Raw genomic sequence first — 143804 nt, 5'->3', positions numbered from 1 at the left:
GCTTTATTCACTGTCAATGAAATACAGTACACTGAAAAATACATCTTTCAAACAATTCTGAAATAATATTGGATACATACAATTTGAGAGTATGTGTCCTACAGATGTACTTTTAGCAGTTTCTGCATGTGGTTTGTGTCTTTGAGTCCTTTGAGGGTTCACACACCTCGCTGTGCTTCCTCTTGTTGCCACCAGCTGCAATCTAGAATAATGAAAATACTTTATTAGTTCAGGATTTTTTTCCCACCACATCTTCTAATAGTCAATTTCAATTTGACCCACATACATACAGAGATACTCAGAAACATACACACACACACACACACACACACACAGATACATGCACACATAAACAACAACAACAACAGGACACTTACTTCAGGCACTGGAGGTTGTGGTTGTGTGGGTCGTGCAGGTGGGACAGCAGGAGCCTCCTCCACCCGCCTCACTATGGCTAGAGAAGCTGGGTTCCTGGGCACATGTTGTCTCCTCTGTATGTGCAGTGTCACCAGTGCTCATAAGCATCACATTTTTGCCCTTTTTGGGTATGTAGGATACCAGGGCCATGTTGGCCGTAAACACAAAGTGGGAGGAATGGACTGGCCTGTTCGTTACAGTTAGAAGCTGAGGTGGGAGCTCTGTCTTATTTTTTCTGACTGTTCCACCCATTGTCAGCTTTCTTTTGAGAAGTTCCTGTCCCGGGCTGTACGATGTGAAAAAATTATCCCAAGTGATGTTGTGGCCACTGAGGCCCTGTGACATATCCAGTACCACCCGTGTCCCCTGATGTCTCTCAGGGTCTCCTCCCTCTGGCTTCCCAGAATGTTTTGTAACAACATTGTGCAGATTCTGTGTGTGTGTGTGTGTGTTTGTATGTGTGTGAGTGAGTGTGTGTGTGCATGTTTCTGTGAGTCTGTGTGTCTCTGTGTATATGCGGGTCAAATTGACCCGAAGACCTTGTGAAGGACATAAATGTGTAGGGGGGGTGTAGCATGTGCACTCAATGATTTTTTTTTCTTTGACATGTTCTTCACAGTAAATAAGCCAAGGCCATGGAGTTTCAGGTTGAAAAAATGTTTCCTTGTATATTTTTTCTTCAGGTAAAAATTTAAAAAGGGTCAATTTGACCCGAAGACCACACAAGGGTTAACAAAATATGACGTCACCACACGTTGCCTGTAGGCATATCGTTTCCGTAGTGTAGTGGTTATCACGTTCGCCTTACGCGCGAAAGGTCCCCGTTTCGAAACCGGGCGGAAACAGGCTTTTTCTCTCTCCATTCAGCGACCATGGTGGTTTCTCTCCGGAACATTCTTTTGCCGAGGAGATTGTCTGAAATGAAATCATACCTAGCTGGCGTTTAATGGCACTTTTCAGAGTTTCCGTAGTGTAGTGGTTATCACGTTCGCCTCACACGCGAAAGGTCCCCGTTTCGAAAACGGGCGGAAACATTCTTTTTCTCTCTCTCTCTCCATTCAACGACCGTGGCGGTTTCTCTCCGGAGCCGGAACAATTTTGTGCTGAGAAGATTCTCTCAAATTCAACCATACCTAGCTTGCGTTAAATTCTCTTTTCAGCGTTTCTGTAGTGTAGTGGTCATCACGTTCGCCTAACACGCGAAAGGTCCCTGGTTCGAGACCAGGCAGAAACAGTTTTTTTCCCTTTCGCCAATGGGGTATCGTCCTGTTACTCGGACACATCTCAAAATTCATTCAATCATGTTCTTGATTCCTCGCATCCTCTATCCCGGCCTCCTTCTCGAAACTCATTGGAGCAGAGTCTGAAGTTCCTCCGAGCTCCTTCTCTTCCAATGCATTTTGTGGAAGGGACGAGGAGAGAGAATGCAAGGAATCAATGAAAGACGTCTAGATGTTGAGACTCAGTCTACCGCTCAGGCGGCAATGTCTGTAAACTCCCGAAGGGATCGAAAGCCGCTGGCTCTCAGCTGTGAGGGACGGAATCTTGTCTTAACAAAATATGACGTCACCACACGTTGCCTGTAGGCATATCGTTTCCGTAGTGTAGTGGTTATCACGTTCGCCTTACGCGCGAAAGGTCCCCGTTTCGAAACCGGGCGGAAACAGGCTTTTTCTCTCTCCATTCAGCGACCATGGTGGTTTCTCTCCGGAACATTCTTTTGCCGAGGAGATTGTCTGAAATGAAATCATACCTAGCTGGCGTTTAATGGCACTTTTCAGAGTTTCCGTAGTGTAGTGGTTATCACGTTCGCCTCACACGCGAAAGGTCCCCGTTTCGAAAACGGGCGGAAACATTCTTTTTCTCTCTCTCTCTCCATTCAACGACCGTGGCGGTTTCTCTCCGGAGCCGGAAACAATTTTGTGCTGAGAAGATTCTCTCAAATTCAACCATACCTAGCTTGCGTTAAATTCTCTTTTCAGTGTTTCTGTAGTGTAGTGGTCATCACGTTCGCCTAACACGCGAAAGGTCCCTGGTTCGAGACCAGGCAGAAACAGTTTTTTTCCCTTTCGCCAATGGGGTATCGTCCTGTTACTCGGACACATCTCAAAATTCATTCAATCATGTTCTTGATTCCTCGCATCCTCTATCCCGGCCTCCTTCTCGAAACTCATTGGAGCAGAGTCTGAAGTTCCTCCGAGCTCCTTCTCTTCCAATGCATTTTGTGGAAGGGACGAGGAGAGAGAATGCAAGGAATCAATGAAAGACGTCTAGATGTTGAGACTCAGTCTACCGCTCAGGCGGCAATGTCTGTAAACTCCCGAAGGGATCGAAAGCCGCTGGCTCTCAGCTGTGAGGGACGGAATCTTGTCTTAACAAAATATGACGTCACCACACGTGGCCTGTAGGCATATCGTTTCCGTAGTGTAGTGGTTATCACGTTCGCCTTACGCGCGAAAGGTCCCCGTTTCGAAACCGGGCGGAAACAGGCTTTTTCTCTCTCCATTCAGCGACCATGGTGGTTTCTCTCCGGAACATTCTTTTGCCGAGGAGATTGTCTGAAATGAAATCATACCTAGCTGGCGTTTAATGGCACTTTTCAGAGTTTCCGTAGTGTAGTGGTTATCACGTTCGCCTCACACGCGAAAGGTCCCCGTTTCGAAAACGGGCAGAAACATTCTTTTTCTCTCTCTCTCTCCATTCAACGACCGTGGCGGTTTCTCTCCGGAGCCGGAACAATTTTGTGCTGAGAAGATTCTCTCAAATTCAACCATACCTAGCTTGCGTTAAATTCTCTTTTCAGCGTTTCTGTAGTGTAGTGGTCATCACGTTCGCCTAACATGCGAAAGGTCCCTGGTTCGAGACCAGGCAGAAACAGTTTTTTTCCCTTTCGCCAATGGGGTATCGTCCTGTTACTCGGACACATCTCAAAATTCATTCAATCATGTTCTTGATTCCTCGCATCCTCTATCCCGGCCTCCTTCTCGAAACTCATTGGAGCAGAGTCTGAAGTTCCTCCGAGCTCCTTCTCTTCCAATGCATTTTGTGGAAGGGACGAGGAGAGAGAATGCAAGGAATCAATGAAAGACGTCTAGATGTTGAGACTCAGTCTACCGCTCAGGCGGCAATGTCTGTAAACTCCCGAAGGGATCGAAAGCCGCTGGCTCTCAGCTGTGAGGGACGGAATCTTGTCTTAACAAAATATGACGTCACCACACGTGGCCTGTAGGCATATCGTTTCCGTAGTGTAGTGGTTATCACGTTCGCCTTACGCGCGAAAGGTCCCCGTTTCGAAACCGGGCGGAAACAGGCTTTTTCTCTCTCCATTCAGCGACCATGGTGGTTTCTCTCCGGAACATTCTTTTGCCGAGGAGATTGTCTGAAATGAAATCATACCTAGCTGGCGTTTAATGGCACTTTTCAGAGTTTCCGTAGTGTAGTGGTTATCACGTTCGCCTCACACGCGAAAGGTCCCCGTTTCGAAAACGGGCGGAAACATTCTTTTTCTCTCTCTCTCTCCATTCAACGACCGTGGCGGTTTCTCTCCGGAGCCGGAACAATTTTGTGCTGAGAAGATTCTCTCAATTTCAACCATACCTAGCTTGCGTTAAATTCTCTTTTCAGCGTTTCTGTAGTGTAGTGGTCATCACGTTCGCCTAACACGCGAAAGGTCCCTGGTTCGAGACCAGGCAGAAACAGTTTTTTTCCCTTTCGCCAATGGGGTATCGTCCTGTTACTCGGACACATCTCAAAATTCATTCAATCATGTTCTTGATTCCTCGCATCCTCTATCCCGGCCTCCTTCTCGAAACTCATTGGAGCAGAGTCTGAAGTTCCTCCGAGCTCCTTCTCTTCCAATGCATTTTGTGGAAGGGACGAGGAGAGAGAATGCAAGGAATCAATGAAAGACGTCTAGATGTTGAGACTCAGTCTACCGCTCAGGCGGCAATGTCTGTAAACTCCCGAAGGGATCGAAATCCGCTGGCTCTCAGCTGTGAGGGACGGAATCTTGTCTTAACAAAATATGACGTCACCACACGTTGCCTGTAGGCATATCGTTTCCGTAGTGTAGTGGTTATCACGTTCGCCTTACGCGCGAAAGGTCCCCGTTTCGAAACCGGGCGGAAACAGGCTTTTTCTCTCTCCATTCAGCGACCATGGTGGTTTCTCTCCGGAACATTCTTTTGCCGAGGAGATTGTCTGAAATGAAATCATACCTAGCTGGCGTTTAATGGCACTTTTCAGAGTTTCCGTAGTGTAGTGGTTAGCACGTTCGCCTCACACGCGAAAGGTCCCCGTTTCGAAAACGGGCGGAAACATTCTTTTTCTCTCTCTCTCTCCATTCAACGACCGTGGCGGTTTCTCTCCGGAGCCGGAACAATTTTGTGCTGAGAAGATTCTCTCAAATTCAACCATACCTAGCTTGCGTTAAATTCTCTTTTCAGCGTTTCTGTAGTGTAGTGGTCATCACGTTCGCCTAACACGCGAAAGGTCCCTGGTTCGAGACCAGGCAGAAACAGTTTTTTTCCCTTTCGCCAATGGGGTATCGTCCTGTTACTCGGACACATCTCAAAATTCATTCAATCATGTTCTTGATTCCTCGCATCCTCTATCCCGGCCTCCTTCTCGAAACTCATTGGAGCAGAGTCTGAAGTTCCTCCGAGCTCCTTCTCTTCCAATGCATTTTGTGGAAGGGACGAGGAGAGAGAATGCAAGGAATCAATGAAAGACGTCTAGATGTTGAGACTCAGTCTACCGCTCAGGCGGCAATGTCTGTAAACTCCCGAAGGGATCGAAAGCCGCTGGCTCTCAGCTGTGAGGGACGGAATCTTGTCTTAACAAAATATGACGTCACCACACGTTGCCTGTAGGCATATCGTTTCCGTAGTGTAGTGGTTATCACGTTCGCCTTACGCGCGAAAGGTCCCCGTTTCGAAACCGGGCGGAAACAGGCTTTTTCTCTCTCCATTCAGCGACCATGGTGGTTTCTCTCCGGAACATTCTTTTGCCGAGGAGATTGTCTGAAATGAAATCATACCTAGCTGGCGTTTAATGGCACTTTTCAGAGTTTCCGTAGTGTAGTGGTTATCACGTTCGCCTCACACGCGAAAGGTCCCCGTTTCGAAAACGGGCGGAAACATTATTTTTCTCTCTCTCTCTCCATTCAACGACCGTGGCGGTTTCTCTCCGGAGCCGGAACAATTTTGTGCTGAGAAGATTCTCTCAAATTCAACCATACCTAGCTTGCGTTAAATTCTCTTTTCAGCGTTTCTGTAGTGTAGTGGTCATCACGTTCGCCTAACACGCGAAAGGTCCCTGGTTCGAGACCAGGCAGAAACAGTTTTTTTCCCTTTCGCCAATGGGGTATCGTCCTGTTACTCGGACACATCTCAAAATTCATTCAATCATGTTCTTGATTCCTCGCATCCTCTATCCCGGCCTCCTTCTCGAAACTCATTGGAGCAGAGTCTGAAGTTCCTCCGAGCTCCTTCTCTTCCAATGCATTTTGTGGAAGGGACGAGGAGAGAGAATGCAAGGAATCAATGAAAGACGTCTAGATGTTGAGACTCAGTCTACCGCTCAGGCGGCAATGTCTGTAAACTCCCGAAGGGATCGAAAGCCGCTGGCTCTCAGCTGTGAGGGACGGAATCTTGTCTTAACAAAATATGACGTCACCACACGTTGCCTGTAGGCATATCGTTTCCGTAGTGTAGTGGTTATCACGTTCGCCTTACGCGCGAAAGGTCCCCGTTTCGAAACCGGGCGGAAACAGGCTTTTTCTCTCTCCATTCAGCGACCATGGTGGTTTCTCTCCGGAACATTCTTTTGCCGAGGAGATTGTCTGAAATGAAATCATACCTAGCTGGCGTTTAATGGCACTTTTCAGAGTTTCCGTAGTGTAGTGGTTATCACGTTCGCCTCACACGCGAAAGGTCCCCGTTTCGAAAACGGGCGGAAACATTCTTTTTCTCTCTCTCTCTCCATTCAACGACCGTGGCGGTTTCTCTCCGGAGCCGGAACAATTTTGTGCTGAGAAGATTCTCTCAAATTCAACCATACCTAGCTTGCGTTAAATTCTCTTTTCAGCGTTTCTGTAGTGTAGTGGTCATCACGTTCGCCTAACACGCGAAAGGTCCCTGGTTCGAGACCAGGCAGAAACAGTTTTTTTCCCTTTCGCCAATGGGGTATCGTCCTGTTACTCGGACACATCTCAAAATTCATTCAATCATGTTCTTGATTCCTCGCATCCTCTATCCCGGCCTCCTTCTCGAAACTCATTGGAGCAGAGTCTGAAGTTCCTCCGAGCTCCTTCTCTTCCAATGCATTTTGTGGAAGGGACGAGGAGAGAGAATGCAAGGAATCAATGAAAGACGTCTAGATGTTGAGACTCAGTCTACCACTCAGGCGGCAATGTCTGTAAACTCCCGAAGGGATCGAAAGCCGCTGGCTCTCAGCTGTGAGGGACGGAATCTTGTCTTAACAAAATATGACGTCACCACACGTTGCCTGTAGGCATATCGTTTCCGTAGTGTAGTGGTTATCACGTTCGCCTTACGCGCGAAAGGTCCCCGTTTCGAAACCGGGCGGAAACAGGCTTTTTCTCTCTCCATTCAGCGACCATGGTGGTTTCTCTCCGGAACATTCTTTTGCCGAGGAGATTGTCTGAAATGAAATCATACCTAGCTGGCGTTTAATGGCACTTTTCAGAGTTTCCGTAGTGTAGTGGTTATCACGTTCGCCTCACACGCGAAAGGTCCCCGTTTCGAAAACGGGCGGAAACATTCTTTTTCTCTCTCTCTCTCCATTCAACGACCGTGGCGGTTTCTCTCCGGAGCCGGAACAATTTTGTGCTGAGAAGATTCTCTCAAATTCAACCATACCTAGCTTGCGTTAAATTCTCTTTTCAGCGTTTCTGTAGTGTAGTGGTCATCACTTTCGCCTAACACGCGAAAGGTCCCTGGTTCGAGACCAGGCAGAAACAGTTTTTTTCCCTTTCGCCAATGGGGTATCGTCCTGTTACTCGGACACATCTCAAAATTCATTCAATCATGTTCTTGATTCCTCGCATCCTCTATCCCGGCCTCCTTCTCGAAACTCATTGGAGCAGAGTCTGAAGTTCCTCCGAGCTCCTTCTCTTCCAATGCATTTTGTGGAAGGGACGAGGAGAGAGAATGCAAGGAATCAATGAAAGACGTCTAGATGTTGAGACTCAGTCTACCGCTCAGGCGGCAATGTCTGTAAACTCCCGAAGGGATCGAAAGCCGCTGGCTCTCAGCTGTGAGGGACGGAATCTTGTCTTAACAAAATATGACGTCACCACACGTGGCCTGTAGGCATATCGTTTCCGTAGTGTAGTGGTTATCACGTTCGCCTTACGCGCGAAAGGTCCCCGTTTCGAAACCGGGCGGAAACAGGCTTTTTCTCTCTCCATTCAGCGACCATGGTGGTTTCTCTCCGGAACATTCTTTTGCCGAGGAGATTGTCTGAAATGAAATCATACCTAGCTGGCGTTTAATGGCACTTTTCAGAGTTTCCGTAGTGTAGTGGTTATCACGTTCGCCTCACACGCGAAAGGTCCCCGTTTCGAAAACGGGCGGAAACATTCTTTTTCTCTCTCTCTCTCCATTCAACGACCGTGGCGGTTTCTCTCCGGAGCCGGAACAATTTTGTGCTGAGAAGATTCTCTCAAATTCAACCATACCTAGCTTGCGTTAATTTCTCTTTTCAGCGTTTCTGTAGTGTAGTGGTCATCACGTTCGCCTAACACGCGAAAGGTCCCTGGTTCGAGACCAGGCAGAAACAGTTTTTTTCCCTTTCGCCAATGGGGTATCGTCCTGTTACTCGGACACATCTCAAAATTCATTCAATCATGTTCTTGATTCCTCGCATCCTCTATCCCGGCCTCCTTCTCGAAACTCATTGGAGCAGAGTCTGAAGTTCCTCCGAGCTCCTTCTCTTCCAATGCATTTTGTGGAAGGGACGAGGAGAGAGAATGCAAGGAATCAATGAAATACGTCTAGATGTTGAGACTCAGTCTACCGCTCAGGCGGCAATGTCTGTAAACTCCCGAAGGGATCGAAAGCCGCTGGCTCTCAGCTGTGAGGGACGGAATCTTGTCTTAACAAAATATGACGTCACCACACGTTGCCTGTAGGCATATCGTTTCCGTAGTGTAGTGGTTATCACGTTCGCCTTACGCGCGAAAGGTCCCCGTTTCGAAACCGGGCGGAAACAGGCTTTTTCTCTCTCCATTCAGCGACCATGGTGGTTTCTCTCCGGAACATTCTTTTGCCGAGGAGATTGTCTGAAATGAAATCATACCTAGCTGGCGTTTAATGGCACTTTTCAGAGTTTCCGTAGTGTAGTGGTTATCACGTTCGCCTCACACGCGAAAGGTCCCCGTTTCGAAAACGGGCGGAAACATTCTTTTTCTCTCTCTCTCTCCATTCAACGACCGTGGCGGTTTCTCTCCGGAGCCGGAACAATTTTGTGCTGAGAAGATTCTCCCAAATTCACCCATACCTAGCTTGCGTTAAATTCTCCTTTCAGCGTTTCTGTAGTGTAGTGGTCATCACGTTCGCCTAACACGCGAAAGGTCCCTGGTTCGAGACCAGGCAGAAACAGTTTTTTTCCCTTTCGCCAATGGGGTATCGTCCTGTTACTCGGACACATCTCAAAATTCATTCAATCATGTTCTTGATTCCTCGCATCCTCTATCCCGGCCTCCTTCTCGAAACTCATTGGAGCAGAGTCTGAAGTTCCTCCGAGCTCCTTCTCTTCCAATGCATTTTGTGGAAGGGACGAGGAGAGAGAATGCAAGGAATCAATGAAAGACGTCTAGATGTTGAGACTCAGTCTACCACTCAGGCGGCAATGTCTGTAAACTCCCGAAGGGATCGAAAGCCGCTGGCTCTCAGCTGTGAGGGACGGAATCTTGTCTTAACAAAATATGACATCACCACACGTTGCCTGTAGGCATATCGTTTCCGTAGTGTAGTGGTTATCACGTTCGCCTTACGCGCGAAAGGTCCCCGTTTCGAAACCGGGCGGAAACAGGCTTTTTCTCTCTCCATTCAGCGACCATGGTGGTTTCTCTCCGGAACATTCTTTTGCCAAGGAGATTGTCTGAAATGAAATCATACCTAGCTGGCGTTTAATGGCACTTTTCAGAGTTTCCGTAGTGTAGTGGTTATCACGTTCGCCTCACACGCGAAAGGTCCCCGTTTCGAAAACGGGCGGAAACATTCTTTTTCTCTCTCTCTCTCCATTCAACGACCGTGGCGGTTTCTCTCCGGAGCCGGAACAATTTTGTGCTGAGAAGATTCTCTCAAATTCAACCATACCTAGCTTGCGTTAAATTCTCCTTTCAGCGTTTCTGTAGTGTAGTGGTCATCACGTTCGCCTAACACGCGAAAGGTCCCTGGTTCGAGACCAGGCAGAAACAGTTTTTTGCCCTTTCGCCAATGGGGTATCGTCCTGTTACTCGGACACATCTCAAAATTCATTCAATCATGTTCTTGATTCCTCGCATCCTCTATCCCGGCCTCCTTCTCGAAACTCATTGGAGCAGAGTCTGAAGTTCCTCCGAGCTCCTTCTCTTCCAATGCATTTTGTGGAAGGGACGAGGAGAGAGAATGCAAGGAATCAATGAAAGACGTCTAGATGTTGAGACTCAGTCTACCACTCAGGCGGCAATGTCTGTAAACTCCCGAAGGGATCGAAAGCCGCTGGCTCTCAGCTGTGAGGGACGGAATCTTGTCTTAACAAAATATGACGTCACCACACGTTACCTGTAGGCGTATCGTTTCCGTAGTGTAGTGGTTATCACGTTCGCCTTACGCGCGAAAGGTACCCGTTTCGAAACCGGGCGGAAACAGGCTTTTTCTCTCTCCATTCAGCGACCATGGTGGTTTCTCTCCGGAACATTCTTTTGCCGAGGAGATTGTCTGAAATGAATTCATACCTAGCTGGCGTTTAATGGCACTTTTCAGAGTTTCCGTAGTGTAGTGGTTATCACGTTCGCCTCACACGCGAAAGGTCCCCGTTTCGAAAACGGGCGGAAACATTCTTTTTCTCTCTCTCTCTCCATTCAACGACCGTGGCGGTTTCTCTCCGGAGCCGGAACAATTTTGTGCTGAGAAGATTCTCTGAAATTCAACCATACCTAGCTTGCGTTAAATTCTCTTTTCAGAGTTTCTGTAGTGTAGTGGTCATCACGTTCGCCTAACACGCGAAAGGTCCCTGGTTCGAGACCAGGCAGAAACAGTTTTTTTCCCTTTCGCCAATGGGGTATCGTCCTGTTACTCGGACACATCTCAAAATTCATTCAATCATGTTCTTGATTCCTCGCATCCTCTATCCCGGCCTCCTTCTCGAAACTCATTGGAGCAGAGTCTGAAGTTCCTCCGAGCTCCTTCTCTTCCAATGCATTTTGTGGAAGGGACGAGGAGAGAGAATGCAAGGAATCAATGAAAGACGTCTAGATGTTGAGACTCAGTCTACCGCTCAGGCGGCAATGTCTGTAAACTCCCGAAGGGATCGAAAGCCGCTGGCTCTCAGCTGTGAGGGACGGAATCTTGTCTTAACAAAATATGACGTCACCACACGTGGCCTGTAGGCATATCGTTTCCGTAGTGTAGTGGTTATCACGTTCGCCTTACGCGCGAAAGGTCCCCGTTTCGAAACCGGGCGAAAACAGGCTTTTTCTCTCTCCATTCAGCGACCATGGTGGTTTCTCTCCGGAACATTCTTTTGCCGAGGAGATTGTCTGAAATGAAATCATACCTAGCTGGCGTTTAATGGCACTTTCCAGAGTTTCCGTAGTGTAGTGGTTATCACGTTCGCCTCACACGCGAAAGGTCCCCGTTTCGAAACCGGGCGGAAACATTCTTTTTCTCTCTCTCTCTCCATTCAACGACCGTGGCGGTTTCTCTCCGGAGCCGGAACAATTTTGTGCTGAGAAAATTCTCTCAAATTCAACCATACCTAGCTTGCGTTAAATTCTCTTTTCAGCGTTTCTGTAGTGTAGTGGTCATCACGTTCGCCTAACACGCGAAAGGTCCCTGGTTCGAGACCAGGCAGAAACAGTTTTTTTCCCTTTCGCCAATGGGGTATCGTCCTGTTACTCGGACACATCTCAAAATTCATTCAATCATGTTCTTGATTCCTCGCATCCTCTATCCCGGCCTCCTTCTCGAAACTCATTGGAGCAGAGTCTGAAGTTCCTCCGAGCTCCTTCTCTTCCAATGCATTTTGTGGAAGGGACGAGGAGAGAGAATGCAAGGAATCAATGAAAGACGTCTAGATGTTGAGACTCAGTCTACCACTCAGGCGGCAATGTCTGTAAACTCCCGAAGGGATCGAAAGCCGCTGGCTCTCAGCTGTGAGGGACGGAATCTTGTCTTAACAAAATATGACATCACCACACGTTGCCTGTAGGCATATCGTTTCCGTAGTGTAGTGGTTATCACGTTCGCCTTACGCGCGAAAGGTCCCCGTTTCGAAACCGGGCGGAAACAGGCTTTTTCTCTCTCCATTCAGCGACCATGGTGGTTTCTCTCCGGAACATTCTTTTGCCGAGGAGATTGTCTGAAATGAAATCATACCTAGCTGGCGTTTAATGGCACTTTTCAGAGTTTCCGTAGTGTAGTGGTTATCACGTTCGCCTCACACGCGAAAGGTCCCCGTTTCGAAAACGGGCGGAAACATTATTTTTCTCTCTCTCTCTCCATTCAACGACCGTGGCGGTTTCTCTCCGGAGCCGGAACAATTTTGTGCTGAGAAGATTCTCTCAAATTCAACCATACCTAGCTTGCGTTAAATTATCCTTTCAGCGTTTCTGTAGTGTAGTGGTCATCACGTTCGCCTAACACGCGAAAGGTCCCTGGTTCGAGACCAGGCAGAAACAGTTTTTTGCCCTTTCGCCAATGGGGTATCGTCCTGTTACTCGGACACATCTCAAAATTCATTCAATCATGTTCTTGATTCCTCGCATCCTCTATCCCGGCCTCCTTCTCGAAACTCATTGGAGCAGAGTCTGAAGTTCCTCCGAGCTCCTTCTCTTCCAATGCATTTTGTGGAAGGGACGAGGAGAGAGAATGCAAGGAATCAATGAAAGACGTCTAGATGTTGAGACTCAGTCTACCACTCAGGCGGCAATGTCTGTAAACTCCCGAAGGGATCGAAAGCCGCTGGCTCTCAGCTGTGAGGGACGGAATCTTGTCTTAACAAAATATGACGTCACCACACGTTACCTGTAGGCGTATCGTTTCCGTAGTGTAGTGGTTATCACGTTCGCCTTACGCGCGAAAGGTCCCTGTTTCGAAACCGGGCGGAAACAGGCTTTTTCTCTCTCCATTCAGCGACCATGGTGGTTTCTCTCCGGAACATTCTTTTGCCGAGGAGATTGTCTGAAATGAATTCATACCTAGCTGGCGTTTAATGGCACTTTTCAGAGTTTCCGTAGTGTAGTGGTTATCACGTTCGCCTCACACGCGAAAGGTCCCCGTTTCGAAAACGGGCGGAAACATTCTTTTTCTCTCTCTCTCTCCATTCAACGACCGTGGCGGTTTCTCTCCGGAGCCGGAACAATTTTGTGCTGAGAAGATTCTCTCAAATTCAACCATACCTAGCTTGCGTTAAATTCTCTTTTCAGCGTTTCTGTAGTGTAGTGGTCATCACGTTCGCCTAACACTCGAAAGGTCCCTGGTTCGAGACCAAGCAGAAACAGTTTTTTTCCCTTTCGCCAATGGGGTATCGTCCTGTTACTCGGACACATCTCAAAATTCATTCAATCATGTTCTTGATTCCTCGCATCCTCTATCCCGGCCTCCTTCTCGAAACTCATTGGAGCAGAGTCTGAAGTTCCTCCGAGCTCCTTCTCTTCCAATGCATTTTGTGGAAGGGACGAGGAGAGAGAATGCAAGGAATCAATGAAAGACGTCTAGATGTTGAGACTCAGTCTACCACTCAGGCGGCAATGTCTGTAAACTCCCGAAGGGATCGAAAGCCGCTGGCTCTCAGCTGTGAGGGACGGAATCTTGTCTTAACAAAATATGACGTCACCACACGTTACCTGTAGGCGTATCGTTTCCGTAGTGTAGTGGTTATCACGTTCGCCTTACGCGCGAAAGGTCCCCGTTTCGAAACCGGGCGGAAACAGGCTTTTTCTCTCTCCATTCAGCGACCATGGTGGTTTCTCTCCGGAACATTCTTTTGCCGAGGAGATTGTCTGAAATGAAATCATACCTAGCTGGCGTTTAATGGCACTTTTCAGAGTTTCCGTAGTGTAGTGGTTATCACGTTCGCCTCACACGCGAAAGGTCCCCGTTTCGAAAACGGGCGGAAACATTCTTTTTCTCTCTCTCTCTCCATTCAACGACCGTGGCGGTTTCTCTCCGGAGCCGGAACAATTTTGTGCTGAGAAGATTCTCTCAAATTCAACCATACCTAGCTTGCGTTAAATTCTCCTTTCAGAGTTTCTGTAGTGTAGTGGTCATCACGTTCGCCTAACACGCGAAAGGTCCCTGGTTCGAGACCAGGCAGAAACAGTTTTTTTCCCTTTCGCCAATGGGGTATCGTCCTGTTACTCGGACACATCTCAAAATTCATTCAATCATGTTCTTGATTCCTCGCATCCTCTATCCCGGCCTCCTTCTCGAAACTCATTGGAGCAGAGTCTGAAGTTCCTCCGAGCTCCTTCTCTTCCAATGCATTTTGTGGAAGGGACGAGGAGAGAGAATGCAAGGAATCAATGAAAGACGTCTAGATGTTGAGACTCAGTCTACCGCTCAGGCGGCAATGTCTGTAAACTCCCGAAGGGATCGAAAGCCGCTGGCTCTCAGCTGTGAGGGACGGAATCTTGTCTTAACAAAATATGACGTCACCACACGTGGCCTGTAGGCATATCGTTTCCGTAGTGTAGTGGTTATCACGTTCGCCTTACGCGCGAAAGGTCCCCGTTTCGAAACCGGGCGGAAACAGGCTTTTTCTCTCTCCATTCAGCGACCATGGTGGTTTCTCTCCGGAACATTCTTTTGCCGAGGAGATTGTCTGAAATGAAATCATACCTAGCTGGCGTTTAATGGCACTTTTCAGAGTTTCCGTAGTGTAGTGGTTATCACGTTTGCCTCACACGCGAAAGGTCCCCGTTTCGAAAACGGGCGGAAACATTCTTTTTCTCTCTCTCTCTCCATTCAACGACCGTGGCGGTTTCTCTCCGGAGCCGGAACAATTTTGTGCTGAGAAGATTCTCTCAAATTCACCCATACCTAGCTTGCGTTAAATTCTCCTTTCAGCGTTTCTGTAGTGTAGTGGTCATCACGTTCGCCTAACACGCGAAAGGTCCCTGGTTCGAGACCAGGCAGAAACAGTTTTTTTCCCTTTCGCCAATGGGGTATCGTCCTGTTACTCGGACACATCTCAAAATTCATTCAATCATGTTCTTGATTCCTCGCATCCTCTATCCCGGCCTCCTTCTCGAAACTCATTGGAGCAGAGTCTGAAGTTCCTCCGAGCTCCTTCTCTTCCAATGCATTTTGTGGAAGGGACGAGGAGAGAGAATGCAAGGAATCAATGAAAGACGTCTAGATGTTGAGACTCAGTCTACCGCTCAGGCGGCAATGTCTGTAAACTCCCGAAGGGATCGAAAGCCGCTGGCTCTCAGCTGTGAGGGACGGAATCTTGTCTTAACAAAATATGACGTCACCACACGTTGCCTGTAGGCATATCGTTTCCGTAGTGTAGTGGTTATCACGTTCGCCTTACGCGCGAAAGGTCCCCGTTTCGAAACCGGGCGGAAACAGGCTTTTTCTCTCTCCATTCAGCGACCATGGTGGTTTCTCTCCGGAACATTCTTTTGCCGAGGAGATTGTCTGAAATGAAATCATACCTAGCTGGCGTTTAATGGCACTTTTCAGAGTTTCCGTAGTGTAGTGGTTATCACGTTTGCCTCACACGCGAAAGGTCCCCGTTTCGAAAACGGGCGGAAACATTCTTTTTCTCTCTCTCTCTCCATTCAACGACCGTGGCGGTTTCTCTCCGGAGCCGGAACAATTTTGTGCTGAGAAGATTCTCTCAAATTCAACCATACCTAGCTTGCGTTAAATTCTCTTTTCAGCGTTTCTGTAGTGTAGTGGTCATCACGTTCGCCTAACACGCGAAAGGTCCCTGGTTCGAGACCAGGCAGAAACAGTTTTTTTCCCTTTCGCCAATGGGGTATCGTCCTGTTACTCGGACACATCTCAAAATTCATTCAATCATGTTCTTGATTCCTCGCATCCTCTATCCCGGCCTCCTTCTCGAAACTCATTGGAGCAGAGTCTGAAGTTCCTCCGAGCTCCTTCTCTTCCAATGCATTTTGTGGAAGGGACGAGGAGAGAGAATGCAAGGAATCAATGAAAGACGTCTAGATGTTGAGACTCAGTCTACCGCTCAGGCGGCAATGTCTGTAAACTCCCGAAGGGATCGAAAGCCGCTGGCTCTCAGCTGTGAGGGACGGAATCTTGTCTTAACAAAATATGACGTCACCACACGTTGCCTGTAGGCATATCGTTTCCGTAGTGTAGTGGTTATCACGTTCGCCTTACGCGCGAAAGGTCCCCGTTTCGAAACCGGGCGGAAACAGGCTTTTTCTCTCTCCATTCAGCGACCATGGTGGTTTCTCTCCGGAACATTCTTTTGCCGAGGAGATTGTCTGAAATGAAATCATACCTAGCTGGCGTTTAATGGCACTTTTCAGAGTTTCCGTAGTGTAGTGGTTATCACGTTCGCCTCACACGCGAAAGGTCCCCGTTTCGAAAACGGGCGGAAACATTCTTTTTCTCTCTCTCTCTCCATTCAACGACCGTGGCGGTTTCTCTCCGGAGCCGGAACAATTTTGTGCTGAGAAGATTCTCTCAAATTCAACCATACCTAGCTTGCGTTAAATTCTCTTTTCAGAGTTTCTGTAGTGTAGTGGTCATCACGTTCGCCTAACACGCGAAAGGTCCCTGGTTCGAGACCAGGCAGAAACAGTTTTTTTCCCTTTCGCCAATGGGGTATCGTCCTGTTACTCGGACACATCTCAAAATTCATTCAATCATGTTCTTGATTCCTCGCATCCTCTATCCCGGCCTCCTTCTCGAAACTCATTGGAGCAGAGTCTGAAGTTCCTCCGAGCTCCTTCTCTTCCAATGCATTTTGTGGAAGGGACAAGGAGAGAGAATGCAAGGAATCAATGAAAGACGTCTAGATGTTGAGACTCAGTCTACCGCTCAGGCGGCAATGTCTGTAAACTCCCGAAGGGATCGAAAGCCGCTGGCTCTCAGCTGTGAGGGACGGAATCTTGTCTTAACAAAATATGACGTCACCACACGTTGCCTGTAGGCATATCGTTTCCGTAGTGTAGTGGTTATCACGTTCGCCTTACGCGCGAAAGGTCCCCGTTTCGAAACCGGGCGGAAACAGGCTTTTTCTCTCTCCATTCAGCGACCATGGTGGTTTCTCTCCGGAACATTCTTTTGCCGAGGAGATTGTCTGAAATGAAATCATACCTAGCTGGCGTTTAATGGCACTTTTCAGAGTTTCCGTAGTGTAGTGGTTATCACGTTCGCCTCACACGCGAAAGGTCCCCGTTTCGAAAACGGGCGGAAACATTATTTTTCTCTCTCTCTCTCCATTCAACGACCGTGGCGGTTTCTCTCCGGAGCCGGAACAATTTTGTGCTGAGAAGATTCTCTCAAATTCAACCATACCTAGCTTGCGTTAAATTCTCTTTTCAGCGTTTCTGTAGTGTAGTGGTCATCACGTTCGCCTAACACGCGAAAGGTCCCTGGTTCGAGACCAGGCAGAAACAGTTTTTTTCCCTTTCGCCAATGGGGTATCGTCCTTTTACTCGGACACATCTCAAAATTCATTCAATCATGTTCTTGATTCCTCGCATCCTCTATCCCGGCCTCCTTCTCGAAACTCATTGGAGCAGAGTCTGAAGTTCCTCCGAGCTCCTTCTCTTCCAATGCATTTTGTGGAAGGGACGAGGAGAGAGAATGCAAGGAATCAATGAAAGACGTCTAGATGTTGAGACTCAGTCTACCGCTCAGGCGGCAATGTCTGTAAACTCCCGAAGGGATCGAAAGCCGCTGGCTCTCAGCTGTGAGGGATGGAATCTTGTCTTAACAAAATATGACGTCACCACACGTTGCCTGTAGGCATATCGTTTCCGTAGTGTAGTGGTTATCACGTTCGCCTTACGCGCGAAAGGTCCCCGTTTCGAAACCGGGCGGAAACAGGCTTTTTCTCTCTCCATTCAGCGACCATGGTGGTTTCTCTCCGGAACATTCTTTTGCCGAGGAGATTGTCTGAAATGAAATCATACCTAGCTGGCGTTTAATGGCACTTTTCAGAGTTTACGTAGTGTAGTGGTTATCACGTTCGCCTCACACGCGAAATGTCCCCGTTTCGAAAACGGGCGGAAACATTCTTTTTCTCTCTCTCTCTCCATTCAACGACCGTGGCGGTTTCTCTCCGGAGCCGGAACAATTTTGTGCTGAGAAGATTCTCTCAAATTCAACCATACCTAGCTTGCGTTAAATTCTCTTTTCAGCGTTTCTGTAGTGTAGTGGTCATCACGTTCGCCTAACACGCGAAAGGTCCCTGGTTCGAGACCAGGCAGAAACAGTTTTTTTCCCTTTCGCCAATGGGGTATCGTCCTGTTACTCGGACACATCTCAAAATTCATTCAATCATGTTCTTGATTCCTCGCATCCTCTATCCCGGCCTCCTTCTCGAAACTCATTGGAGCAGAGTCTGAAGTTCCTCCGAGCTCCTTCTCTTCCAATGCATTTTGTGGAAGGGACGAGGAGAGAGAATGCAAGGAATCAATGAAAGACGTCTAGATGTTGAGACTCAGTCTACCGCTCAGGCGGCAATGTCTGTAAACTCCCGAAGGGATCGAAAGCCGCTGGCTCTCAGCTGTGAGGGACGGAATCTTGTCTTAACAAAATATGACGTCACCACACGTTGCCTGTAGGCATATCGTTTCCGTAGTGTAGTGGTTATCACGTTCGCCTTACGCGCGAAAGGTCCCCGTTTCGAAACCGGGCGGAAACAGGCTTTTTCTCTCTCCATTCAGCGACCATGGTGGTTTCTCTCCGGAACATTCTTTTGCCGAGGAGATTGTCTGAAATGAAATCATACCTAGCTGGCGTTTAATGGCACTTTTCAGAGTTTCCGTAGTGTAGTGGTTATCACGTTCGCCTCACACGCGAAAGGTCCCCGTTTCGAAAACGGGCGGAAACATTCTTTTTCTCTCTCTCTCTCCATTCAACGACCGTGGCGGTTTCTCTCCGGAGCCGGAACAATTTTGTGCTGAGAAGATTCTCTCAAATTCAACCATACCTAGCTTGCGTTAAATTCTCTTTTCAGCGTTTCTGTAGTGTAGTGGTCATCACGTTCGCCTAACACGCGAAAGGTCCCTGGTTCGAGACCAGGCAGAAACAGTTTTTTTCCCTTTCGCCAATGGGGTATCGTCCTGTTACTCGGACACATCTCAAAATTCATTCAATCATGTTCTTGATTCCTCGCATCCTCTATCCCGGCCTCCTTCTCGAAACTCATTGGAGCAGAGTCTGAAGTTCCTCCGAGCTCCTTCTCTTCCAATGCATTTTGTGGAAGGGACGAGGAGAGAGAATGCAAGGAATCAATGAAAGACGTCTAGATGTTGAGACTCAGTCTACCGCTCAGGCGGCAATGTCTGTAAACTCCCGAAGGGATCGAAAGCCGCTGGCTCTCAGCTGTGAGGGACGGAATCTTGTCTTAACAAAATATGACGTCACCACACGTTGCCTGTAGGCATATGGTTTCCGTAGTGTAGTGGTTATCACGTTCGCCTTACGCGCGAAAGGTCCCAGTTTCGAAACCGGGCGGAAACAGGCTTTTTCTCTCTCCATTCAGCGACCATGGTGGTTTCTCTCCGGAACATTCTTTTGCCGAGGAGATTGTCTGAAATGAAATCATACCTAGCTGGCGTTTAATGGCACTTTTCAGAGTTTCCGTAGTGTAGTGGTTATCACGTTCGCCTCACACGCGAAAGGTCCCCGTTTCGAAAACGGGCGGAAACATTCTTTTTCTCTCTCTCTCTCCATTCAACGACCGTGGCGGTTTCTCTCCGGAGCCGGAACAATTTTGTGCTGAGAAGATTCTCTCAAATTCAACCATACCTAGCTTGCGTTAAATTCTCTTTTCAGCGTTTCTGTAGTGTAGTGGTCATCACGTTCGCCTAACACGCGAAAGGTCCCTGGTTCGAGACCAGGCAGAAACAGTTTTTTTCCCTTTCGCCAATGGGGTATCGTCCTGTTACTCGGACACATCTCAAAATTCATTCAATCATGTTCTTGATTCCTCGCATCCTCTATCCCGGCCTCCTTCTCGAAACTCATTGGAGCAGAGTCTGAAGTTCCTCCGAGCTCCTTCTCTTCCAATGCATTTTGTGGAAGGGACGAGGAGAGAGAATGCAAGGAATCAATGAAAGACGTCTAGATGTTGAGACTCAGTCTACCGCTCAGGCGGCAATGTCTGTAAACTCCCGAAGGGATCGAAAGCCGCTGGCTCTCAGCTGTGAGGGACGGAATCTTGTCTTAACAAAATATGACGTCACCACACGTGGCCTGTAGGCATATCGTTTCCGTAGTGTAGTGGTTATCACGTTCGCCTTACGCGCGAAAGGTCCCCGTTTCGAAACCGGGCGGAAACAGGCTTTTTCTCTCTCCATTCAGCGACCATGGTGGTTTCTCTCCGGAACATTCTTTTGCCGAGGAGATTGTCTGAAATGAAATCATACCTAGCTGGCGTTTAATGGCACTTTTCAGAGTTTCCGTAGTGTAGTGGTTATCACGTTTGCCTCACACGCGAAAGGTCCCCGTTTCGAAAACGGGCGGAAACATTCTTTTTCTCTCTCTCTCTCCATTCAACGACCGTGGCGGTTTCTCTCCGGAGCCGGAACAATTTTGTGCTGAGAAGATTCTCTCAAATTCACCCATACCTAGCTTGCGTTAAATTCTCCTTTCAGCGTTTCTGTAGTGTAGTGGTCATCACGTTCGCCTAACACGCGAAAGGTCCCTGGTTCGAGACCAGGCAGAAACAGTTTTTTTCCCTTTCGCCAATGGGGTATCGTCCTGTTACTCGGACACATCTCAAAATTCATTCAATCATGTTCTTGATTCCTCGCATCCTCTATCCCGGCCTCCTTCTCGAAACTCATTGGAGCAGAGTCTGAAGTTCCTCCGAGCTCCTTCTCTTCCAATGCATTTTGTGGAAGGGACGAGGAGAGAGAATGCAAGGAATCAATGAAAGACGTCTAGATGTTGAGACTCAGTCTACCACTCAGGCGGCAATGTCTGTAAACTCCCGAAGGGATCGAAAGCCGCTGGCTCTCAGCTGTGAGGGACGGAATCTTGTCTTAACAAAATATGACATCACCACACGTTGCCTGTAGGCATATCGTTTCCGTAGTGTAGTGGTTATCACATTCGCCTTACGCGCGAAAGGTCCCCGTTTCGAAACCGGGCGGAAACAGGCTTTTTCTCTCTCCATTCAGCGACCATGGTGGTTTCTCTCCGGAACATTCTTTTGCCGAGGAGATTGTCTGAAATGAAATCATACCTAGCTGGCGTTTAATGGCACTTTTCAGAGTTTCCGTAGTGTAGTGGTTATCACGTTCGCCTCACACGCGAAAGGTCCCCGTTTCGAAAACGGGCGGAAACATTATTTTTCTCTCTCTCTCTCCATTCAACGACCGTGGCGGTTTCTCTCCGGAGCCGGAACAATTTTGTGCTGAGAAGATTCTCTCAAATTCAACCATACCTAGCTTGCGTTAAATTCTCTTTTCAGCGTTTCTGTAGTGTAGTGGTCATCACGTTCGCCTAACACGCGAAAGGTCCCTGGTTCGAGACCAGGCAGAAACAGTTTTTTTCCCTTTCGCCAATGGGGTATCGTCCTGTTACTCGGACACATCTCAAAATTCATTCAATCATGTTCTTGATTCCTCGCATCCTCTATCCCGGCCTCCTTCTCGAAACTCATTGGAGCAGAGTCTGAAGTTCCTCCGAGCTCCTTCTCTTCCAATGCATTTTGTGGAAGGGACGAGGAGAGAGAATGCAAGGAATCAATGAAAGACGTCTAGATGTTGAGACTCAGTCTACCACTCAGGCGGCAATGTCTGTAAACTCCCGAAGGGATCGAAAGCCGCTGGCTCTCAGCTGTGAGGGACGGAATCTTGTCTTAACAAAATATGACGTCACCACACGTTGCCTGTAGGCATATCGTTTCCGTAGTGTAGTGGTTATCACGTTCGCCTTACGCGCGAAAGGTCTCCGTTTCGAAACCGGGCGGAAACAGGCTTTTTCTCTCTCCATTCAGCGACCATGGTGGTTTCTCTCCGGAACATTCTTTTGCCGAGGAGATTGTCTGAAATGAAATCATACCTAGCTGGCGTTTAATGGCACTTTTCAGAGTTTCCGTAGTGTAGTGGTTATCACGTTCGCCTCACACGCGAAAGGTCCCCGTTTCGAAAACGGGCGGAAACATTCTTTTTCTCTCTCTCTCTCAATTCAACGACCGTGGCGGTTTCTCTCCGGAGCCGGAACAATTTTGTGCTGAGAAGATTCTCTCAAATTCAACCATACCTAGCTTGCGTTAAATTCTCTTTTCAGAGTTTCTGTAGTGTAGTGGTCATCACGTTCGCCTAACACGCGAAAGGTCCCTGGTTCGAGACCAGGCAGAAACAGTTTTTTTCCCTTTCGCCAATGGGGTATCGTCCTGTTACTCGGACACATCTCAAAATTCATTCAATCATGTTCTTGATTCCTCGCATCCTCTATCCCGGCCTCCTTCTCGAAACTCATTGGAGCAGAGTCTGAAGTTCCTCCGAGCTCCTTCTCTTCCAATGCATTTTGTGGAAGGGACGAGGAGAGAGAATGCAAGGAATCAATGAAAGACGTCTAGATGTTGAGACTCAGTCTACCACTCAGGCGGCAATGTCTGTAAACTCCCGAAGGGATCGAAAGCCGCTGGCTCTCAGCTGTGAGGGACGGAATCTTGTCTTAACAAAATATGACGTCACCACACGTGGCCTGTAGGCATATCGTTTCCGTAGTGTAGTGGTTATCACGTTCGCCTTACGCGCGAAAGGTCCCCGTTTCGAAACCGGGCGGAAACAGGCTTTTTCTCTCTCCATTCAGCGACCATGGTGGTTTCTCTCCGGAACATTCTTTTGCCGAGGAGATTGTCTGAAATGAAATCATACCTAGCTGGCGTTTAATGGCACTTTTCAGAGTTTCCGTAGTGTAGTGGTTATCACGTTCGCCTCACACGCGAAAGGTCCCCGTTTCGAAAACGGGCGGAAACATTCTTTTTCTCTCTCTCTCTCCATTCAACGACCGTGGCGGTTTCTCTCCGGAGCCGGAACAATTTTGTGCTGAGAAGATTCTCTCAAATTCAACCATACCTAGCTTGCGTTAAATTCTCTTTTCAGCGTTTCTGTAGTGTAGTGGTCATCACGTTCGCCTAACACGCGAAAGGTCCCTGGTTCGAGACCAGGCAGAAACAGTTTTTTTCCCTTTCGCCAATGGGGTATCGTCCTGTTACTCGGACACATCTCAAAATTCATTCAATCATGTTCTTGATTCCTCGCATCCTCTATCCCGGCCTCCTTCTCGAAACTCATTGGAGCAGAGTCTGAAGTTCCTCCGAGCTCCTTCTCTTCCAATGCATTTTGTGGAAGGGACGAGGAGAGAGAATGCAAGGAATCAATGAAAGACGTCTAGATGTTGAGACTCAGTCTACCACTCAGGCGGCAATGTCTGTAAACTCCCGAAGGGATCGAAAGCCGCTGGCTCTCAGCTGTGAGGGACGGAATCTTGTCTTAACAAAATATGACGTCACCACACGTTGCCTGTAGGCATATCGTTTCCGTAGTGTAGTGGTTATCACGTTCGCCTTACGCGCGAAAGGTCCCCGTTTCGAAACCGGGCGGAAACAGGCTTTTTCTCTCTCCATTCAGCGACCATGGTGGTTTCTCTCCGGAACATTCTTTTGCCGAGGAGATTGTCTGAAATGAAATCATACCTAGCTGGCGTTTAATGGCACTTTTCAGAGTTTCCGTAGTGTAGTGGTTATCACGTTCGCCTCACACGCGAAAGGTCCCCGTTTCGAAAACGGGCGGAAACATTCTTTTTCTCTCTCTCTCTCCATTCAACGACCGTGGCGGTTTCTCTCCGGAGCCGGAACAATTTTGTGCTGAGAAGATTCTCTCAAATTCAACCATACCTAGCTTGCGTTAAATTCTCTTTTCAGCGTTTCTGTAGTGTAGTGGTCATCACGTTCGCCTAACACGCGAAAGGTCCCTGGTTCGAGACCAGGCAGAAACAGTTTTTTTCCCTTTCGCCAATGGGGTATCGTCCTGTTACTCGGACACATCTCAAAATTCATTCAATCATGTTCTTGATTCCTCGCATCCTCTATCCCGGCCTCCTTCTCGAAACTCATTGGAGCAGAGTCTGAAGTTCCTCCGAGCTCCTTCTCTTCCAATGCATTTTGTGGAAGGGACGAGGAGAGAGAATGCAAGGAATCAATGAAAGACGTCTAGATGTTGAGACTCAGTCTACCACTCAGGCGGCAATGTCTGTAAACTCCCGAAGGGATCGAAAGCCGCTGGCTCTCAGCTGTGAGGGACGGAATCTTGTCTTAACAAAATATGACGTCACCACACGTTGCCTGTAGGCATATCGTTTCCGTAGTGTAGTGGTTATCACGTTCGCCTTACGCGCGAAAGGTCCCCGTTTCGAAACCGGGCGGAAACAGGCTTTTTCTCTCTCCATTCAGCGACCATGGTGGTTTCTCTCCGGAACATTCTTTTGCCGAGGAGATTGTCTGAAATGAAATCATACCTAGCTGGCGTTTAATGGCACTTTTCAGAGTTTCCGTAGTGTAGTGGTTATCACGTTCGCCTCACACGCGAAAGGTCCCCGTTTCGAAAACGGGCGGAAACATTCTTTTTCTCTCTCTCTCTCCATTCAACGACCGTGGCGGTTTCTCTCCGGAGCCGGAACAATTTTGTGCTGAGAAGATTCTCTCAAATTCAACCATACCTAGCTTGCGTTAAATTCTCTTTTCAGCGTTTCTGTAGTGTAGTGGTCATCACGTTCGCCTAACACGCGAAAGGTCCCTGGTTCGAGACCAGGCAGAAACAGTTTTTTTCCCTTTCGCCAATGGGGTATCGTCCTGTTACTCGGACACATCTCAAAATTCATTCAATCATGTTCTTGATTCCTCGCATCCTCTATCCCGGCCTCCTTCTCGAAACTCATTGGAGCAGAGTCTGAAGTTCCTCCGAGCTCCTTCTCTTCCAATGCATTTTGTGGAAGGGACGAGGAGAGAGAATGCAAGGAATCAATGAAAGACGTCTAGATGTTGAGACTCAGTCTACCACTCAGGCGGCAATGTCTGTAAACTCCCGAAGGGATCGAAAGCCGCTGGCTCTCAGCTGTGAGGGACGGAATCTTGTCTTAACAAAATATGACGTCACCACACGTTGCCTGTAGGCATATCGTTTCCGTAGTGTAGTGGTTATCACGTTCGCCTTACGCGCGAAAGGTCCCCGTTTCGAAACCGGGCGGAAACAGGCTTTTTCTCTCTCCATTCAGCGACCATGGTGGTTTCTCTCCGGAACATTCTTTTGCCGAGGAGATTGTCTGAAATGAAATCATACCTAGCTGGCGTTTAATGGCACTTTTCAGAGTTTCCGTAGTGTAGTGGTTATCACGTTCGCCTCACACGCGAAAGGTCCCCGTTTCGAAAACGGGCGGAAACATTCTTTTTCTCTCTCTCTCTCCATTCAACGACCGTGGCGGTTTCTCTCCGGAGCCGGAACAATTTTGTGCTGAGAAGATTCTCTCAAATTCAACCATACCTAGCTTGCGTTAAATTCTCTTTTCAGCGTTTCTGTAGTGTAGTGGTCATCACGTTCGCCTAACACGCGAAAGGTCCCTGGTTCGAGACCAGGCAGAAACAGTTTTTTTCCCTTTCGCCAATGGGGTATCGTCCTGTTACTCGGACACATCTCAAAATTCATTCAATCATGTTCTTGATTCCTCGCATCCTCTATCCCGGCCTCCTTCTCGAAACTCATTGGAGCAGAGTCTGAAGTTCCTCCGAGCTCCTTCTCTTCCAATGCATTTTGTGGAAGGGACGAGGAGAGAGAATGCAAGGAATCAATGAAAGACGTCTAGATGTTGAGACTCAGTCTACCACTCAGGCGGCAATGTCTGTAAACTCCCGAAGGGATCGAAAGCCGCTGGCTCTCAGCTGTGAGGGACGGAATCTTGTCTTAACAAAATATGACGTCACCACACGTGGCCTGTAGGCATATCGTTTCCGTAGTGTAGTGGTTATCACGTTCGCCTTACGCGCGAAAGGTCCCCGTTTCGAAACCGGGCGGAAACAGGCTTTTTCTCTCTCCATTCAGCGACCATGGTGGTTTCTCTCCGGAACATTCTTTTGCCGAGGAGATTGTCTGAAATGAAATCATACCTAGCTGGCGTTTAATGGCACTTTTCAGAGTTTCCGTAGTGTAGTGGTTATCACGTTCGCCTCACACGCGAAAGGTCCCCGTTTCGAAAACGGGCGGAAACATTCTTTTTCTCTCTCTCTCTCCATTCAACGACCGTGGCGGTTTCTCTCCGGAGCCGGAACAATTTTGTGCTGAGAAGATTCTCTCAAATTCAACCATACCTAGCTTGCGTTAAATTCTCTTTTCAGCGTTTCTGTAGTGTAGTGGTCATCACGTTCGCCTAACACGCGAAAGGTCCCTGGTTCGAGACCAGGCAGAAACAGTTTTTTTCCCTTTCGCCAATGGGGTATCGTCCTGTTACTCGGACACATCTCAAAATTCATTCAATCATGTTCTTGATTCCTCGCATCCTCTATCCCGGCCTCCTTCTCGAAACTCATTGGAGCAGAGTCTGAAGTTCCTCCGAGCTCCTTCTCTTCCAATGCATTTTGTGGAAGGGACGAGGAGAGAGAATGCAAGGAATCAATGAAAGACGTCTAGATGTTGAGACTCAGTCTACCACTCAGGCGGCAATGTCTGTAAACTCCCGAAGGGATCGAAAGCCGCTGGCTCTCAGCTGTGAGGGACGGAATCTTGTCTTAACAAAATATGACGTCACCACACGTGGCCTGTAGGCATATCGTTTCCGTAGTGTAGTGGTTATCACGTTCGCCTTACGCGCGAAAGGTCCCCGTTTCGAAACCGGGCGGAAACAGGCTTTTTCTCTCTCCATTCAGCGACCATGGTGGTTTCTCTCCGGAACATTCTTTTGCCGAGGAGATTGTCTGAAATGAAATCATACCTAGCTGGCGTTTAATGGCACTTTTCAGAGTTTCCGTAGTGTAGTGGTTATCACGTTCGCCTCACACGCGAAAGGTCCCCGTTTCGAAAACGGGCGGAAACATTCTTTTTCTCTCTCTCTCTCCATTCAACGACCGTGGCGGTTTCTCTCCGGAGCCGGAACAATTTTGTGCTGAGAAGATTCTCTCAAATTCAACCATACCTAGCTTGCGTTAAATTCTCTTTTCAGCGTTTCTGTAGTGTAGTGGTCATCACGTTCGCCTAACACGCGAAAGGTCCCTGGTTCGAGACCAGGCAGAAACAGTTTTTTTCCCTTTCGCCAATGGGGTATCGTCCTGTTACTCGGACACATCTCAAAATTCATTCAATCATGTTCTTGATTCCTCGCATCCTCTATCCCGGCCTCCTTCTCGAAACTCATTGGAGCAGAGTCTGAAGTTCCTCCGAGCTCCTTCTCTTCCAATGCATTTTGTGGAAGGGACGAGGAGAGAGAATGCAAGGAATCAATGAAAGACGTCTAGATGTTGAGACTCAGTCTACCACTCAGGCGGCAATGTCTGTAAACTCCCGAAGGGATCGAAAGCCGCTGGCTCTCAGCTGTGAGGGACGGAATCTTGTCTTAACAAAATATGACGTCACCACACGTTGCCTGTAGGCATATCGTTTCCGTAGTGTAGTGGTTATCACGTTCGCCTTACGCGCGAAAGGTCCCCGTTTCGAAACCGGGCGGAAACAGGCTTTTTCTCTCTCCATTCAGCGACCATGGTGGTTTCTCTCCGGAACATTCTTTTGCCGAGGAGATTGTCTGAAATGAAATCATACCTAGCTGGCGTTTAATGGCACTTTTCAGAGTTTCCGTAGTGTAGGGGTTATCACGTTCGCCTCACACGCGAAAGGTCCCCGTTTCGAAAACGGGCGGAAACATTCGTTTTCTCTCTCTCTCTCCATTCAACGACCGTGGCGGTTTCTCTCCGGAGCCGGAACAATTTTGTGCTGAGAAGATTCTCTCAAATTCAACCATACCTAGCTTGCGTTAAATTCTCTTTTCAGCGTTTCTGTAGTGTAGTGGTCATCACGTTCGCCTAACACGCGAAAGGTCCCTGGTTCGAGACCAGGCAGAAACAGTTTTTTTCCCTTTCGCCAATGGGGTATCGTCCTGTTACTCGGACACATCTCAAAATTCATTCAATCATGTTCTTGATTCCTCGCATCCTCTATCCCGGCCTCCTTCTCGAAACTCATTGGAGCAGAGTCTGAAGTTCCTCCGAGCTCCTTCTCTTCCAATGCATTTTGTGGAAGGGACGAGGAGAGAGAATGCAAGGAATCAATGAAAGACGTCTAGATGTTGAGACTCAGTCTACCACTCAGGCGGCAATGTCTGTAAACTCCCGAAGGGATCGAAAGCCGCTGGCTCTCAGCTGTGAGGGACGGAATCTTGTCTTAACAAAATATGACGTCACCACACGTTGCCTGTAGGCATATCGTTTCCGTAGTGTAGTGGTTATCACGTTCGCCTTACGCGCGAAAGGTCCCCGTTTCGAAACCGGGCGGAAACAGGCTTTTTCTCTCTCCATTCAGCGACCATGGTGGTTTCTCTCCGGAACATTCTTTTGCCGAGGAGATTGTCTGAAATGAAATCATACCTAGCTGGCGTTTAATGGCACTTTTCAGAGTTTCCGTAGTGTAGTGGTTATCACGTTCGCCTCACACGCGAAAGGTCCCCGTTTCGAAAACGGGCGGAAACATTCTTTTTCTCTCTCTCTCTCCATTCAACGACCGTGGCGGTTTCTCTCCGGAGCCGGAACAATTTTGTGCTGAGAAGATTCTCTCAAATTCAACCATACCTAGCTTGCGTTAAATTCTCTTTTCAGCGTTTCTGTAGTGTAGTGGTCATCACGTTCGCCTAACACGCGAAAGGTCCCTGGTTCGAGACCAGGCAGAAACAGTTTTTTTCCCTTTCGCCAATGGGGTATCGTCCTGTTACTCGGACACATCTCAAAATTCATTCAATCATGTTCTTGATTCCTCGCATCCTCTATCCCGGCCTCCTTCTCGAAACTCATTGGAGCAGAGTCTGAAGTTCCTCCGAGCTCCTTCTCTTCCAATGCATTTTGTGGAAGGGACGAGGAGAGAGAATGCAAGGAATCAATGAAAGACGTCTAGATGTTGAGACTCAGTCTACCACTCAGGCGGCAATGTCTGTAAACTCCCGAAGGGATCGAAAGCCGCTGGCTCTCAGCTGTGAGGGACGGAATCTTGTCTTAACAAAATATGACGTCACCACACGTTGCCTGTAGGCATATCGTTTCCGTAGTGTAGTGGTTATCACGTTCGCCTTACGCGCGAAAGGTCCCCGTTTCGAAACCGGGCGGAAACAGGCTTTTTCTCTCTCCATTCAGCGACCATGGTGGTTTCTCTCCGGAACATTCTTTTGCCGAGGAGATTGTCTGAAATGAAATCATACCTAGCTGGCATTTAATGGCACTTTTCAGAGTTTCCGTAGTGTAGTGGTTATCACGTTCGCCTCACACGCGAAAGGTCCCCGTTTCGAAACCGGGCGGAAACATTCGTTTTCTCTCTCTCTCTACATTCAACGACCGTGGCGGTTTCTCTCCGGAGCCGGAACAATTTTGTGCTGAGAAGATTCTCTCAAATTCAACCATACCTAGCTTGCGTTAAATTTTCTTTTCAGCGTTTCTGTAGTGTAGTGGTCATCACGTTCGCCTAACACGCGAAAGGTCCCTGGTTCGAGACCAGGCAGAAACAGTTTTTTTCCCTTTCGCCAATGGGGTATCGTCCTGTTACTCGGACACATCTCAAAATTAATTCAATCATGTTCTTGATTCCTCGCATCCTCTATCCCGGCCTCCTTCTCGAAACTCATTGGAGCAGAGTCTGAAGTTCCTCCGAGCTCCTTCTCTTCCAATGCATTTTGTGGAAGGGACGAGGAGAGAGAATGCAAGGAATCAATGAAAGACGTCTAGATGTTGAGACTCAGTCTACCACTCAGGCGGCAATGTCTGTAAACTCCCGAAGGGATCGAAAGCCGCTGGCTCTCAGCTGTGAGGGACGGAATCTTGTCTTAACAAAATATGACGTCACCACACGTTGCCTGTAGGCATATCGTTTCCGTAGTGTAGTGGTTATCACGTTCGCCTTACGCGCGAAAGGTCCCCGTTTCGAAACCGGGCGGAAACAGGCTTTTTCTCTCTCCATTCAGCGACCATGGTGGTTTCTCTCCGGAACATTCTTTTGCCGAGGAGATTGTCTGAAATGAAATCATACCTAGCTGGCGTTTAATGGCACTTTTCAGAGTTTCCGTAGTGTAGGGGTTATCACGTTCGCCTCACACGCGAAAGGTCCCCGTTTCGAAAACGGGCGGAAACATTCTTTTTCTCTCTCTCTCTCCATTCAACGACCGTGGCGGTTTCTCTCCGGAGCCGGAACAATTTTGTGCTGAGAAGATTCTCTCAAATTCAACCATACCTAGCTTGCGTTAAATTCTCTTTTCAGCGTTTCTGTAGTGTAGTGGTCATCACGTTCGCCTAACACGCGAAAGGTCCCTGGTTCGAGACCAGGCAGAAACAGTTTTTTTCCCTTTCGCCAATGGGGTATCGTCCTGTTACTCGGACACATCTCAAAATTCATTCAATCATGTTCTTGATTCCTCGCATCCTCTATCCCGGCCTCCTTCTCGAAACTCATTGGAGCAGAGTCTGAAGTTCCTCCGAGCTCCTTCTCTTCCAATGCATTTTGTGGAAGGGACGAGGAGAGAGAATGCAAGGAATCAATGAAAGACGTCTAGATGTTGAGACTCAGTCTACCACTCAGGCGGCAATGTCTGTAAACTCCCGAAGGGATCGAAAGCCGCTGGCTCTCAGCTGTGAGGGACGGAATCTTGTCTTAACAAAATATGACGTCACCACACGTTGCCTGTAGGCATATCGTTTCCGTAGTGTAGTGGTTATCACGTTCGCCTTACGCGCGAAAGGTCCCCGTTTCGAAACCGGGCGGAAACAGGCTTTTTCTCTCTCCATTCAGCGACCATGGTGGTTTCTCTCCGGAACATTCTTTTGCCGAGGAGATTGTCTGAAATGAAATCATACCTAGCTGGCGTTTAATGGCACTTTTCAGAGTTTCCGTAGTGTAGGGGTTATCACGTTCGCCTCACACGCGAAAGGTCCCCGTTTCGAAAACGGGCGGAAACATTCTTTTTCTCTCTCTCTCTCCATTCAACGACCGTGGCGGTTTCTCTCCGGAGCCGGAACAATTTTGTGCTGAGAAGATTCTCTCAAATTCAACCATACCTAGCTTGCGTTAAATTCTCTTTTCAGCGTTTCTGTAGTGTAGTGGTCATCACGTTCGCCTAACACGCGAAAGGTCCCTGGTTCGAGACCAGGCAGAAACAGTTTTTTTCCCTTTCGCCAATGGGGTATCGTCCTGTTACTCGGACACATCTCAAAATTCATTCAATCATGTTCTTGATTCCTCGCATCCTCTATCCCGGCCTCCTTCTCGAAACTCATTGGAGCAGAGTCTGAAGTTCCTCCGAGCTCCTTCTCTTCCAATGCATTTTGTGGAAGGGACGAGGAGAGAGAATGCAAGGAATCAATGAAAGACGTCTAGATGTTGAGACTCAGTCTACCACTCAGGCGGCAATGTCTGTAAACTCCCGAAGGGATCGAAAGCCGCTGGCTCTCAGCTGTGAGGGACGGAATCTTGTCTTAACAAAATATGACGTCACCACACGTTGCCTGTAGGCATATCGTTTCCGTAGTGTAGTGGTAATCACGTTCGCCTTACGCGCGAAAGGTCCCCGTTTCGAAACCGGGCGGAAACAGGCTTTTTCTCTCTCCATTCAGCGACCATGGTGGTTTCTCTCCGGAACATTCTTTTGCCGAGGAGATTGTCTGAAATGAAATCATACCTAGCTGGCGTTTAATGGCACTTTTCAGAGTTTCCGTAGTGTAGGGGTTATCACGTTCGCCTCACACGCGAAAGGTCCCCGTTTCGAAAACGGGCGGAAACATTCTTTTTCTCTCTCTCTCTCCATTCAACGACCGTGGCGGTTTCTCTCCGGAGCCGGAACAATTTTGTGCTGAGAAGATTCTCTCAAATTCAACCATACCTAGCTTGCGTTAAATTCTCTTTTCAGCGTTTCTGTAGTGTAGTGGTCATCACGTTCGCCTAACACGCGAAAGGTCCCTGGTTCGAGACCAGGCAGAAACAGTTTTTTTCCCTTTCGCCAATGGGGTATCGTCCTGTTACTCGGACACATCTCAAAATTCATTCAATCATGTTCTTGATTCCTCGCATCCTCTATCCCGGCCTCCTTCTCGAAACTCATTGGAGCAGAGTCTGAAGTTCCTCCGAGCTCCTTCTCTTCCAATGCATTTTGTGGAAGGGACGAGGAGAGAGAATGCAAGGAATCAATGAAAGACGTCTAGATGTTGAGACTCAGTCTACCACTCAGGCGGCAATGTCTGTAAACTCCCGAAGGGATCGAAAGCCGCTGGCTCTCAGCTGTGAGGGACGGAATCTTGTCTTAACAAAATATGACGTCACCACACGTTGCCTGTAGGCATATCGTTTCCGTAGTGTAGTGGTTATCACGTTCGCCTTACGCGCGAAAGGTCCCCGTTTCGAAACCGGGCAGAAACAGGCTTTTTCTCTCTCCATTCAGCGACCATGGTGGTTTCTCTCCGGAACATTCTTTTGCCGAGGAGATTGTCTGAAATGAAATCATACCTAGCTGGCGTTTAATGGCACTTTTCAGAGTTTCCGTAGTGTAGTGGTTATCACGTTCGCCTCACACGCGAAAGGTCCCCGTTTCGAAAACGGGCGGAAACATTCTTTTTCTCTCTCTCTCTCCATTCAACGACCGTGGCGGTTTCTCTCCGGAGCCGGAACAATTTTGTGCTGAGAAGATTCTCTCAAATTCAACCATACCTAGCTTGCGTTAAATTCTCTTTTCAGCGTTTCTGTAGTGTAGTGGTCATCACGTTCGCCTAACACGCGAAAGGTCCCTGGTTCGAGACCAGGCAGAAACAGTTTTTTTCCCTTTCGCCAATGGGGTATCGTCCTGTTACTCGGACACATCTCAAAATTCATTCAATCATGTTCTTGATTCCTCGCATCCTCTATCCCGGCCTCCTTCTCGAAACTCATTGGAGCAGAGTCTGAAGTTCCTCCGAGCTCCTTCTCTTCCAATGCATTTTGTGGAAGGGACGAGGAGAGAGAATGCAAGGAATCAATGAAAGACGTCTAGATGTTGAGACTCAGTCTACCACTCAGGCGGCAATGTCTGTAAACTCCCGAAGGGATCGAAAGCCGCTGGCTCTCAGCTGTGAGGGACGGAATCTTGTCTTAACAAAATATGACGTCACCACACGTTGCCTGTAGGCATATCGTTTCCGTAGTGTAGTGGTTATCACGTTCGCCTTACGCGCGAAAGGTCCCCGTTTCGAAACCGGGCGGAAACAGGCTTTTTCTCTCTCCATTCAGCGACCATGGTGGTTTCTCTCCGGAACATTCTTTTGCCGAGGAGATTGTCTGAAATGAAATCATACCTAGCTGGCGTTTAATGGCACTTTTCAGAGTTTCCGTAGTGTAGGGGTTATCACGTTCGCCTCACACGCGAAAGGTCCCCGTTTCGAAAACGGGCGGAAACATTCTTTTTCTCTCTCTCTCTCCATTCAACGACCGTGGCGGTTTCTCTCCGGAGCCGGAACAATTTTGTGCTGAGAAGATTCTCTCAAATTCAACCATACCTAGCTTGCGTTAAATTCTCTTTTCAGCGTTTCTGTAGTGTAGTGGTCATCACGTTCGCCTAACACGCGAAAGGTCCCTGGTTCGAGACCAGGCAGAAACAGTTTTTTTCCCTTTCGCCAATGGGGTATCGTCCTGTTACTCGGACACATCTCAAAATTCATTCAATCATGTTCTTGATTCCTCGCATCCTCTATCCCGGCCTCCTTCTCGAAACTCATTGGAGCAGAGTCTGAAGTTCCTCCGAGCTCCTTCTCTTCCAATGCATTTTGTGGAAGGGACGAGGAGAGAGAATGCAAGGAATCAATGAAAGACGTCTAGATGTTGAGACTCAGTCTACCACTCAGGCGGCAATGTCTGTAAACTCCCGAAGGGATCGAAAGCCGCTGGCTCTCAGCTGTGAGGGACGGAATCTTGTCTTAACAAAATATGACGTCACCACACGTTGCCTGTAGGCATATCGTTTCCGTAGTGTAGTGGTTATCACGTTCGCCTTACGCGCGAAAGGTCCCCGTTTCGAAACCGGGCGGAAACAGGCTTTTTCTCTCTCCATTCAGCGACCATGGTGGTTTCTCTCCGGAACATTCTTTTGCCGAGGAGATTGTCTGAAATGAAATCATACCTAGCTGGCGTTTAATGGCACTTTTCAGAGTTTCCGTAGTGTAGGGGTTATCACGTTTGCCTCACACGCGAAAGGTCCCCGTTTCGAAAACGGGCGGAAACATTCTTTTTCTCTCTCTCTCTCCATTCAACGACCGTGGCGGTTTCTCTCCGGAGCCGGAACAATTTTGTGCTGAGAAGATTCTCTCAAATTCAACCATACCTAGCTTGCGTTAAATTCTCTTTTCAGCGTTTCTGTAGTGTAGTGGTCATCACGTTCGCCTAACACGCGAAAGGTCCCTGGTTCGAGACCAGGCAGAAACAGTTTTTTTCCCTTTCGCCAATGGGGTATCGTCCTGTTACTCGGACACATCTCAAAATTCATTCAATCATGTTCTTGATTCCTCGCATCCTCTATCCCGGCCTCCTTCTCGAAACTCATTGGAGCAGAGTCTGAAGTTCCTCCGAGCTCCTTCTCTTCCAATGCATTTTGTGGAAGGGACGAGGAGAGAGAATGCAAGGAATCAATGAAAGACGTCTAGATGTTGAGACTCAGTCTACCACTCAGGCGGCAATGTCTGTAAACTCCCGAAGGGATCGAAAGCCGCTGGCTCTCAGCTGTGAGGGACGGAATCTTGTCTTAACAAAATATGACGTCACCACACGTTGCCTGTAGGCATATCGTTTCCGTAGTGTAGTGGTTATCACGTTCGCCTTACGCGCGAAAGGTCCCCGTTTCGAAACCGGGCAGAAACAGGCTTTTTCTCTCTCCATTCAGCGACCATGGTGGTTTCTCTCCGGAACATTCTTTTGCCGAGGAGATTGTCTGAAATGAAATCATACCTAGCTGGCGTTTAATGGCACTTTTCAGAGTTTCCGTAGTGTAGTGGTTATCACGTTCGCCTCACACGCGAAAGGTCCCCGTTTCGAAAACGGGCGGAAACATTCTTTTTCTCTCTCTCTCTCCATTCAACGACCGTGGCGGTTTCTCTCCGGAGCCGGAACAATTTTGTGCTGAGAAGATTCTCTCAAATTCAACCATACCTAGCTTGCGTTAAATTCTCTTTTCAGCGTTTCTGTAGTGTAGTGGTCATCACGTTCGCCTAACACGCGAAAGGTCCCTGGTTCGAGACCAGGCAGAAACAGTTTTTTTCCCTTTCGCCAATGGGGTATCGTCCTGTTACTCGGACACATCTCAAAATTCATTCAATCATGTTCTTGATTCCTCGCATCCTCTATCCCGGCCTCCTTCTCGAAACTCATTGGAGCAGAGTCTGAAGTTCCTCCGAGCTCCTTCTCTTCCAATGCATTTTGTGGAAGGGACGAGGAGAGAGAATGCAAGGAATCAATGAAAGACGTCTAGATGTTGATACTCAGTCTACCACTCAGGCGGCAATGTCTGTAAACTCCCGAAGGGATCGAAAGCCGCTGGCTCTCAGCTGTGAGGGACGGAATCTTGTCTTAACAAAATATGACGTCACCACACGTTGCCTGTAGGCATATAGTTTCCGTAGTGTAGTGGTTATCACGTTCGCCTTACGCGCGAAAGGTCCCCGTTTCGAAACCGGGCGGAAACAGGCTTTTTCTCTCTCCATTCAGCGACCATGGTGGTTTCTCTCCGGAACATTCTTTTGCCGAGGAGATTGTCTGAAATGAAATCATACCTAGCTGGCGTTTAATGGCACTTTTCAGAGGTTCCGTAGTGTAGTGGTTATCACGTTCGCCTCACACGCGAAAGGTCCCCGTTTCGAAAACGGGCGGAAACATTCTTTTTCTCTCTCTCTCTCCATTCAACGACCGTGGCGGTTTCTCTCCGGAGCCGGAACAATTTTGTGCTGAGAAGATTCTCTCAAATTCAACCATACCTAGCTTGCGTTAAATTCTCTTTTCAGCGTTTCTGTAGTGTACTGGTCATCACGTTCGCCTAACACGCGAAAGGTCCCTGGTTCGAGACCAGGCAGAAACACTTTATTTCCCTTTCGCCAAAGGGGTATCGTCCTGTTACTCGGACACATCTCAAAATTCATTCAATCATGTTCTTGATTCCTCGCATCCTCTATCCCGGCCTCCTTCTCGAAACTCATTGGAGCAGAGTCTGAAGTTCCTCCGAGCTCCTTCTCTTCCAATGCATTTTGTGTAAGGGACGAGGAGAGAGAATGCAAGGAATCAATGAAAGACGTCTAGATGTTGAGACTCAGTCTACCACTCAGGCGGCAATGTCTGTAAACTCCCGAAGGGATCGAAAGCCGCTGGCTCTCAGCTGTGAGGGACGGAATCTTGTCTTAACAAAATATGACGTCACCACACGTTGCCTGTAGGCATATCGTTTCCGTAGTGTAGTGGTTATCACGTTCGCCTCACACGCGAAAGGTCCCCGTTTCGAAACCGGGCGGAAACATTCTTTTTCTCTCTCTCTCTCCATTCAACGACCGTGGCGGTTTCTCTCCGGAGCCGGAACAATTTTGTGCTGAGAAAATTCTCTCAAATTCAACCATACCTAGCTTGCGTTAAATTCTCTTTTCAGCGTTTCTGTAGTGTAGTGGTCATCACGTTCGCCTAACACGTGAAAGGTCCCTGGTTCGAGACCAGGCAGAAACAGTTTTTTTCCCTTTCGCCAATGGGGTATCGTCCTGTTACTCGGACACATCTCAAAATTCATTCAATCATGTTCTTGATTCCTCGCATCCTCTATCCCGGCCTCCTTCTCGAAACTCATTGGAGCAGAGTCTGAAGTTCCTCCGAGCTCCTTCTCTTCCAATGCATTTTGTGTAAGGGACGAGGAGAGAGAATGCAAGGAATCAATGAAAGACGTCTAGATGTTGAGACTCAGTCTACCACTCAGGCGGCAATGTCTGTAAACTCCCGAAGGGATCGAAAGCCGCTGGCTCTCAGCTGTGAGGGACGGAATCTTGTCTTAACAAAATATGACGTCACCACACGTTGCCTGTAGGCATATCGTTTCCGTAGTGTAGTGGTTATCACGTTCGCCTCACACGCGAAAGGTCCCCGTTTCGAAACCGGGCGGAAACATTCTTTTTCTCTCTCTCTCTCCATTCAACGACCGTGGTGGTTTCTCTCCGGAGCCGGAACAATTTTGTGCTGAGAAAATTCTCTCAAATTCAACCATACCTAGCTTGCGTTAAATTCTCTTTTCAGCGTTTCTGTAGTGTAGTGGTCATCACGTTCGCCTAACACGCGAAAGGTCCCTGGTTCGAGACCAGGCAGAAACAGTTTTTTTCCCTTTCGCCAATGGGGTATCGTCCTGTTACTCGGACACATCTCAAAATTCATTCAATCATGTTCTTGATTCCTCGCATCCTCTATCCCGGCCTCCTTCTCGAAACTCATTGGAGCAGAGTCTGAAGTTCCTCCGAGCTCCTTCTCTTCCAATGCATTTTGTGGAAGGGACGAGGAGAGAGAATGCAAGGAATCAATGAAAGACGTCTAGATGTTGAGACTCAGTCTACCACTCAGGCGGCAATGTCTGTAAACTCCCGAAGGGATCGAAAGCCGCTGGCTCTCAGCTGTGAGGGACGGAATCTTGTCTTAACAAAATATGACGTCACCACACGTTGCCTGTAGGCATATCGTTTCCGTAGTGTAGTGGTTATCACGTTCGCCTTACGCGCGAAAGGTCCCCGTTTCGAAACTGGGCGGAAACAGGCTTTTTCTCTCTCCATTCAGCGACCATGGTGGTTTCTCTCCGGAACATTCTTTTGCCGAGGAGATTGTCTGAAATGAAATCATACCTAGCTGGCGTTTAATGGCACTTTTCAGAGTTTCCGTAGTGTAGTGGTTATCACGTTCGCCTCACACGCGAAAGGTCCCCGTTTCGAAAACGGGCGGAAACATTCTTTTTCTCTCTCTCTCTCCATTCAACGACCGTGGCGGTTTCTCTCCGGAGCCGGAACAATTTTGTGCTGAGAAGATTCTCTCAAATTCAACCATACCTAGCTTGCGTTAAATTCTCTTTTCAGCGTTTCTGTAGTGTAGTGGTCATCACGTTCGCCTAACACGCGAAAGGTCCCTGGTTCGAGACCAGGCAGAAAAAGTTTTTTCCCTTTCGCCAATGGGGTATCGTCCTGTTACTCGGACACATCTCAAAATTCATTCAATCATGTTCTTGATTCCTCGCATCCTCTATCCCGGCCTCCTTCTCGAAACTCATTGGAGCAGAGTCTGAAGTTCCTCCGAGCTCCTTCTCTTCCAATGCATTTTGTGGAAGGGACGAGGAGAGAGAATGCAAGGAATCAATGAAAGACGTCTAGATGTTGAGACTCAGTCTACCACTCAGGCGGCAATGTCTGTAAACTCCCGAAGGGATCGAAAGCCGCTGGCTCTCAGCTGTGAGGGACGGAATCTTGTCTTAACAAAATATGACGTCACCACACGTTGCCTGCAGGCATATCGTTTCCGTAGTGTAGTGGTTATCACGTTCGCCTTACGCGCGAAAGGTCCCCGTTTCGAAACCGGGCGGAAACATTCTTTTTCTCTCTCTCTCTCCATTCAACGACCGTGGCGGTTTCTCTCCGGAGCCGGAACAATTTTGTGCTGAGAAAATTCTCTCAAATTCAACCATACCTAGCTTGCGTTAAATTCTCTTTTCAGCGTTTCTGTAGTGTAGTGGTCATCATGTTCGCCTAACACGCGAAAGGTCCCTGGTTCGAGACCAGGCAGAAACAGTTTTTTTCCCTTTCGCCAATGGGGTATCGTCCTGTTACTCGGACACATCTCAAAATTCATTCAATCATGTTCTTGATTCCTCGCATCCTCTATCCCGGCCTCCTTCTCGAAACTCATTGGAGCAGAGTCTGAAGTTCCTCCGAGCTCCTTCTCTTCCAATGCATTTTGTGGAAGGGACGAGGAGAGAGAATGCAAGGAATCAATGAAAGACGTCTAGATGTTGAGACTCAGTCTACCACTCAGGCGGCAATGTCTGTAAACTCCCGAAGGGATCGAAAGCCGCTGGCTCTCAGCTGTGAGGGACGGAATCTTGTCTTAACAAAATATGACGTCACCACACGTTGCCTGTAGGCATATCGTTTCCGTAGTGTAGTGGTTATCACGTTCGCCTTACGCGCGAAAGGTCCCCGTTTCGAAACCGGGCGGAAACAGGCTTTTTCTCTCTCCATTCAGCGACCATGGTGGTTTCTCTCCGGAACATTCTTTTGCCGAGGAGATTGTCTGAAATGAAATCATACCTAGCTGGCGTTTAATGGCACTTTTCAGAGTTTCCGTAGTGTAGTGGTTATCACGTTCGCCTCACACGCGAAAGGTCCCCGTTTCGAAAACGGGCGGAAACATTATTTTTCTCTCTCTCTCTCCATTCAACGACCGTGGCGGTTTCTCTCCGGAGCCGGAACAATTTTGTGCTGAGAAGATTCTCTCAAATTCAACCATACCTAGCTTGCGTTAAATTCTCTTTTCAGCGTTTCTGTAGTGTAGTGGTCATCACGTTCGCCTAACACGCGAAAGGTCCCTGGTTCGAGACCAGGCAGAAACAGTTTTTTTCCCTTTCGCCAATGGGGTATCGTCCTGTTACTCGGACACATCTCAAAATTCATTCAATCATGTTCTTGATTCCTCGCATCCTCTATCCCGGCCTCCTTCTCGAAACTCATTGGAGCAGAGTCTGAAGTTCCTCCGAGCTCCTTCTCTTCCAATGCATTTTGTGGAAGGGACGAGGAGAGAGAATGCAAGGAATCAATGAAAGACGTCTAGATGTTGAGACTCAGTCTACCACTCAGGCGGCAATGTCTGTAAACTCCCGAAGGGATCGAAAGCCGCTGGCTCTCAGCTGTGAGGGACGGAATCTTGTCTTAACAAAATATGACGTCACCACACGTTGCCTGTAGGCATATCGTTTCCGTAGTGTAGTGGTTATCACGTTCGCCTTACGCGCGAAAGGTCCCCGTTTCGAAACCGGGCGGAAACAGGCTTTTTCTCTCTCCATTCAGCGACCATGGTGGTTTCTCTCCGGAACATTCTTTTGCCGAGGAGATTGTCTGAAATGAAATCATACCTAGCTGGCGTTTAATGGCACTTTTCAGAGTTTCCGTAGTGTAGTGGTTATCACGTTCGCCTCACATGCGAAAGGTCCCCGTTTCGAAAACGGGCGGAAACATTCTTTTTCTCTCTCTCTCTCCATTCAACGACCGTGGCGGTTTCTCTCCGGAGCCGGAACAATTTTGTGCTGAGAAGATTCTCTCAAATTCAACCATACCTAGCTTGCGTTAAATTCTCTTTTCAGTGTTTCTGTAGTGTACTGGTCATCACGTTCGCCTAACACGCGAAAGGTCCCTGGTTCGAGACCAGGCAGAAACACTTTATTTCCCTTTCGCCAATGGGGTATCGTCCTGTTACTCGGACACATCTCAAAATTCATTCAATCATGTTCTTGATTCCTCGCATCCTCTATCCCGGCCTCCTTCTCGAAACTCATTGGAGCAGAGTCTGAAGTTCCTCCGAGCTCCTTCTCTTCCAATGCATTTTGTGTAAGGGACGAGGAGAGAGAATGCAAGGAATCAATGAAAGACGTCTAGATGTTGAGACTCAGTCTACCACTCAGGCGGCAATGTCTGTAAACTCCCGAAGGGATCGAAAGCCGCTGGCTCTCAGCTGTGAGGGACGGAATCTTGTCTTAACAAAATATGACGTCACCACACGTTGCCTGTAGGCATATCGTTTCCGTAGTGTAGTGGTTATCACGTTCGCCTCACACGCGAAAGGTCCCCGTTTCGAAACCGGGCGGAAACATTCTTTTTCTCTCTCTCTCTCCATTCAACGACCGTGGCGGTTTCTCTCCGGAGACGGAACAATTTTGTGCTGAGAAAATTCTCTCAAATTCAACCATACCTAGCTTGCGTTAAATTCTCTTTTCAGCGTTTCTGTAGTGTAGTGGTCATCACGTTCGCCTAACACGCGAAAGGTCCCTGGTTCGAGACCAGGCAGAAACAGTTTTTTTCCCTTTCGCCAATGGGGTATCGTCCTGTTACTCGGACACATCTCAAAATTCATTCAATCATGTTCTTGATTCCTCGCATCCTCTATCCCGGCCTCCTTCTCGAAACTCATTGGAGCAGAGTCTGAAGTTCCTCCGAGCTCCTTCTCTTCCAATGCATTTTGTGGAAGGGACGAGGAGAGAGAATGCAAGGAATCAATGAAAGACGTCTAGATGTTGAGACTCAGTCTACCACTCAGGCGGCAATGTCTGTAAACTCCCGAAGGGATCGAAAGCCGCTGGCTCTCAGCTGTGAGGGACGGAATCTTGTCTTAACAAAATATGACGTCACCACACGTTGCCTGTAGGCATATCGTTTCCGTAGTGTAGTGGTTATCACGTTCGCCTTACGCGCGAAAGGTCCCCGTTTCGAAACCGGGCGGAAACAGGCTTTTTCTCTCTCCATTCAGCGACCATGGTGGTTTCTCTCCGGAACATTCTTTTGCCGAGGAGATTGTCTGAAATGAAATCATACCTAGCTGGCGTTTAATGGCACTTTTCAGAGTTTCCGTAGTGTAGTGGTTATCACGTTCGCCTCACACGCGAAAGGTCCCCGTTTCGAAAACGGGCGGAAACATTCTTTTTCTCTCTCTCTCTCCATTCAACGACCGTGGCGGTTTCTCTCCGGAGCCGGAACAATTTTGTGCTGAGAAGATTCTCTCAAATTCAACCATACCTAGCTTGCGTTAAATTCTCTTTTCAGCGTTTCTGTAGTGTAGTGGTCATCACGTTCGCCTAACACGCGAAAGGTCCCTGGTTCGAGACCAGGCAGAAACAGTTTTTTTCCCTTTCGCCAATGGGGTATCGTCCTGTTACTCGGACACATCTCAAAATTCATTCAATCATGTTCTTGATTCCTCGCATCCTCTATCCCGGCCTCCTTCTCGAAACTCATTGGAGCAGAGTCTGAAGTTCCTCCGAGCTCCTTCTCTTCCAATGCATTTTGTGGAAGGGACGAGGAGAGAGAATGCAAGGAATCAATGAAAGACGTCTAGATGTTGAGACTCAGTCTACCACTCAGGCGGCAATGTCTGTAAACTCCCGAAGGGATCGAAAGCCGCTGGCTCTCAGCTGTGAGGGACGGAATCTTGTCTTAACAAAATATGACGTCACCACACGTTGCCTGTAGGCATATCGTTTCCGTAGTGTAGTGGTTATCACGTTCGCCTTACGCGCGAAAGGTCCCCGTTTCGAAACCGGGCGGAAACAGGCTTTTTCTCTCTCCATTCAGCGACCATGGTGGTTTCTCTCCGGAACATTCTTTTGCCGAGGAGATTGTCTGAAATGAAATCATACCTAGCTGGCGTTTAATGGCACTTTTCAGAGTTTCCGTAGTGTAGTGGTTATCACGTTCGCCTCACACGCGAAAGGTCCCCGTTTCGAAAACGGGCGGAAACATTCTTTTTCTCTCTCTCTCTCCATTCAACGACCGTGGCGGTTTCTCTCCGGAGCCGGAACAATTTTGTGCTGAGAAGATTCTCTCAAATTCAACCATACCTAGCTTGCGTTAAATTTTCTTTTCAGCGTTTCTGTAGTGTAGTGGTCATCAAGTTCGCCTAACACGCGAAAGGTCCCTGGTTCGAGACCAGGCAGAAACAGTTTTTTTCCCTTTCGCCAATGGGGTATCGTCCTGTTACTCGGACACATCTCAAAATTCATTCAATCATGTTCTTGATTCCTCGCATCCTCTATCCCGGCCTCCTTCTCGAAACTCATTGGAGCAGAGTCTGAAGTTCCTCCGAGCTCCTTCTCTTCCAATGCATTTTGTGGAAGGGACGAGGAGAGAGAATGCAAGGAATCAATGAAAGACGTCTAGATGTTGAGACTCAGTCTACCACTCAGGCGGCAATGTCTGTAAACTCCCGAAGGGATCGAAAGCCGCTGGCTCTCAGCTGTGAGGGACGGAATCTTGTCTTAACAAAATATGACGTCACCACACGTTGCCTGTAGGCATATCGTTTCCGTAGTGTAGTGGTTATCACGTTCGCCTTACGCGCGAAAGGTCCCCGTTTCGAAACCGGGCGGAAACAGGCTTTTTCTCTCTCCATTCAGCGACCATGGTGGTTTCTCTCCGGAACATTCTTTTGCCGAGGAGATTGTCTGAAATGAAATCATACCTAGCTGGCGTTTAATGGCACTTTTCAGAGTTTCCGTAGTGTAGTGGTTATCACGTTCGCTTCACACGCGAAAGGTCCCCGTTTCGAAAACGGGCGGAAACATTCTTTTTCTCTCTCTCTCTCCATTCAACGACCGTGGCGGTTTCTCTCCGGAGCCGGAACAATTTTGTGCTGAGAAGATTCTCTCAAATTCAACCATACCTAGCTTGCGTTAAATTCTCTTTTCAGCGTTTCTGTAGTGTACTGGTCATCACGTTCGCCTAACACGGGAAAGGTCCCTGGTTCGAGACCAGGCAGAAACACTTTATTTCCCTTTCGCCAATGGGGTATCGTCCTGTTACTCGGACACATCTCAAAATTCATTCAATCATGTTCTTGATTCCTCGCATCCTCTATCCCGGCCTCCTTCTCGAAACTCATTGGAGCAGAGTCTGAAGTTCCTCCGAGCTCCTTCTCTTCCAATGCATTTTGTGTAAGGGACGAGGAGAGAGAATGCAAGGAATCAATGAAAGACGTCTAGATGTTGAGACTCAGTCTACCACTCAGGCGGCAATGTCTGTAAACTCCCGAAGGGATCGAAAGCCGCTGGCTCTCAGCTGTGAGGGACGGAATCTTGTCTTAACAAAATATGACGTCACCACACGTTGCCTGTAGGCATATCGTTTCCGTAGTGTAGTGGTTATCACGTTCGCCTCACACGCGAAAGGTCCCCGTTTCGAAACCGGGCGGAAACATTCTTTTTCTCTCTCTCTCTCTCCATTCAACGACCGTGGCGGTTTCTCTCCGGAGCCGGAACAATTTTGTGCTGAGAAAATTCTCTCAAATTCAACCATACCTAGCTTGCGTTAAATTCTCTTTTCAGCGTTTCTGTAGTGTAGTGGTCATCACGTTCGCCTAACACGCGAAAGGTCCCTGGTTCGAGACCAGGCAGAAACAGTTTTTTTCCCTTTCGCCAATGGGGTATCGTCCTGTTACTCGGACACATCTCAAAATTCATTCAATCATGTTCTTGATTCCTCGCATCCTCTATCCCGGCCTCCTTCTCGAAACTCATTGGAGCAGAGTCTGAAGTTCCTCCGAGCTCCTTCTCTTCCAATGCATTTTGTGGAAGGGACGAGGAGAGAGAATGCAAGGAATCAATGAAAGACGTCTAGATGTTGAGACTCAGTCTACCACTCAGGCGGCAATGTCTGTAAACTCCCGAAGGGATCGAAAGCCGCTGGCTCTCAGCTGTGAGGGACGGAATCTTGTCTTAACAAAATATGACGTCACCACACGTTGCCTGTAGGCATATCGTTTCTGTAGTGTAGTGGTTATCACGTTCGCCTTACGCGCGAAAGGTCCCCGTTTCGAAACCGGGTGGAAACAGGCTTTTTCTCTCTCCATTCAGCGACCATGGTGGTTTCTCTCCGGAACATTCTTTTGCCGAGGAGATTGTCTGAAATGAAATCATACCTAGCTGGCGTTTAATGGCACTTTTCAGAGTTTCCGTAGTGTAGTGGTTATCACGTTCGCCTCACACGCGAAAGGTCCCCGTTTCGAAAACGGGCGGAAACATTCTTTTTCTCTCTCTCTCTCCATTCAACGACCGTGGCGGTTTCTATCCGGAGCCGGAACAATTTTGTGCTGAGAAGATTCTCTCAAATTCAACCATACCTAGCTTGCGTTAAATTCTCTTTTCAGCGTTTCTGTAGTGTAGTGGTCATCACGTTCGCCTAACACGCGAAAGGTCCCTGGTTCGAGACCAGGCAGAAACAGTTTTTTTCCCTTTCGCCAATGGGGTATCGTCCTGTTACTCGGACACATCTCAAAATTCATTCAATCATGTTCTTGATTCCTCGCATCCTCTATCCCGGCCTCCTTCTCGAAACTCATTGGAGCAGAGTCTGAAGTTCCTCCGAGCTCCTTCTCTTCCAATGCATTTTGTGGAAGGGACGAGGAGAGAGAATGCAAGGAATCAATGAAAGACGTCTAGATGTTGAGACTCAGTCTACCACTCAGGCGGCAATGTCTGTAAACTCCCGAAGGGATCGAAAGCCGCTGGCTCTCAGCTGTGAGGGACGGAATCTTGTCTTAACAAAATATGACGTCACCACACGTTGCCTGTAGGCATATCGTTTCCGTAGTGTAGTGGTTATCACGTTCGCCTTACGCGCGAAAGGTCCCCGTTTCGAAACCGGGCGGAAACAGGCTTTTTCTCTCTCCATTCAGCGACCATGGTGGTTTCTCTCCGGAACATTCTTTTGCCGAGGAGATTGTCTGAAATGAAATCATACCTAGCTGGCGTTTAATGGCACTTTTCAGAGTTTCCGTAGTGTAGTGGTTATCACGTTCGCCTCACACGCGAAAGGTCCCCGTTTCGAAAACGGGCGGAAACATTCTTTTTCTCTCTCTCTCTCCATTCAACGACCGTGGCGGTTTCTCTCCGGAGCCGGAACAATTTTGTGCTGAGAAGATTCTCTCAAATTCAACCATACCTAGCTTGCGTTAAATTTTCTTTTCAGCGTTTCTGTAGTGTAGTGGTCATCACGTTCGCCTAACACGCGAAAGGTCCCTGGTTCGAGACCAGGCAGAAACAGTTTTTTTCCCTTTCGCCAATGGGGTATCGTCCTGTTACTCGGACACATCTCAAAATTCATTCAATCATGTTCTTGATTCCTCGCATCCTCTATCCCGGCCTCCTTCTCGAAACTCATTGGAGCAGAGTCTGAAGTTCCTCCGAGCTCCTTCTCTTCCAATGCATTTTGTGTAAGGGACGAGGAGAGAGAATGCAAGGAATCAATGAAAGACGTCTAGATGTTGAGACTCAGTCTACCACTCAGGCGGCAATGTCTGTAAACTCCCGAAGGGATCGAAAGCCGCTGGCTCTCAGCTGTGAGGGACGGAATCTTGTCTTAACAAAATATGACGTCACCACACGTTGCCTGTAGGCATATCGTTTCTGTAGTGTAGTGGTTATCACGTTCGCCTCACACGCGAAAGGTCCCCGTTTCGAAACCGGGCGGAAACATTCTTTTTCTCTCTCTCTCTCCATTCAACGACCGTGGCGGTTTCTCTCCGGAGCCGGAACAATTTTGTGCTGAGAAAATTCTCTCAAATTCAACCATACCTAGCTTGCGTTAAATTCTCTTTTCAGCGTTTCTGTAGTGTAGTGGTCATCACGTTCGCCTAACACGCGAAAGGTCCCTGGTTCGAGACCAGGCAGAAACAGTTTTTTTCCCTTTCGCCAATGGGGTATCGTCCTGTTACTCGGACACATCTCAAAATTCATTCAATCATGTTCTTGATTCCTCGCATCCTCTATCCCGGCCTCCTTCTCGAAACTCATTGGAGCAGAGTCTGAAGTTCCTCCGAGCTCCTTCTCTTCCAATGCATTTTGTGGAAGGGACGAGGAGAGAGAATGCAAGGAATCAATGAAAGACGTCTAGATGTTGAGACTCAGTCTACCACTCAGGCGGCAATGTCTGTAAACTCCCGAAGGGATCGAAAGCCGCTGGCTCTCAGCTGTGAGGGACGGAATCTTGTCTTAACAAAATATGACGTCACCACACGTTGCCTGTAGGCATATCGTTTCCGTAGTGTAGTGGTTATCAAGTTCGCCTTACGCGCGAAAGGTCCCCGTTTCGAAACCGGGCGGAAACAGGCTTTTTCTCTCTCCATTCAGCGACCATGGTGGTTTCTCTCCGGAACATTCTTTTGCCGAGGAGATTGTCTGAAATGAAATCATACCTAGCTGGCGTTTAATGGCACTTTTCAGAGTTTCCGTAGTGTAGTGGTTATCACGTTCGCCTCACACGCGAAAGGTCCCCGTTTCGAAAACGGGCGGAAACATTCTTTTTCTCTCTCTCTCTCCATTCAACGACCGTGGCGGTTTCTCTCCGGAGCCGGAACAATTTTGTGCTGAGAAGATTCTCTCAAATTCAACCATACCTAGCTTGCGTTAAATTCTCTTTTCAGCGTTTCTGTAGTGTAGTGGTCATCACGTTCGCCTAACACGCGAAAGGTCCCTGGTTCGAGACCAGGCAGAAACATTTTTTTTCCCTTTCGCCAATGGGGTATCGTCCTGTTACTCGGACACATCTCAAAATTCATTCAATCATGTTCTTGATTCCTCGCATCCTCTATCCCGGCCTCCTTCTCGAAACTCATTGGAGCAGAGTCTGAAGTTCCTCCGAGCTCCTTCTCTTCCAATGCATTTTGTGGAAGGGACGAGGAGAGAGAATGCAAGGAATCAATGAAAGACGTCTAGATGTTGAGACTCAGTCTACCACTCAGGCGGCAATGTCTGTAAACTCCCGAAGGGATCGAAAGCCGCTGGCTCTCAGCTGTGAGGGACGGAATCTTGTCTTAACAAAATATGACGTCACCACACGTTGCCTGTAGGCATATCGTTTCCGTAGTGTAGTGGTTATCACGTTCGCCTTACGCGCGAAAGGTCCCCGTTTCGAAACCGGGCGGAAACAGGCTTTTTCTCTCTCCATTCAGCGACCATGGTGGTTTCTCTCCGGAACATTCTTTTGCCGAGGAGATTGTCTGAAATGAAATCATACCTAGCTGGCGTTTAATGGCACTTTTCAGAGTTTCCGTAGTGTAGTGGTTATCACGTTCGCCTCACACGCGAAAGGTCCCCGTTTCGAAAACGGGCGGAAACATTATTTTTCTCTCTCTCTCTCCATTCAACGACCGTGGCGGTTTCTCTCCGGAGCCGGAACAATTTTGTGCTGAGAAGATTCTCTCAAATTCAACCATACCTAGCTTGCGTTAAATTCTCTTTTCAGAGTTTCTGTAGTGTAGTGGTCATCACGTTCGCCTAACACGCGAAAGGTCCCTGGTTCGAGACCAGGCAGAAACAGTTTTTTTCCCTTTCGCCAATGGGGTATCGTCCTGTTACTCGGACACATCTCAAAATTCATTCAATCATGTTCTTGATTCCTCGCATCCTCTATCCCGGCCTCCTTCTCGAAACTCATTGGAGCAGAGTCTGAAGTTCCTCCGAGCTCCTTCTCTTCCAATGCATTTTGTGGAAGGGACGAGGAGAGAGAATGCAAGGAATCAATGAAAGACGTCTAGATGTTGAGACTCAGTCTACCACTCAGGCGGCAATGTCTGTAAACTCCCGAAGGGATCGAAAGCCGCTGGCTCTCAGCTGTGAGGGACGGAATCTTGTCTTAACAAAATATGACGTCACCACACGTTGCCTGTAGGCATATCGTTTCCGTAGTGTAGTGGTTATCACGTTCGCCTTACGCGCGAAAGGTCCCCGTTTCGAAACCGGGCGGAAACAGGCTTTTTCTCTCTCCATTCAGCGACCATGGTGGTTTCTCTCCGGAACATTCTTTTGCCGAGGAGATTGTCTGAAATGAAATCATACCTAGCTGGCGTTTAATGGCACTTTTCAGAGTTTCCGTAGTGTAGTGGTTATCACGTTCGCCTCACACGCGAAAGGTCCCCGTTTCGAAAACGGGCGGAAACATTATTTTTCTCTCTCTCTCTCCATTCAACGACCGTGGCGGTTTCTCTCCGGAGCCGGAACAATTTTGTGCTGAGAAGATTCTCTCAAATTCAACCATACCTAGCTTGCGTTAAATTCTCTTTTCAGAGTTTCTGTAGTGTAGTGGTCAACACGTTCGCCTAACACGCGAAAGGTCCCTGGTTCGAGACCAGGCAGAAACAGTTTTTTTCCCTTTCGCCAATGGGGTATCGTCCTGTTACTCGGACACATCTCAAAATTCATTCAATCATGTTCTTGATTCCTCGCATCCTCTATCCCGGCCTCCTTCTCGAAACTCATTGGAGCAGAGTCTGAAGTTCCTCCGAGCTCCTTCTCTTCCAATGCATTTTGTGGAAGGGACGAGGAGAGAGAATGCAAGGAATCAATGAAAGACGTCTAGATGTTGAGACTCAGTCTACCACTCAGGCGGCAATGTCTGTAAACTCCCGAAGGGATCGAAAGCCGCTGGCTCTCAGCTGTGAGGGACGGAATCTTGTCTTAACAAAATATGACGTCACCACACGTTGCCTGTAGGCATATCGTTTCCGTAGTGTAGTGGTTATCACGTTCGCCTTACGCGCGAAAGGTCCCCGTTTCGAAACCGGGCGGAAACAGGCTTTTTCTCTCTCCATTCAGCGACCATGGTGGTTTCTCTCCGGAACATTCTTTTGCCGAGGAGATTGTCTGAAATGAAATCATACCTAGCTGGCGTTTAATGGCACTTTTCAGAGTTTCAGTAGTGTAGTGGTTATCACGTTCGCCTCACACGCGAAAGGTCCCCGTTTCGAAAACGGGCGGAAACATTCTTTTTCTCTCTCTCTCTCCATTCAACGACCGTGGCGGTTTCTCTCCGGAGCCGGAACAATTTTGTGCTGAGAAGATTCTCTCAAATTCAACCATACCTAGCTTGCGTTAAATTGTCTTTTCAGCGTTTCTGTAGTGTAGTGGTCATCACGTTCGCCTAACACGCGAAAGGTCCCTGGTTCGAGACCAGGCAGAAACATTTTTTTTCCCTTTCGCCAATGGGGTATCGTCCTGTTACTCGGACACATCTCAAAATTCATTCAATCATGTTCTTGATTCCTCGCATCCTCTATCCCGGCCTCCTTCTCGAAACTCATTGGAGCAGAGTCTGAAGTTCCTCCGAGCTCCTTCTCTTCCAATGCATTTTGTGGAAGGGACGAGGAGAGAGAATGCAAGGAATCAATGAAAGACGTCTAGATGTTGAGACTCAGTCTACCACTCAGGCGGCAATGTCTGTAAACCCCCGAAGGGATCGAAAGCCGCTGGCTCTCAGCTGTGAGGGACGGAATCTTGTCTTAACAAAATATGACGTCACCACACGTTGCCTGTAGGCATATCGTTTCCGTAGTGTAGTGGTTATCACGTTCGCCTTACGCGCGAAAGGTCCCCGTTTCGAAACCGGGCGGAAACAGGCTTTTTCTCTCTCCATTCAGCGACCATGGTGGTTTCTCTCCGGAACATTCTTTTGCCGAGGAGATTGTCTGAAATGAAATCATACCTAGCTGGCGTTTAATGGCACTTTTCAGAGTTTCCGTAGTGTAGTGGTTATCACGTTCGCCTCACACGCGAAAGGTCCCCGTTTCGAAAACGGGCGGAAACATTCTTTTTCTCTCTCTCTCTCCATTCAACGACCGTGGCGGTTTCTCTCCGGAGCCGGAACAATTTTGTGCTGAGAAGATTCTCTCAAATTCAACCATACCTAGCTTGCGTTAAATTCTCTTTTCAGCGTTTCTGTAGTGTAGTGGTCATCACGTTCGCCTAACACGCGAAAGGTCCCTGGTTCGAGACCAGGCAGAAACAGTTTTTTTCCCTTTCGCCAATGGGGTATCGTCCTGTTACTCGGACACATCTCAAAATTCATTCAATCATGTTCTTGATTCCTCGCATCCTCTATCCCGGCCTCCTTCTCGAAACTCATTGGAGCAGAGTCTGAAGTTCCTCCGAGCTCCTTCTCTTCCAATGCATTTTGTGGAAGGGACGAGGAGAGAGAATGCAAGGAATCAATGAAAGACGTCTAGATGTTGAGACTCAGTCTACCACTCAGGCGGCAATGTCTGTAAACTCCCGAAGGGATCGAAAGCCGCTGGCTCTCAGCTGTGAGGGACGGAATCTTGTCTTAACAAAATATGACGTCACCACACGTTGCCTGTAGGCATATCGTTTCCGTAGTGTAGTGGTTATCACGTTCGCCTTACGCGCGAAAGGTCCCCGTTTCGAAACCGGGCGGAAACAGGCTTTTTCTCTCTCCATTCAGCGACCATGGTGGTTTCTCTCCGGAACATTCTTTTGCCGAGGAGATTGTCTGAAATGAAATCATACCTAGCTGGCGTTTAATGGCACTTTTCAGAGTTTCCGTAGTGTAGTGGTTATCACGTTCGCCTCACACGCGAAAGGTCCCCGTTTCGAAAACGGGCGGAAACATTCTTTTTCTCTCTCTCTCTCCATTCAACGACCGTGGCGGTTTCTCTCCGGAGCCGGAACAATTTTGTGCTGAGAAGATTCTCTCAAATTCAACCATACCTAGCTTGCGTTAAATTCTCTTTTCAGCGTTTCTGTAGTGTAGTGGTCATCACGTTCGCCTAACACGCGAAAGGTCCCTGGTTCGAGACCAGGCAGAAACAGTTTTTTTCCCTTTCGCCAATGGGGTATCGTCCTGTTACTCGGACACATCTCAAAATTCATTCAATCATGTTCTTGATTCCTCGCATCCTCTATCCCGGCCTCCTTCTCGAAACTCATTGGAGCAGAGTCTGAAGTTCCTCCGAGCTCCTTCTCTTCCAATGCATTTTGTGGAAGGGACGAGGAGAGAGAATGCAAGGAATCAATGAAAGACGTCTAGATGTTGAGACTCAGTCTACCACTCAGGCGGCAATGTCTGTAAACTCCCTAAGGGATCGAAAGCCGCTGGCTCTCAGCTGTGAGGGACGGAATCTTGTCTTAACAAAATATGACGTCACCACACGTTGCCTGTAGGCATATCGTTTCCGTAGTGTAGTGGTTATCACGTTCGCCTTACGCGCGAAAGGTCCCCGTTTCGAAACCGGGCGGAAACAGGCTTTTTCTCTCTCCATTCAGCGACCATGGTGGTTTCTCTCCGGAACATTCTTTTGCCGAGGAGATTGTCTGAAATGAAATCATACCTAGCTGGCGTTTAATGGCACTTTTCAGAGTTTCCGTAGTGTAGTGGTTATCACGTTCGCCTCACACGCGAAAGGTCCCCGTTTCGAAAACGGGCGGAAACATTCTTTTTCTCTCTCTCTCTCCATTCAACGACCGTGGCGGTTTCTCTCCGGAGCCGGAACAATTTTGTGCTGAGAAGATTCTCTCAAATTCAACCATACCTAGCTTGCGTTAAATTCTCTTTTCAGCGTTTCTGTAGTGTAGTGGTCATCACGTTCACCTAACACGCGAAAGGTCCCTGGTTCGAGACCAGGCAGAAACAGTTTTTTTCCCTTTCGCCAATGGGGTATCGTCCTGTTACTCGGACACATCTCAAAATTCATTCAATCATGTTCTTGATTCCTCGCATCCTCTATCCCGGCCTCCTTCTCGAAACTCATTGGAGCAGAGTCTGAAGTTCCTCCGAGCTCCTTCTCTTCCAATGCATTTTGTGGAAGGGACGAGGAGAGAGAATGCAAGGAATCAATGAAAGACGTCTAGATGTTGAGACTCAGTCTACCACTCAGGCGGCAATGTCTGTAAACTCCCGAAGGGATCGAAAGCCGCTGGCTCTCAGCTGTGAGGGACGGAATCTTGTCTTAACAAAATATGACGTCACCACACGTTGCCTGTAGGCATATCGTTTCCGTAGTGTAGTGGTTATCACGTTCGCCTTACGCGCGAAAGGTCCCCGTTTCGAAACCGGGCGGAAACAGGCTTTTTCTCTCTCCATTCAGCGACCATGGTGGTTTCTCTCCGGAACATTCTTTTGCCGAGGAGATTGTCTGAAATGAAATCATACCTAGCTGGCGTTTAATGGCACTTTTCAGAGTTTCCGTAGTGTAGTGGTTATCACGTTCGCCTCACACGCGAAAGGTCCCCGTTTCGAAAACGGGCGGAAACATTCTTTTTCTCTCTCTCTCTCCATTCAACGACCGTGGCGGTTTCTCTCCGGAGCCGGAACAATTTTGTGCTGAGAAGATTCTCTCAAATTCAACCATACCTAGCTTGCGTTAAATTCTCTTTTCAGCGTTTCTGTAGTGTAGTGGTCATCACGTTCGCCTAACACGCGAAAGGTCCCTGGTTCGAGACCAGGCAGAAACAGTTTTTTTCCCTTTCGCCAATGGGGTATCGTCCTGTTACTCGGACACATCTCAAAATTCATTCAATCATGTTCTTGATTCCTCGCATCCTCTATCCCGGCCTCCTTCTCGAAACTCATTGGAGCAGAGTCTGAAGTTCCTCCGAGCTCCTTCTCTTCCAATGCATTTTGTGGAAGGGACGAGGAGAGAGAATGCAAGGAATCAATGAAAGACGTCTAGATGTTGAGACTCAGTCTACCACTCAGGCGGCAATGTCTGTAAACTCCCGAAGGGATCGAAAGCCGCTGGCTCTCAGCTGTGAGGGACGGAATCTTGTCTTAACAAAATATGACGTCACCACACGTTGCCTGTAGGCATATCGTTTCCGTAGTGTAGTGGTTATCACGTTTGCCTTACGCGCGAAAGGTCCCCGTTTCGAAACCGGGCGGAAACAGGCTTTTACTCTCTCCATTCAGCGACCATGGTGGTTTCTCTCCGGAACATTCTTTTGCCGAGGAGATTGTCTGAAATGAAATCATACCTAGCTGGCGTTTAATGGCACTTTTCAGAGTTTCCGTAGTGTAGTGGTTATCACGTTCGCCTCACACGCGAAAGGTCCCCGTTTCGAAAACGGGCGGAAACATTCTTTTTCTCTCTCTCTCTCCATTCAACGACCGTGGCGGTTTCTCTCCGGAGCCGGAACAATTTTGTGCTGAGAAGATTCTCTCAAATTCAACCATACCTAGCTTGCGTTAAATTCTCTTTTCAGCGTTTCTGTAGTGTAGTGGTCATCACGTTCGCCTAACACGCGAAAGGTCCCTGGTTCGAGACCAGGCAGAAACAGTTTTTTTCCCTTTCGCCAATGGGGTATCGTCCTGTTACTCGGACACATCTCAAAATTCATTCAATCATGTTCTTGATTCCTCGCATCCTCTATCCCGGCCTCCTTCTCGAAACTCATTGGAGCAGAGTCTGAAGTTCCTCCGAGCTCCTTCTCTTCCAATGCATTTTGTGGAAGGGACGAGGAGAGAGAATGCAAGGAATCAATGAAAGACGTCTAGATGTTGAGACTCAGTCTACCACTCAGGCGGCAATGTCTGTAAACTCCCTAAGGGATCGAAAGCCGCTGGCTCTCAGCTGTGAGGGACGGAATCTTGTCTTAACAAAATATGACGTCACCACACGTTGCCTGTAGGCATATCGTTTCCGTAGTGTAGTGGTTATCACGTTCGCCTTACGCGCGAAAGGTCCCCGTTTCGAAACCGGGCGGAAACAGGCTTTTTCTCTCTCCATTCAGCGACCATGGTGGTTTCTCTCCGGAACATTCTTTTGCCGAGGAGATTGTCTGAAATGAAATCATACCTAGCTGGCGTTTAATGGCACTTTTCAGAGTTTCCGTAGTGTAGTGGTTATCACGTTCGCCTCACACGCGAAAGGTCCCCGTTTCGAAAACGGGCGGAAACATTCTTTTTCTCTCTCTCTCTCCATTCAACGACCGTGGCGGTTTCTCTCCGGAGCCGGAACAATTTTGTGCTGAGAAGATTCTCTCAAATTCAACCATACCTAGCTTGCGTTAAATTCTCTTTTCAGCGTTTCTGTAGTGTAGTGGTCATCACGTTCACCTAACACGCGAAAGGTCCCTGGTTCGAGACCAGGCAGAAACAGTTTTTTTCCCTTTCGCCAATGGGGTATCGTCCTGTTACTCGGACACATCTCAAAATTCATTCAATCATGTTCTTGATTCCTCGCATCCTCTATCCCGGCCTCCTTCTCGAAACTCATTGGAGCAGAGTCTGAAGTTCCTCCGAGCTCCTTCTCTTCCAATGCATTTTGTGGAAGGGACGAGGAGAGAGAATGCAAGGAATCAATGAAAGACGTCTAGATGTTGAGACTCAGTCTACCACTCAGGCGGCAATGTCTGTAAACTCCCGAAGGGATCGAAAGCCGCTGGCTCTCAGCTGTGAGGGACGGAATCTTGTCTTAACAAAATATGACGTCACCACACGTTGCCTGTAGGCATATCGTTTCCGTAGTGTAGTGGTTATCACGTTCGCCTTACGCGCGAAAGGTCCCCGTTTCGAAACCGGGCGGAAACAGGCTTTTTCTCTCTCCATTCAGCGACCATGGTGGTTTCTCTCCGGAACATTCTTTTGCCGAGGAGATTGTCTGAAATGAAATCATACCTAGCTGGCGTTTAATGGCACTTTTCAGAGTTTCCGTAGTGTAGTGGTTATCACGTTCGCCTCACACGCGAAAGGTCCCCGTTTCGAAAACGGGCGGAAACATTCTTTTTCTCTCTCTCTCTCCATTCAACGACCGTGGCGGTTTCTCTCCGGAGCCGGAACAATTTTGTGCTGAGAAGATTCTCTCAAATTCAACCATACCTAGCTTGCGTTAAATTCTCTTTTCAGCGTTTCTGTAGTGTAGTGGTCATCACGTTCGCCTAACACGCGAAAGGTCCCTGGTTCGAGACCAGGCAGAAACAGTTTTTTTCCCTTTCGCCAATGGGGTATCGTCCTGTTACTCGGACACATCTCAAAATTCATTCAATCATGTTCTTGATTCCTCGCATCCTCTATCCCGGCCTCCTTCTCGAAACTCATTGGAGCAGAGTCTGAAGTTCCTCCGAGCTCCTTCTCTTCCAATGCATTTTGTGGAAGGGACGAGGAGAGAGAATGCAAGGAATCAATGAAAGACGTCTAGATGTTGAGACTCAGTCTACCACTCAGGCGGCAATGTCTGTAAACTCCCGAAGGGATCGAAAGCCGCTGGCTCTCAGCTGTGAGGGACGGAATCTTGTCTTAACAAAATATGACGTCACCACACGTTGCCTGTAGGCATATCGTTTCCGTAGTGTAGTGGTTATCACGTTCGCCTTACGCGCGAAAGGTCCCCGTTTCGAAACCGGGCGGAAACAGGCTTTTACTCTCTCCATTCAGCGACCATGGTGGTTTCTCTCCGGAACATTCTTTTGCCGAGGAGATTGTCTGAAATGAAATCATACCTAGCTGGCGTTTAATGGCACTTTTCAGAGTTTCCGTAGTGTAGTGGTTATCACGTTCGCCTCACACGCGAAAGGTCCCCGTTTCGAAAACGGGCGGAAACATTCTTTTTCTCTCTCTCTCTCCATTCAACGACCGTGGCGGTTTCTCTCCGGAGCCGGAACAATTTTGTGCTGAGAAGATTCTCTCAAATTCAACCATACCTAGCTTGCGTTAAATTCTCTTTTCAGCGTTTCTGTAGTGTAGTGGTCATCACGTTCGCCTAACACGCGAAAGGTCCCTGGTTCGAGACCAGGCAGAAACAGTTTTTTTCCCTTTCGCCAATGGGGTATCGTCCTGTTACTCGGACACATCTCAAAATTCATTCAATCATGTTCTTGATTCCTCGCATCCTCTATCCCGGCCTCCTTCTCGAAACTCATTGGAGCAGAGTCTGAAGTTCCTCCGAGCTCCTTCTCTTCCAATGCATTTTGTGGAAGGGACGAGGAGAGAGAATGCAAGGAATCAATGAAAGACGTCTAGATGTTGAGACTCAGTCTACCACTCAGGCGGCAATGTCTGTAAACTCCCTAAGGGATCGAAAGCCGCTGGCTCTCAGCTGTGAGGGACGGAATCTTGTCTTAACAAAATATGACGTCACCACACGTTGCCTGTAGGCATATCGTTTCCGTAGTGTAGTGGTTATCACGTTCGCCTTACGCGCGAAAGGTCCCCGTTTCGAAACCGGGCGGAAACAGGCTTTTTCTCTCTCCATTCAGCGACCATGGTGGTTTCTCTCCGGAACATTCTTTTGCCGAGGAGATTGTCTGAAATGAAATCATACCTAGCTGGCGTTTAATGGCACTTTTCAGAGTTTCCGTAGTGTAGTGGTTATCACGTTCGCCTCACACGCGAAAGGTCCCCGTTTCGAAAACGGGCGGAAACATTCTTTTTCTCTCTCTCTCTCCATTCAACGACCGTGGCGGTTTCTCTCCGGAGCCGGAACAATTTTGTGCTGAGAAGATTCTCTCAAATTCAACCATACCTAGCTTGCGTTAAATTCTCTTTTCAGCGTTTCTGTAGTGTAGTGGTCATCACGTTCACCTAACACGCGAAAGGTCCCTGGTTCGAGACCAGGCAGAAACAGTTTTTTTCCCTTTCGCCAATGGGGTATCGTCCTGTTACTCGGACACATCTCAAAATTCATTCAATCATGTTCTTGATTCCTCGCATCCTCTATCCCGGCCTCCTTCTCGAAACTCATTGGAGCAGAGTCTGAAGTTCCTCCGAGCTCCTTCTCTTCCAATGCATTTTGTGGAAGGGACGAGGAGAGAGAATGCAAGGAATCAATGAAAGACGTCTAGATGTTGAGACTCAGTCTACCACTCAGGCGGCAATGTCTGTAAACTCCCGAAGGGATCGAAAGCCGCTGGCTCTCAGCTGTGAGGGACGGAATCTTGTCTTAACAAAATATGACGTCACCACACGTTGCCTGTAGGCATATCGTTTCCGTAGTGTAGTGGTTATCACGTTCGCCTTACGCGCGAAAGGTCCCCGTTTCGAAACCGGGCGGAAACAGGCTTTTTCTCTCTCCATTCAGCGACCATGGTGGTTTCTCTCCGGAACATTCTTTTGCCGAGGAGATTGTCTGAAATGAAATCATACCTAGCTGGCGTTTAATGGCACTTTTCAGAGTTTCCGTAGTGTAGTGGTTATCACGTTCGCCTCACACGCGAAAGGTCCCCGTTTCGAAAACGGGCGGAAACATTCTTTTTCTCTCTCTCTCTCCATTCAACGACCGTGGCGGTTTCTCTCCGGAGCCGGAACAATTTTGTGCTGAGAAGATTCTCTCAAATTCAACCATACCTAGCTTGCGTTAAATTCTCTTTTCAGCGTTTCTGTAGTGTAGTGGTCATCACGTTCGCCTAACACGCGAAAGGTCCCTGGTTCGAGACCAGGCAGAAACAGTTTTTTTCCCTTTCGCCAATGGGGTATCGTCCTGTTACTCGGACACATCTCAAAATTCATTCAATCATGTTCTTGATTCCTCGCATCCTCTATCCCGGCCTCCTTCTCGAAACTCATTGGAGCAGAGTCTGAAGTTCCTCCGAGCTCCTTCTCTTCCAATGCATTTTGTGGAAGGGACGAGGAGAGAGAATGCAAGGAATCAATGAAAGACGTCTAGATGTTGAGACTCAGTCTACCACTCAGGCGGCAATGTCTGTAAACTCCCGAAGGGATCGAAAGCCGCTGGCTCTCAGCTGTGAGGGACGGAATCTTGTCTTAACAAAATATGACGTCACCACACGTTGCCTGTAGGCATATCGTTTCCGTAGTGTAGTGGTTATCACGTTCGCCTTACGCGCGAAAGGTCCCCGTTTCGAAACCGGGCGGAAACAGGCTTTTACTCTCTCCATTCAGCGACCATGGTGGTTTCTCTCCGGAACATTCTTTTGCCGAGGAGATTGTCTGAAATGAAATCATACCTAGCTGGCGTTTAATGGCACTTTTCAGAGTTTCCGTAGTGTAGTGGTTATCACGTTCGCCTCACACGCGAAAGGTCCCCGTTTCGAAAACGGGCGGAAACATTCTTTTTCTCTCTCTCTCTCCATTCAACGACCGTGGCGGTTTCTCTCCGGAGCCGGAACAATTTTGTGCTGAGAAGATTCTCTCAAATTCAACCATACCTAGCTTGCGTTAAATTCTCTTTTCAGCGTTTCTGTAGTGTAGTGGTCATCACGTTCGCCTAACACGCGAAAGGTCCCTGGTTCGAGACCAGGCAGAAACAGTTTTTTTCCCTTTCGCCAATGGGGTATCGTCCTGTTACTCGGACACATCTCAAAATTCATTCAATCATGTTCTTGATTCCTCGCATCCTCTATCCCGGCCTCCTTCTCGAAACTCATTGGAGCAGAGTCTGAAGTTCCTCCGAGCTCCTTCTCTTCCAATGCATTTTGTGGAAGGGACGAGGAGAGAGAATGCAAGGAATCAATGAAAGACGTCTAGATGTTGAGACTCAGTCTACCACTCAGGCGGCAATGTCTGTAAACTCCCGAAGGGATCGAAAGCCGCTGGCTCTCAGCTGTGAGGGACGGAATCTTGTCTTAACAAAATATGACGTCACCACACGTTGCCTGTAGGCATATCGTTTCCGTAGTGTAGTGGTTATCACATTCGCCTTACGCGCGAAAGGTCCCCGTTTCGAAACCGGGCGGAAACAGGCTTTTTCTCTCTCCATTCAGCGACCATGGTGGTTTCTCTCCGGAACATTCTTTTGCCGAGGAGATTGTCTGAAATGAAATCATACCTAGCTGGCGTTTAATGGCACTTTTCAGAGTTTCCGTAGTGTAGTGGTTATCACGTTCGCCTCACACGCGAAAGGTCCCCGTTTCGAAAACGGGAGGAAACATTCTTTTTCTCTCTCTCTCTCCATTCAACGACCGTGGCGGTTTCTCTCCGGAGCCGGAACAATTTTGTGCTGAGAAGATTCTCTCAAATTCAACCATACCTAGCTTGCGTTAAATTCTCTTTTCAGCGTTTCTGTAGTGTAGTGGTCATCACGTTCGCCTAACACGCGAAAGGTCCCTGGTTCGAGACCAGGCAGAAACAGTTTTTTTCCCTTTCGCCAATGGGGTATCGTCCTGTTACTCGGACACATCTCAAAATTCATTCAATCATGTTCTTGATTCCTCGCATCCTCTATCCCGGCCTCCTTCTCGAAACTCATTGGAGCAGAGTCTGAAGTTCCTCCGAGCTCCTTCTCTTCCAATGCATTTTGTGGAAGGGACGAGGAGAGAGAATGCAAGGAATCAATGAAAGACGTCTAGATGTTGAGACTCAGTCTACCACTCAGGCGGCAATGTCTGTAAACTCCCGAAGGGATCGAAAGCCGCTGGCTCTCAGCTGTGAGGGACGGAATCTTGTCTTAACAAAATATGACGTCACCACACGTTGCCTGTAGGCATATAGTTTCCGTAGTGTAGTGGTTATCACGTTCGCCTTACGCGCGAAAGGTCCCCGTTTCGAAACCGGGCGGAAACAGGCTTTTTCTCTCTCCATTCAGCGACCATGGTGGTTTCTCTCCGGAACATTCTTTTGCCGAGGAGATTGTCTGAAATGAAATCATACCTAGCTGGCGTTTAATGGCACTTTTCAGAGTTTCCGTAGTGTAGGGGTTATCACGTTCGCCTCACACGCGAAAGGTCCCCGTTTCGAAAACGGGCGGAAACATTCTTTTTCTCTCTCTCTCTCCATTCAACGACCGTGGCGGTTTCTCTCCGGAGCCGGAACAATTTTGTGCTGAGAAGATTCTCTCAAATTCAACCATACCTAGCTTGCGTTAAATTCTCTTTTCAGCGTTTCTGTAGTGTAGTGGTCATCACGTTCGCCTAACACGCGAAAGGTCCCTTGTTCGAGACCAGGCAGAAACAGTTTTTTTCCCTTTCGCCAATGGGGTATCGTCCTGTTACTCGGACACATCTCAAAATTCATTCAATCATGTTCTTGATTCCTCGCATCCTCTATCCCGGCCTCCTTCTCGAAACTCATTGGAGCAGAGTCTGAAGTTCCTCCGAGCTCCTTCTCTTCCAATGCATTTTGTGGAAGGGACGAGGAGAGAGAATGCAAGGAATCAATGAAAGACGTCTAGATGTTGAGACTCAGTCTACCACTCAGGCGGCAATGTCTGTAAACTCCCGAAGGGATCGAAAGCCGCTGGCTCTCAGCTGTGAGGGACGGAATCTTGTCTTAACAAAATATGACGTCACCACACGTTGCCTGTAGGCATATCGTTTCCGTAGTGTAGTGGTTATCACGTTCGCCTTACGCGCGAAAGGTCCCCGTTTCGAAACCGGGCGGAAACAGGCTTTTTCTCTCTCCATTCAGCGACCATGGTGGTTTCTCTCCGGAACATTCTTTTGCCGAGGAGATTGTCTGAAATGAAATCATACCTAGCTGGCGTTTAATGGCACTTTTCAGAGTTTCCGTAGTGTAGTGGTTATCACGTTCGCCTCACACGCGAAAGGTCCCCGTTTCGAAAACGGGCGGAAACATTCTTTTTCTCTCTCTCTCTCCATTCAACGACCGTGGCGGTTTCTCTCCGGAGCCGGAACAATTTTGTGCTGAGAAGATTCTCTCAAATTCAACCATACCTAGCTTGCGTTAAATTCTCTTTTCAGCGTTTCTGTAGTGTAGTGGTCATCACGTTCGCCTAACACGCGAAAGGTCCCTGGTTCGAGACCAGGCAGAAACAGTTTTTTTCCCTTTCGCCAATGGGGTATCGTCCTGTTACTCGGACACATCTCAAAATTCATTCAATCATGTTCTTGATTCCTCGCATCCTCTATCCCGGCCTCCTTCTCGAAACTCATTGGAGCAGAGTCTGAAGTTCCTCCGAGCTCCTTCTCTTCCAATGCATTTTGTGGAAGGGACGAGGAGAGAGAATGCAAGGAATCAATGAAAGACGTCTAGATGTTGAGACTCAGTCTACCACTCAGGCGGCAATGTCTGTAAACTCCCGAAGGGATCGAAAGCCGCTGGCTCTCAGCTGTGAGGGACGGAATCTTGTCTTAACAAAATATGACGTCACCACACGTTGCCTGTAGGCATATCGTTTCCGTAGTGTAGTGGTTATCACGTTCGCCTTACGCGCGAAAGGTCCCCGTTTCGAAACCGGGCAGAAACAGGCTTTTTCTCTCTCCATTCAGCGACCATGGTGGTTTCTCTCCGGAACATTCTTTTGCCGAGGAGATTGTCTGAAATGAAATCATACCTAGCTGGCGTTTAATGGCACTTTTCAGAGTTTCCGTAGTGTAGTGGTTATCACGTTCGCCTCACACGCGAAAGGTCCCCGTTTCGAAAACGGGCGGAAACATTCTTTTTCTCTCTCTCTCTCCATTCAACGACCGTGGCGGTTTCTCTCCGGAGCCGGAACAATTTTGTGCTGAGAAGATTCTCTCAAATTCAACCATACCTAGCTTGCGTTAAATTCTCTTTTCAGCGTTTCTGTAGTGTAGTGGTCATCACGTTCGCCTAACACGCGAAAGGTCCCTGGTTCGAGACCAGGCAGAAACAGTTTTTTTCCCTTTCGCCAATGGGGTATCGTCCTGTTACTCGGACACATCTCAAAATTCATTCAATCATGTTCTTGATTCCTCGCATCCTCTATCCCGGCCTCCTTCTCGAAACTCATTGGAGCAGAGTCTGAAGTTCCTCCGAGCTCCTTCTCTTCCAATGCATTTTGTGGAAGGGACGAGGAGAGAGAATGCAAGGAATCAATGAAAGACGTCTAGATGTTGAGACTCAGTCTACCACTCAGGCGGCAATGTCTGTAAACTCCCGAAGGGATCGAAAGCCGCTGGCTCTCAGCTGTGAGGGACGGAATCTTGTCTTAACAAAATATGACGTCACCACACGTTGCCTGTAGGCATATCGTTTCCGTAGTGTAGTGGTTATCACGTTCGCCTTACGCGCGAAAGGTCCCCGTTTCGAAACCGGGTGGAAACAGGCTTTTTCTCTCTCCATTCAGCGACCATGGTGGTTTCTCTCCGGAACATTCTTTTGCCGAGGAGATTGTCTGAAATGAAATCATACCTAGCTGGCGTTTAATGGCACTTTTCAGAGTTTCCGTAGTGTAGGGGTTATCACGTTCGCCTCACCCGCGAAAGGTCCCCGTTTCGAAAACGGGCGGAAACATTCTTTTTCTCTCTCTCTCTCCATTCAACGACCGTGGCGGTTTCTCTCCGGAGCCGGAACAATTTTGTGCTGAGAAGATTCTCTCAAATTCAACCATACCTAGCTTGCGTTAAATTCTCTTTTCAGCGTTTCTGTAGTGTAGTGGTCATCACGTTCGCCTAACACGCGAAAGGTCCCTGGTTCGAGACCAGGCAGAAACAATTTTTTTCCCTTTCGCCAATGGGGTATCGTCCTGTTACTCGGACACATCTCAAAATTCATTCAATCATGTTCTTGATTCCTCGCATCCTCTATCCCGGCCTCCTTCTCGAAACTCATTGGAGCAGAGTCTGAAGTTCCTCCGAGCTCCTTCTCTTCCAATGCATTTTGTGGAAGGGACGAGGAGAGAGAATGCAAGGAATCAATGAAAGACGTCTAGATGTTGAGACTCAGTCTACCACTCAGGCGGCAATGTCTGTAAACTCCCGAAGGGATCGAAAGCCGCTGGCTCTCAGCTGTGAGGGACGGAATCTTGTCTTAACAAAATATGACGTCACCACACGTTGCCTGTAGGCATATCGTTTCCGTAGTGTAGTGGTTATCACGTTCGCCTTACGCACGAAAGGTCCCCGTTTCGAAACCGGGCGGAAACAGGCTTTTTCTCTCTCCATTCAGCGACCATGGTGGTTTCTCTCCGGAACATTCTTTTGCCGAGGAGATTGTCTGAAATGAAATCATACCTAGCTGGCGTTTAATGGCACTTTTCAGAGTTTCCGTAGTGTAGTGGTTATCACGTTCGCCTCACACGCGAAAGGTCCCCGTTTCGAAAACGGGCGGAAACATTCTTTTTCTCTCTCTCTCTCCATTCAACGACCGTGGCGGTTTCTCTCCGGAGCCGGAACAATTTTGTGCTGAGAAGATTCTCTCAAATTCAACCATACCTAGCTTGCGTTAAATTCTCTTTTCAGCGTTTCTGTAGTGTAGTGGTCATCACGTTCGCCTAACACGCGAAAGGTCCCTAGTTCGAGACCAGGCAGAAACAGTTTTTTTCCCTTTTGCCAATGGGGTATCGTCCTGTTACTCGGACACATCTCAAAATTCATTCAATCATGTTCTTGATTCCTCGCATCCTCTATCCCGGCCTCCTTCTCGAAACTCATTGGAGCAGAGTCTGAAGTTCCTCCGAGCTCCTTCTCTTCCAATGCATTTTGTGGAAGGGACGAGGAGAGAGAATGCAAGGAATCAATGAAAGACGTCTAGATGTTGAGACTCAGTCTACCACTCAGGCGGCAATGTCTGTAAACTCCCGAAGGGATCGAAAGCCGCTGGCTCTCAGCTGTGAGGGACGGAATCTTGTCTTAACAAAATATGACGTCACCACACGTTGCCTGTAGGCATATCGTTTCCGTAGTGTAGTGGTTATCACGTTCGCCTTACGCGCGAAAGGTCCCCGTTTCGAAACCGGGCGGAAACAGGCTTTTTCTCTCTCCATTCAGCGACCATGGTGGTTTCTCTCCGGAACATTCTTTTGCCGAGGAGATTGTCTGAAATGAAATCATACCTAGCTGGCGTTTAATGGCACTTTTCAGAGTTTCCGTAGTGTAGTGGTTATCACGTTCGCCTCACACGCGAAAGGTCCCCGTTTCGAAAACGGGCGGAAACATTCTTTTTCTCTCTCTCTCTCCATTCAACGACCGTGGCGGTTTCTCTCCGGAGCCGGAACAATTTTGTGCTGAGAAGATTCTCTCAAATTCAACCATACCTAGCTTGCGTTAAATTCTCTTTTCAGCGTTTCTGTAGTGTACTGGTCATCACGTTCGCCTAACACGCGAAAGGTCCCTGGTTCGAGACCAGGCAGAAACAGTTTTTTTCCCTTTCGCCAATGGGGTATCGTCCTGTTACTCGGACACATCTCAAAATTCATTCAATCATGTTCTTGATTCCTCGCATCCTCTATCCCGGCCTCCTTCTCGAAACTCATTGGAGCAGAGTCTGAAGTTCCTCCGAGCTCCTTCTCTTCCAATGCATTTTGTGGAAGGGACGAGGAGAGAGAATGCAAGGAATCAATGAAAGACGTCTAGATGTTGAGACTCAGTCTACCACTCAGGCGGCAATGTCTGTAAACTCCCGAAGGGATCGAAAGCCGCTGGCTCTCAGCTGTGAGGGACGGAATCTTGTCTTAACAAAATATGACGTCACCACACGTTGCCTGTAGGCATATCGTTTCCGTAGTGTAGTGGTTATCACGTTCGCCTTACGCGCGAAAGGTCCCCGTTTCGAAACCGGGCGGAAACAGGCTTTTTCTCTCTCCATTCAGCGACCATGGTGGTTTCTCTCCGGAACATTCTTTTGCCGAGGAGATTGTCTGAAATGAAATCATACCTAGCTGGCGTTTAATGGCACTTTTCAGAGTTTCCGTAGTGTAGTGGTTATCACGTTCGCCTCACACGCGAAAGGTCCCCGTTTCGAAAACGGGCGGAAACATTCTTTTTCTCTCTCTCTCTCCATTCAACGACCGTGGCGGTTTCTCTCCGGAGCCGGAACAATTTTGTGCTGAGAAGATTCTCTCAAATTCAACCATACCTAGCTTGCGTTAAATTCTCTTTTCAGAGTTTCTGTAGTGTAGTGGTCATCACGTTCGCCTAACACGCGAAAGGTCCCTGGTTCGAGACTAGGCAGAAACAGTTTTTTTCCCTTTCGCCAATGGGGTATCGTCCTGTTACTCGGACACATCTCAAAATTCATTCAATCATGTTCTTGATTCCTCGCATCCTCTATCCCGGCCTCCTTCTCGAAACTCATTGGAGCAGAGTCTGAAGTTCCTCCGAGCTCCTTCTCTTCCAATGCATTTTGTGGAAGGGACGAGGAGAGAGAATGCAAGGAATCAATGAAAGACGTCTAGATGTTGAGACTCAGTCTACCACTCAGGCGGCAATGTCTGTAAACTCCCGAAGGGATCGAAAGCCGCTGGCTCTCAGCTGTGAGGGACGGAATCTTGTCTTAACAAAATATGACGTCACCACACGTTGCCTGTAGGCATATCGTTTCCGTAGTGTAGTGGTTATCACGTTCGCCTCTTCTGAGAAGGCAGGTCGTGGGTGGTTATAACAGAGATTTGAGCAGGTTATTGAGCAGGTTATTCAAAACCGTGTGCTGTTGCATCTATTGCTTTGCCAGAAACACAACATCAATGACATCTGAAGCTTTGTTTCGTCGTACTCCCACCAGTCGGTTTGTCATTGGTTATGTGAAACCTGATGCAAGAATTATAATTCAGCCACTTCAATATTAACATCAGATGTTCAGTATTTGTTCAACTTTCAACTGATTGAACATGTGTAACATAACCTGTCTTAGTTGTTACTTCTTCAGTTCCAACAGGCACTATCCTTTGGCCTACACATGAGCAAGAATTCCTCAGACATGATGATATGAAGTTGACATCACATGTATGTACTGTAATACTGGTGTACCATTGTGTGTACAAGGCAGTCCTGATTCATGATTCAGAAATGCAAACAAGCAGAGTGTTCTGTTATCAACATTTCTCACCAAACCGGTATCATAGAAATTAACCGTTAAAATATATAAATCATGTATTTTTGTTACGACACCCTTCAGGTCATAGATAAGTGGCAGGTTGGATGTCAAGTCCATGTCAGAATGATTTATATTTCTCTATATTATATATATGTTCATGTTGTCTCACTCCGCTTTAATTCAATGACACTTTCAAATTTGATAAATGTTTACAGACCGAAGGCATCAGACATAGATGAAAGAGGATGGATCGATGAGAGAGGGAAGATATAGAAAGATCAAAACAATTCAGAGGTATGGGTTATGGGTTATACTGAGTGAAGCAGTCATGATTGGTGAAAGGAAGAAAGGATAGTGTCGTGGAAATCTAGGGTTTACCACTTTAGTAATTGGTGAGACTCTGCAAATATGCACGTACACAATATATGTTCTATTAGAATACTTTTAATGGTTTCCAAAGCATGCCACTCTGTCTCTAACCAACTAAGAGCCCCAAGATTTATTTAGTTACAATCAGCATTTATACCTTCAAAACCTCCCTCTCTTCTGGGTGGGTTTTTCACATGTTATTATCTGCATTGTGGCCTTGAGGCCCATGGAATGATTTCAAACAATAGAGTCTTGTGGCAAATTCCATACATCCTTATCTGTTTTCGCTTGTTCCAGCCTGTATGGAACCTTGTCAGCTGCACTCTCATTAGTAGCAGTCAGAGACATGTCATAAATATTAGTAGCTATTTATGCATCTATATGGTAAGTTTCTATAGAAAATAAAGATTCCTAATTCCACAAAGGAAAGGTAGAGAGAGGATTAAGACCAGGATGGCCAGTGGTTGATATGTGAGGGGAGAATAGTGAAGAGGTTTTTAAAGGTTACAAGGAGGGAGCAAAGTTTGAAGAAGGCAGATGACCAGGGCATGAGAAAGCAGGATGTGGTAAATAAAGAGTGAAGAGGATATAAATTTAACCAGTTGTGAACATTCCAAGTGGACAGGACAAAGAAGCGGATTGCAGATTATGGAAACTAGATACACTTCTTCCGTGAGAAAAACAGGATAAGGGAGAGAGGGAGTGAAGATTCATTAAAACCTTCATAAACACTGCGATTGGTAGGTGAAGATAATGTCAACCGTGCCGTGCCGTAGAATCACAGTAATAAACACAATGAGCTCTTCACCAATATGAAGTAACGCGAGAACTGTCTTTAGAAATGGGAGAGGAGACCAGGCCGTGACGAGATATAGGAGCCGAATGATATTGGTGGTTATAACTGATTTGCGTATGAGGGAGGTAACCTAAATTTGAAAGTATAAAATGGCGGGCTGAAAGAACAACGGTGTCGCAGCAGTTGAGGAAGTAAGTGTGAAGTGCAATTCAACAGTCTAATGGCCTGCCGATAATAGTTATTACGAAACCTGTTGGTCCGGTACCGGATGCTTCAGTACCGTCTGCCCGATGGAAGCAGAGAGAACAGGGTGTGACTGGAATTGCTGTTGTCCTTGATGATCTTCCTGGCATTCCTCTTCCATCTCTCAGAAGAGATGTTGTAGACAACTAGGAGCTTTTTTTTTTTTTTTTTTTTTTTGCCGCTGGCTCTCAACTGTGAGGTCACGTCACCACACCCTTTCTAGTAGCAGGCATATCGTTTCCGTAGTGTAGTGGTTATCACGTTCGCCTCACACGCGAAAGGTCCCCGGTTCGAAACCGGGCGGAAACACATTTTTTCTCTCTCTCCATTCAACTACCGTGGTGATTTCTCGCCGAACATTATTATGTTCAGAAGATTGTCTAGCCTGCCTCTGAAAATTCTCATTTGACAGTCGGAACAATTTTGAGCTGAGAAGATTCAGTCAAATTAAACCATACCTAGCTTGCGTTAAATTCTCTTTTCACAGTTTCCGTAGTGTAGTGGTTATCACGTTCGCCTAACACGCGAAAGGTCCCCGGTTCGAGACCGGGCGGAAACAAGTGTTTTCCCCTTAACCAATGGGGTATAGTGCTATTACTCGGACACATCTCAAAATTCATTCAATCATATTCTTGATTCCTCGCATCCTCTATCCTCGCCTATAGACATTTGGCCATCGTCTTCTACTCAGGCGACAAGGTTTGTAAACAGCGGAAGGGATCTATTGCCGCTGGCTCTCAAATGTGAGTGCATATCGTTTCCGTAGTGTAGTGGTTATCACATTCGCTTCATATGCGAAGGCATGGCGCCGGTCGTCATAACAGAAATTTGGACGTTTTATTGACCTTTTCTTGCTCTGCTTTATGACTGGGATCGAATCCTACCTCAGAACACCACTCTCAAGAAATGTGTAATGAACTAAATGTTTCATGTAAGACAATATGCTGATAATGTATAATTCATTTTTATTACATAAGGCACTTTTTATGTCACCATTGGTTTTATGTTACAATGTGCTGTACCTTAACAGTGTCTAATTTAACTTGGAAAGACTACAGTGGCTTTACTCATACCCAAATCTCATCAGACACCCAAATTCAATACTCAATTTGCAAAACTGATCCATCTTTATTTTTCTTTTATCTTTGACCACATCATAATGATAAAAATCCTCTCATTTATGTTCAGTCATGACAATTTAAGCAAAACACAAACCCTAACCCTAACACATTTGTCCAACTCCACATTTGATTTATTAACAAGCATACACACACAACTGCTAATCCATCTAAATAACAAATAAACACAACTGATCAATTAAACCTTGGTTGTATGTCTTTGAACCAAAACAAAAGTTGTATATTTATGTTTTATCAATTTGTAATTTCAACAATGAAAAATGTCACATACTATTGTTCTTAATCATGTAAATAACAAATAAACAAAGCCCTGGTTGTATGTCACAGAACAAAAACAAAAGTTGCAAGTATCAAGTAATATGATTTTAATACAATATATGATTTTTTTTAATTCTCCTTCTCTACTGTGTGTGTTTGTGTGTGTGTCTTTTTTCAATATGGAATCACAACATTTCTGTCATGCCCTCCACTTCCACCTAGCCTGTGCCAGTCTCTCTCCCTCTCCCCTGTCTGTCTCTGTGTGTGTCTGTCTGTTTGTGTTTGTCTGTTTGTCTCTGTCTGTGTGTGTTTGTGTCTGTCTGTTTGTGTTTGTCTGTGTGTGTGTGTGGTCCAGGCTCCAGCCATCCAGTTCACCTCATCATCTCCACCTGCTCGATCTTCACACCTGTGGTTCAACAGCTCATCACCCTGCAGTATTTAAACCCCGCCTTCCCATCCACTCATCGCCAGATGGTTTGTTGTCTTTTCACGTTAGTCTCGCTCTTGGCCGCTTTGCAGCGCTTAGCTCTCTGTAGGTTTTCTTTGTCTCTGTATTTGTCTAACTGCGCTCTCTCTGTGCTACAGGACCACTTCTGCCTGCCTATCCTGCCTATCCTACCTGTCTACCTGACGTGCCTGCCCAGTCTGCCTGTCTACTTGTTCTGCCTGTTCACCTGCCTAACCTACCTGTCCTGCCTGCTCTGCCCTACCTGCCCAGTCTGCCTGCTGACTTGTCCTGCCTGTCCTGCCTGCCCTGCCTACCTGCCCTATCTGCCCTGCTACCCAACCCTGCTTGCCATTCCTCCCTGCTACTCCGTTTTCCCCTATTCCCTCATTAAAGCCAGATCATTTTATATACGTGTCCTCTCTGTGTCCTGCGCTTGGGTTCCTTAGCTCTGACCATAACAATTGCTTCCCCTTTTCAGGTGTGTGGAACTCTGTCTCAGTCATCCCTCTCACCTGGTACAGAGAAAACATTACAGTACAAATAGATACCAACATAATATGGAACGTAATATAACAGATACACATGATACACATGTACTGTACAAATAGTATACATACATTGTAAATTGTATAAGTAAACTGCATACAGTACATTTACACTTTAATTGTCCGATTGTAGAAATTATAATTTTTGGGGGTTTATTGAATGACACCATTGTGGGCACTGCAAGGCAGCAGTCACATCATTTACATTTACATTCATGGCATTTAGCAGACGCCTTTATACAAAGCGACTTACAACAAATACATTTGTTAAAGTAAGTGAATCATCTATCTATTTTTTTTTTTTTTTATTATTATTAACAGGAGAGAAACTTGTAGTGGGGGTGAAGAGGTCTTTAGGAGGTATTTAAGAGGGAACATTATTGGACATATATTGTAAAGAATTCTCCAGCAGTGCCCGTTGTAATGTAATGTGTAGCTGTCACACTATGATGTAGACTTTGTAGACTTTCATTGCCTTTTCACATTGGAGTTAAGAAAAGGTAGGCCCATGTTGAAGAAGTAAACATATTTGTAGTCATGTTGGACGGTTACGTTTCCCTGAGCACTTGATGGTGCACAGCATATGTGTTTGGACTATCAGACCGCTTTCAAAGAATTTTGTCGAAACACGCAGTTGGATTTTCGATCTAAAGATAAATCTGACACTTGATACAAGACTAGCCCTCCATCTCTCCATATGCAAGTTATACCGTTTCAGCAGTAGAAAAGTTACCCATGCTTTTGAAAGCTTCTTGTCTTTGGCGGCTTGTCAGTTCTTTCGGTTTGTCATGTTTTACCTCCAAAAGTTTGACCGGACTTCTCCTCGCACGCCATGTAAATCGTTAGACTGGTTAAGTTATTATAATTATTATATTTGGCTATGGAGTGTCCACACCAATATATTGATGAAGTGAACAAGTTATGAAACAGGTCTTTAACTGTTGTTTACTTGATATTGTTTCGTGGCGAACTAGCCAGCCCCTCAGGCCAGGGCAGTCATTTTCATTAGCTAGCCAAAACGTTTCCACATGTTGAGCATCATAGGAACAATAACTTTAACTTAGCGTTAAAAACGTTTTTTCTTGTTGTATCGAAGATACGTATGCATATACTACATTACATGAAATTAAGATCGAAAGCTTAGATATTCTAAATAGATAAGCTTGTGCACATCAGGTCCTAGACTGAAGTGCCGCACAATTAGTGAATGGTTCTGGTACCCTCTTACTAAATGGGTTATATATGTTCTACCCGTTGGTTTAACTGTAGCTTATCAATGGCACAAACTTCATCGATAAATTGCTGGGCTGAACTTCATTGGGGAGAAGCAGGATAGGTCAGTGATGTCAGGTCGTTGTGTAATATGACCGCTAGATGGCGACAGAGTTCTTTCTTTCGGCTCCTGGGTGTGTGTTGGCTTTGTGTGTCTGTGTCATTCATACTTAGGCGAAAAGCTAAGCGTCATTATCCAAACATTTCACATAATAAACACATTATGTTTTACTACAGGTAACCGGTTGGTCATTAGTTTGCGGTAAATGTGATTTTGATTAATAAATGCCTTCTTTCGTTACGATTGGAGACGGGTTACCACGTGACCATGTGACGTCGCAGTAATGGCCTCCAAGGCTTTGAATTCCCAGTTTGGAGCAGTCAAAAGTCGTATATTTGGTATGTTTTAAACATTAACACTAGATCATCAGTGTTCTCGAAACACTATGTTTATTATTTGGTGGAATGCGTATAGAACCTATTGTGGTTAAACCGTGACCTGAATTGACGTTCCAGAGAATGACCCCCCTCCCCCGAATCGGTTGAAGGTATCGCTTCTCGGCCTTTTGGCTAAGATCAAGTGTAGTATCTGTTCTTATCAGTTTAATATCTGATACGTCCCCTATCCGGGGACCATATATTAAATTGATTTTTGGAGCAGGGAGATGGAATAGGGGCTTGCTCCGTCCACTCCACGCATCGACCTGGTATTGCAGTACCTCCAGGAACGGTGCACCCCCTTTCTGTGTTGAAGAAAAGCTAAGCGCTCTAGTATAGAACCGAGAAGGTGGCATTTTATTTGATGGTGGTAATGGCTGGTTAGGACTGTTGCAATGTTTTTTCTTGTAGCACAAATAAGACTTCGCAAAGTTGTATCTTTATGCGAGCAGTGCTAGCTCTTTATTTCCCTCTGCTCGCCAAGCAGATACAACGAAAACTGAACTCTATCAGCAGGTGCGCTCACTCTTAATAACTATAGCGACACCTATAGGTCGGTGATATGTATAGCCGAGCTATACACATATCATTACAAGATTCAAGATTCTTTATTCGTCACGTGCATACAAGTATACATTGAAATGCAAAAGTGACAGTGCCACAGAGTAGTGCAACAATACGTTTTAAAATAGAATAAAATAAAATAGAAGTAATAAAAAATATAAACAGTATAAACAGTATAAGCAGTATAAACAGCGGTGAAGCAATGTACGCAATGGAATGGCTATATACAATGGCAATGACAGGTTGACAGTACAGATAATTACAGTGGAAGATGAGTCTGCCATGGATAATTATGTGTGTGCATATGTGTTATGATGTCAGTGAGTGTGTGAGTGACTTGAGGGGGGCACTGGTGGGGTCATCGTTGATGATCCTGATGGCATGGGGGAAGAAACTCAGTCTTAGTCTCTCTGTTCTTGCTGCATGACAGCGAAGGCGTTTGAAGAATTGAGGCTGTTTTGAGATCAATAGGAGGCCCTACCCAGTATTAGTATAGTGTTCCTAATAAAGTGTTCAGTGAGTGTATATTACTTTATGACAGCTTTGTGTGTGTGTGTGAGTGTGCAGCAAGAACAGAGAGGCTTAGACTGAGTTTCTTCCACCATGCCATCATGATCATCAACGATGACCCCACCAGTGCCCCCCTCAAGACACTCACACACTCACTGAAATCATAACACATACGCACACACATAATTATCCATTGCAGACTCATCTTTCACTGTAATTAACTGTACTGTCAACCTGTCATTGCCATTGTATATAGCCATTCCATTGTGTACATTGCTTCACCGCTGTTTATACTGTTGCTTATATTCTATTTATTTTTATTTTTTATTAATTTTATTTTATTTTATTTTACTTTAAAACTTATTGTTGCACTACTCTGTGGCACTGTCACTTTTGCATTTCACTGTATACTTGTATGCACGTGACAAATAAAGAATCTTGAATCTTGATGCAAGCTATTTTCTTAACCCCGCCCTACCCTATGCCTAATCCTAAACCTAACCCTAATCCTAACCTATACCTAACCCTAAACCCCAAATCCAGCCTCCCTACCCCAAACCTTACCCAAACCCAAACCCAAACCCAAACCCAAACCGTAGTATGCTGAACAGGTTGTTGGAGAGGCCTTAAAGAGATCCATTTGAGAAACTGGAATTGGAGGAGCGTGGAACACTACCAGAACAAACTGCCAAATAACCTTCGGGATCAGCCGAGCAGATGTGCGTGTAGAAGGAAATGCAATAGATAATATTGCATGATAATATTGCTAATCCTAACCCATGCATTGTTGAACATTCCCATTGTTGGTTGTTTAATGCATCTCAAGCATGACCAGTACACTGTTATCACCACATAATCATACAAGGGAAACAATGACACGGGGTCAGAATATAGTTATAGTTATGGGCAGTTAAAAAAACCAAAACATTTAAAATACTCTTCCATTGAATAACACACACTCATCTCTATGAGGGTCATATAGCACTCCGAAACGACCCAATCTGGGCTGTGATGGATAGATATATTTCTGACACCTCCGTTTCTGAACATGGCCATTTACAGCCCTCCATATACAGTACTTGGCTGAAAACACATACTGCACTGTGCCATATTTGTCAGCCCTGTTATGTGGCTTGGAAAATAATATCTGAATGAGCCTCTCCAAAGGGGCCAGAGGTCTGTTTGTGGAGACCTGCCATGTGCCATTTCATATCCTAAATTAGATATACTGTGGGGATATTTTAATCGTTTCATCATATTACAAAAAATGACGATGTAAGCCAACAGATGAGGTCTCCAACAAACTCTGGTGATAAAACCACGATGTGACCACACCACCGTGGCTTTTAAAGCACCCTTAAACATAACGATGCGATCCCTAAGACTACTGCAGAAATACCTAAAATATACTCAATGACAGTTTAATCTGTTAACTCCATGACAGCTGGCAGTTAACAACATATCTATGATTTGAGCATGCAGTTCAGACAGGCCCAGCCCTGTCATCTTGGGGGCAATAAATAATTGTTCATTACATAAATACATACATAAATACATACATAAATACATCAATACATACATAAATGAGTGAGGAAATATGAATATGTCTAAGGAAATAAAGACACAAAACATTGTATTCCTACATATATACACTATATATATGGCCCGTCAGATCCTCACCAACCTCTACAGATGCACCATTGACAGCATCCTGTCCAGCTACATCACCACCTAGCACGCCATAAGACTTTTGAACAGCTACCAGACATTGCCAAAGGCTAAAAAGTCACCACAAAAGTCACTAGCTTTGCCCCCGGACCTGGGTTGGCAGGTCTGTTCTAGTTATGGGTGTGCAGACATGCACAACTAGGACCAAGGTTGTAATAACTATTCCTAGGTGCCTTACAGAGATGCCAAGGCAATGCTATGCAGTAGTGGGCTGGATTACAAGACTAAATAGCTGAGGTTCCTTTCATAACGTGAAACCTGTGATATCCAGTGTTAAACCAGAGACAACAACTGTGTCATAGAGTTCAAGGCCATTTACTTTTACATTTACATTTTAGCAGATGCCTTTATCCAGACTTGCAACAAGTACATTTGTCTAAGTAAGTGAATCATCTATACATCAGTCGTCAAAAGAAAAACAAAATCTATGCTTGGACCAGGGGCCATTGGCAGTCACAATGCTAGAAGAAGGAAGAATTACTTTATTTTATTTTTTTAATTTTTTTATTTACAGTAGAGAAACTGAAACTGAAACCTGACAGCAGAGGGAAGCTCATTCCACCACTGGGGCGCCAGGACAGTGAAAAGCCAGGTAGAGTTCTCTACTGTGATGGAGAAGTCTTGGGAGCATGCTTTCCCGGGGAGGAAGAGCAGTCTTGTTAACGTTGAGCTTGAGGTGGTGGGCTGACATCCAAGCAGAAATGTCTGCAAGACATGCAGAGACACGTGTTGCCACCTGTGAGTCAGAGGGGGGGAAAGAGAGAAAGAGTTGAGTGCCATCTGCGTAGCAGTGGTAGGAGAAACCATGTGAGGAAATTACAGAGTCAAGAGATTTGGTATAGAGGGAGAACACTAAGGGTCCTAGGACAGAGCCCTGGGGGACCCCGGTGGTGAGGGCAGCGCCCTCCTCTCCACCTCACCTGATAAGAGCGATCGGCCAGGTAGGATGCAAACCAGGAGAGTGCAGAGCCAGAGATGCCCAATTCTCTGAGGGTGGAGAGAAGGATCAGGTGGTTTACTGTGTTGAATGCAGCACACATGTCCAGAAGAATGAGAACGGAGGAGAGGGAGGAAGCTTGAGCAGAGTGAAGGGCCTCCGTGACAGCAAGGAGAGCAGTCTCAGTAGAGTCCCCAGCCTTAAAGCCGGATTGGTGAGGGTTAAGGAGGTTGTTCTGAAGGAGGTAGTAAGAGAGTTGATTAGAGACAGTACGTTCAAGGGTTTTAGATAAGAAGGAGAGAAGGGACACTGGCCTGTAGTTATGGACAGCAGATGGGTCAAGAGTTGGTTTCTTGAGAAGAGGCTTGACTCTGGCTGTCTTAAAGGCAGCTTGGAAAGATCCTGTGGATAGAGAGGAATTGATTATGGTGGTAAGGAACGGAAGGAGGTCTTTGGAAATGGATGGGAGAAAGGGGGAGGGGATAGGATCGAGAGGGCAGATGGTTGCCCACTTGGATGTGACCAGTTTTAGAATATCATCAGGGGAGAGGGGGAAAAGGCCATAACCATGCAGCAGTTAAACTAATCAACCTCATACTGTATTTAAGACATTCATGGATAGACAAGAAAGGACACATTAAATGTTTCTATTGATTTACATGATTTACAATATTCGAAGTGTGCTAGGTAAAACCTGTTAAATAGAAGGAGTTGGTCTGGACATCTTTCCTGCACCCCCTTGACCCCGTACCCCAACAGCAGCAGCTCTAACGAACCCCAACCCTTGGCCTTGAGCTTCGGGGGTGTGGGGGGCATGGACTCTGGTGTTAATTATGTCTATTGTAATATACTTGTCCTGTCCTAGACTGTCTCTCTGTTCCACAGTCTGTGGTATCAGTAAATCTGAAAATCTAAAAATAGAGTTGTTAAAAAAGGCTGATCCCTAAATGGTCATATTCCCTGGTGCACAGCTCAGCAGAAGATCTGGCATGATACTCAGAAATCAATTCCAAACTGAGTCCTGCCACTGCATATGACATTTCATATCCCAAATTAGATTACATTACTTTAAATCATGTTACAAAAAATACTGATGTGAGCCAACAATCGAGGCCCTTGACCACGGAGGCTTTTAGAATATGCACAGAGTTACTCTCTCTACTGCCAAAATACCTCTGATCGACAGTTTAATTTGATAGTTGACTATTCACTCTAGCCTGCAGTTAATGATATTGAAACACTTGTTTTGGTAATTAATTAATGATGCATTTATCCCCACATGTAATGTTGTCCCCACATGTAATGTTGTCCCCATGTATAATGTTGTCCCCATGTGTAATGTTTTGTGCTCAGTGTGTCATGTCTTGTTTTTATTTCAGGTCAGTTTTGAATTCTTCCCTATAATGGTTAAGCTAATCCTAGATATGTGCCTATGGGACAAGTAACTCTTCTACCCAGAGTGACTGTAACCCTAACCCTAAGCTTTAATAGTGTTAATGGCAGATTTCCCATCTGAATGTCTGCATGGTGCCAGTGCTCTCTACACACAAACAAGTGCATTTGGTCTGAGCCCTTACAGTGGTATAGCTTCAAGCATGAGGCTGTACAAAATAGTTGGTCGCTACACGCTCAACCCATCAAATGTGGACTAAACCAGAGGGAGGGTTGAAGGGAACTATTCATTGACGATCGGGAGGAGCAAACCAGCAATGCCTCTACTGTATGTGCTCTCCCCATCTCTGCAGCCAAATTGTTGTAAGCTTTTTGAATGAGATAGTGAACTCCTTGCAGGGCTATGCTGGCCAATATACATTTACATTACATTTTTGCTATATTATCACTAGTGTGTTCATATTATATACATGTGTACTGTGTCGATCAACTATTTGCTATGGTGTGTGTTATATCACCAAGAGGTGCTATTGTGTTATGCATGAACTATCGGCCTAAGGCCACTTGGGACTTCCCCTAATGTAAAACCTGATGACTCCCTCCACTCTGTAGAGTTATATGCTGGTTGTAGACCCACTTAAATACAAACAGACTCAGTCAGTGTTAATGTAGCAGTCAATAAACAGGGGGCGGGCGGGGGGGGGGAGCTGCGCTAATGGACAGGTCGAGGCTGGGTCAGCCTGGGGGGCTGGTGTTGGCCCCCCTGATTCAGGTATAGAAAGTATAAATCACCTGTATTTTCAAGTACATATACTTCACCCAACAGCAGCAGTGTAAAGATGATGCATTATGAACTGTTTTGCTACCTTCCATCTATGCAAAATCATGCATTGGTTGTGTTTAGTCAGGACTTAAGAATCATTAGTATATTACTTGCTGTATTTTGAAGGGCTTATATATTAAATATAACATATTCAGAGATATATTTGATTTTACTGTACATACTGTAAAAAAGCACACCACAATTTAATCAAATGAATGAATTTTGTTTGTAGATTGAATGAGGTAAAAGTAAATCAGAATGGATGTTCTTTGTAAAAAAAAAAAAAAAAAAAAAGTGTGCAATCAAGTATATACAAATAAGTAATTTGTTGATTGTATTGTACACACGGGAGCAGACTGGCCAGATCGGTGTTTTGGCGGCGACTATGGTTATAAATTAATAATAAAAAGCTTAAAAAAAATAGTGTGATTTTGAAATTCTAATAACACTAATGTATAAAAATCAATAATTGAGAAAAAGGGAAGGAGAGGGATTTGGCTTTCACAGTGACAAAGTAATTTCAATTATGAAAGTCATACGCATGTGAAAACGTTAAGAGTTCTGAAAGCTCAGCAATTGCAGCAAAAGCAGAGCCCGCAGAATGCCTAAACCAACATTTCACCATGTTAATGGATGGAAGTTTTTGGAGGTACAAAAAGCTGGAGTTGAAAATTATAATCGTTCTTTTTTTTTTTATGAGGGTTCATAATGTTGAGGTTTTTGTAAAGGTGGATTGGTGTGAACAGTTTGAATGGTGAAAGAGTAGCAGAGGTACATATATTTCATCTTTTGGTTTTCATAGACGTCCATGTTAATAATTTCACTAGTTTAAAAAGTGTAACAATTATTAAAAAACAAAAGATATAGCAACTCCAGTAAGACCTCTCTGCACGTTGTGAAGTTGGATTGGTATTTCTATCTTAAAAGTTGTAGGAGGCGTAGCAGTGGAAAGATTTGGAATAATAATAAGTATGCAAGAGAAGCGAAATGTAATTAAGAAATGAATATCACACATCAGAAAAGGGCATAGGGAAACAGCTAAGTCTCTCATCCAATCCATCTCCTCTAGCCCTGTGGTCCATAATTAACTTCTGCTTGGGTAGCACTCTGGAACCAGATATAAGGGGTCTGAGACCACAACATCCACAGGCAGATTCAACGTCTACGGTAAGACCCTCCACCTCCTTACATGATTTCAATCATCTATGAGCTCTGTATCTGATGCAGTGACTGCACTGTGAGACTGTGAGTTCTGTTTGTGTTTAGATGCCACATAGGCATCACATGATTAGCTCTGTAGCAAGTACGTGCAAATTTAAAGGTGCAATCTACAACTTATTTTTGGTCAAAATGTGCCTCTAAATTATAGGGTGTGGGTCCTGACATATTTTTATTTTATTCTTTAATTGTATTTGTTTACTTCTTAGCTGACTGTGTCTGCAGTTGGGTTTCCACAAATATACCATTTCATCTGGGTGGACAAAAGAAGGTGAGACATGGTTTGAGTATTCACATTATTAGAATACATTCTGTTAAATATACTGCCTCTTACTCTGTTGACTGGGGAGGGGTTAGTACAGACTCAAACATGTTTGTTTTTTATTCTTTATTTCCTAGTGAGCAGCCACCATGAGTACGGATGCGGAGATGGCCATTTATGGCGCAGCTGCCATATACCTTCGTAAGCCAGAGAGGGAGAGGATCGAAGCTCAAACCGCACCCTTTGATGCAAAGAATGCCTGCTATGTGACTGATGTCAAGGAGCTGTACCTCAAGGGTTTAATTGTTTCCAGGGATGGGGCAAAAATAACTGTCAAAGTTACGGACACTCAGGAGGTAAGCCTATAACATATAACCAAACTGCAGCTTCCATAAGCAGGATAAACCTTTCAACACACATAGTTATCAAAAATATTATTTAGAACAAATGGAATCTTTGTTTTGACCTTTAATATTTAAGTAGAGTGGAGGATAGCATAGCACTGGTACTGTAATGCAAATAAATCAATTGCATGGATTATGCTTGTAACAACAAATCATGAAAAATATTCTATTTGTTTATCAGTGAAAAGAATTTGAGTATTATCTAAATATCCCACTGTTTCAGACTAAAGAATTCAAAGAAGATGACGTCATGCAAATGAACCCCCCAAAGTATGACAAGATTGAGGACATGGCCATGATGACCTACCTGAATGAAGCCTCTGTGCTGTATAACCTCAAAGAGCGTTACGCAGCATGGATGATCTACGTAAGAGATACATACACATCAGTCAACACAAGAAACCTATCACACTTTAGCAAACACCAACAAAACCACAATATATGGCATGTCAGTACATTCAAAGACACCTAAACTTCCACATTCCAGCTCATCTGATTAGGCTAATTCCCATATTTGATCCAATTCATCCAGACCTACTCTGGGCTCTTCTGTGCCACGGTGAACCCCTACAAGTGGCTCCCCGTGTACGACCAGTCATGTGTGGACGCCTACAGAGGGAAGAAGCGTATGGAGGCTCCACCCCATATCTTCTCTGTCTCTGACAACGCCTATCAGTTCATGCTGACTGGTACGAGCTCTCATGGATGGATGTATAGTTGGATGACCTACTTTATGATGATGCCTTAAATACAATAATGTACTAAAATCCAGTGAATGAGTATGAACAATGTTTCTTTGCTTGCAGATAGAGAGAATCAGTCCGTCCTGATTACGTAAGTTTTCACAAACATCTTACTTTTCAAAAAGTGTTCCTTTTGCAGTATGTTGGGTATTATGAAGTCAATATTGAGTAACTGAATGAGAATATGTGTTAGGTTATGAAACAAGTTAAAGCAATGCCATTGTCTTTTCTTGCTTAATGAATGCTGATATGATCCGAACCCTAAACCCCTCTTTCTCTGTCTATAAACCAGTGGAGAATCCGGTGCAGGAAAGACTGTCAACACCAAGCGTGTCATCCAGTACTTTGCCACCATTGCTGTGGCTGGCCCAAAGAAGGAAGCACCTGTCAGCGCTGGTAAAATACAGGTAAGTTGTGTTGATGTGTGCTACAACATAGAGTAAGTTGAAGTGAATGATTAAAAACTGGGCGGAACTCTGGGCTTTACGGTGGGAGCCAATCACATTTCAGAATCATTTTTTTTCATGAGGTACCTCATTATAGCCACTTTCTCAGCTAAAAGGAACAGATGTTTTGTTGAAAGACAAATTAAAAGAGATTTTCAGTTACTCACACTTTAGCGACTTTGTCTCTTACAGGGGTCTCTTGAGGATCAGATCATTGCAGCTAACCCCCTGCTGGAGGCTTACGGTAATGCCAAGACTGTGAGGAACGACAACTCGTCTCGCTTTGTAAGTATGAGGGAATACACTTTGGCAGTTGTAGTTTTTCTGTTGACTGATTTCTAACCACCCCGCTCTACTGTAGGGTAAATTCATCAGGATTCACTTCGCTACATCCGGCAAACTGGCTAGTGCTGACATTGAGACCTGTAAGTTGGTATTAGTCATTTCTCCATACTTATTCTACACATTCTTCTTTTTTTTGCAAAATACCCATCTCTGTCCTGTTCTCTCTATCAGATCTGCTGGAGAAGTCCAGGGTGGCCTTCCAGCTTCCTGATGAGAGGGGTTACCACATCTTCTACCAGATGATGACCAACCACAAACCTGAGATAGTCGGTACGCCAAAGCAGAGAGCAGGGAAAACTAGCGCCCTGCTGTGAAAGTGAAATACTCATACAGTAGCTGCTGCACTAAGTAGAGTCAGAGATGGTATAAGAATTGGGCTTTGGTTGAGTTGATGAAATGTGCCTGGCGGGGGGAATAGGTAAAGCAATCCACTGGCTATTGAGCATATGTATTGAGTACAAGTGGTCCATATATCTTCATGCATTTGATTTAATGGACAACTTTGTTCTCTGGTCACCACAGAAATGACACTCATCACCACCAACCCCTACGATTTCCCCATGATCAGCCAGGGGCAGATCACTGTGGCCAGCATCGACGACACGGTAGAGCTGGTCGCCACAGATGTGAGTCGCGCAAAGGGCTTTTATTTGTATCAATGATTTGTTTTGGAGTATCCAGTGTTAATGAATCCTCTTATAAGGGTACATCCACAAAGCCCCCCTGTGTAACATTGTTAAAATCCTGTTGTGCTGCTACTCTACTAAAGGAATAGAGAAGTCTGACATTTCCATCCATTCTGCTAGATTTGGAGCTTCCAGAGCCGTACTCTGACAGAGTGAGTTTGTCTTCAATTCCTCACTGTTTCCTCTCTCATGTGAAATCCCTCTCTTTCAGGAAGCCATTGACATCCTGGGCTTCACCGCTGAGGATAAAATGTACATCTTCAAGCTGACGGGCGCTGTCATGCATCACGGCAACATGCATTTCAAGCAGAAGCAGCGTGAGGAGCAGGCCGAGCCAGACGGCACAGAGGGTGAGTTCCACCTCTTACCCCAAACATGGAAAAAAGAACATTTAGAAGTTGTTCCTCATGAAACCTTACATCAGAATAGCTGATCACTCTGGCCAGACAGAATATGTAGACCCTCTACCAATTATTTGAAATAATGGAAATATGTGGATTGATTCAAATTAAAAACAGTTATTTCAGATACATAGATTTCAGTTTCACTGATAAAACACATAGAACATGCTAGCGTGTAAATTGTTGTTGTAATTTATTTGTCATAAATAAACTGTACCATGTTTGTCATTCTGAATGTACATTTGATTGTTCCATGTTTGTAAGCAGGGCTGCTTTGAAAAAGAGACCTCGCTCTCCGTAGGGTTTGGGTCAGCCTTAACCCCTGCCTAAATAAACGGTTAGGGTTAGGGTTATGGTTAGCCTTAACCCCTGCCTAAATAAAGGGTTAGAGTTAAAGTTTAAATAATATGGCTCTGTCCTTGAGTCTGTTGTTGCTCCTTCTCTTTCCAGTGGCTGATAAAATCGCTTACCTCCTGGGCCTGAACTCAGCTGACATGCTTAAAGCTATGTGCTACCCCAGAGTGAAAGTTGGCAATGAGTATGTGACCAAGGGACAGACAGTAGCCCAGGTAAGGCATTCATGGATCATTCTTTAATTCATAAGATACTTCTCTGACATGTTGTGAACAATCTTTTGGTTTGTATTGGTTGTATAGTGCTTGAGTGTAAAAGTGCCACGCTGTGGTTCAACAATGATAAGAAATCATAAAACACAATTTCCCTAATCAGTCAACACCAGTATCAAATAAAATCAAACAGCCCACCCTCCCTCCCATCTCTGATGTCAACACAGAAAAAGAAAGACAAACAAACAGCTCCCCACCCTCTCCCCCATGTCAAATGCAGTCACAACACTTGCCTATAGTTTCTCTGATTCAGTGTCCTAATCCTTAAACCCTTAAAACCTCTCTAATATGCATACCACCGTCCACCTGCATCACCTCAACTACACATGGTCATTATCTTATGTATTAATTTGAGGTATAATTGTTTACAGGTGAATAATTCCGTGATGGCTCTGGCTAAGTCCATCTATGAAAGGATGTTCTTGTGGATGGTCGTCCGTATCAATGAAATGTTGGACACCAAGCAGCCAAGGCAGTTCTATATCGGTGTGCTCGACATTGCCGGTTTTGAGATCTTTGATGTGAGTACGTTGTCAGGACAAGAAAACAAGTTGCGATTATGACAGATTACAGCCCCATGGATGACGAAAAGATTCCTTTATTCTGAAATTCCTTCAACAGTACAACAGCATGGAGCAGCTGTGTATTAACTTCACCAATGAGAAACTGCAACAGTTCTTCAACCACACCATGTTCGTCCTGGAGCAAGAGGAGTACAAGAAGGAGGGAATCGTCTGGGCGTTCATTGACTTCGGCATGGACTTGGCTGCCTGCATTGAGCTTATTGAGAAGGTAAGCAGCCTGTGAGGATTATACTATTTAATGATGGGTGTCAAAAGCAGACTTAATAGAGGTAGGTGTTTGAGCCTACTGCAGTCTCAGAGATTTCCTCATTGTGGTACAACACATCTTACTGTTCATAACTCAATATGTTAGTACTTGCTTAATATGCTTCCACAACATGCATATCATCATATAAAGGTGACTGTTGAAGTAAAGAACATGACATTATGAACATACTAATTTAATTCAAATCTCTTTTTGCACAGCCATTGGGCATCTTCTCCATCCTTGAAGAGGAGTGCATGTTCCCCAAGGCTTCAGACACAACCTTCAAGAACAAGCTGAACGACCAGCATCTTGGCAAAACCAAGGCGTTTGAGAAGCCCAAGCCTGCCAAGGGCAAAGCTGAGGCCCACTTCTCCCTGGTGCACTATGCTGGCACTGTGGACTACAACATCACTGGCTGGCTGGACAAGAACAAGGACCCCCTGAACGACTCTGTGGTGCAACTCTACCAGAAGTCCTCAGTCAAACTGCTAGCTATCATTTATCCTCCTCCTGCAGCTGAAGGTAACATAAGCATCATGTTAATAACTAAGCATTAGGATGATGATTAGCATTAAGCCGGACAGACACTACACGGTTTCAGCCACAAATTTGCCAAGAGCCAAGTTCTCATGACTAAATGTTCACATAAACGCAGGTCATCTGCCGTGAACCTTGACTCGCACAGTGTGAGTTGGTCAACAACATGAAGAGAAGACCCATTTGAATTCTGACATTTGAACTCACACATTTAACTTGGTGTGAATGAGACTTTACATTCCTTGCCACATTACAATATAATACTTAAAAGAATAGCTGCAATGTAATCTTTTGGGATCAAATTTCTGTCCAGAACCTCTTTTCTACATAGCTACAATATACATTCTAATAATTGGTTTGTAACCATGAAATTGAAGAAAGACTGTGGAAAAACAGCTGTTGTACAACATCTATCAAAAATGATGATGATCATTACAAATTCCAGTTATTTCTGAAGAATTGACAACCAGGCTGCCATAGTTTGTGCCTGGATATTGTGTCCAAATTCTCCTTATGTTTTTAAGGCTTTTTCTCTGTGAATAAGACATAGACTACGGCTATACAGACAAAATATTTTACTATTACGTGGCCAGCGCCATTTCTACCATTGTCTTGGCAATGAAAAAGCGTTGAAGGCAAGGGTGAGAGGGGCTCGGTCGCCTCGCCCAGCGTGAGGGCTACAATCAGGTCTACATGTGCAGCATACATTGCATCAAGACAGCGTGGCGTGGATAATTTGTCTTGCAGTATGAGACCCTCTCATCGCATTTGTGAGAATTGGACAGTGTCCGTCTGGCTTTAGAGTTAATTACTGCAGCAGATACAACTTGAAGTTAATCAGAGATTTATATCATTTCTAACACTCTTTTATTTACTCAAATTATTTCCTTGAAAAAGACACCACAAAGAAGGGAGGCAAGAAGAAGGGAGGTTCCATGCAGACTGTGTCTTCCCAGTTCAGGGTGAGCTTTTGATAGTCCTGCCTGCCTGAAATTTAATATCCTTTAAAAGTGTGTATTAAGTCTGAATTATTTGTGAGAACATTATGGTTTGTGAACTCCCACAGGAGAACTTGGGCAAACTGATGACCAACTTGAGGAGCACCCACCCTCACTTTGTGCGCTGCCTGATCCCCAACGAGTCAAAGACTCCAGGTACAACACAGAGAGACATTTTTAAAATATAAATCCTATAACAGGTTTATGTAGGGGTTAAGATGCATTTTGTGTTTTCCAGGTCTGATGGAGAACTTCCTGGTTATCCATCAGCTGAGGTGTAACGGTGTACTGGAAGGTATCAGGATCTGCAGAAAGGGCTTCCCCAGCAGAATCCTCTATGCTGACTTCAAGCAGAGGTAGAATACACAATACACAGTACACAGTACACACACACAAACACACACTCATACACAGTGCCCTTCCTTGACAACATGAGAAACAGCTTTGAGACTAACGTATTTAACAATTCTATCTATACAGGTACAAAGTACTGAATGCTGGTGTCATCCCTGAGGGTCAGTTCATGGACAACAAGAAGGCTTCTGAGAAGCTGCTTGCATCAATTGATGTTCCTCAGGATGAGTACAAGTTTGGACACACCAAGGTAAGTGCTCAGATTCACCCGGGAAATGTTTCCACATAACAGGACTAAAACATTAGAGATGCTACAGGATAGTTTGTATAATATCAGACTACAGTTCTAAAAGTCGAGCTTATGAACAAAAACAGGTCCCTGTCGCATGCCCCGCAGTGTGAGAATTCCACTGAGCCCAACCCATGGGCACGCTAGCGTGAAAGTGAAAATACTGCTGCTTCAAAATATTGGCACTGAAAAACGAGTGATGCCGTGGCTGAATGAGGTAAAACAGTGATAGATTATATTTGTACGAACTAAACATTGACCGTCCATGCCCAAAATAAGAGGTTTAAAAAGTACAGACATACTGTAGTTGTGAAGATCCCGCAAAGCATCTCTTTAATGTAAACTATCCATAAAAAATCTCCGTCATCTCTTAATTTCTCTTTCCTTATGTAGCATTTGGAGCTATATTAAGAGGAGAAAAATATTGCCCACACCGTAACATTTTCTAAGTTGTAAGAACCCAAGCTTCAGATAACTTTAATTCCTTTTTGAGTGCTTTGTGTTTGAGTGGTATGGCTATAGCTAATCTATAGATCTGTTCTTCAAAATCTCATGGTGAAATTATATGCATTTCAATGTTGTTACAACCAAGTCTAGTGGTGTTGAACCACCCATTCTGCCCCTTCGTATACGTACGTCACAATGTCTAGCTCCTCCATTTGACATGTTTGATTATCTGTGCTCAGGTGTTCTTCAAAGCTGGTCTGCTGGGGGTCTTGGAGGAGATGCGAGATGAGAAGCTGGCAAATCTGGTAACCATGACTCAAGCTCTCTGCCGTGGATACCTGATGAGGAGGGAGTTCTCAAAGATGATGGAGAGGAGGTATGGGATGGAAGATAATCTCTCTAGCACTACATACACACTACGTATGTGATGCATTATGAATGCATATACAGGCAATTATATAATTATATCATAATGTAGCCTGGGTTACTTTGCCATGTAACTTTGTTATCATTGAGCCGTTGAAAAGCATAAAACTCACTACGCCACAATTGCCTTCCTGCTTGCCGTCAACCAGAGAGTCCATCTACACCATCCAGTACAACGTCCGCTCATTCATGAATGTCAAACATTGGCCATGGATGAAGGTCTACTACAAGATCAAGCCCCTGCTGCAGAGCGCTGAGACAGAGAAGGAGCTGGCCAACATGAAGGATGACTTTGAGAAGTGCAAAGTCAACCTGACCAAGGCAGAGGCCCGTAAAAAGGAGCTGGAGGAGAAGATGGTATCCCTCCTGCAGGAGAAGAATGACCTTGCCCTCCAAGTTGCATCTGTGAGTGGGCGACCAGCCTCACAAGGGCACACACACTCACACACACACACACACACACACACACACACATGCACGTAAACACAAACACGCAAGCATTTTTCATAGATTTGTATTGATTTGCTGTGTGCCCTTGTACTAGAATCAGTTTATATTTGCATACACATTGAGTTTTGAAGCCGTTTGCCTTTTCTTCCCTTTGAAACCAGGAAGGAGAGTGTCTGAACGATGCTGAGGAGAGGTGTGAGGGGCTCATCAAGAGCAAGATCCAGCTGGAGGCCAAACTCAAAGAGACGACCGAGAGGCTGGAAGATGAGGAGGAGATCAATGCTGAGTTGACAGCCAAGAAGAGGAAGCTGGAGGATGAGTGTTCTGAGTTGAAGAAAGACATTGATGACCTGGAGCTAACTCTGGCCAAAGTGGAGAAGGAGAAACACGCCACTGAAAACAAGGTCTCAAATAACACATACAAACTACAATCTGATCAAACTGTCAATGTCAAACAATCAATGAATCCAACCATAGCAAAACAATAACTAAATCCAAGTGATGTTGGTCCTGGAATGAAGAGACATGAAATAGTAGCAGAGTTCAGCAGCATAGTACTCCCCACATTCATAGCATATTCTGGACTCTTCATTCCATATCTGATATGAATTCATGGTATACACTGCCATCTAGAGGATCACTTTTAGTACATGCTAACAATGTGCAAGCCACATCATATGCAATAAAAACTGCATTTCCCTTTGTGAGGTGAAGTGACAAAAGATCATTTCTGTTGTGTCTATGTTCAGGTTAAAAACCTGACTGAGGAAATGGCGTGTCAGGATGAGGCTGTTGCAAAGCTCACCAAGGAGAAGAAAGCCCTCCAAGAGGCCCACCAGCAGACACTGGACGACCTGCAGGCAGAGGAGGACAAAGTCAACACTCTGACCAAGGCGAAGACCAAGCTGGAACAGCAAGTGGACGATGTGAGTGGGCAATGCAAATAAAGCTGTGCTAGTGTCAACCAGGATTGTAAGAGTACAGTAAAGCTAATTGTTTTACAGAAGCTAAGACACACAAGAATATGAAACTGTCACATGCGAGCGTGGAATTATTAGATGGCATTAGATAGTATGAAAGTCTAGGTTAGTCATTTAGTTTGAGGCAATCATTATGAAACTACACCCTGTGTTATCTCCCAAATGATTCACTTCATTAATCTACTTATTAATGGTTTGGACATTATTGTTCATTATTTAAATTTTGATGACAAATATGTGTGTTTATCTTCTAGCTTGAGGGTTCTCTGGAGCAAGAGAAGAAGCTCCGTATGGACCTAGAGAGATCCAAGAGAAAGCTGGAGGGAGATCTGAAACTGGCCCAGGAGTCCGTAATGGACCTGGAGAACGACAAGCAGCAGTCTGATGAGAAGATCAAGAAGTAAACACAAACAAATGACAACAAAGTTGTATTTGATATTAATTGAACATTCATTTTTCTTTACATTGTTGCAATAGTCATTGTGTTGAAAAAAAACGAAAAAACGTTTCTATTGAATTAGAAAATAGACAAATCTGAACAGATGTCTTTCTATAAACCAAAGTGAACGGTATGATAAACCTTTCGTTTCCAGTATCAAACTGCAATCAATCTGTTTGTGTTCTTTAGGAAGGACTTTGAGACCGCCCAGCTTCTCAGCAAGATTGAGGATGAACAGTCTCTAGGTGCTCAGATGCAGAAGAAGATCAAGGAACTCCAGGTACAGAACAGGACCATCAGATGGCTCAGTTGTCTGTATAGTTTCTAACTACACTGCAATTAACATTGTCAGGATCACTATGAGAAACCGTGATCAATTCATTCTCCTGTTAACACAGTCCTGGTTTGCAACGGTTCAGTTGGTTTAAGCATGATGCTTAAACACCATACAGTACATTCTGTATGTTAACTGTAAGTTGCTTTGGATAAACACATCTTAATATTAAAATAATCATTTGTTTACTATTATTTTGTGAGCTCCTTTGCTTTGACTGTGTTGTAGATTTCATCTCTCTGTTTGTGTCTCCCTATTGTAGGCCCGTATTGAGGAGCTGGAGGAGGAGATTGAGGCTGAGCGTGCTGCCAGGGCTAAGGTGGAGAAGCAGAGGGCCGATCTCTCCAGGGAACTTGAGGAGATCAGTGAGAGGCTGGAGGAGGCCGGAGGTGCTACCGCTTCTCAGATAGAGATGAACAAGAAGCGCGAGGCAGAGTTTCAGAAACTGAGACGTGACCTAGAGGAGTCCACCCTGCAGCATGAGGCCACAGCCTCCGCTCTGAGGAAGAAGCAGGCAGACAGCGTGGCAGAGCTCGGGGAGCAGATCGACAACCTGCAGCGTGTCAAGCAGAAGCTGGAGAAGGAGAAGAGCGAGTACAAGATGGAGATAGATGACCTCTCCAGCAACATGGAGGCCGTCGCCAAGGCTAAGGTCAGTAGCAATGTTTGGATGGAGCTGTGTTTGTGGGGGCCAATTCAAATACAAGTTAGAAATGGAAAGCTTGGCATGCAAGGCTTGGCTCAAGATAATCATGGAAAGTAATAATGGTTTATGTTTCACTACCAGGGCAATCTGGAGAAGATGTGCCGTACTCTTGAGGATCAGCTGAGCGAGATCAAGACTAAGAATGAAGAGAATGTGCGCCAGGTCAATGACATGAGCGGACAGAGGGCCAGACTCCTGACAGAGAACGGTACCAATGATACTCCAGATACTGTAGAAATTCATCTTGGACCAGCTTACCAAACCCAAATCCTACCCTTAACCTTAAAAACACATAACTGACCATAAATCAAACTTGATACCCTATAAGATCAGAAATATAACTGACAGTGACAACAATGAACCTTAACCATTAGAACTTAGCGAACACAGACCCCCTTAACAAGATGCTCTGTTCCCCACAGGTGAGTTTGGTCGCCAGCTTGAGGAGAAGGAGGCCCTGGTGTCCCAGCTGACCAGAGGCAAACAGGCCTTCACCCAGCAGATTGAGGAGCTGAAGAGACATGTTGAGGAGGAGGTCAAGGTAAGGAACTCAAAATAGACTCCACCAACCACAAGGTTTTGAACTACAGCTTCATGTTGACTGTGATTATGCCACCCAGTGACTTCTAACATTGTAATATTTAGTCTCTCCGCATGTGTCTCTCTTTGTCTTTTTCTATAATGCTCTTACACCTTCTCCACACCTCCTACTCCCTCTCACTTCTCTTCTCCCTATCCCCCGTCACCTCTTCTATATCTCTCCCTAGGCTAAGAGCGCACTGGCCCACGGTGTCCAGTCTGCTCGCCATGACTGTGACCTCCTGAGGGAGCAGTTTGAGGAGGAGCAGGAGGCCAAGGCAGAGCTGCAACGTGGCATGTCCAAGGCCAACAGTGAAGTGGCTCAGTGGAGGACCAAGTACGAGACTGATGCCATCCAGCGCACTGAGGAGCTAGAGGAGGCCAAGTGAGTCACACACAACCCCCTTATTCACCAGGGTTGGGGGTATTTCTGTTTTGTTCTGTTAATTCTGGGGATGGGTTGACACATATAAATCGAAGAATTTAAAGGGGACATTAATTACAAATGGATTTTTTTTCATTCAATTTCAAATGTTTTCCTAGAATTATTTCCCAGATATATATTTCAAGGAAGCCAAGTGAGTCACACATAACAGCAAAAACAGTCTATCCCACTGTTTGATACAGGTTGACAATGAAAAGAAACCACAATGTAGTAGAAATGTAGAAGCTCCGGAGCAGGGCTTCTTAATTTTACTTCATCATCAGAACAACACATGAGTTACTGTATACTGTTTCTCCCATCACCTGTAAGAGCCAGATGTGCAGACATTCTCTGACACAATCCCTCAGAGGGGAAGCTTTAAATCCATCATCTGTCTTACAGGAAGAAGCTGGCCCAGCGTCTGCAGGAGGCAGAGGAGACAATCGAGGCGACCAACTCAAAGTGTGCCTCTCTGGAGAAGACCAAGCAGAGGCTGCAGGGAGAGGTGGAGGACCTCATGATTGACGTGGAGAGAGCCAATGCTCTTGCTGCCAACCTCGACAAGAAGCAGAGGAACTTTGACAAGGTGTGAAATAACTAAATAAATCAAATGTATTCATTCTCGCACCATATCGACCTCTTTAAATTGAAATGATAAATAGAGTGTATTGTTAAATCATTTTTCTTATTACAAAAGACCCATCAATTCGCTAACAGACAGATAAAAGAAAAAAGCGAAATATTAAAATCATATGGATTTCCCTAGGTCCTGGCAGAGTGGAAGCAGAAGTTTGAGGAGGGCCAGGCAGAGCTGGAAGGAGCTCAGAAGGAGGCTCGTTCTCTGAGCACGGAGCTCTTCAAAATGAAGAACTCCTATGAGGAGACTTTGGATCAACTGGAGACTCTGAAGAGAGAGAACAAGAACCTGCAACGTGAGTCAGCAGCAGTAGTTTTATTTGGCTCATGATTTCATCAAGCTACGTATGTAGTGACCTGATTCTTCAGAACAATGTTCAAATTGTCTAAAACGTTTTAAGATCCTAAGCTTCGCCAGACAGAACAAACATTTACATTTATTCTTGTCAAGATTCAATATGAACTTCAGTGTGTTCCAATATTCAAAGAAAATCTCCCTGTTCTGAATGACTTCTGTGTTTCTGTTTGCAGAGGAGATCTCTGACTTGACTGAGCAGATCGGGGAGACTGGCAAGAGCATCCATGAGCTGGAGAAGGCCAAGAAGACTGTGGAGACAGAGAAGTCTGAGATTCAGACTGCCCTGGAGGAGGCTGAGGTAGAAACTCATGCAGTTTAATCCTGTTCATTTGGAACATATACTCATCCTTTCATTTAAGCTTTACTATCCAGGTTAGTCTCATTGAGATAAAATCATTTTTTAGATCTGGTCCTCCTATCCTATTACCACATTTTCATTGTATACAGTTGCAGGCCCCTTTCCAGAACAACCCTTAGTTCATGAGTGCCATTCCACTACTCTCTACCACAACCAAGGGTGACGACCGTTTTGTTTTGTTCAGGGTACACTGGAGCATGAGGAGTCCAAGATTCTGCGTGTGCAGCTGGAGCTAAACCAGATCAAGGGTGAGGTGGACAGGAAGCTGGCAGAGAAGGATGAGGAGATGGAGCAGATCAAGAGGAACAGCCAGAGGGTGGTTGATTCCATGCAGAGCACCCTGGACTCAGAGGTGAGGAGCAGGAATGACGCCCTGAGGGTGAAGAAGAAGATGGAGGGAGACCTGAACGAGATGGAGGTCCAGCTGAGCCACGCCAACAGGCAGGCTGCCGAGTCCCAGAAACAGCTGAGGAACGTCCAGGGACAGCTCAAGGTAAGGGGCTGGGAAATCAGTCAATGTAAACATTACCCCTAACCATACATTTCAGATATTTTCCTTTCGGCCTACAATAACAAGTTTTAATGCACTATGTCTTTGTGAATCCCAGGATGCCCAATTGCACCTTGATGATGCTGTTCGCGCAGCAGAAGATTTGAAGGAGCAGGCAGCCATGGTGGAGCGCAGGAACGGTCTGATGGTGGCTGAGATTGAGGAGCTTAGGGTTGCTCTGGAGCAGACAGAGAGAGGCCGCAAAGTGGCCGAGCAGGAGCTGGTGGACGCCAGCGAGCGAGTGGGACTGCTTCACTCCCAGGTATAGGTGATTTCTAGGCAGTCTCATCTTACCCACTGTGTGACTTTTGTATGCTTTCTTGAAATACAGTTCCAACTAATCATTGAGTTTCCTCATACAGAACACTAGCCTTCTGAACTCTAAGAAGAAGCTGGAGACTGACCTGGTTCAAGTGCAGGGAGAGGTGGACGACACTGTGCAGGAGGCCAGAAACGCAGAGGAGAAGGCAAAGAAGGCCATCACTGATGTAAGTCCCCATATTCAAAACAATACAACAAACTTTATTTGTCGCGAAGGTAGAGGTCTTCACAGGTCCACCGAACCCAAAAACCTGAGACCGGGATGAATGACACTTGAATGAATGACGCTTCATTACCGGAGCGGACCTGTCCAAACCCGATAAACAGCTCTGATCACGAGAGTGTTGTATATACAGTTGTCACTATCAGTCCCAACTCATCAAAACCTGACCTATAGTCTATTTCACGCCTCTGGCCACATGCACCATCACACAAAGTGATAGCACATAGCAAGAGAGAGAGCAATGTGATGTGAGATGGAGTAGGGTGAATACCCCACAGCAGTTTGGCTATTTGTCCCGATTCCCACAATGACAGAACATATGTTCCACGTCATAACGTCACACATTTAAAAATCATCACGTTATAATATATCATTTTCGCACAGTCATGTTCATCATGCCACATTGTCGATGAATTAAATGATTCCACAAACTACCATTTCAGGCGGCCATGATGGCAGAGGAGCTGAAGAAGGAGCAGGACACCAGCTCTCACCTGGAGAGGATGAAGAAGAACCTTGAGGTCACAGTCAAGGACCTGCAGCACCGTCTGGATGAGGCTGAGAACCTGGCAATGAAGGGTGGCAAGAAACAGCTCCAGAAACTGGAGTCCAGGGTAACTTTGCAGAACATATTGTATTTAATAAACTTTTGTTCACACAGCCGATCTATATTAGTTTAGAAGAATCAACCTCTACTTTCCAATAACTCATGACTGATTTCACCACCTTAAACACACAGCTGTGTTCCCTCCATACAGGTGCGTGAGCTTGAGACTGAGGTGGATGCCGAGCAAAGAAGGGGTGTAGACGCAGTGAAGGGTGTCCGCAAGTACGAGCGCAGAGTCAAGGAGCTCACTTACCAGGTAAGAGAAACAGAAACACCTTTACACATTCTGGTACAGTCAGGAACCTGAATGCAATTGAAGTATGGGCATTGACTTTCTCCCACAGACTGAGGAGGATAAGAAGAATGTTGCCAGACTTCAGGACCTGGTAGATAAGCTCCAGCTTAAAGTGAAGGGTTACAAGAGGCAGTCTGAGGAAGCAGTGAGTCACATACTGACAGTCAAATATTCTTACAGCATAACCCTAACCCTAGTCAGTTTAAGTAATTGCTGTTCACGCATGTCTATCCACAATGACAATGTATATCGCAAGTAACTGTTGAAGTAATAATACACATAGTGCATAGTGTTTGCTTCTATATTAACATCATTATAGAGTAATATAATGTTCCCTTTTAATTTGGTTAATGTTTAACAACATTTCAAACATTGTAGGCTGAATGTTATTGAATCCCTCTCACATTCTCTACCTCTCTTTTCCTCTCCCAGGAGGAACAAGCCAACTCCCACATGTCTAAGTTGCGTAAGGTTCAGCATGAGATGGAGGAGGCTGAGGAGCGTGCTGACATCGCTGAGTCCCAAGTCAACAAGCTCAGGGCTAAGAGCCGTGATTCTGGAAAGGTACAAAGCTGCTATCAAACCTATACCTGACTCATGTCCAAATATGACCTCATCAACAACACCATTTCAGGTTCACTGTACACATAGAGGTCAATATTGACTTTTACATTCCCAAATCTTCTTTTTGGCATTGCAAAATGCATTAGGGTGCTCATGTTAATGACAGATTAATACAAAACAAACTGACACTCAAACTTAAACTCAAAGCTGAGACCAGAACCAAATAATTGCTTGCCCTAAACAGTCTATCGTGTTCTTTGAAGTGTTCATATGTAAGACGTTCATTCATGTTTATCCCTTATTTTCTTTTTCTCTTTTCACAGGCCAAAGAGGCTGAATAAACAAGACCACACACTCTGTGGTGCTCAGGTTGTGAAAACATAAAATATGATTTTCATGGTGGAATTCTGAGCATTGATTAAAACACTGTACGTACATTTCCTTTGTGACTTTGTGGATTTATTATACAGGCTTTCTCACACCACAGCAAATTTACAGGGCCTATTATGGATGTACATATACTACCTGATACACTGATTAATCCCATTGACTAGTAGCACATATAAAAGAAAAGGTCTATGTTGTAGAAGTTGCATAATAGGTTGTGTAGTAATGTATTCATATCAGGGAATGAGTGATAGATGTTTTAATAACATTATAATTGAGTAACAAAGAGGTCAATTAATGCCTTTGTGTCAGCGTTAGGGTTAGGGTTAGAGTCAGGGTTAGCCTTTATTGTGTCAGGGTTAGGGTTAGGGTCAGGGTTAGGGTGTTAGGAAGGCTGAACTGTAGTAAATAAACAACATTCTCACATAGGAAGTCTTGAATTAAAAACAACAGGAGACCTGCAGGATACATTCTTAGAATGATCTTGGCTACAAGTTCTACCCCACTGAAACCATTTATCACTTCATCCGCTACCATAATACCTCTCATCTCTCTCTCTATATATCCTTCTCTTATCTATATTTCCCTCGTCTATCTAACTTGCCTTTATTGTGCCAGGGTTAGGGGGTTAGGGTTAAAGTTAGGAAGGCTGAACTGTAGTCAATAAACAACATTCTCACATAGGAAGTCATGAATAAAAACAACAGCAGACCTGCAGAACACATTCTTAGAATGATTATACAACAATGCACTCCCTTAGCTACCAGCCCACTAAAACCACTCTCAACCACTTAACCAACCAACTCTACCACTCTCAACCAGTCAACCAACCAACTCTCTACCAACTCCACTTAACTACCCCAGACTCATCCTATCTATCTATCTATCTATCTATCTATCTATCTATCTATCTATCTATCTATCTATCTATCTATCTATCTATCTATCTATCTATCTCGCTATTTCGACAGCGGATCAACGAAGGCATCCATGGGCGTTTTCTGTTATTACGGAACGCCCATGTCAGGAAACGCCTCGAATTGCAGTATGCAGTAAGTACCCGACTGGGTTGTCCTTCGCAGAAGATCCCTCCCTCTACGACAACCCCCAGCACAACAAAAAGAAGCAGGCGGCAGCGCGCTCTTTCTGTAAAGATTGGTCTCAATCACGTCCTCACAGCGGAGATAAATTCGCCCCATAGTCCCAACTGAAGTCATACATTTACTCGTACTAAGCTTGAAAATGAGTGGCAGAGGAAAAGGAGGTAAAGGACTCGGCAAAGGGGGCGCCAAGCGTCATCGCAAAGTTCTTCGCGATAACATCCAGGGAATCACCAAGCCCGCTATCCGCCGCCTGGCTCGTCGTGGTGGTGTCAAGCGTATCTCTGGTCTGATCTATGAAGAGACCCGCGGTGTGTTGAAGGTGTTCTTGGAGAATGTGATCCGTGACGCCGTCACCTACACCGAGCATGCCAAGAGGAAGACCGTTACGGCCATGGATGTTGTCTACGCTCTGAAGCGCCAGGGACGCACCCTGTACGGCTTCGGTGGTTAGACTCATCGGAACCACGATTTCAACCACCCGTTTTAAATTCAACGGCTCTTTTAAGAGCCACCCATCTCCACACTCAAGGGAGTTGATTCCATCTCTAACAGTAGTCCAGCCTGTACATTTAACCGGTGTAATTGGCACAAGCAAATGTAGGCCCTGGGTGTTCCGACGGCTAGAAAAGACATGTGGACTGTAGAAAGAATTATAATCACCGTTACCTCGATTTTTACGCACACAGCATAGTGTGGCACATGGTGGTCTAATCTCTGTTTTTCCTATTGCGCATATATCCAGATAGTTTAGGACTAACGGGTGGGCTTTTCCGACCGTCACTGTAATAATGCATGTTCTTGCAAAGTACTGTCCCAAAAGGACCGTTTGTGGTCGATCTTGCGGACGCGCAGGCCTTATAGCAGTATGAGGGACTTGGTATTCTATTTTTTTTTATTGTTTTACCATTGTCAGTCTTCCTCTTCTTGACGTATTCATTTATGGTTGACAAGCAAATGTAGGCCCTCTGTATGGCTACGGCTGGAAATGACAATCACCCACAATTCGGACTCTGTAACAATGGAACTAAAGAAAAAAGTTAAACAACAAATAAAAACTTCCATGGACACTATTACATCTGTAATGTTAGTATTTATAAAGTAGCATATTTTCGATGTGAGAGGTTAATTGTGTGTATGTAAACTGCGTATAATTATGTAAATGTGAGCAAAACTTAAATAAATATATGAAAAAAAGAAATGACAATCGCACATGTGGACTCTAGAAATAAAATGACAATCCCCGTTCCCCCGTTCTATTTGTATCCTTCCTCTTTGTATACGATAAGTATTAGCATTCTCAATCTTCCTCTGCTTGACGTATTCATTCATGGTTTCATTTCGTACGGGTGACATACACTCACCGAACACTTTATTAGGAACACCTGTACACCTTCTCATGGTGGAGGTGGTGTAATGGTGTGGGGAATGTTTTCTTGGCACACTTTGGGTCCGTTAATACAAATTAATCATCGCTTGAATGCCACAGTCTATTTGAGTATTGTTGCTGACTATGTGCATCCCTTCATGTCCCATCTTCTAATGGTTACTTCCAGCATGACACTGCACCATGTCACAAAGCAAAAGATTCAAGATTCAAAGTGTTTATTATCATATGCACAGTAGAAAACATGTTTCCCTGTACAACGAAATTCTTGCTTTGCTGTCCGCAGAATGCCAACCAATGTAAAATATACAATACTAAAGAATGTACAATATATACTAAACAAAATGTACAAGACAGCAAAATTTAAGGCATAAAATAAAATAGCAGCAATAATAATAATAAAACAGTGCAAATGTAGCAGTGCAATTATGCATGTGCAAACTGGAAAATTCAGTTATTTGAGGTAGTAAAGTTATATTAATCTCCTATGGGTTGTTTAGGAGCCTGGGTAGAGTGGGTAGAGAGTTGGTTGGTTGACTGGTTTAGGAGCCTAGGCAGTGGGAAAGAAGGAGTTCTTCAGTCTGGTGGTCCTGCATTTAACACTTCTGTACCTCCGGCCTAAGGGTAGAAGTGTGAACAGTCTGTGCTGGGGATGGGTGGGGTCCTTGAGGATGGAGGCGGCTCTCCTGTGGACTCTGCGTGGTAGATGCTCTGCAGAGAGGGCAGTGGAGTCCTGGTGATTTTCTCAGCGGTCTTCACCACTCTCTGCAGGCGTCTGCGGTCCATAGCAGTAATGCTGCCGTACCACACAGTGATACAGCTAGTTAGGATGCTCTCAACAATGCAGCTGTAGAAGTTGCTGAGGATAAAAGTCGTCTCAAACTGGTTTCATGAACATGACTATGAGTTCAGTGTTCTTCAGTGGCACCGTTGATGTGTTAGAACGGGAGATTCACAGCTTGAAAGTGCACCTGAAAAATCTGCAGGAATTGCGTGATGCAATCATGTCATCATGGACCAGAATCTCAAAGGAATGTTTCCAACATCTTGTGGAATCAATGCCACGATAAATTTAGGCTCTTTTGAAAGCAAAGAAAAAAATAGGAGGCCCTACCCAGTATTAGTATAGTGTTCCTAATAAAGTGTTCGGTGAGTGTATATCGTCATATGAAACAAGGCAACCTGACAGCCGAGTGAAAAAGCAGCGCAAGAATGGGGGGAGACGAGTCTGTTCGTTTAGCGCCAGACCCAGGCGCGGGCTTAAGAAGCATGTGTCCGTAGCCGCTGAATTTGCATATTTCCCCCTCTATATAGCGGGTGGGCTTCACCACCCAGTCGTTCGTTTCTGAGATACAACAAGACGTCATCATGCCTGAGCCCGCAAAGTCAGCGCCCAAGAAGGGCTCCAAGAAAGCCGTCACCAAGACCGCCGGCAAAGGCGGAAAGAAGCGCAGAAAGTCCAGGAAGGAGAGCTACGCCATCTACGTCTACAAGGTCCTGAAGCAGGTCCACCCCGACACTGGCATCTCTTCCAAGGCCATGGGCATCATGAACTCCTTCGTCAACGACATCTTCGAGCGCATCGCCGGCGAGTCCTCTCGCCTGGCCCACTACAACAAACGTTCTACCATCACCTCCAGGGAGATCCAGACCGCTGTGCGTCTGCTGCTCCCCGGTGAACTGGCAAAGCACGCCGTGTCTGAGGGCACAAAGGCCGTGACCAAGTACACTAGCTCCAAGTAAACAGCGTTTTTCGCCTGCTAACCCCAAAGGCTCTTTTAAGAGCCACCCACCCTATCGATAAAAGCAATTCCATAGCGAGTTAAATTCGTCGCTATATAGTATACTATGTTTATATATTACAGTAGCGAGTTGAGTTCCGTCTACAATAAAGTCAACGTTATATAATATCGGTGTTTAATGACTCCAGTCGTGTCATGAGCTTTTACTGCGTTCTCTGACTTTCAACCAGTACAACTGTCACTTCAGACATTTTCAGAGGACAACCCATACATGACTAGCGAGTTAAACTCACCGCTATATAGTATAGTATTGCTGTTAATGCCGTGATGTTACTATCTTCTATGACTCCAGTCGGTACGTTGTATCATGAGCGCGTACTGAACGCGCTTCATTCCGCCCTTCTGCCTTTGTCTCACTCAACTGCAGGGGTAGTGTCGTCACTAGTGACGTGTGTTTGTCTCTGCAAGGAACAGCTTCCTCTGAATAAAATGAACACGATAGGCTGAACTACACTGTACACATGGCCAGCTTCTGGATTTAAAGTTAACGGTCTCAAATCCGATGACATTAGGCTGGCCAAATCTGTGTGACAGGTGTGCAGTGACTCGGAGTGGTCCAGTTTGATTGCTTTGTTCGGCCTATGTTTCTAACTTGACCCATTTCTTTATGAACTCTTGCATTTTTGCCTTAAAACTTTTAACCTGTTTTAGTCTGATCCCTATTTCATTTCATCTATTTTTATGTGAAGCGTGTTGTAACCTGCTTTGGAAGAGTGCTACATAAATAGTGTTTATTAGCGAGAGAATGATGCAACTGTAAGGCTACTTACAGTCTATTCTAGTAATAATAGTTATCCGTAGGCTGTTGATATTGTTGTCGGCTTCATCGTCAGACATTTCATATTCGGCATTAATAAGATGAGGGCAAACCACTTTAGATTACTGACATGCAGTCAACGTCAAAGTAGTTAAACAACTTGCTGCCTGTTTTTCTGCCACTCACTCCTTATCAAGAACCTTAACATAATGCAGGTGTGCTGCTCGAGTGTATATCAACAAGGCCAAGCTAAGAAGCGCCATCACCCCGGTCCACGAAGACCGACAGACAGAACGAGCAGCGAGACCGACTCCATCATCATCATCATCATCCCGAAACACCACCTAGGACACGCTCCCAGCCCCGTCCAGACGACTGTGTTTTACGCCACCCAAAATAGCTCATATTTAACACAGTCCCCACCACCTTGGTGGACCCTGTACCTTTGTAATCCCTCACCAGACAACCTGGCTACCTGGAAAACGAGTGCTGGTCGCAATCGTATGCACTTTTAGCCACTTAAGGAGACAAATAGGACAAGAAAAGCTGTGCGCACAGCTCCCTCCGACGGTCGAACGGTGGGGTTTTGAGCGAGCCACAACAAAATACACTATACCTTCGCGTCCCACATGACTTTAATCTGAACGGAGATAAGTCTGCTCTCTGACCCGTTTGCATTTGGACCTCATTTCGGCTCCACCGGTGACTTTTGGCCCTTTATTCGCGAGGAGAAAACACAGGCGCTAGAGCATTTCGGCAGCTAAGACTGCCGAGCTGGGATGGTTGAGTCTGCATGGTTCTCATGTCGCGTTTAAGGACAGCCCCCTACTCCGAGTTGAGCTTCATTATCACAGAGCAGGTTCGCAGACTCATTTGTAGCCCTACGAGTGCGTATACCGGAACAAACTAGACTTTCTACACAGACATGGCAGAAGTCGCACCAGCCCCCGCCGCCGCCGCCGCGCCGGCCAAGGCACCCAAGAAGAAGGCAGCAGCCAAGCCCAAGAAAGCCGGCCCTAGCGTCGGCGAGCTCATAGTCAAGGCTGTGTCCGTATCCAAGGAGAGGAGCGGCGTGTCCCTGACTGCGCTCAAGAAGACACTGGCGGCCGGTGGCTACGACGTGGAGAAGAACAACTCCCGGGTCAAGATCGCCGTCAAGAGCCTCGTCACCAAGGGCACTCTGCTCCAGACCAAAGGCACCGGTGCCTCCGGCTCATTCAAGCTTAACAAAAACGCTGTCGAGCCGAAGAAAGCCACCGCCCCGAAACCCAAGAAGGCGGCCACGACGAAACCCGCCGTGGTCAAGAAGGCAGTAGCGAAGAAGCCTGCTGCCAAGAAGTCTCCGAAAAAGGCAAAGAAGCCCGCGGCAGTCGTTAAGAAGGCTCCGGCCAAGAGCCCCAAAAAGGCTCCGGCCAAGAGCCCCAAGAAGGCTCCCGCCAAGAGCCCCAAGAAGGCTCCCGCCAAGAGCCCCAAGAAGGCTCCCGCCAAGAGCCCTAAGAAGGCTGCTAAGGTAGTGAAGCCCAAGGCAGCCAAGCCCAAGGCAAAGAAGGCAGCCCCAAAGAAGAAGTAAACATTCAAAGTGTTAATTTCGACACTTTACCACAAAAAGGCTCTTTTAAGAGCCATCCACCTTTCCCTAAAACAGCGCATTTCATCCATGTCGACAGGAAGAAACTTTATCAAATCAAGTTTATTTTGAGAAAGTGCAATTTACACCAGTCTCAACCACTGACCTTCGCACGCATACTCAAGATTGAATTGGAAGCAATGAATGATTTAACAACTAGGCCTAGTTTACACACATTTATACATTTATGGCATTTAGCAGACGCCTTTATCCAAAGCGACTTACAACAAATACATTTGTTAAAGTAAGTGAATCATCTATCCGTCAGTCATCATATGTAAAAGTAATCAATGCTCGACCAGGGAAAATTGGCAGTCAATGCTAGACACACGTTTAGGCACGCTATATAATGTCTCACTCGGTCTGTCTGCGAGAGAGAGAGGGGGAAGGAGAGTGGGGGTATGTGTATGCTTTTAATATCAACATATACAGATGTAGTTCCTCTTTTCGATACACCATTATGTTCCATTTGGATAGAAATGCGCGTGCGACAATAGTAAACTTTTCTCTCTAAGACCAGTCAGGAGAAGCGCAGTAAATTGACTACGGTAGAGCTGGGATAGACTCATGCACTTCACAAGTTTATTATTTAGTATAATTATGTTTATTATTAACTTTGATTTTTGGCGCGCGAGGGAGACTCACAAAGATGGAAGTGAAACAATGGCTCATTGCTGGGCGGCAGGAAGGCTCGCCGATTGGATGAGGCATCATCGGCCCGGTGACCAATGAACGCCGGTCAGGGCGAGCTATAAGAACAACACTCCACGCAATTAATCATTATATCAAATTATTTTCTTCACCTTACACGAAACCTTTCTGAAGCCTAAACATGTCAGGTAGAGGAAAAACCGGAGGCAAGGCCAGAGCGAAAGCAAAGACCCGTTCTTCACGCGCTGGACTCCAGTTCCCGGTAGGACGCGTGCACAGGCTCCTGCGTAAAGGCAACTATGCACAGCGTGTGGGCGCTGGCGCACCGGTGTATCTGGCCGCTGTGCTCGAGTACCTGACCGCTGAGATCCTGGAGTTGGCAGGAAACGCCGCCCGCGACAACAAGAAGACTCGTATCATCCCTCGTCACTTGCAGCTGGCCGTCCGTAACGATGAGGAGCTGAACAAACTGTTGGGCGGTGTGACCATCGCTCAGGGTGGTGTGCTGCCCAACATCCAGGCAGTGCTGCTCCCTAAGAAGACAGAAGGCCGTCAAAGCCAAGTAAATGTGACATCGCCCCCAACTCACCTCAAAAGGCTCTTTTAAGAGCCAACCACTTGTATCTACAAAAGTACAATGCGTTCCTCCATCACTCAGTGTTTGTGCGCTATGAGGAGTTTAGGCTCTCATGCCAACTCTCACCTTCATTTCACGGTTATATCATGCGGCCCCATGAGGCAGAAAGCGTAGACACCTGTCAACATTCTGCTCGTGTGCTACTGTTTCAGCATACCATTCAAAATAACGTTCAGTCCTCCATCGTCATATGGTTTTAGAACGCTTCTGTATGTAGTGCCATAATTTATGAGCAGAGCGGGGACAGCAAATGATAATCTATAGCTTTGTCAATGACATTTTTTTTCATTGTCAGCTAAATTAATCCAAAAAGATCCATCTCTTTGGCTGTGGGGAGGGGGTCAAACAAAGGAAGCGAGGGAGGGAGCGGCTTAGGGTTTGAATTTTTGGCGGCCAGGGGGTAGACGGAGCTCGTGTCCAATGGCAGCCGGAGAAGGAGGTGACAACGGGCCAATAAACTCGTCGATAGTCGCCGCCCAATCGGGGCACGACGGTGCCGGCTTTATAAACTTAACACTGTCTTTTCCGAGATCATCTTTGTACTTCGACTGTAAAAGAAGAAAAATACCGCCATGGCCAGAACCAAGCAAACCGCTCGCAAATCCACCGGTGGCAAAGCCCCCAGGAAGCAGCTCGCGACCAAGGCTGCCCGTAAAAGCGCCCCGGCGACCGGCGGCGTGAAGAAGCCTCACCGTTACAGGCCCGGCACCGTGGCTCTGAGGGAGATCCGTCGTTACCAGAAATCCACCGAGCTACTGATCCGCAAGCTGCCCTTCCAGCGCCTGGTGAGAGAAATCGCCCAGGATTTCAAGACCGATCTGCGCTTCCAGAGCTCGGCTGTGATGGCCCTACAGGAGGCTAGCGAGGCCTACCTGGTCGGTCTGTTCGAGGACACCAACTTGTGCGCCATCCACGCCAAGAGAGTGACCATCATGCCCAAAGACATCCAGCTGGCCCGTCGCATCCGTGGAGAGCGCGCCTAAGATGACCCGTCCCCATCAGACCATGATGTAAAACATTAATCTCCAAAGGCTCTTTTCAGAGCCATCTCAACATTTCTCTCAAAGGCGTGTTTTCATTTACCACCCACAACAGCAAAAGGCCTTGACGTGGGTAAATTCATTGTAGTGCCAAGAAGTGAAAATCGATAAGGAAAATAAGTATTAATTTGAAATCATGGATGTACTGGTTCAAGTCATTATGCATCGAGTTACACAAGGTATTATATTCAGAGGATGCGATGAAAGCTCATGACACGACTCGAGTCATTAAACACAGATACTATATAACGTTGACTTTATTGTAGACGGAACTGTGATATAGATATAACATACTATATAGCGGCGGATTTAACTCGCTATGGAATTGCTTTTATCGATAGGGTGGGTGGCTCTTAAAAGAGCCTTCGGGGTTAGCAGGCGAAAAACGCTGCTTACTTGGAGCTGGTGTACTTGGTCACGGCCTTGGTGCCCTCGGACACGGCGTGCTTGGCCAGTTCACCGGGGAGCAGCAGACGCACAGCGGTCTGGATTTCCCTGGAGGTGATGGTAGAACGTTTGTTGTAGTGGGCCAAGCGAGAGGACTCGCCGGCGATGCGCTCGAAGATGTCGTTGACGAAAGAATTCATGATCCCCATGGCCTTGGAAGAGATACCGGTGTCGGGGTGGACCTGCTTCAAAACCTTATACACGTAGATGGCGTAGCTCTCCTTTCTGGACTTCCTGCGTTTCTTGCCGCCTTTGCCGGCGGTTTTGGTGACGGCTTTCTTGGAACCCTTCTTGGGCGCTGGCTTCGCTGGCTCGGGCATGACGACGATGAAGGATCGTTGATTCTCAAAAACGAATGAAGGGACAATGACACCAACCCGCTATATAAAGGGGGAGATATGCAAATTTGGCGGCAAATTCCAAAGCCCATGCCTGGTTCTGGCGCTTAACGAACAGACCAGACTCCCCCACCCGCCCCCCTTGCGCTGCTTTTTCACTCGGCTGTCGCCTTGTTTCATATGGCGATATATGTCACCCGTACACAATGACACCATGAATGAATACGTCAAGAAGAGGAAGATTGAGAATGATAAAACAATAATGAAGAACACCAAGTCCCTCATACTCTAATTGTTGGGGATATTAATTTTCATTCTACAGTCCACATGTGGGATTGTCATTACTTTTTTAAATTTATTTATTGAAGTTTTGTTTATATTTACATAATCATCATACGCAGTTTACATACACACAATTGACCTCTCACATAAAAAATATTACTTTGTTTTAATATTTACATTTACATTACGTGCCAGTCAACCGGTTGAATGTACAGGCTGGACTACTGTTACAGGTGGAATCAACTCCCTTGAGTGTGGAGATGGGTGGCTCTTAAAAGAGCCGTTGAGTTTAAAACGGGTGGTTAAGATTCTGATGAGTCTAACCGCCGAAACCGTACAGGGTGCGTCCCTGGCGCTTCAGAGCATAGACAACGTCCATGGCGGTAACGGTCTTTCTCTTGGCATGCTCGGTGTAGGTGACGGCGTCACGGATCACGTTCTCCAGGAACACCTTCAAGACACCGCGGGTCTCTTCATAGATCAGACCAGAGATACGCTTGACACCACCACGGCGAGCCAGGCGGCGGATAGCGGGCTTGGTGATTCCCTGGATATTATCGCGGAGAACTTTGCGATGACGCTTGGCGCCCCCTTTGCCGAGTCCTTTACCTCCTTTTCCTCTGCCGCTCATATTCAAGCTTAGTACGAGTAAAAGTGTGATTATGGTGGGGACTATGGGGCGAATTTATCTCCGCTGTGAGGACGTGATTGAGTCCAGCCTCTATAGGAAGAGCGCGCAGCCTCTACAGGTAGATGGCACAAGTTTCACTTTGTCTGAGTAACATGAGCCACTGGCGTGGTCAGGTGCCGGGTCTTGATCACTGTGCCGGTGTGATGGACCATTTTAAGCCCTCAGTGAAGCTTTCCAATTTCCACCTAAGCCGCGTAGCCTAAAATGTAATTTGAAATACATAAATTAACACAACCATTTTATTAACCATATACTCCTGCTAGTTTTATTAATTTGCCTGGATAATACACATTCTCCTCATTATCAGATTGGAGGAATAAATCAATCAATCAATAAATAAAAAAAATAGGTGGTGTGAATGAATGAAGAAATAATTTAAAGTACCAGTTAAAAGTTTGGACACACCTTGCCAAGAGTATGCAAAGCTGTCATCAAAGCAAAAGGTCGCCACTTTGAATAATACAATGTTTTATTTCTTTATTTCCTTAGACATTTTCGTATTTCCTCACTCATTCATTTATTAATTTATTTATGTATGTATTTATGTGTGTATTTATGTGTACAACTATTTATTGCCCCCAAGATGACAGGGCCAGGCCTGTCTGAACTGCTATGATATGTTGTTCACTGCCAGCTGTCATGGCGTTAACAGATTAAACTGTCATGGCGTTAACAGATTAAACTGTCATGGCGTTAACAGATTAAACTGTCATGACGTTAACAGATTAAACTGTCATGGAGTATATTTTAGGTATTTCTGCAGTCGTCGTAGGGATCGCATAGTTATGTTTAAGGGTGCTTTAAAAGCCACGGCCAGAGTTTGTTGGAGCCCTCATCTGTTGGCTCACGTCATAATTTTTTGTAATATGATGAAACGATTAAAATGGCCCCACAGTAAACAATCTAATTTGGGATATGAAATGGCACATGGCAGGGCTCCACAAACAGACCTCTGGCCCCATTGGAGAGGCTCATTCAGATATTATTTTCCAAGCCACATAACAGGGCCACATAACAGAGATGTCTCTTCAACATAAGAAGGATACGTCCATTCCGTTTCCAGAGAAGCAGCACAACTCTTGGTCCAGACACTTGTGATCTCTCGCCTTGACTACTGCAACACACTCTTGGCTGGGCTCCCCCCCTCCGCCATCAAACATCTGCAGCTCATCCAGAATGCTGCCGCCCGTCTGGTGTTCAATTTCCCCAAAATCTCCCATGTCATCCCCCTCCTCCGCACCCTTAACTGGCTCCCGGTAGCAGCTTGCATCAGATTCAAGACCCTGGTGCTCGCCTACCAGGCGGCAAAGGGAACAGTCCCTCCGTACTTGCAAGCAATGGTCAGCCTCCAAACCCCTGCCCGATCACTCCCCTCTTCCACCTAGTTTCTCTACTGTAAATAAATCTAGCATTGTGACTGCTAATGACCCCTGTTCCTAGCATAAATTACTTTTTCCTATGACGACTGATGGATAGATGATTCACTTACTTAGACAAATGTATTTGTTGTAAGTCACTTTGTATGAAGGCGTCTGCAAAATGCCAAAAATGTAAATGTAACGTATTGTAATGTAATGTAAGGGCTGACTAATATGGTCCTAATAAGCTGACTAATATGGTCAAAATGATGTGCTGCCCTACACCTGATCTTTCTCACTCTGCAGCACAGTACAGTATATATCTTTAGCTGAGTATATGGAGGGCTGAATATGACCATGTTCAGAAACTGAGGTGTCAGAAATACATCTAGCCATCACAGCACAGAATGGAGCATTTGGGAGTGCTATATGACCCTCATAGAGATTAGGATGAAGCATATCTTATTCTTGCCGCACCCCCTCATGAAATATATTTCCTATGTCCCTGCTGGTACCCATGATACAAGTATGTTGTACCAATGAATGGTATAAATAGTGCTCAACGCACTGCCTTATGTATTTAATTAACATTGACACAAGACAGAGACACACTAGTTATTCAATACTATTTATGTCAGTCAAAGTTCATCGTCTGGTAATCCAGCCCACCACCAGGACCACATCTTGAGGCCTAGAACCCCTACTTGTGATAATAAGATTCCATTTTATTTAGAGATCATATAAATACAATTTATTTATTTATAAAATTCTACTGCATAGCACTGCCTTGGCTTCTCTGTGAGCTGTCTAGTATTAACTATGATTGTGTGTGATACACAGCCTCATAGCCTTACTATGACTTAGCAACTAACTTCCCTTTCTGCAGTTTAAATACATCTTCTCTCAGAACCTTTGATGATCACCCTTCACTATTGACACCAAACACTAACGATAACTATGATAATATTGCTCAATACAGCTGTGTGACAAGTGTGTCAATTCCACATCTGATTCCATGTTCCTTCCTCTGTGGGTCTCCAGGATGTCTCCATCGTGTCTAGGTGTGTCCAAGTACCGTGGTTCTCAGAAAACATGCAAAGTAAAGGTGAACTATTAACAAACTTCTAACAGTCAGTGTCATGTTTTTTTGACTGCAACTGTCTGTTTGGCCTTCTCCCCAGGCATCCCTTCTCACACGGGCACATGCATGCACAGACACACACACACACACACACACACACGCACACACACACACACACACACACACACACGCATACACACACACGTCTCTCCCCAGGCATCCCTTCCCACCACGGTGGATTCTATTTATAGCTGGCTCATAAAGTCTGAAGACGCCGCTATGTGTGTTGCATGGTGGACATACTTTAATGGCTGTTTAATGGCTGATGATTAAACACATGCTGACAAAGTGCTGAAGCCTTAAGTCAGTGCAACTTGAAGCCACTGGTAAGTGTGGGTAAGTGTAACATTGCTGAATATATTCAAATACGAATATGAATAATTAAATAAAATGAAATAAATATTTTGATCTTGTTATTCATGACAAGAGCTTGGTGAGGTACTTTGATGGTGTGCAAATAAACATCATATGGCCACACTAATTACAACTTAGAAAGGCTTAATGAAACCTCCATAAAACTGTTATAAGGCCTACATAGATGCTTAATCAAACATTTATAAACAAATTGATATTAAAGGAATAGCATTATAACAGGTCCTTACAACTTTTGCCAAGATTTATATCAAATATTTGATTTGTGAAGGCCTTATTATAGGTAATGATGGTTTCTTGAAGCCTTTAGAGGTTATTAAATGGAAGAGTATTTGAAAAAACTGTTTTTTTCAACTGCCCATAACGATGTTCCGACCCTGTGTCATTGTTTCCCTCGTATGATTATGTGGTGATAACAGTGTACTGGTAATGCTTGAGATGCATTAAACAACCAACAATGGGAATGTTCAACAATGCATGGGTTAGGGTTAGCAATATTATCATGCAATATTATCTATTGCATTTCCTTCTACACGCACATCTGCTCGGCTGATCCCCAGTTTCCTAAAATGCTCAGACACACATAAGCATAGTGACACACAGAACAGGCTGTAAATCAGGCCATGAATACCAGGGGAATCCCTCACTGCATTCTGACTGCAGTCAGTTTTGCTGCAGTCACACAACAAGAAAAACACAACAAATTACACAATAACACAACATTTCCTGTCCCATGTCTATATTCCAATGCCATTGGCCCATTGACTTTTTGGACTATTTTATAACAAGTCCTCTTTTGCCTCCTAGTGGTTAAGAAATAAAGTGTTTCAAAACTCTCCTTCAAACGATCCGTCAAAACCCATCTTTATAAACTTGCTTTTAATATTTAACTATTAGTTTTTGTTGTTTTTGTCCTTTTCTACCAACTGCAGCCCGCCACCTCCTCGATGCCATCTTCCAGGGCGAGGAGTCCTCACCCAGTCCCAGTATGCTGCCTACATACTCTGTGCTCCTCTGGGGAATTCTCTCAGGCAACACAGAATAAATTGAAATAATTGAATTAATTAACAATTTTGATTCCTCCAGAAACTCAGATTTGTATCTCCATTTTTAGTGTCCTTAACTGCTTTAGAAATCAGAGGACATGTGTTTGATACCACTCCTTATTCCGTTCCATGCATTACAATGAGCCCATCCTCCGATTTCTACCTCTACCAGCCTCCCCTGAAACTTCCACATGCTGGGCGATAGTACCTGATACTCAAAACCGATCTATGATTTATCGTCTCTACGGGTTTGGGAATAAAGCAGTTAAGGACACTGAAAACGGAGATACAAATCTGAGTTTCAGAAGGAATTAAAATTGTTAATTTATTCAATTATTTTCATTTATTCTCTGTTGCCATTATTTTCTAATTTGAGAGTTGTGTCTCAGACAAGAGTACTGTATTTGTTATTTGGTTCAACTTTTTATGTTAGAAAATGTTATATTGTACAATGGAGTCAAAGAAAATGGTTAATGTTAATGGTTTTAGGGTAACGTCATTCCAATGATCCCACTTCACATCTACCATTGTATTTCCCTATAGTTTGGATTTGAAAAACCTAAATACTACCATTCCAAGGCACCGTGATGGTCATATGTCACTACACACCTACAGCTAAACATTTGCCATATTAAAGATTTGTATTTTCTATATTGTGAAAAGGATGCGCAAATTTTAATGCATGGAATGGAACATGGAATGGTATCAAACACATCATTCTTCATTGGATGGTTGGATAGAATGTTAAATAAATAGATAGATAGATCGATCGATCGATCGATCGATCGATCAATAGATAGATAGATAGATAGATAGATAGATAGATAGATAGATAGATAGATAGATAGATAGATAGATAGATAGATAGATAGGATGACTGGGGAAGTTCAGTGGAGTGGGCAGAGAGTCCGTTGGCTGAGTGGGTGAGAGTGGTGGAGTTGGTTGGTCAACCAGTTTTTGGAGTTACAAAAAGGTTTAATAGGTATCAGAAAGCTTTTTATCAGGATTGGTTACGTTTTCTGGGCAGTTGATAGAAAGTGAGTTAGGTTGGTTGATTGGTTGATTGGATGGATGGATGGATGAATGGATAGATGAAGGATAGGGTGGATGGATGAGAGAGGGGAGGTATAGAAAGATCAAAACAATTAAGAGGTTAATCAGCATGGGTTATACTGAGTGAAGTGGTAGTGATTAGTGAAAGGATGATGGGAAGGTTAAATACTATTCTGCTCTATGGGAGGGCAGGACAGTGACGAAAGTTTTGTGTGGTCATTTGATCGTTGTTGTTGTAATGGCTTAACAAGACACTTTTTTTTTGGCTCTGTTCTCGCCTCCACCTCTAGGATTACACACACGTTGCTAGGGAAACGGCACGAGAAGACGCAATCCTAGCAACGCGTACCTAGCAACGACAACGGTCAGAAACACTAATTATTCTGCTCAACATTTACTGCAATTAATTGTTTTTAGCGCTCCTCTGCCCAATGCTATATTTATTTTGTGTTCGCGTTATCCTGCCATGCTTTGTTTTTGTGCCCTGCGTAAGCATTGCCTGTGAGTATTTTATTATTTCTTAAGTACATTTTGCAATATAAAAGTATATTGTGTACCGATGATGTAGTTTATGGAATTTCATGTGTGCTGTAAGCAGCCCAGCTCATGTAGCCTGTTGTTTAGCAGCTAGCATTGCATTTCAATGGTGTTGTTTGTATTTACTGTTGAAATAGCTTGTATTTGAGTACACATATTACTATGTTAGCTTGGTAATATTTTTATATATTTTATACAAGTTGTATTTTGATTGGATTCTGCATTCTTTTTTTTACAGTTTCACTTTTCACCTTTGTCATTTGTACAGACTCTGAGTCTTCAATAAACCTGGGGCTAGAAGGCTATTTCCTGACTCCGGTGTCATCCGTGACAGGAGTTTGGCTGCTGTCTAATTTGGTTAGATACACGTTAAAGAGGACAGTGCAGATACAGTGGCTTCGGAAAGCATTCAGACCCCTTCACTTGTACTTTCCACATTTTGTTGTGTCATAGATTCAATTTAATATTGATTTCATTAATTTTTTGCCATCAATCCACACACAATACCCCATAATGGCGAATAGAAAACACATTGTTAGACATTTTTGCAAATGTATTAAAATTTAAAGACAAAAATACCTCATGTACACACATATTCAGACCCTTTGCTATGACACTCTTAAAATTTGTTGCAAAACTGTCTTAAACAAGTCACTCAACGAGTGGAATTGAGTCCATCTGAGTGCAAGGATAATAGTTCATGTGATTTCGGAATGAATATCTTTTGTTTACCATAACATGGAATGTATAACAAAATGCATTTCTTTTCAGCATAGCTAATCAAATACAAGGAAAAGCTGGCATGTTGCATATTGCAAGAAAACAACTCAGAAAGGAAGTTTGGATAAAAGGAGTGCACATTTCAATGTAGAAAATACATTTTATACATTTACAAATCCCCAACAACACATTCTCCCTGTCCACTCTTGCTCTACTCAAAGTAAATTGCTGCATTACTGTATACAACACCAGGTAATACCAGGAAAGTAAACTGCTGCATTACTGTATACAACACCAGGTAATACCAGGAAAGTAAACTGCTGCATTACTGTATACAACACCAGGTAATACCAGGAAAGTAAACTGCTGCATTACTGTATACAACACCAGGTAATACCAGGAAAGTAAACTGCTGCATTACTGTATACAACACCAGGTAATACCAGGAAAGTTAGTGAGGTAAGGGAAGATTTGGTGTCATTCTATAAGGGGATTAGGGAAATATTACAAATGGGAAATATTAACTTTGTTACACATGCAAGGGTCGTTAAAGTAATCCTCTTGCATTTGTAGACATCAAGATCATATTATAAATAATACATTCACATGCATAATAACGTTTGTTTCCAACTGTATTTTTCCCGCTTCACGTTTGCAGCCACAATAAGCTTTGGCTTTTCTAGTTGACTATCAGCTGTGAATATATAAATCATGTCTTTTTGTTACGACACCCTTCAGGTCATAGATAAGTGGCAGGTTGGATGTCAAGTCCATGTCAGAATGATTTATATTTCTCTATATTATATATATATGTTCATGTTGTCTCACTCCGCTTTAATTCAATGACACTTTCAAATTTGATAAATGTTTACAGACCGAAGGCATCAGACATAGATGAAAGAGGATGGATAGATGAGAGAGGGAAGGTATAGAAAGATCAAAACAATTCAGAGGTATGGGTTATGGGTTATACTGAGTGAAGCAGTCATGACTGGTGAAAGGAAGAAAGGATAGTGTCGTGGAAATCTAGGGTTTACCACTTTAGTAATTGGTGAGACTCTGCAAATATGCACGTACACAATATATGTTCTATTAGAATACTTTTAATGGTTTCCAAAGCATGCCACTCTGTCTCTAACCAACTAAGAGCCCCAAGATTTATTGAGTTACAATCAGCATTTATACCTTCAAAACCTCCCTCTCTTCGGTGCGGGTTTTTCACGGGTTATTATCTACATTGTGGCCTTCAGGCCCATGGAATGATTTCAATGAAAGGTCCCCGGTTCGAAACTGGGCGGAAACACATTTTTTCTCTCTCTCCATTCAACTACCGTGGTGATTTCTCGCCGAACATTATTATGCTGAGAAGATTGTCTAACGTTAGAGAAGATTGTCTTACGTTATATGTCCTTTCACAGTTTCCGTAGTGTAGTGGTTATCACGTTCGCCTAACACGCGAAAGGTCCCCGGTTCGAGACCGGGCGGAAACAAATATTTTCCCTTTCACCAATGGGGTATACTGCTGTTACTCCGACACATCTCAAAATTCATTCAATCATATTATTGATTCCTCGCATCCTCTATCCTCGCCTATAGACATTTGGCCATCGTCTTCTACTCAGCCGATAATGTTTGTAAACACCCGAAGGGATCTATTGCCGCTGGCTCTCAAATGTGAGGGACGGAGTCTTGTCTTAACAAAATAAGACGTCAGCACAAGCAGTTAATGGGCGTATCGTTTCCGTAGTGTAGTGGTTATCACATTCGCTTCATATGCAAAGGCAGGACGCCGGTAGTCATAACAGAGTTTTGGACGTTTTATTTACCTTTTCTCGCTGTGCTTTCAGACTGGGATCGAATCCTACCTCAGGACACCACTCTCAAGAAATATGTTCTCAATGATCTAAATGTTTCATGTAACACAACATGCTGATAATGTATAATTCATTTTTATTACATAAGGCACTTTTTATGTCACCATTGGTTTTATGTTACAATGTGCTGTACCTTAACAGTGTCTATTTTACCTTGGGAAGACTACAGTGGCTTTACTCATACCCAAATCTCATCAGACACCCAAATTCAATACTCAATTTGCAAAACTGATCCATCTTTTTTTTTTTTTAACTTTGACCACATCATAATGATAAAAATCCTCTCATTTATGTTCAGTCATGACAATTTAAGCAAAACACAACACATTTGTCCAACTCCACATTTGATTTATTAACAAGCACAAACACACACAACTGCTAATCCATCTAAATAACAAATAAACACAACTGATCAATTAAACCTTGGTTGTATGTCTTTGAACCAAAACTAAAGTTGTATATTTATGTATTATCAATTTGTTCAACAATGAAAGATTTCACGTCCTATTTTTCTTAATCATGTAAATAACAAATAAACAAAGCCCTGGTTGTCTGTCAACAAAAACAAAAGTTGCAAGTAGCACGTAATTACAATATATACAGCAATATATGTATTTTTTAAATTCTCCTTCTCTACTGTGTGTGTTTGTGTTTGTGTCTGTCTGTCTGTCTGTCTGTGTTTGTGTGTGTGTGTGTGTGTGTGTGTGTCTGTGTTTGTGTGTGTGTGTGTGTCTGTGTTTGTGTGTGGGCGTGGTCCAGGCTCCAGCCATCCAGTTCACCTCATCATCTCCACCTGCCCGATCTTCACACCTGTGGTTCATCAGCTCATCACCCTGCAGTATTTAAACCCCGGCTTCCCATCTACTCATCGCCAGATTGTTTGTTGTCTTTTCCAGGACCACTTCGTCCTGCCTGTCCGTCTACTTGTTCTGCCTGCCCAGTCTGCCTGCCTGCCTGCCTGCCTGCCTGCCTGTCCGTCTACTTGTTCTGCCTGTTCACCTGCCTACCCTACCCTACCCTGCCTGTCCTGCCTGCCCAGTCTGCCTGCCGACTTGTCCTGCCTGCCCTGTCTGCCCACATCATTTACATTTATGGCATTTAGCAGACGCCTTTATCCAAAGTGACTTACAACAAATACATTTCTTAAAGTCAGTGAATCATCTATCTCCCATCAGCAGTCACAATGCTCGAAGGACATTTAATAATAAAACATATAGAGAACATATAGAGAGAAACTTGTAGTGGGGGTGAAGAGGTTTTTAGGAGGTATTTAGGAGGGAACATTATTGGACATATATTGTAAAGAATTCTCCAGCAGTGCCCGTTGTAATGTAATGTGTAGCTGTCACATTATGATGTAGACTTTGTAGACTTTCATTGCAGTAGTATCTACAAACACTAGCAGGGACTTTATGAATAGCTCAATGAAATCAGTGTACATTTGTCTATTGCTGTAGAATCTTCTGTGTTCAAGATTGGTTGAGTAGACAATCAATTTAAACCTCACTACACACTGTACTACTCTGTTGATGTAATGTCTACTCTAGATAGATGATTACACATACAGCATCAGATAAAACATTTTTTTACAGTGAAAGTGACTTACCTTTATTGGCGCTGCGGGTGAATTGTATGTAATTCGAGAATGACAATGATGTAGCAAAGGCATGTTGTTGATTTTATTTGATCGCCTTTAAGCCTTTGTTTTCGAAACTAGCTCATGCAATAATGAGGTCCTTTTGTAAGTATTTGTTATTTTGAAAGTATTCCATGAATCAACTCTGTGCCTTTTCACATTGGAGTTAAGAAAAGGTAGGCCCATGTTGAAGATGTAAACATATTTGTAGTCATGTTGGACGGTTACGTTTCCCTGGGCACTTGATGGTGCACAGCATATGTGTTTTGACTATCAGACCGCTTTCAAAGAATTTCGTCGAAACACGCAGTTGGATTTTCGATCTAAAGATAAATCTGACACCTGATACAAGACTAGCCCTCCATCTCTCCATATGCAAGTTATACCGTTACAGCAGTTGAAAAGTTACCCATGCTTTTGAAAGCTTCTTGTCTTTGGCGGCTTGTCATGTTTTACCTCCAAAAGTTTGACCGGACCTCTCCTCGCACGCCATGTAAATCGTTAGACTGGTTAAGTTATTAGAATTATTATATTTGGCTATGGAGTGTCCACGCCAATATATTGATGAATTGAACAAGTTATGAAACAGGTCTTTAACTGTTGTTTACTTGATATTGTTTCGTGGCGAACTAGCCAGCCCCTCAGGCCAGGGCAGTCATTTTCATTTGCTAGCCAAAAAGTTACCACATGTTGAGCATCATGGGAACAATGACTTGCCCTCTTCTGCGTTAAAAACGTTTTTTTTGTTGTATCGAAGATACGTATATATATACTACATGACATGAAATTAAGATCGAAAGCTTAGATATTCTAAATAGATAAGCTTGTGCACATCAGGTCCTAGACTGAAGTGCCGCACAGTTAGTGAATGGTTCTTGTACCCTCTTACTCGCATTAAATAGGTTGTATCTGTTCTACCAGTTGGTTTAACTGTAGCTTATCAATGGCACAAACTTCATCGATAAATTGCTGGGCTGAACTTCATTGGGGAGAAGCAGGATAGGTCAGTGATGTCAGGTCGTTGTGTAATATGACCGCTAGATGGCGACATAGTTCTTTCTATCGGCTCCTGGGTGTGTGTTGGCTTTGTGTGTCTGTGTCATTCATACTTAGGCGAAAAGCTAAGCGTCATTATCCAAAAAGGTAATAAACACATTACGTTTTACTACATGTAACCGGTTGGTCATTATAGTTTGCGGTAAATGTGATTTTGATTAAAAAATGGCTTATTTCGTTACGATTGGAGACGGGTTATCACGTGACCATGTGACGTCGCAGTAATGGCCTCCAAGGCTTTGAATTTCCCAGTTTGGAGCAGTCAAAAGTCATATATTTGGTATGTTTTAAACATTAACACTAGATCATCAGTGTTCTCGAAACACTATGTTTATTATTTGGTGGAATGCGTATAGAACCTATTGTGGTTAAACCGTGAGCTGAATTGACGTTCCAGAGAATGACCCCCTTCCCCCGAATCGGTTGAAGGTATCGCTTCTCGGCCTTTTGGCTAAGATCAAGTGTAGTATCTGTTCTTATCAGTTTAATATCTGATACGTCCCCTATCCGGGGACCATATATTAAATTGATTTTTGGAGCAGGGAGATGGAATAGGGGCTTGCTCCGTCCACTCCACGCATCGACCTGGTATTGCAGTACCTCCAGGAACGGTGCACCCCCTTTCTGTGTTGAAGAAGAACTAAGCGCTCTAGTATAGAACCGAGAAGGTGGCATTTTATTTGATGGAAACTGTGTAGAACTTATATAGAAGAAATAGAGAAAGGAGAATGTTGGGATCTTGGAAACGTGAAATGGTTTAGATTATTGTATAGTTGTGCAAAGAGTATGGTAGAGTGTAATGGCGTAGTGACAGATTTTTTAATTTAGAGAGATCGGTTAGGCAGGGGTGTCCTTTATCAGCATTGTTACACAGTATTACAACAGAACCATTAGCCACCATGTTAAAAAAAAAGGTCAATACATACAAAGCATCAATATTCCAGGAGGAGGAAGGAGTTTAATTCACCAATATTCAGACGACACAAACATAACAGTTAAAAATGTAGACAGTTTAAAAAGGGTGATTCATTTATTAGGTGTATGGGAAAGCATCTGGAGCGAAAAATCTGAAATAATGTGTGTAGGGAATGTGGATATGAGGGAATGTCATGCACCGTTGAAAGCTGCGAAAGGAATGATAAAAGTGTTTGGAGTGAATGTAGGTGAGAATGAAAAAGAAGCGAGTGATGGATCATGGACAGGGGTATTAAATAAGGTGAAGCAGAATGTGAATTGATGGAAAATGAGAAAGTTGAAGTTGAGGAGCAAGGTTATTGTAGCTAATTGTTAAATTTTATCAAGGGTGAATCATGGGCTGAGTCTTGTCATTTCTCTAACATGCACACTCACCTAGATGCAGCAGGGAGGTCATGATCCATTGCAAAAGGCTTTTCAATGAATACATCCAGAGAAAACATGGTAAAGCATTGACTAAAAGTGTGTGTGCAGCCCAGCAACAATTTCTTTCTTCTTTTACTTTCACTTATTGCTGTATTCAGACGCTTGTGGTATGGACTGGTAAAGCAGGGCCTTTGACTGTTAGTTATGATATGCTACAGCTAATCTTATATGAATTGGATATAGCTAAAGTGTAACGCTTTACAATGCACAAGACACATTCAAATGCAAGAACTAAAAATGGAAAAATGGGTATGCAGTACTGCATTGTCATAATGTAATTTGTCTCATTGATACAGGAGACAATTTGCATTATGGGAATGGAAATGTATACTCTAGTCAAGATGTAACATCACTTATCTAGTTACACAATCCTCAGCATAATAAGTTCATAAGAGATGAAAAATACACAATCGAAATGGAATGGCATCCATTCATGTTTTATTGAGTGAATGAAGACTTTACTTGGTCTTCTTGGATGAGCTTTTGCAAGGAAGGCAGCACAATCCGAGTTTGTTTGCAGCCGTGAGCATCCTCTTAAGGAGGGAACACTTCTTCTTAGAAGCTCCACTCTCCTCATGGGGAGTCGTCACAGCTGTGGGAACTGTGCTGGGAGCTAGAGACAGGAGAGAGAGTTGATATGAGCTTCACTAGGCCTAAAGTGACAGAATAGAATATGTTATTAGTTTGGTTAGGATGTCCTTGGTCTGTGTGTTCTACACGTGACTCACCCATGCTATGTCCATTGTAAAGGGCAGCCTTGATGTCCTCCTGTCCTGGGGCTGGAGGCTGGACACCAAGCTGTTTGCTCTTCTTAGAGAACTACATTAGTTGTTAGAGAAGAAGAATCAATGACAGAACATACCTGTACATGAATTGAACTCTTAAAACTCCTTTATTCCAACAAGAACAATGCACAGCTTGACTGGTGACTACTGTTGTTATGATACACTGGTAGGACTTTGAATTAATGTAATATAGAATTATGTGGAATACTTATAAATTGTCTGTATATTTCTGTTTTACCTTGCTCTTCAACTTTGAAAGGAATCCAACTGTTCCTTTCTTGCTGATTGAGGCTGGTCTGGTGTCGGACCCCTTTGACATCACCTGGTGGACCATGGCCCTCGAGAACAGATTCACTGTCTCGTTGCATCTCTGTGAAGAGCTGATGGACAGCAGGCTCTTGTGGCTGGAGACTCTGGTCGGGGTGTCGCTGTTGGATTTCTCCTCCTCCATGCTCCATGATGAGGGAGGGACGATCAGGGGAAGAAGCAAACGCTTGACTGACTCTTCCGCAAAGGAGTATATCAGCTCAGAGCACAACATCGCATGTTTCTCTGTCTGTGTCAATTTGGACAGAACACTGTCCGACACACTCTTTCCAAAAGCCATTGGCAGACTGCTGTGCAGTGACATCAGCCCCTGGAGTTCGTCCACAAGGGCATTGGTCAGGGTACGGATCCTCCCATGGGACAGCAGCTCCTCCAGTCTGCTGAGGTTGGCGTCTGGAGCGGTAACCTCTTGAAAAACTGCTGGGTCCATGTGCTCCACCATGATGTTCACCATGTCAGCCATCAGTTGTTTGGGGTCATGGATGGAATCTTCTGGAGACGTCTCATCGGAGCTGTCATTGATGGTCGTACTTCTGACTATGGGGAAACTACTCTCTACTGGAAGCTCAGTGGGAGATGGAGTTCCAGGGAGAGTCAAAGATGCATTATCAAACATGGACACGGCCCTGAGTGGCTCTGTAGCTACCAGCTCCTCACTGGAAGCTCCATCCCTGAGCTTCCAAACAACAGAATCTGGCCCAGTGAGACTACCCTCACTACACACCATCTCTACTTTCTCAAGCAGAGACCCTACAGCACTGTGCAAGCACCTAAGCTCCTCTGAGGTCTCCATTTCCTCTGACCTCACCACCATGTCACCCTGAATGGCGACCAAGACCTGGCTAATGCTGTCTTTAGCCTTAGCCATGAATGCACTTTGCTCAGCAGCTTGCTTCTCCTTCTCAGTAAAGAATTCTCTCAGCTTACGCTGAAGATCTCTATAGATGGTCTGTGCTGTAGACCAGAGTCTGACCTCCGACACCTCATCAACACTAAGCCCTCTAGCCAGTGACACCTCAGAGGCCTCGGAACCTCCCACACTTCCCCAGAGGAGCACAGAGTATGTAGGCAGCATAGTGGGACTGGGTGAGGACTCCTCACCCTGGAACAGGCTCTTAACACCATTCAAAAACGTGCCAAAAAGGTCTGATGCTGAAGAGTCAGCACTGGCAGATGGCATCGAGGAGGTGGTGGGCTGCAGTTGGTAGAAATCACAGTCGCTAACCCCACTGCTAGTTGACCAAGAGTGGTGGGAAGAACTCACCCTGCTGGGAGATCCAATGAGAAGAACATCTCTCACTTTCTCAGTAGCCTGCCTCTGAAAGTTCTCATTTGACAGTCCACTAATGACTGCCCTGGGAGACACACACAAACTCTCCGCTGATGAGGACGAGGAGACAGAGTACTCCTTCAACCATGCCAAAACATCCTCCACAAACTCACAGGCAGCGAGGGACTCATCAGACGCCCTCGTTCCAGCTGAGGCTGTCCGCTTGTCCTCAGTCTTATAAAACACAAGAATTTCGCTCAGAACCTCTTTGGTGCTGTGGTCGAGTTTGAGCTGGCTCACCCCAGGGCCTCGGAGGGCCACCATCGGTCGAGAGCTTTTACTCTGACCTCTACGGAGCGCTACTACATCTTCTGAGACCGTTGTTGACAGCAGCGGCTCACTTTTGCAAGACTCCTGTGACACTTGTGTCAGAGCAGGTCCACTGATAGACCTATCATGGTCGGAGGGCAGTTTGCTCTTCAGAGATTTGCGGCATCTGCCTTTAAAGGACAACAGCCGTGTGTAAAACTCTCCCAGCTTTCTCTGAAGCCTCTGAACTAGATTCAGGGCAACGGAGAGAGATTCCTCCTTAGAAACACCAGGGCCAACTGAGTCAGTGAGTGACTTTATATCTGCCACAAACTCATCAATAATACCAGAGGCCTCGTTATTGACATCTATACCTGTGCAGCTGGGTAGACTGCAGGGGACAGACATACTTATGGCAGACTTCAGCAGCCACTCACTCACGGCCTCTGTGGCCTCACACCTAATGTCCTCATTAGACAGTCTATCTAAGCTGGAGCATCGACTGACCCGCGGGAAAACATCCTCTAAATCCTCCAGATACATGTCATCATAAAGGGAGGGGGACTTTGTTGTTGAATAATCCTCCAGTCCAGATATGATGCCTGCTACAAACATACCAGCCGCTAGGGACTCAATGGAGGACTTCCTCTCGACAGAGAATGAGGACTCTACCCTCGCCACCTCAGTCCTGAATGTGGCTGCAAGTTCAGCAAGGACTTCCTTGGTGACACCATCATAGATGCTCTCCTGAGAGACACTCCTAGACCTCAGGGATATATAGCTCTCACTACGAACGGAGGCAAGTTCCTCATCGCTGATGTCCAAGAGGTCTACAGTTGGTTCCGCTCCATTAGGTGAGGCCCTCCCGCTTGTGACCGACCCTCGAGTAAATAATTCAGCCAATTTACTCTGCATATTTATAAACATCTTACGCGTAGCAGAGAAGATGTTATTATTAGCATGTTCAATAGGCGCATCCAAGTCAATGGTCTGAATGACGTCTTGAACATCATTCACAAAGGTGTCGATGACGTGAGACGCCTCTGAGTCTAAATCACTAGGAGTGGGGGAGGTGGTCAACGCGGCGGCCATGTTGGCCTGGCCAGTGACATCACTAGCGGAGGCAGAGGGTGAACAACAGGGGATATTCCTACACAGAATATCACCCACGGCCTTGGTGGCTTTGGAGTGAAACTCCTCACTACTTATAATACTGAGGTGTTGTCCCACACCGCCAGCGGAGGACACACGTCTGTGCTCCACTCTAGCAGAAGAGCCCTCCTGAACAGAATGACAAGAGGAGCCAATCGTCTTGATCTTCTCTGCCAACTGTCTGAGCATGTCAGCCGCTCCCTGCATGCCCCCCTGACCATCTGTGTCACATGACTCCACCGTCTCCACGATGGCAGTCATCACGTCGGACGTCATCAACCCCAGGTCGGCCTTAGAGGTCATGACTTTGACCTTTGGCACCACTGGTCCAGTGATCCCAAACTCCTGGAGCTTGGTGGACACCACGCACATCATCCTCCTAGCTGCGTACATGGACATGTCCCTATCGCAGGCTATCAGGGTGGACTTACCTGAGCTTGATAACGAGATTATCAAGGAGACGTCAGAGTTCACCTGCTTTAGGACGTCCCTCACCACAGTTCTGGTCCAATCAGATGAGCTAGAGGAGCTGGAGCCCAGTGATTGGAGGATGGTGTCCTCAGTGATCCCAAAGAGGACTCTGAGTGGGTCATCCAGGGGGGGCGCTCCTCCGTAGGCACACTGAAGCAAGGTCTGGGAACTTCAAAACAAACACAAATATTACATTCAATTCAATACAACTTTATAAATCGCTGAGGTGCATAAGAGTTATGATGACTCATGTCTGATCTCTTACAGTAAGATAGGGGGTATGTCGTAACTCTTTCTGCTTATTGTTGGTAATTTGTCTATTTGTATATGGTAACAACTTTTTTACATTTCACAAAAAATCTGCATTGATAAAGCCTGTCCAACTTTACTGTGGAACAAACATTTAGGGTTACTCCATTCTGAAATAAAAACCATTGGGTTAGTGTGGGTTTACCCTAATTTAAGTGATTTGTGAAGTTATGGTCATAATAGTCATTACTTTGAGGCGTGGCTGTGATCATAACATACCTTCCTGAGGAAGACCCTGCAGTTGGCGTGCTGCCGCCCCTCTTAGGGAGGTCCTTCTCCTGCTCCCTCATCACCCTGGACTGGGACTGGGCCTCTCGTTCCTCCAGAGATGTGGTGGAGGAGAGTCCTGACCTACTCTGAGAGGCTGCGGCATCCCTGGCCTCATTCAGCTCTATGACGCGCTGTAGAGTCGGGAGGAGGACCTCTATGGCCGTGTTGGCAATTAGTTTCACCATCTTCCGGCACATGACATCAAACTTCGCCTTATTCACCTGTGTTCATTCAAAGGAGAGTGAATGATACGTTTGTGAGGCTGTGATGTGAGGTGTGGATCTTGATGAAGATAATCATTTAGATTCACTGTTTAACTCAGACATTCAACATCAACAATGACTGGTATGCCTGGTAAATCTGAAGCCAAATAATAACACATCAAATGTTGACAGTAAAACTTACAGGGTCTCTCATGCCATCACGGATCACCCTCCACTGCCTGACAGAGAAACAGGTGAATATTACAAGTTGTTTGGTCTTGGCTCAGACTTGTTGTACTGTGTAGGCGCAGGGTGTGCTATTGAAACATCGGGAGCATAGATACAGTGGAGCACATACTACTTACTTATCAGTGAGACCCTTCAGAAAGTTGACCAGGATGGGGAAGCAGTCCTGATCGGTGTCGATGTTTAAGAGGGCACCAACCCCCCTCAGACCTTCCTCCTCCAGCAGCTTGATCACTGCTGCTCTGTCCTCATACTTGTCCTTCGCTCCAGATGAGGAGGACGTCACAGAGGTAGCTAAACGAACCAAACAAAGAGGAATCTGGAGTTTTGTTGCCACCTATCACTGACTACATCCAGACAATCAATGGTTGTGTTACAATATCCCCACTAGCAAACCACTATTTCCAGGCCATGCATTCAAATGTATGTGCTAGTATGTGGATATTGAAATGATGTTCAACTCATTGTCATTGCCTGTGATTGCTAATGGAATGAAAGACATTTGATCAAACAAGTCTTCAAATAATCAATATGGACTCGACTGTGAGCAGCAATGCAACAACAGAAAACCCTCTGACCTGCATCAGTGCTAGTGCTCTTCTCAGCCGAGGCCCTCGTACCACTCGTCTTCCTCTTGATCTGCAACACAACAGAGTACAGATCTCACAACTGGTCAACTTGGGCTTCTTCTGGAAATGTTAGGATCAGGCCTACCGGTGGGTGTATAGGCCTTTGACAGGACACACAATCTAATGTAAAGCAGAGTTACATCAAATGATCTGACCCAAGTGTTACAAGGATACAGGAAGGGCTCAGTTTTAGTAATCATACCTTGCCACTCTTGTCCTTCCTCTCCTTCTTGGGCAAAACCACTGGCTTCTCCACCTCCTCCACCCTTTTCTCCTGGGGTCCATCCTTCATTACCTGAATGATACAAAGATGTAAATCTAAGTACTGCTACATAGATTAGTTAATGCCAGTACCAGTTTCCTCTTTATCAGTCCATGTTAGTGAAAGTAGCCTATTAGTTTGTGCAAGTAATTTTGAAATAAATAATCATTTCTTATTATTCATTGTCTTGTATTTCCATGTTCACACTGGAACCTGAGTGAAGACTGAAGTTTCTTTCACAAGTTCCTACCAGCATATGATATTTCATTATCATATCTAACTATCAAAAATAAATACACTATATTAAACTCTCAAAATATTGCCCCTACCTCCTTTTCGTCCGACATTGTCTATCCAGTTTTAGTTACAGTAAAACACGTATTCGCAGATAAGTTTACTCTCCGTCCGAGCCAAGCGCAATAGTAACTGACGTCATAATGGCATGTCAAACGCGTCACAGTAGCGGTCATCTCACTGCAGGGAGCCTCACGTGTGCCACGATAATTAAGTTGATTAATCAATTTACATTATTGATCATACAACAGTGAACATTGCCTGTCATTACGAATAAACTATTGTCTTGCAAGTACAGCTGTAGCCTATTCTCGTTGCATTTCACCGCTGAAAAATATTAGCCGCAAGATACATAGAAAATAGAATAGCATAGAAACAGATTTCTCGTGAATCATGCAATGCAACTTCGTACTAGTTTAGACTAGTTTAATAATATCATAAACTAAATCAGGTTTCTTTTATTAATCATATATTTAGATTATATTACGGGGTCACAATAGCAACAGAGCATGACTCATATCTATCGGGTTTATTATGCATTAGGGTTTCGAAATAGCGCAAATTTACCCAGGAGAATAATTAGCCTATATTGAGCCTATAGGCCTACTATTGATATTGACGGTGTTATACTATACTAGTCTAAGACTATACTAGTCTTCACAGTGCTATAGCCTACAGTATGCTACTATACTGGTCTTGACAGTATTATATCCAGTAGGGACAATACTGGTCTTGACAATACTACATACAGTAGACTACTGTACGGGTCTTGACAGTATTACATACAGTAGGCTACTATACTGGGTCTCTTACCTTGTCTTCAATCATATGCCCTCTACTTTGCTCGTCCTTGTTTCCAGCGGTGAGATCAGATGTCCTCCAAGTTGTGTTTGACGACAAGACGCACCGTCGCTTTTATAGTGGCCTACTGTATGACGTCATTGTACTCAGCACACCTGCGAACCATCAGCAATCACCTCCCTATAAGACCTCTTTATGTTACAATGTGCTGTACCTTAACAGTGTTTAATTTACCTTGGGAAGACTGCAGTGGCTTTACTCATACCCAAATCTCATCAGACACGCAAATCCAATACTCAATTTGCAAAATTGATCCATCTTTATTTTTCTTTTATCTTTGACCACATCATAATGATAAACATCCTCTTGTGTCCTCATGTTCAGTAATGACAATTTAAGCAAAACACAACACATGTGTCTGTCTGTGTGTGTTTGTGTCTGTTGAAAAGAAATGCATTTTGTTGGAACATTGTTCAAGTACAGTAACACAACGCAGTTCCATACCGGTCACACATCCGTAAGCCTGTTAGTGTTTAGTCTCCATCATGCCGGAGAGGCTGCCTGCTGTGATGTAATCATCCCGGCTGTCTCCCGAGTGTCCTCAACGAAAAGGAAAGCCCCATCTGTGTTCTCTGAGCTCTAATAAACTCCATTAAGACCTCCGGTTTCGCTTTTCGCGGCTTCAAAATAAAAGCGCAAACAAAAAAAAGTTAAAACATGAAAAGGAAAGTGATGTGATCACAATATTTCCTCTTTTTTTTTTTTGCTGAAATAAGGACAATTTACCCAACAGAAAGTATATACAATTTTGAAAAAAGTATTTCAAACATGATTTTTACTACCACTGTACTCAACACTTCTAGAATATAAGTCAAGCCAGTTCCAACCATGAGGGGTGTCATACAACGTATATTTGGCCCTTTGTACTATGTAATATGTCCATTATTATTATCAAAATTACTTTTTTAAAGTTGTACATGCTGTCTGTTTTGTAATACTTCCTAATAATTCATAAAAATCTATAATCTATATCTCTTACCTCACGCTTTTATTTTGAAGTTGTGAAAACGAAACCGGAAGTCTTATTGTCGCAAAGTGCTGGTTGTTGTCGTTCAGAGAACACAGTGTTGTTTTCCGCGGTTTGGAATGCCGTGTAAAAGTATGTTGGAAATCTGCCATCACTGGCCAACGAAATTCAGTGCAAAGTTTAAAACATTAACATCCTACCTAATAATAACATTAACCCTATGAAATGGATTTGCAGTGCTGGATATTAGCTGTTGTGTTTCTGCATGCGCATGATTCAAACTGGCAGTCACCAGAAAGAAAGGCGAAAATCGGTGAGTCCACTCTCCTAGTGTCTCCCGGCAAGAGTTCGAATTAAAAATATAAAAATAATAAAAACAACTCAAAGCCCCTTACAGGGCTCCGGTACCAACCCTCTAGTAACAGGTCTGGACCTTAGGTCCGGTGTAGGTCGGTGGCGGTTAGATTCACTCCGCTGTTAACAGTCTAAGAATCCCATAGTTCCTCCGTATAAGCTTCCTTCACCTACTTCGATTATACTGAAAATTCACCCCTATAAAACCGTACACAGAAGTGGGCAATCTCTATGGTTGAACGACTGCTCTAACCTTAACGAGTGCAAGTTGGTGTGGTTGCGGATAAAAGATTTATCGGTATGTATAATATACCCAAAGGAGGTAATAATAATGGGTCAGATATAACCATTCAGATCCTATGATAACACATGCACAGTAACCTATAACCTTTCACATTACCAGGAGGAAATATATGACTTATAATGAGTAGTACAATTAAAAGTAAAATAATAAACCATTACATTTCATGACACTATTGCTTTGAATGCAGGATATGATCTTTAATAATGGTTCAAAGCATTACAGCATAGCTAAGATATCATAAAATGGGGTTACAGACAGTGTTCTAAAATGTTAATCAGATATAATATAGAAACATGGTAAAAATCATAAAAGTAAATAAAGCCATCCCTACTCTGCCTGTTTTACTGTTCGTCAGTGAAATTTAGAGAGGCTCCAGTTCCACTCCGTTGAGCAGGCCCATTTCCTCTTTCCGCCGTGGTTGTGGTGGTGAGCTCGAGTTTCCTCTACCCAGCCAAGAGGCTCTGATTCCCTGCGGGGGGCCTCAGCTTTGCCCCTGACGAGTAAAACCTGGAAAATCTACTAAAATTATTTTCTTTTGAATTTGATTGAAGAACCTGAAATCTGGATGATCCTGAAATCTCGAAGATCCTGAAATCTGGATGATCCTGAAATCATGTGTCCAAGTATTTTCTATGAAACTGTCGAAAAATCCTATAATAATATGTCTAAATGTGATCCAGGAATTTGTGAAAACCTATAATAATAGCCCCCAGTCTTCTTCACTGCCACAGCCTCAACGGGCTAAGGGCGTTGCCCCGTGCTGAGAGAGGAACTGTGGAGTTATCAGAGTGTGGTCTAGTCACTAAAATGTTGTCCAAGTACTGTCAAGAAAACTCGTCTTCAATAGCTGTTCAGCGGTTGCAATTCATGAGTCAGAATTTGATCAGAGTATGAGCTCCGGGCTTGGTCTCCAACACACTCTCTCCTGCTCCGATGCTTCAGGTATTACGCTCCGCAGCGGGGTGCGACCAGCGAAATGCCCCGAAAAGCTTGTTTTATACCCTTGCTAAGGTACCTCCCTACCTTGTGTATGTGTGTCTATGTCAGAACATTGTGTGTCTATGTTTTGCATAGTGCGCATCTCTGTTTTGCATAGTGTGCATCTCTGTTTTTGCAGAGCAGGCCTACAGTGCATTTTCTCCAGAGACTACAAAAATAAAAAGAGGAAGGGGGGTTGCTATGATACCAGATTTCGCAACACTGTGGTTAGGAAATTTTCTCTGTCCCTCAGCAAGTATGGCTTTTAGGTCCTATCTCATCAACACATTCTCCAACAGTATAACCATAATCATTTTAAAGGATCTAAAACCAGTAAAACATTCTATTCTTCATATCATTAGTATTACACATTTCTTAACATGTTCACACTTAATTTTGGACGCCATGGTACTTTTCAGTTGGGGACTTTCCACCACCTGACCTGCCCCTTCGACGGGCCTCGCTTCATATTTCCTTTCCTACAGTGTTTACACTTTGCACCCATGACTACAACTTTTCAGTAATATAGTATCTTACTTCAGTGATTTTTTCTGAGCAAGATCACACAGTCAAACATGGTTATACTTACATTTTTAGCACTTTCTTTGTTAGCGGGCCGTCATTACAACGAGGCCTAAGCAGATATAGTGACACAGGGTCATACACTCACATTCTAGTTATGTCTAAGCAGTTTAAGCGGTTACACATTTTTGAATCAACTTATCACTTCAATTACATTATCTTTGATTTCTACTCATCATCTGTATGTAATTATGCAGTTACACTATTTATGAATCATTTTATCATCTATAAGCAATTATGTGGTTACATATGTTTTGCAACTTATCATTTTACTGATCCGGGAAGGCAGGGCTGATGAATGGCTCCATCCTTTCTTCCATGGCCAGGGCTCGCAAATCCAGCTGTGGCAGGAAAAACTTGTAGAGATCAGTGAGATCGATCTCGCAAGATATTTCTGGAGGGGGGGGTCTGTAGCATAGCCTCCTTTAAGGTCTCTGCTTCTAAAGTGGGGTTTTGCATTGGGTCATCCTCTGGTACAATAACTGCTGTCACATATTCAGTTTTACCTTCAGACGGTTCTTCCTCCATCTGTTCAAGTGGGACCGGATCGGTCCCTGGCTCTTGAATGACATCTGTGGTTGTGGGAGGCAAATAGGGGGAGACAGGCGAGAGGAGAAGGGCAAGAGGCAAACCAGGGGAGTCAGTTGAGACAGGAGTGGCTAGGGGCCAACAGCTTTGGACAGGTGAGCCGGGAAGGTTACTTCGTCCACCACCACCCAGCCGGGTGGTAGTTCTATATACTCCATTGCCTCACCTTCTGCTGGGTAGTATTGGATGCTGTTGGCTGAATGCTCCTCCGACGTATCCGAGGAGGAATCCTCCGATGTATCCGAGGGGGTTGGTGATATTGGCGGGGGTGGTGGTGTAACCACCTTCTTTTCTCGAACCCCCTGGCTTTTAGTGGTCCCTCCGGGAGTTTTGCGACCCATACGTTTGTCTATCACAGCTCTCGGCCGATAGGCCTGCTGGGCTTAGCCTCCGGCCTATATTCGGAGGTATCAGAGGCGGACCCGGAGTCAGCTGACTCGGTGTCAGAATCAGTTGTATAGACCAGCCCACTGTGTCGTCGTGGTCCACCGGGTCGTCGTGGCCTTAACTCGCGTTTGATGCTTACCGGTGCGGTATCCGTAGCCTTGTCCTTCATCGTTTTTGGCTCCATCTCCTGGGTGTTCAAGGGTAATTTCTCCTTCTTGGTGGATGCCCTCTTTTCACTAGGCCCGGCCTGTGCCTCCGTCTCCATCTCGGGTGGCCCTTTTCTAATAACGAAGGTGTTCCTTGCCTCCTCATCCTTCGGCTTCTCCTCCGGAGTACACACCCATAGCATATACTCAGCGCGACCTGTAGCCTTACCCGTTGTGTTAGGACCCTTCTCAGGCTTTGGGCCTAGCCCGCTATAACCTGGGTAACTCTGGGAGTGATGTTCAGGCCGGGGAAAGGCCATACTAGACTCGCTCTCGGCGACACTAGGCCACCCCTGGCAGTAACAACATAACCGAGTGTTAGGTAGGACAATCCATATTTCTTTCAAGGGATCTCATTCCTGTTTGTTTCGATTCAGTCATTACATCATTACATCCATTAGGTGTGACATGGTGAGGTAGGACCCACGAGCAGAGATGAGGCAAGACGAGGAAACAATGGTGGAGATCAAAACAGGCCACTTTGCTGGAAAAATCTCAACAGTACAGTACAATGGAAAACTTGGAAAAATAAAGTCATTGACTAGAAATCTAACTCAGGAGACGAGCACACGGCAAACAATTCAAGATTATGCAAAGGGTAAATTGAAAACACACCTCTCTAAAGGAAAGTCTTAACGAACCAGATATAAAAAACACCTGAGTTTCATTTAGTCTCTTGGGCAGTCGTTGCTGCCCTCTGGTGGTCAGATAGAACCATGACATTAGGTAAGCTTCAATGTTACATACTGGACCTTTTAATTACTGAAATAGCATGTCTGTGAAAATTAATGTTTTATAATTATAGTGTCACTGCAATGGTTTTGTATAGCGGATCAGCAGTGTAAAGATGCCTTAAGAGTTTTAAGCCTAAACTTATTCAATACAAAGCAGTGTTATATGAACCATAAGCAGCACTCAGTCAAGTCTAGAGATTTTAGCCTGATCTAAAAACAAAGCTTTATCCAAATCATTTTTTCCCTGGCCAAGCTTGAAGTACACCCATCATTTTTGTAACTCTTTTTGCAGCCAATTGCAGTCTGTCTTGTTTCTTCTTGACTTTGCGTCGCTCTTCGGGGAGAACATTCTCTCCTCTCGCAATCTTTTCCAGAATCTCAGACTCATACTTCATCTTCTTCAAACCTATGATTCGATCCTCAAAGCCTGGTTTGCGATCGTCCTCCTCAGTGTGAATAAGTATCTCAATGTACTCCACAGTGGAGAGAGAGCTTGGTTTCAGCGCAATATCGTTAAGCCTCTTAAGACAGTTGGAGGAAAGCTTGATCAGATACATCAGCTTGTCCTCGATCACATGGAACTCATCCTCAATCATCTCAAGCATCTGCCTGTTCGACATGAACTTGCCCTGCGCCTTCATGAAGTTGTCCTTTAGTTCTTTAATGGTCTTTTTCTCTGTCTTTGTTTCATATGTCCATAAGGCCTTTTCCCTATCATGGTTAAGATAAGAGCAGTTTCCTGGACACATGATGCAGTTGCCATTGTCATCCATCACAGCACAAGTTTCGATGTCATCCTCACTTGGAAGAAAGCAGCTGGTGTGACATGTGAACTTGCATACGATGCAGTTTGTAGCAAAGTCTTTTAATTTGGTTCTTGTAGCCACTAGAACCTCTACTTCTGTCTCAAAATCCTGGTTCTGTTTCATGTTCTCGTCATCGTTCTCCAGACACTGTTTGAAGCTTTTGATCTCGTTAAGTTTTGACAGACCTGCTGTGATCTGAGGGGTCAGGCGTGTCATGGCCAATTCCAGGCGCTCACGTTCTTCCAGCACCTTCTTGGTCATGGTTAGATCTTTGCTCTCAAAGCTCTCCAATGCTTTGAAAAATGCCTTCATCTGCTTGAAAGTTGTCTTCCAGACAATCTTCTCTAGCCCCTCGTCATCATCATCTGAATCATCCTCGCCAGAACTGCTCTCTTTGTCCGGTTTTTGTGAGTACAGCATCGAATTGTTGAATTTGAAATGGGTTGGCAGTCCTTTCTTGTTTTTCTGACAGGGCAATTCTGCAGCTTGAATGGCTCCCAGCACAGGTATATCCTTCCCATCAACAAATGTCACAAGCATCAGAATGTTATCAGCAATGTCCTTTCCAAAAATGGACAGGATGGAGTCAAAGATGTATTTCTGATTTGCACTGAGACGGGCGAGGGATGCTTGCACTACAAAGCAGACCGCATCTATGTGATCAATCCCTAAAGGGTTACATAAGAACTGCTTTACCTGCTCTGTAATCAATTTATCATGTGCCATTCCTCTGGTGTCCCCGAAACCTGGTGTGTCTATGATGGTCAGTGAATAAGGAATCTGAAATCCTGGCTGATTGTAGAGCTCGTATGATGTTACAGTGGAAGTCTGGCTTTCAGCCTGTGACCTGTGGGTCACCTCATGGATAAGTTTAAAGCGGTAGCGGTCCTCCCACTTTACCCCGAGAATGCAGTTGATCATGACATTGACCAGAGTTGTTTTACCTGCTCCGGTTGCCCCCAGCAGCAGTATCACCTTGTTATTGACTTCCTCAACTTTCCTCCCAAACATGTACTGATGAAAACTGTCATTTTCACAGAATTTCTTCTCTAGCGACAGTTTATGGATTGATGGATTGCCTTTCTTCAACTTCTCTGATTGGTTGAGGAATTGCTCACTTTTTGCTCCCTTTGATTTGCTTTGTTTTGTTGTGGCGTCAAACTTCCCAATGGTGGTCAGCACAGTCTCAGTACTGGGTAAACTCTTCCCTGCTTCACCACAGTTAGCAGAGACTCGCACACTGTATGCAGTGTCAGCCTCCAGCCCATCCAGTGTACACTCTCTGGTGTTGGTTTTGATGATGTGCCACATCTTATTGTCAACTGCCTTTGCACACTCTCTGTATTCAACCACATAACCAATGACAGCAACATCTTCCCCCACCATGGTAGGAATGTCCCAGTTCACCTTGATACTCCTTGACTCTATGCTCTTCTCAGTGGGTGGTCCCGGAGAGCTGCATGGACAGGTCCTGATATAATCTGTCCAGTCACTGGAGAAGGTCACGCCTGGTCTACATACTGCCTTGCAGCTGAAGTTGTACTTTGTATAGGGCTCCAAACGTCTGATGGTGATTTGGTTAGTAGCAGCATCAGCATTGACCTCTATCCATTCAGAGTCAGCCTGCATAGACTGGTACAAAACCTGGTACGACTCCACAGAGTCAGCACCAAGGTTTGGAGGGTTGATTTGTAAGTGTACACAGTCATGCTCGACATTCTTGATGTTGGGAACACCTGGCTTTGAGGGGAGCTCAAACTGTGAGCTCAAAAGTGTCCCTCTCTCATAGACATGGGTCGAAGATGCAGTAATGCATTTATCTGGAATTGATGCAATGCAAAACACAATATTTTCTCTGTCTTTGTTTGATTGTTTGAAGTCTAGAAACAGACGTATTTGTTGCCTTGTGTGAGAGGTTACCTCTCCAGAGCGAAACCACTTTTCTGCTGCAGATTTCCCAGCTGTGTTGGGGTCATATGGCAGCTGTGAACCATCACCCTTAGATTCAACCAACAAGTAGCTCTCCATGTCCACAATATACTCCTCATTGTCTTTCAAAGATGAAAAACCAAAACACATCACATAGTCATTTGCTTGATCAAGCACTATTTTATCTAATTCACTACTGGATGACACAACTTGTACTTCTTTCATTATGTCAAGGTATGAACTGACAATGTTCATCTCTCTCTCTCTGTCATCCAGGTATGTGATCATGAGATCATTCTGGAATGGAGATTGTTCCTTGCTGTTAAGCACCCTAATCAGCTCTTCTTCCTCCGTCCCTCCTCCTCTTATGGTGGGGAGAACCCTGCAGAGGTATTTCTGGAAAACCAGCTTGTACTCTGAGCACAAGTCCTTGAACTTGCTGAGCTTGGATTTGATTTCGGGAAACTTGATCGCCATGTTTTCCTTCATCATATCCTGACATTGTACATCAGTGTTGTCAAGCCCATCCAGAATGCGTTGTGCACGACACACCAACCTGACACTGATCTGCCGGACGAGCTTGGCGGCTGTAGAGTCCAGGTTCTTGAGGGGGTAGAGCCAGGCAGTCATGGGCACGGCATGCTCTCCATTCTCCCCTAGTCGACGTGGTAGTTCAGTGTACACCTTAATGGCATCGTCAAAAGTGACAGGGTTGTTTTCAAGTGCAAAATCGCCATGGAAAGTGCAGCTTAATTTATTTGCATGTTGTTGCTCCTCCTCGCTCATCTTCAATGATGCCTGTCCCTCTATTGATATGAGGGGGATCTTTTTGATTGAAGCCTTCAGGTTTCCTTGGATATCCTGGTGGTTTTCTCCAGAGGAAACCTCATGGTCAAAAACAAAGAAGGCCTGTGCTCCGTAGAGCAGAGCAGTCACCACATGAGTAGCAGAACCCTCATTGAATATGTTATTGTATTGGACGTTCCCTGCCCCCAAGTGATCCATAGTCAGCTGCTCAAAGCGAGTGGTGGTGCGGTACTGTAGACTGACTCTAGATTGATGTTTTGAGGTTTTTTTGTCATGAAGAAATTCAGCAGATCCCTTTACACTGACTAAGCCACAAAGGAAGCTGGCCTTCAGAGATGCAGTCACATTAAGAGCCTCCGACTTGGCTTCACTTGAGTCTGATGCAATGATTTTGAAGTCTGTGTTTGGTTGTGGAGAGACATTTATGTGATTCTTCAGCGTCTCACCATCCCAAAGAGTAATACCTGTGATTTAAAAAACAATGACCGAAGAAAGGTTATTGTGGAAGAAATACCTATTTTTCCCCCACATCATTTTCTATTAAATACTAGGTTAATATACCAATGGAAACAGTACCATAAACTGAAGTGCAACCAAATATTCTATTCACTTTGTAGAAATGAAAGATGCATTTTGGTCTGGCATCACCAAGACTGGGGTGCTTTGCATGTGTACTGTGAACTAATAGGCTTAAACTGACAAAAAAAATTGTATGTGTGTTTTTATGTCTGGGCAACTGTTGTTTTCACATTTTATCCAATAGTCACAGGAGGCAAAGAAGTTACGAATGAGTAAGTAATTGTGTCCTGTACCTGGAATGAGGACGTCCCTGCGGCAGTCATACAGCATTCCCAGCTGGAATGGTCGACCCAGACCGGCAAGCTCAATGGTCTCGGAGTCAGACATGTCTCAGTGTCCTGAAAATACATCAGAGCTCTGAGTTACTACAGAGCTGAGGTTTGAGCCAGAGACTTCTTGCATGGATGACAAAGACATACCCAAGCAAAAAAAAGTATACTTTAGTAAAAATCAATTTAATGTGTACTTAATATACCTCATATATATTAATGTTTTTCTATACTTATTGAAAGTATAATTCATTTGTACTGATGTTGAACTTCCATATATTTATTGAGAATCTACTTTATATATATTATATTTCCACTTACTTGTATTTTAGGTATACTTCAAAAAGTATAGTTGAGATTAACATGCTATTCATTGTAATCAAATACACTTGTTGAAAGTGTAGTTATAACTATTTCCTCTCCTGTGTGTTTGAGGTAAATGTCCTATTAATTGTAATCAAATATACTTTTTGAAAGTCTACTTGAATTTAATAGTTAGTTAGTCTCTCAGTTAGTTATCAAATATACTTATTGAAAGTATATGTTAATATACTTTAATTTATTTAATTTCCACAGATGCTTCTAGGCTGAGGACACTAGATGGCGCCAGCCCTGCACGCCAGGGCTCCCTACCAGGAATGCCCCAGTACACCGCCATCCCTGCTCGTCCATAAAGGCTCCCGCCATGATTTAACCGCCGAATCCCCTCTCTGAAGTTCTGAGCAGCCTGCTCAGGTGGAGATGCAGGTCGGGGGAGGGTACAATACCAATGCATTTTCTATCTATTTTAAGTGTACTTTTAGTATACACAGAATCATGCTTGTGACACATTATTAATTATTTATTATATAGTCATTATTATTCAATTATAATATACTTCATACTAATGCTAAATATAGTAAAGTATATTAATTTATATTAAAATGACCCATCTTAAATTGTACTAAAGTTGTGTTTAATATACTACAATTGTAAATTATGTAGATTTAAGCATATTAAGTCAACTTGAAATATTTCAAATTAATTCAGATTTAAGTATACTTATAATAAAATTGTCTGAGAAGTACTTTCAACACACTTAGAATGTAATCTTAGTCATATTCAAAGCGACTGTCAAATTGTATGAAGCATTTATAATTGAATAATAATAGGACTGTAAAATAAATAATTAACAATGTGTCAGTAGCATGTTTCTGTCTATACTAAAAGTAGAAAATGCATTGGTATTTACAGTATTTACTTTTAATATTCAACCTTTATTAATTCATGAAGTCCCTTTGAGGTTGAGGGGGACATGACATGTAACCATGCAACTCTGTAACTCTTGCCAAGCAAGGAGACCCATAGGCTTCTGACTTGTACACAGTGCATACCTTATCTAGGTCCTAATTATGGTCCTAATTATTTGTAGTTATTATTAGCAACTTAATACACATAATTGAGGGATAGCAGGAATTGAAGTATACAAAACTGAAGGGGTAGCACTGTTAAAATATAATCCAATCTCAAAATGAGCATTTAATCCAATAAATAACATAATCCAATTGTTAACAAAAAATTAGGAATGCTGGTTAATATGTAAATTACATGGAATATACTAAAAGCATATTACCATTATATTGTAAACATACTTCATTTTTTCAGGATATTCTGCAAATGTTTTTGTTCAAAGCTGTTGCTGAGATGGTTTACTCATGGCCCAAGATGACCAAGATATATGTAAAGTTGTACATAACATTCTTCTGAAGTGAAATAAATGTATTCTAGATTTTAAAATGACATTCAAAACCCTGCAAAAAAACCTGCTCAAACCAGCATAAGATGTTCTTGCCGGTGACATGCTGGTCTATGCTTGTTTTCTTTCAGCAGGATTATCTGTTGTGTCATTTTTTTTACTGAGCTGTCCTTGGCCAGGTCAACTGTCAGGTTAAATAAATGTTGAATAAAAAAATATTTTCAAGGTATATTGGATTGAAAATAACAGAACATTAAATGCAAATGTACTTTTTGGAAATGTACTGAAATACAAATGAGCAGAAATTAAATTAAAATATACTTTTAATAAGTATATTTGATAACTAACTATAAGTTAGATTTTCAATAAATATATGGAAGTTCAACATCAGTACAAATGAATTATACTTTCAATAAGTACAGAAAAACATTAATATATTTGAGGTATATTAAGTACAGTATAATATATATATATTTTTTTTTTTTTCTTCCGCTTGGGGTGTTTCAAGACAGAACCCTGTCACTCAAGCAGCAGCCCGCAGTTCATCTTGACAAACATGGGATGGACGAGACAGAATTTAAATAAATGCGGGATATAGTACCCTGTGTAAGTAATGGGACAGTGAAGCATTTCTTCTTCTTTTGGCTCTATACTCCGAAAGTTTGGATTTAAACAAGTATTTATTCTAGGCTTGGAGTCTGCTATTGGTGTCTATTAACATAGGGACCAAAGAGGTGCTAATGGAAGTCAAGCAAGCCATTATGAGGCTGAAATCAGAAAAAAATGATCAGAAACAGTCAAAATCTTAGGCATGCCAAAATCAACAGAATGACAAAAACAGTGACAGTGTCATGTGAAAACGGCTAGACATAAAATAGGCTTCACGGAAGCTTAGTGAAAGGACTAGATCCAACGATTTTGTCATATAGGACTTGGTACAGCTGGTTTCTATTTTTATGAAAAGAGTAAGAGGCAAAGATTCAGAACAATACCATGAGTTCTTGCTGATGTTAGTAGCCTGTAGGCCTAATACACCTTTGAATAGTAAAAGCTTTGCAATGTCAAGGTAATGAGATCAGTGATATTCCAATGGCAAAGGTAAAACTTACGGTTTATACTCAGAATTTGAGTCACACATCTGTCTTCCTCCTCCTCAGTCTTCTGTTGTTCTCCCTTTAATGGGAGAAGAGCATTTAGTCTATTCAGGCTGTTCTTCTGTCATAAACAGAATCACAAATGAGCTCGCACTCTGTGGTCCCAGAAGCAGTTTCAGATAAGTGATTGCAGTGTCACATCACATGACTCTTGTTTTGTAATCAGCCCAGATAAGAATCCAAAAATGAAAGTAGAATTAACCTAAATGCATCTTATGATGTGTGGCCAATTTTTGTTGCCATCTGAAAAAGATGTTAGTTAAAAGCACATCAATAGCTACAGATGAGGTGCAAGAGGTCCCCCTTTTTATTTGAAACAGTTGCATCAGGAGCCACTAAATAATTAACATTTTAATAATATCACTCATGCAAAATTGAATACAAACATGGTCTCAAAAAGTGAAAAGTGCATCAACTGAGTATGTCATGAGGTGAAGTGTGGCAGGTAGATTGAAAACCCAACTCTTCAGGCTACATCTTAACAGTCCCTCCTAAAGACCTCTTCATCCCCACTACCCCCCCTGTACAAGTTCTCTCCTGCTAATAATAATAATAAAAAATAGCCTACTGGCATTACGACTGCCTATGGCCCCTGGTGTGAGCATTGATTACTTTGTCTTATGATGACTGTTGGATAGATGATTCACTTACTTAAACAAATGTATTGTTGTAAGTCGCTTTGGATAAAGGCGTCTGCTAAATGCAAGTGTGTCATTTTCAGGATGTGTAAGAAGGCTATGGAAATGGTAAAATATTGTAAAATGACTAACTTTAAAAATGCAACAATATTGAAACTAGAATTTAGAACATAAAGGTCAAGTAGAACATATTCCAAATGTATTTGCAAGTGTATCATGAATATTTATAGAATATAACATGTTTCAATGACAGTTAAAGAGTTCAACTGTAAAATAATAAACTAAATAAATACAAACCATTAAATAAATAATAAATACAAATACACTTTAAATTGTAAAATGAATCCAACATATCAGTCTTTTATTGAGAGATAGATAGAGAATTCATTAATTGGCTTGGTCAATTAAATAAATAATAAATACAAATACACTTTAAATTGTAAAATGAATCCAACATATCAGTCTTTTATTGAGAGATAGATAGAGAATTCATTAATTGGCTTGGTCAATTAAATATTAAACAATGTTTCCGAAGACAAAGACATCCAAATGGGTACAGAAATTACATTCAAATGATTTCCTCCAATTTGTTGTGTCATGTCTGCATTAGAATGTAGAACATGATTATAATCAACTAGATTGTGAAACTACATTTAATAAAAAATAACTTGGAATAGCGAATAGAGAAAGAAAACTAAAATTCACCAACATTAGTTGTGTGTAAAAAATATCTTACATCTTGTACTCAAAAAAGAAAAGTGGTTCAATTAATTGTAATGCTGACAGTGTTCAGAGGGGGATTTTGTCATAATATTACTTTTATTAGTTTTTCAGTGTCTGCAAGGTGCTTTGGACATATTTCCAGAATTAATAGGATCATATGGGGCACAAAATATGACTACTCAGTATCTAAGGATGCAAAATATGTAACTAAAAACTGTCTGGGCCAATCAGCTACAGCCAAGGTCAGGTCCAAACCAGGACACCATTTTAAAAAGGTGGAACATCCCTTTAAGATTATTCCCTCTGCTCCTCATCCTTACATTTTCTACTGTTTTTACATCTCATTATTCTTGAGTTTGACCTAATTTGGTCGCATTCCGTTCCTGATGAATCCTCATCTTTTCGTTTTGTTCTTGCTGTCTTTTGGATTCCAGTGTTTTCTGTCTCTGTATTTCCTTCTCCTGCTTTTGTTCTTCTGCCAATCGTTGTTCAGTTTCCATTTTCACTTTTTCCGCCTGGAGTGCATTGTATTCTCTTTGAACTCTTGTACGCTCTGCCTCTGCCGCAATTCTCCCTTGCTCTGCACCACGTGCTTTTCTCTCTGCATTTGCAATATTTCCCATTATCTGTCGTTTCTTCCCGGTTTTGATCCTTTGAAACACGATATATCAAAACAAAGAACAATTTAAAAGGCATATTATTCTGTTCTATACTGTTGTGAATATCAATAGCTTTAATAATTAATCTTTAGGCAGATATACTTTCATATTCTGTTGGAATAAAGAATTGCACAGCCTACCTCAATGTCCTCTCCAATAAATCGCTTGGATGTGGATCCCTGTGGTGTTTGTCAGTGTTTGTCAGATACACACTTAGAGGCTAGGGTTTCACAGGGTGCATTGAGGTTAAAGACAGTTGGTTGTTTGCATGCACTGTGCACACACATTGTGAAACTATAATAAAACTATACAGACACGTTTATGACACCTTGTATCTTGACGAAACCTTGCCTCTCTACTTTTACAGCAGAAGTAAAAAGCAAAGATTAACTTCACAGCATATCTTTTATATTTTACAGCTAATTTCCTTAATTTTATAGAGGGGCGCTACATCATTCGTGGGGGACAACATGTTTACTGTACACTTTTTTTTATCTTTTGAACTTGACACCTCAATTCAGCTTTAAAACGTTTAGGCTGACTCCACTTAAAGAACTTTGATTCAAATGTTTTATACTATTTAGACTTTTTAAACTGCAAGCATTTTTGGTTGCATTCATTAACACATGGGTCAATCCAACTTTAAAATGTGTAGACTGATCCCACTTACAGAACCACCTCAAACGTCCTTGTTCGGCAATGCCATTAAGAGACATTGTCCAGGTGAAAATTGCAATAATAATCTATTCTTTGTTTCAATATGTCATACAACAGCCCTGCTTACAACATGAACAATAAAAACGTTTTAAAATTACCACAATTCATACAATATAATCAATTAAAACACATACATTTCTCGGATGACAGGTCATTTATCAGGGTCTTAAATTGATCGATAGATACAAGAGAATCTAATTGGAGTACGTTTTGAAGTTCAAAACTGATGCATGTAAATTGTCAGCATAATCGAGGACAGGGTTGAGCGATAGATACAAGAGAATCTAATTGGAGTACGTTTTGAAGTTCAAAACTGATGCATGTAAATTGTCAGCATAATCGAGGACAGGGTTGAGCGTCAGGGTTGAGCGTTGAATAATAATAATAATTAACAATTTGATCGCCCGTTCTTTCAAGCACTTTCAGAAGACACGCTCCCCGCAAATTGTCTTGGTCAAAAAGAGCAAAATGTGCCCCCCTAGAAAAAACACATTTCTTACACGGCTCACTACGACTGTGTGTGCGTAAAAGAAGAGGCACCTGCAAATCTCTCCTTTAATCTGGGATCTCTCCTTCAGGCAATAGGCTGTTGCGTGTAAAATTAAAAAACAATAGTAGGCTAGTGCTTATTTAGCAGTATAACCTAATTTGAAATAATCCCAAGGACAGTATTATTTGAAAGCAATCAATGTCTGTTTTTGTAAAACAAAGTAGCCTGTGTGAGCTCCGAAATTAGGAGCCTTAAAAAAGATCATCATGCACGCAAAGAACAGGTCTCTATCCCCCTCCATCCCAGTCTCGCGTCGCAAGTCGGTATTTGAACTACATTAGCGTGCGAGATCAAACGAATGCTGCCGGTGTAAACTAATGTGTGTAGACTACATTATATTGCTATGCCTATGTTGCTTTTATTCGTGTGGATCATACATTTACTTTGCTGTGTTTCATAGTATTATTTAAAAGCAGCCCACAGATGTGGGTTAGTTGGGAGTAATGATGAACGGGAGAATGAGAGACGCGTAATGTGTTCGAGGTCGCCAACAGTAACTGTTTGAATTACTTTAGGCATGGACATTTTTACAGTGACATTATCACATCGTGGGAAAACAGATACTGGGTGGGAACAACCCTACAAATGCATGCAAGAATAGTTTACAGGAAAGCTTGCAAAATAAACCCTAGCTATTAGGCATTTTCCCTCCTGTCCCGTCCCGTCTCTCATAAATTCGCTTGTGGCCTCTTGAGACCCATGTTGTAGTGATTTGATTCATTAGCAGACCAGCGATAGTATTATCTGAAAGCAATCAATCAGTGTTTATTTTTGCAAACCGAAGTAGCATTATACTTAGGTACTCCGTCCCGCAGTCTCGCGCCTATCCTTACCAAGTTAACCCATATTAAGTGCGCTCTATCCATCCTCTTTCATCTATCCACCCATCCATCCGATCAACCAATCTAACCAACCTATCTCACTTTCTTTCAACTACCCAGCAAATCTATCTATCTATCGAAACATCTTTAAACCTCTTCCACTACCAGAAGACTTTGCATGCCCAAAAGGTTTCTTCTGGAACTTCTTTTTCTAGTTGAAATGTGCTAAGCTGATTTGTTTTCTTTCTTTTTACAGAGCAAAGCGATGTCACCAACAACTACCAAAACAAATGGTCTCCTATCCATAATAATAACTGCTCTTGGGGTTGTGTTCTTCGTGATAGTATTTATCATTTATTTTGAGCCATCATCTACAGTATGTCCAACCATAGTGCTGCATATCGAACCGGAACATGTTTCCGTGCCAACCAAAAACCAGCCAGAGAAGCCCATTGTGTTGCTGTGGTTCTGGCCAATTGGTGTGAAGTTTGACTTCAAGGAATGCAAAACATTGTTCAACATTGATGGTTGTGTGCTGACTGCTGACAGATCCCTTTACAACAAAGCAGATGGAGTAATTTTCTATCACAAACACGTTTCGTTGAGTAGCCTGCCCAAAGCTCCACGACCCCCTTTTCAGAAATGGATCTGGTATCATGTTGAATCGCCAACAAATACACATAGAGCTCCAGGCGTAGATAGTCTGTTCAATCTGACTATGAGCTATAGACGAGATGCTGACATCACAATGAGAAATGAGTTGACAACTGTGAAGACTGAGATGGATTGTGAGTTTGTCCTGCCTAAGAAAGATAAATTAGTTTGTTGGATTGTGAGTAACAAGAATCCTAGAACTGGTGCAGGAGTAAGAATAAGGTATTACCAAGAGCTGACCAAACATATAAAGGTACACATTTTTGGTTCTGCTTTTACAGGGAAAACTTTGAGATTTGAGGACTATTACTCAACCATTGCTAGCTGTAAATTCTACCTTTCATTTGAGAATTCAATCCACAGAGACTACATTACAGAGAAGGTGAATGGACCACTTGTAGCGGGAACTGTACCAGTAGTACTGGGCCCACCAAGACAGAACTATGAGCAGTTCCTCCCAGCTGATTCATTTATTCACATAAATGACTTTCCTAATGCAAAGGCACTGGCCAACTTTATCCTCGACTTGGACAAGAACAATGAGATGTACATGCGCTACTTCCAATGGAGGAGCTTCCTTAAAGCCACACCACACCTCCTGTCAACACAGAATGAGTTCACCCAACCTATCTGTCAAGCCTGTGAATATATGGCTACACAGAATACAGGGTACAGTGTTCGCCACAACATTTATAAGTGGTACATAAGTTGAGCATTTTGATTAATTAGCCTTCTTGAACCACATTGCCATGACCAAGAACGGGCTATCTAGTTTTCAGTATTGGATATTAGGTAACATAATCCGTAGGACAGTAAAGAGAGAGGAGAAATAATGATATGTATTTACTGTTGAACCCTGCTGTGTAATCTAAATGCTTTACAAATGCAAACTGTTGTTGATAAAGGTATATATATCCACCCTTCTCTGTGTGACTCTGCTTATCAGGAAACTGCTTTGCGCTTATGCTTATGGTTTGGTCCCAGGACATTTGGACTGTTCAGAAGTGTTGCATCTTTTGAAACTGCCAGGTTTTATGTGGTTTGAGAGAGTTCGACTATAGATTGTGTGGGGCTCTTAGGCTGTACTAATGTGGAGACATTTACTTGTGAGACTAAAACAACAAACAAACCTTTTCTTTTCTTCATATGCATTGGCATTGTAATTCAGTTAAGACCTAACAACCTAGGAATTAAAAAACACTGTTGGAACCTTTCAAGTAACTTGCAGATGGAGCTGGGATTCTAAAGTACTGGAATCTGAAGAGAAGATTCAAAAGCAACAGGATATTGGTCTACTGTGCCTAACAAAGGAAGGAAAAGAAGTTTGTAGTTCTGCAAATGCAGAGTCATAGCAGCCTAAAGTAACCAGCTTGGCCCACAATAATAGACACGTTTGGTTGTT

The 143804-nt window shown here is 44.9% G+C and overlaps 8 protein-coding genes and 2 pseudogenes across 10 annotated transcripts; 7 read left to right on the top strand and 3 right to left on the bottom strand.

Moving 5' to 3' along the window:
• Positions 1–79325: 79325 nt before the first annotated feature.
• On the top strand, positions 79326–92350 carry LOC310824944 (myosin-4-like; annotated as a pseudogene). The gene is made up of 32 exons: positions 79326–79532; positions 79804–79947; positions 80113–80269; positions 80387–80414; positions 80616–80730; positions 80962–81054; positions 81131–81194; positions 81286–81384; positions 81637–81740; positions 82012–82150; positions 82652–82770; positions 83199–83348; positions 83449–83619; positions 83877–84180; positions 85093–85157; positions 85262–85349; positions 85432–85549; positions 85674–85797; positions 86523–86659; positions 86859–87114; positions 87321–87563; positions 87909–88085; positions 88394–88539; positions 88768–88858; positions 89175–89564; positions 89700–89826; positions 90041–90159; positions 90386–90582; positions 91024–91207; positions 91388–91553; positions 91789–91913; positions 92158–92350. The product of its transcript is annotated as a myosin-4-like (transcript).
• A 3812-nt stretch (positions 92351–96162) lies between these two features.
• LOC310824942 (histone H4) lies at positions 96163–96474 on the top strand (the record flags this gene model as incomplete). The annotated part of the gene is made up of 1 exon (XM_083697302.1): positions 96163–96474. One exon carries the CDS (start codon positions 96163–96165, stop codon positions 96472–96474), a length of 312 nt encoding a protein of 103 aa, XP_083553428.1.
• A 2301-nt stretch (positions 96475–98775) lies between these two features.
• LOC310824940 (histone H2B) lies at positions 98776–99150 on the top strand (the record flags this gene model as incomplete). The annotated part of the gene is made up of 1 exon (XM_083697300.1): positions 98776–99150. One exon carries the CDS (start codon positions 98776–98778, stop codon positions 99148–99150), a length of 375 nt encoding a protein of 124 aa, XP_083553426.1.
• A 1741-nt stretch (positions 99151–100891) lies between these two features.
• On the top strand, positions 100892–101536 carry LOC310824937 (histone H1-like; the record flags this gene model as incomplete). Its single annotated transcript, XM_083697297.1, has 1 exon — positions 100892–101536. One exon carries the CDS (start codon positions 100892–100894, stop codon positions 101534–101536), a length of 645 nt encoding a protein of 214 aa, XP_083553423.1.
• An 889-nt stretch (positions 101537–102425) lies between these two features.
• Positions 102426–102810, top strand: LOC310815730 (histone H2A-like; annotated as a pseudogene). The gene has a single exon. The product of its transcript is annotated as a histone H2A-like (transcript).
• Positions 102811–103441: 631 nt separating this feature from the next.
• LOC310824943 (histone H3.2) lies at positions 103442–103864 on the top strand (the record flags this gene model as incomplete). The annotated part of the gene is made up of 1 exon (XM_083697303.1): positions 103442–103864. The coding sequence occupies exon 1, from the start codon at positions 103454–103456 to the stop codon at positions 103862–103864; it is 411 nt and encodes a 136-aa protein (XP_083553429.1). The 5' UTR covers positions 103442–103453.
• A 449-nt stretch (positions 103865–104313) lies between these two features.
• On the bottom strand, positions 104314–104688 carry LOC310824939 (histone H2B-like; the record flags this gene model as incomplete). Its single annotated transcript, XM_083697299.1, has 1 exon — positions 104314–104688. One exon carries the CDS (start codon positions 104686–104688, stop codon positions 104314–104316), a length of 375 nt encoding a protein of 124 aa, XP_083553425.1.
• A 619-nt stretch (positions 104689–105307) lies between these two features.
• On the bottom strand, positions 105308–105619 carry LOC310817068 (histone H4; the record flags this gene model as incomplete). Its single annotated transcript, XM_083687487.1, has 1 exon — positions 105308–105619. One exon carries the CDS (start codon positions 105617–105619, stop codon positions 105308–105310), a length of 312 nt encoding a protein of 103 aa, XP_083543613.1.
• Positions 105620–117497: 11878 nt separating this feature from the next.
• On the bottom strand, positions 117498–125272 carry LOC310801464 (uncharacterized protein). The gene is made up of 9 exons (XM_083665507.1): positions 125214–125272; positions 124047–124139; positions 123794–123854; positions 123335–123509; positions 123172–123208; positions 122716–122987; positions 118897–122356; positions 118602–118692; positions 117498–118486 (listed from the first exon to the last, which is right to left on the bottom strand). Exons 1-9 carry the CDS (start codon positions 125226–125228, stop codon positions 118332–118334), a joined length of 4359 nt encoding a protein of 1452 aa, XP_083521633.1. The 5' UTR covers positions 125229–125272; the 3' UTR covers positions 117498–118331.
• Positions 125273–135351: 10079 nt separating this feature from the next.
• On the top strand, positions 135352–143184 carry LOC310801325 (4-galactosyl-N-acetylglucosaminide 3-alpha-L-fucosyltransferase 9-like; the record flags this gene model as incomplete). Its single annotated transcript, XM_083665320.1, has 2 exons — positions 135352–135397; positions 142126–143184. 2 exons carry the CDS (start codon positions 135352–135354, stop codon positions 143112–143114), a joined length of 1035 nt encoding a protein of 344 aa, XP_083521446.1. The 3' UTR covers positions 143115–143184.
• Positions 143185–143804: the final 620 nt, after the last annotated feature.

The sequence above is a fragment of the Argentina silus genome, assembly GCF_951799395.1.
Source record: "Argentina silus genome assembly, chromosome: 2".
NCBI lineage: Eukaryota > Metazoa > Chordata > Actinopteri > Argentiniformes > Argentinidae > Argentina > Argentina silus.
This window is presented reverse-complemented; position numbering and strand designations above follow the sequence as displayed.

What these genes read in the sequence shown, in the direction of transcription:
- LOC310801464 (XM_083665507.1), bottom strand. An exon ending in CTGAAGGGTCTCACTGATAA is followed by an intron (nt 123,209 to 123,334) that starts GTAAGTAGTATG and finishes TTTCTCTGTCAG; the next exon opens with GCAGTGGAGGGTGATCCGTG. An exon ending in TTTCAAAGTTGAAGAGCAAG is followed by an intron (nt 118,693 to 118,896) that starts GTAAAACAGAAA and finishes CAACTAATGTAG; the next exon opens with TTCTCTAAGAAGAGCAAACA.